This window comes from Solanum dulcamara, chromosome 6 (genome assembly GCF_947179165.1).
Source record: "Solanum dulcamara chromosome 6, daSolDulc1.2, whole genome shotgun sequence".
Lineage (NCBI taxonomy): Eukaryota > Viridiplantae > Streptophyta > Magnoliopsida > Solanales > Solanaceae > Solanum > Solanum dulcamara.
Window position 1 is genome coordinate 18984627 of NC_077242.1, and position 144179 is coordinate 19128805.

The 144179-nt window shown below is 37.3% G+C and overlaps 4 protein-coding genes, 1 long non-coding RNA gene and 1 pseudogene across 7 annotated transcripts; 4 read left to right on the forward strand and 2 right to left on the reverse strand.

Annotated features, from left to right (window-relative positions):
• Positions 1 to 6986, reverse strand: part of LOC129892754 (uncharacterized) — a 19615-nt pseudogene extending 12629 nt beyond the window's left edge.
• A 44497-nt stretch (positions 6987 to 51483) lies between these two features.
• LOC129892548 (pyruvate dehydrogenase E1 component subunit alpha-3, chloroplastic-like) lies at positions 51484 to 54613 on the forward strand. Its single transcript, XM_055968130.1, has 3 exons — positions 51484 to 51944; positions 52413 to 53193; positions 54096 to 54613. The coding sequence occupies exons 1-3, from the start codon at positions 51699 to 51701 to the stop codon at positions 54371 to 54373; spliced, it is 1305 nt and encodes a 434-aa protein (XP_055824105.1). The 5' UTR covers positions 51484 to 51698; the 3' UTR covers positions 54374 to 54613.
• A 1179-nt stretch (positions 54614 to 55792) lies between these two features.
• Positions 55793 to 58441, forward strand: LOC129892550 (rhomboid-like protein 14, mitochondrial). The gene is made up of 2 exons (XM_055968131.1): positions 55793 to 56197; positions 57429 to 58441. Exons 1-2 carry the CDS (start codon positions 55979 to 55981, stop codon positions 58200 to 58202), a joined length of 993 nt encoding a protein of 330 aa, XP_055824106.1. The 5' UTR covers positions 55793 to 55978; the 3' UTR covers positions 58203 to 58441.
• A 1062-nt stretch (positions 58442 to 59503) lies between these two features.
• Positions 59504 to 71830, reverse strand: LOC129892551 (F-box/kelch-repeat protein At1g16250). 2 transcript variants are annotated; one of them, XM_055968133.1, is made up of 3 exons: positions 71611 to 71830; positions 70166 to 70741; positions 59504 to 60470 (listed from the first exon to the last, which is right to left on the reverse strand). In XM_055968133.1, coding segments are annotated over exons 1-3 (1149 nt in total). In that variant the 5' UTR covers positions 71613 to 71830; the 3' UTR covers positions 59504 to 59899. The 2 variants fall into 2 exon arrangements, with proteins under 2 accessions (XP_055824108.1, XP_055824107.1); XM_055968132.1 differs by having other exon boundaries at positions 70166 to 70737; positions 71611 to 71813.
• Positions 71831 to 82772: 10942 nt separating this feature from the next.
• Positions 82773 to 96828, forward strand: LOC129892554 (RCC1 domain-containing protein RUG3, mitochondrial). 2 transcript variants are annotated; one of them, XM_055968137.1, is made up of 6 exons: positions 82773 to 83427; positions 85214 to 85353; positions 91697 to 91891; positions 95524 to 95652; positions 95741 to 95896; positions 96138 to 96828. In XM_055968137.1, the coding sequence occupies exons 1-6, from the start codon at positions 82883 to 82885 to the stop codon at positions 96329 to 96331; spliced, it is 1359 nt and encodes a 452-aa protein (XP_055824112.1). In that variant the 5' UTR covers positions 82773 to 82882; the 3' UTR covers positions 96332 to 96828. The 2 variants fall into 2 exon arrangements, with proteins under 2 accessions (XP_055824112.1, XP_055824113.1); XM_055968138.1 differs by lacking the exon at positions 91697 to 91891.
• Positions 96829 to 97372: 544 nt separating this feature from the next.
• Positions 97373 to 99435, forward strand: LOC129893276 (uncharacterized). Its single transcript, XR_008767412.1, has 2 exons — positions 97373 to 98507; positions 98580 to 99435. It is a non-coding gene; the product is annotated as an uncharacterized LOC129893276 (long non-coding RNA).
• Positions 99436 to 144179: the final 44744 nt, after the last annotated feature.

Genomic DNA, 144179 nt, shown 5'->3' on the forward strand with positions numbered 1-144179 from the left:
GTGAAACTTTCAAGTATACCCAATCGTACACTTCGAACTCTAAATCTCTTCTTCTAACATCAGTGTAGGATTTTTGGCGACTTTGAGCAGTCCTCAACCTCTCTTGTATGGTTTTCACCTTCTCCATAGCTTGGTGAACCAAGTCTGGTCCAATCAACTCAGCTTCACCAACTTCAAACCAACCAATTGGTGATCTACATCTCCTCCCATACAGAGCTTCATAAGGAGCCATTTGAATACTCGAATGGAAACTATTATTGTATGCAAACTCAATAAGAGGTAAATGATCATCCCAATTACCTTTGAAGTCAATGACACATGCTCTTAACATATCCTCCAAAGTCTGTATCGTACGCTCTGCCTGGCCATCTGTTTGCGGATGAAAAGCAGTACTAAGGTTCACTCTTGAACCCAAGCCCTTCTGAAATGACTTCCAAAACTGAGCAGTAAATTGAGCTCCCCTATCAGAGATGATAGACAAAGGAACTCCATGCAGTCTAACAATCTCTCTAAGATACAGTTTGGCATAATCCTCTGCAGTGTTCGTAGTCTTAACTGGCAAGAAATGGGCCGATTTGGTCATCCTATCCACAATCACCCAAATAGAGTCATGTTGTTTGCGGGTTCGTGGTAAACCGGTAATGAAGTCCATATTGATCATTTCCCACTTCCATTCCGGTATCTCTATATTCTGAGCCACTCCACAAGGCCTTTGGTGCTCAACTTTAACTTGTTGGCAATTTGGGCACTTGGACACAAACTCTGCTATATCTCTCTTCATTCCACTCCACCAGTATACTTCTCTCAAGTCATGATACATCTTTGTTGAACCTGGATGGATGGAATACTTAGAATTATGGGCTTCTTTCATGATTCTCTCCCTAATACCATCAACACTTGGAACACATAATCTTTCTTGATATCTCAACACTCCATCTCCCCCTTTGGTAAAAGCCATTACCTTCTGCTTGTGAACCTCATCCTTCAGTTGAAGAAGAATAGGGTCCTGATCTTGCTTTTCTTTCACCTCTGGAACTAGAGATGATTCGGCTCCATTTCGTACTATTATACCACCCTCACTAGAGTCAATAAGTTGAACTCCCAAACGCGCAAGTCTATGCACTTCCTTTGCCAACTCCTTCTTTTCCTCTTCCACATGAGTTGTACTTCCCATAGATAACCTGCTAAGAGCATCAGCAACTACATTTGCTTTACCTGGGTGGTAGAGAATGCTCATGTCATAATCCTTGAGCAACTCTAGCCATCTCTTTTGCCTCAAATTCAGCTCCTTCTGGCTGAATACATACTGCAAGCTCTTATGGTCTGTGAACACATCCACATGTACACCATAAAGATAGTGACGCCAAATCTTAAGAGCAAATACCACAGCTGCCAACTCCAGGTCATGAGTGGGGTAGTTTCTCTCATGAGTCTTAAGCTGCCTGGAGGCATAGGCAATGACCTTACCTTTCTGCATCAATACACATCCCAACCCAACTCTTGAAGCATCACAATAGATTACAAAACCATTCATTCCTTCGGGTAGGGATAGTACTGGAGCAGTAGTCAATCTAGCTTTCAACTCTTGAAAACTTTTCTCACAAGCATCAGACCATTGAAACTTAGCCTTCTTCTGAGTCAGCTTAGTCAATGGTGAGGATATGGATGAAAATCCCTCAACAAACCTCCTGTAGTAACCAGCCAAACCTAAGAAACTCCTTATGTCGGTTGGAGAGGTGGGTCGGGGCCAGTTCTTAACTGCCTCAATCTTTTGAGTATCAACTTGGATTCCATCCCCAGATATAATATGACCTAGGAATGCTACAGACTCAAGCCAAAACTCACACTTTGAAAACTTAGCATACAACTCCTTCTCCTTAAGAGTTTGAAGGACAATCTTAAGGTGATTAGCATGCTCACTCTTACTTCTAGAGTAGACCAAAATATCATCGATGAAGACAATTACAAACGTATCTAGGTATGGCTTGAATACTCGGTTCATGAGGTCCATAAAAGCTGCTGGAGCATTTGTCAATCCAAAGGACATAACAAGAAACTCAAAATGACCATAGCGGGTTCGAAAAGCCGTCTTCGGGATGTCATATTCTCTCACTTTCAACTGGTGATAGCCTGATCTGAGGTCTATCTTAGAGAAACATGTGGCACCCTGAAGTTGGTCAAATAAATCATCTATTCTGGGGAGAGGGTACTTGTTTTTAATGGTGACCTTGTTTAGTTGTCGGTAATCAATGCACATTCTAAGGGACCCATCTTTCTTTCGCACGAATAGGACAGGACCGCCCCAGGGTGAGACACTTGGCCTAATAAACCCCTTATCTAGGAGGTCTTTCAGTTGTTCTTTCAACTCTTTCAACTCAGCAGGAGCCATCCTATAAGGAGGAATAGAGATAGGTTGTGTATCAGGAAGGATATCAATACCAAAGTTTATCTCTCTATCAGGAGGAATTCCGGGTAGATCCTCAGGAAAGACTTCAGGAAACTCATTCACAATGGGAACTGACTCAAGAGATGGAGTCTGATCATTAATATTTTTGACTCAAACTATATGATATATACATCCCTTAGAGATTAATTTTCTGGCCTTAAGGTAGGAAATAAATTTACCCCTAGGCACTACAGAATTCCCCTTCCACTCTAAGATAGGCTCGTTTGGAAATTGAAACTTGACAATTCGGGTCCTACAATCAACCGAAGCATAACAAGAATAAAGCCAGTCCACACCAAGAATCACATCAAAATCAACCATGTCCAACTCAACTAAGTCAGCCATGGTATCCCTATGATAGATTGACACAGTACAATTTCTATAGACCCTCTCAGCTAAGATAGAATCACCAACAGGAGTAGACACACTGAAAGTCTCAAGAAGACACTCAGGAAGGATCTCAAATTTACTAGCCAAGTAAGGAGTCACAAAAGATAATGTAGCACCTGGATCAAGTAATGCATACACATCAAAAGAAAGGACTCGAAGCATACCAGTAACAACATCGGGTGCGTTTTCTTGGTCTTGGCGACTACCCATAGCATACAGGCGGTTGGTTCCCCCACCTGCACTTGAAGCTGCACCTCTATGATTACCTCTATTCTGTGGAGCTGCAGAAGAAAACTGAGCTCTACTACTTCCATCTCCCTGCCTTTTTGAAGGACACTCATTCTGGAAGTGACCTATCTTTCCACATCCGTAGCAAGCATTGGTGCCCACACGACACTCTCCCAAATGGAGCCTCCCACATCTAGCACATGGTGGTTTTCCTCTAGAACCTTGAGCCATACTTAATTGGGACTGAGAACCTTGAGATCGAAAGTTTTGGTGACTTAGCAATCTCTGATCATACCTGGTATTAGGTGTAAAAGCATTTGTTGGGGAAGGTGCATAATTGGAAGACCTTTTCTGAAAGAAAGACTTGTTACCCTTCCCTTGCTTCTGCTCATTCTCATGCCCAGCAGACTTAGCCTTCTTGCTTAGGTGTTCTTCTCGGTCCTTTTTCTTGTCATCCTCAACCTGCTGAGCATACACCATCAATCTACAAAAATCCATGTCAGAAATCATTAGCATTGCCTTACATTCTTTCTTTACATGTTTGCCTAGGCCAGAGACAAACTTCCTCATCTTAGACCTCATATGAGGAATCATTTCTGGGGCATATTTGGACAATTGAATAAACTTCAAACTATACTCTTTCACAGTCATACTCTCTTGCTTGAGGTTCACAAACTCCTCAATTTTTGCTTCACATAGCTCTTGGGGAAAAAAGTTATCAAGAAATGCTCTTTCAAACTCATCCCAAAGAGCAGGCTCTGCATCTTCACCTCTACTTTCTTCCCACTGGTTATACCAGACATTTGCGACATCCTTGAGTTGATAAGACACCAACTCAACACCCTCAATCTCTGTAACATGCATCGCTTTTAGTATCTTCCACATCTCATCAATGAAATTTTGGGGGTCTTCATCAACGTTAGAACCCGTGAAGACCGGTGGATTCATTCTCAGAAAATCTCTGATCCTCGTGGCAGCAGACGGCTCTTGATAACTAGAGCTAGGAGTTGGTGAACTCTGGCTACTATTTCGAGCAGCCACCAACTGGGTGAGCATAGCAATTGCTCCTCGAAAATCATCCTCAAAAGTAGGAGTGGTCTGAACAGTAGGTACTTGGGGTACCTCAGTAGACCTTGCAGGTCGGCCCCTAGTTCTCCGTGGAGGCATCACTGACTGTGGAACCTCAGTGCTGGGAGCGTTCCTATGACTAGCTGAACGTTTAGGAGGCATGTCTGAAACGTGTAAACGCACGAATTAGAAGGAAAGCTTTTATAGAGTTAAACTCTATCGCACGAACTCAGATTATGAAAGAAGTGAAATAATTCCTAATGTCCTATAGCTTCCTGATTATAAGTGTGGTGCACGACACACCTATAAACAAGACTCTACTAGACACGGCTTCATAGACACCCTAGGACTCTTGAACTCTGTGCTCTGATACCAAGTTTGTCACGCCCCGAGAGGGTACCCTAGGCGTGGCCGGCACTCAGAAACCATCTCTGGCTTCCGAGAGAACCACTTGGTCTCATTACTCATTTGTTCATCAGCGGAAGACTTAATAATACTAATGTGGGATTGTCATAATCAAAGGAAAAATATATAATTCTTAGAAGAAGTAGTTTCTAAGGAGAACTACTCCGATTACATCATCAGACTCTGTCTATGAAGCCTCTAATACTCTTAGATGGTGCCAATGACATGTCCATGGCTACCTCAAAAGAAACATCACACTCAACAATAATAAAAGGATAAGGAGTTCCTTCGAATACAAGAAGGACTCACCAAATAGCTGAAAAGAAATGATCTTCAACGATGCGCCTGTTGAGGATCTCTAACACCTGTATCTGCATCATAAAATGATGCAGGTCGAATGACGTCAGTACGTGGAATGTACGAGTATGTAAAATGGCAGGAAGGTAAGGACAGATATCAAGAAACTCCTCTCAAGAAAACTCAGCTCAGAACTCAACATCATCTCAACATGAATATGTAATGCAAGTTTAAAATATAATAATAAAAATAATAGTAATAAGCAATGCTTACTCAGTTGGGAGTTTCTCTAACCGACAACCATCACTTATGAGCTAGCGATGATACAACGAAGCGATGTCGTTGCCACATCCATCCAATACCTTGCCAGGGTAAAGGACATCACCATCTTGGATCCATTCATCAAAGTCCTCTTTTTGGGACTTAAGAGGCATAGCCTCCATCCTACGCTGGCTACGTAGTTCTGGGGTTTGAGTCAATTAAACTCTTACCCAACTCGGTGCTCAATACTACTCCCAAAATATGTGCTCATATTAAACTCATCATCTAGTCTCATTGGACTTTAATTTAAATCATCAAACTCATCTCATTTCATGTTCATCAATCATTATACTTCCAAAAACATCATTTACATCTCATCAAAACATCTTGCTCAAAATATCATTTTTCTCAAATTCATTCAAATTCAACTCTTTTACTCTTTCAAAACTCAATAAAATACATATATAGTATTAATTCATATAACTCTCTTTTTATCAATAAAAATAATAAAAAGCCAACATCTTTACTCAAAACATATGTAAAAATATTCATGAACATCAAATCAATTAGAATTCATGGGAAAGTAGCCATGAACAATAATTCCAATAATATGAGAGATAACAATAATAATAATATTAATGCATAAATATATCAAACTCAATAGAAGAAGAATTAATTCATCTAGAATTCAAGATTTGAATAAAACTCAACTATAACTCAATTATAATAAATTTAAATATTGGGCGCATGGACGAACTCAATCCAATGCTATGAAAGCCTTACATACCTTAAATCCGAAGGTTTACTCCGAATTGGAATACTCTTGGATCCCTAGCCTTTTCTTCTCGCCGGAGCGTTTTGTGTACTACCCGGAGTATAAGAATAACTGGAGTAGTATTTTTATACTATTAAAACTAAAACTATATTTGAGAAGAAGTATATAGAGAGAAGAAATGCTTAGGAAAGCTTGATGAATAAAATTAGGAAATAAGGTGGGTATTTATAGGTGGGAAAGAGGAACCTAACAATAAATAAAATAATTATAAAGAAAATCTGAAAATTTAATGGAATATATTGATGTCATGGATGATGTTAAATGGAGGATAATTTATGTCATGCATGATGTCAAATGCATCTAGATGTTTCCATGGTAGGTAAGATGAGTTCTTTTTAACAGAATACTCATTTTCGAAGCTATGTTTGAATAAGATAAATTCCTTATTAGGATTTGGTTTGTTCATAAGAATTGTAGATATGGAAGTCTAGTTTCATATCGTTCAAGAATAAACTAATTTGGACCAACCTATGAAAAGTTATGCCCAAAATACAGAGGCTGTATTATTTTTGTCGAGAATTGAAATACCGACATACAACATTTTAGGGGTTGTTACAGTGGCCTAGGCTCTGAAGACTCAAACCAACCAACCAGAGTACGACAACGCCTACCATATAAGGCTTCAAACGGGGCCATATGAATGCTAGAGTGGTAGCTGTTGTTGTACGCAAACTCTGCCAAAGCTAAGTAATGCTCCCAATGACCCTTGAACTCTAATACACAAGCTCGCAACATATCCTCCAGAACCTGAATAGTACGCTCTGACTGACTGTCGGTTTGTGGATGAAATGCCGTACTAAGATCAACTCGGGTGCCCAACTCTCTCTGAAAGGCCCTCCAGAAATTGGAAGTAAATTGAGATCCCCTATCTGATATAATGGATATCGGTACCCCGTGCAGACGGACCACCTCCTGAATATAGATTTGAGCTAGACGATCTGCAGTAAAAGTGGACCGTACTGGTAAGAAATGCGCTGATTTGGTCAATCGATCAACGATGACCCAAATACCATTATTACCTCTAGATGATCGAGGCAATCCCATCACGAAGTCCATGGTAATTTGTTCCCATTTCCACTCGGGAATGGGTAATTTCTGAAAGACTCCATCAGGCCTTTGATGCTCCACCTTAACCTTCTGGCAACTTAAACAATGGGATACATACTCAGCTATATCTCTTTTCATACCACTCCACCAGTAATGTTGTCTCAAATCCTGATACATTTTCGCGGTGCCTGGATGGATAGAATATTTAGAATCGTGGGCCTCGTGAAGGATCAACTCAATGAAGTCTCCAACTCTGGGAACACAAAGGCGACCATCGAACCGTAGTATGCCATCCGAATCTATAGAAGCCTGGCCACCCTCGCCTCACAATACTAACTCTCGAAGCTTTACCAATTCTCTATCGGCCACAAATCTGGTCCAACAAAGACGATCGAGATCCCACAAAAGCCAAAATCAGTCCAGAATCTAAGATTTCCAACCTGACCATCCGATTAGCCAAATACTAGATGTCCAAGGCTAAGGGTCGCTTCGCAGCAGATAAGTAAGCTAAACTACCCATACTCTCCGTCTTCTGGCTCAAGGCATCCGCTACTACATTCGTCTTGCCCGGGTGGTAAAGAATAGAGATGTCATAATCGGCTAGTAGCTCAATCCAACGCCGCTGTCTAGAATTAAGATCTTTTTGACTCATAATGTACTGTAAGCTACGGTGATCTGTATATATCTCGCAATAGACTCCATATAAGTAGTACCTCTATATCTTGAGCACAAAAACTACCGCCGCTAGTTCCAAGTCATGGGTGAGATAGTTGCGCTCGTGCACTTTCAACTGTCTGGAAGCATAAGCAATAACTCGGCCACGCTGCATCAGTACACACCCAAGGCCTACACCAGAAGCATCACAATATACCAAAAAGATCTCTCCCTTAACTAGTAGGGTCAAAATAGGAGCGGTGGTAAGCAACTCCTTAAGCTTTTGATAGCTCGACTCACACTCCTCAGACCACACAAAAGGAACATCCTGGCGGGTCAAACGGGTCAATGGGGCTACAATAGTAGAGAAACCCTCAATGAATCGTCTATAATACCCAACCAATCCAACGAAACTACGAATCTCCATAATAGATATGGGCCTAGCCCAACCACGAATAGCCTCAATCTTTGCTAGATCCACTTTGATACCCTCTCTAGATACCACATGTCCCAAAAATGCCACAGACTCCAACCAGAACTCGCATTTTGAGAATTTAGCATAAAGCTGCTGATCTATCAAAGTCTGGAGCACAACCCTCAAGTGTTGCTCGTGCTCCTTCCTACTCCTTGAGTATACCAGTATGTCATCGATGAATACAATCACGAAGGAGTCAATATAAGGTCTGGATACTCGAGTCATAAGGTCCATAAAAGCTGCGGGGGCATTGGTAAGCCCAAAAGACATCACAAGAAACTCATAGTGGCCATAGCGAGTCCGAAAAGCAGTCTTAGGAATGTTGGCTGCTCTAATACGCAACTGATGGTAGCCAGACCTCAAGTCAATCTTAGAAAACATGATCGCACCCTGAAGCTGATCAAATAGATCATCGATACGGGGCATGGGGTAACGGTTTTTCACCGTTACCTTGTTCAACTGCCTGTAATCAGCATACATCCGCATAGTCCCATCCTTCTTCTTAACAAATAAGACAGGCGCACCCCACGGCGACACACTTGGGCGGATAAATCCCTTACCTAGAAGATCCTCAAGCTACACGCTGAGCTCTTTAAGCTCTACAAAGGCCATACGATAAGGTGGTATAGAAATAAGCTTAGTTCTCAGCTCCAAATCTATGGCAAAGTCAATATCTCTCTCTGGGGGTAGACCAGGTAGGTCAGTAGGGAAGACATCAGTATACTCCCTAACCACAAGAACTGAATCAATAGTAAGGGCCTCGCTGGACACATTACGGACATAAGCTAAGTACGCTAAGCACCCTAATGCAACTAGCCATCGGGCCCGCATAAAAGATATGATCCCAGTTGGTGAGCGACTATAAACACCCTACCATAAGACCGGGGGAATACTAGGCATGGCTAATGTAACGGTCTTGGCATAACAGTCCAAAACCGTATGATGAGGGGATAGCCAATCCATGCCCAGAATAACATCGAAGTCCAGCATATCAAGTAAAATAAGATCTGCCCGAGTCTCATGCCCCTGAATAGTCACTGCACACGAACTACAAACCTGATCCACTACTAAAGAATCCCCTACCGGGGTCGAAACATGTAACGGGACCTCAAGTGACTCATAAGGAATACCCAAACGTGGAGCAAAATATATAGACACATAGGAATACGTGGAACCTGGATCAAATAAAGCTGAAGCAATCTGCTGACAAATAAGGATAGTACCTGTGATAACATCATCTGATGCCTCAGCCTCTGCCCTCGCCGGAGCAGCATAGAAGTGGCCCTATCGGCCTCCCCCACAAACATTCACCCTACCACCTGACCTGCCTCCTCGGGAACCTCCTTGAATACCCTACTGACCATCACCGCGGTCGTGACCTCGATCTATACCTCCTGGTGGAGGTGGTGCTACTACCAATGGTCTAGCCCGGCCGGGACACTCCCTAGCCCAGTGCTTTAGTGAGCCACAATCGAAATATCCTGAAGCTGAGCGACCCGTGATAACTCGTCTGCGGTAGGAAGAAAGCGGACCTGATCCCCTCGAGCTCTGCCCTGCAGTGGAACTCCCTGAACGGGGCTGACTACCCTTAACTACTGGCAGGGCGGCCTGAATCGGCCGGTTGGATTGACCCTGCTGGTACCTATCTTGATGGAATCGTTGACGGGGCCTGTCATAACTATCATGGCCTCTAGAATGGGACCCACTGAAGCTACCCTGATGCCTGGGTCTCTTATCGCTGCCGCCTTGGGCCTGGCGATGAATAATTTCGATCGTGCGGGCATGATCCACCACATCCATAAAAGAGCAGCCCACATAAACAAGGTGCTTGGTCCCCAACCTCAGGTAAGGTCTTAATCTACGCACAAAACATCGTACCCGCTCCTCCTTAGTAGGTAGAATCATAGTGGCATATCGGAAAAGCTGATGAAATCTAGCCTTGTACTCTGCAATCGTCATGTGGCCCTGCTCCAACCGAGTAAACTGATCCCGAAGTTGGTCTCGAACACTCCTAGGGATGTATCGAGCCAAGTAAGCCTCTGAGAACTAGGCCCATGTCAATGGTGGTGACCCAGCTGGTCAGGACTGCAAATAAGAGCGCCACCACTGTCTGGCTGCCCTTCTAAACTAGTGAGCAGTGAAGTCGGCGCCTCTGGACTCCACAAGACCCAAGGAATGGAGCTGCTCTTGACAGGTAGTCAAGAACTCCATGGCATCCTCGCCAGTGGCTCCAGAAAATATCGGGGGCGATAGCCTCTGAAATACCTCTAACATCTTCTGATCCTATAATGACATCATACCCTCTGGAACTGCTGGCGGGGGTGCAACAACTGGTGGAGGCAGTTGAACCTCAGGTACCGGCTGAACAAGCGGATCCCGCGGTGCTAGTATGCTCGATACTGGGGTCGGGGCCTGTGGTACAACTCCAATAGCCGTGAGGAGCTGTACAATCGCTGCCTGTAGTGCAGGGGTCATAACTGGTGCAGCTGTAGGCTGTGCTGGTGGTGGTGGTCCCTCTGGCTGAGTAGGAATAGGAGCATCCTGATGATCCTCTACCAGCTCTGGCTCTATCTCCGGGTTGGGAGCTGGTGCTGCTCCCCTACCTGTCCCACGAGGACGACCTCTAGGCATGCCAGGCCTTGGTGCGTTATCATGACCGGTGGTACCGCGCGTACGAACCATTTCTGCGAAAGAGTGAGTGGAACAAATAAGATTTCACGGAATCAATAAGACACAACATTGCACGAAATGATACAACATAGAGAATGTTCCTAATGACATCCTGTAGCCTCCCGAAGATAAGTTACGGACGTCTCTGCACCTATCCGCGAGACTCTACTAGACGTTAGCTCTGTACAAGTGAGACCAATGAACCTGGCTCTGATACCAATTTGTCACGACCCAATTTCATAGGTCATGATGGCACCTACTATAACCCTCTAGTAGGTAAGCCAACCCGTCAACCCGGAACTTCAAGTAATGTGTTTGAAGGCAAAAACTATATAAGAGCATTAAATTATAAAAGTAAACAGAATGAATAAGCTTTCGTAAACCAAAACATGTTTTAAACAACTAAAGATCCCTCCCAGAACCTGGAAGTCACAAGTATAGAGCTGCTACAAAATAAAATATGAGTACAAGTCCCGAAAGTGGACCAAAAAGATATAAAACAACTGGCTAGTCTCAGAAGGCAAAAGACGGGCCATCCATGCTGAAGGAGACAAGAATGATCCAAAAACGCCAAGTACTCACCCTAGTCTCCGAAGTTGACTGCAACAGGATCGATTTATCCACGGCGATAGCTGGTGCTCGGTCCTGCATCACGAAAGTAGATGCAGAGTGTAGTATGAGTACCAAGACAACAGGTACCCAGTAGGCATCACAGGCCGACTGAGCAGAAAAGGTAAAAACAATATGAAAAAGAAGAATAGCCTAAATAGGAGTCAACATAAGCATCAAAAGGGAAAAGAGTACTACCTATGAAAACTACAGCTAACTATACCCAATTGGGCCCCCATAAGCCTAACCGGGACACTCGTGCGCAAGTTAAATAAAAACTCAGAAGAACCCCCATAAGCCCGCCGAGTACACAGAATAGCTACAACTACCAAGGTTAGGAACCAAGAATCTGCGATGTTAGGAGCTGAAGTATTATATCATTTCCAAACTCAGAATCTCTAAGAGTCAATCGATCTAGTGGTGACTTAGGGGTCGAGGCTGGGACTGGGACCCAGAGGCTCACCCGAATGTTCAAAGTAGTCAAGGCCGGGACTGGGTACCCGGATGCTTGCCATAATATATAAGTGCGGTCGAGGCCGGGACTGGGTACCCGGATGCTCGCCGTAACACATCGATATAATCGAGGCCAGGACTGGATACCAAGATGCTCGTCATACTAGCAAGTTGGCGGAGGCCGGGGCTGGGTACCCGGATGCTCCTCGATAATTTAGAATGGAGGCCGGGACTGGGTACCCGGATACTCACAGATATTTTATCCTATGGTGCCGAATATTCTCCTTTCCAACTAAATAATAATAGTACCGAGAATCTCCTTTCTAATGAGTCAACCAATATGCCGCCAAAACTAAAACCAGAGCCAAAGTCAACGATCACGAAATCTAGTGCTGCCGACGCCTCACAAAAGTCATGATTATATCGAGTTATGGATGATGGTATTTTTAAGAGCAAGAGTAACGCCTAGCTAAGGCCAAACTACCAGGCACTAGCCCGCTACACCATTCTACAAAGATCTAAGTCTACCGGAGCGACGCCGGGACATCTAAAGCAAATTTACATCTTATACTAAGGCCAACATACCCCACCGTATCAACAACATGCTCATTCAACTCTACTTATAATACTTAACAAATAACGACAAGATACACATGCTTCTAAATATCCGAAAACCCGATAATAAGCCTAAAGCATGATTTCTAACACCTAAGATATACAATCAGACTACCCAACCCAAATTCCAACTATTTCAACATGCTTTCACACATTTCGGCTCAATCTAAAGAAAGGTAAACCGTAGCCTACCTATAGGCCAAACACGCGGGCTCCAAATCACTGTGCTGGAGCTTTTCCCTTTCAAACGGCCTCGGAACGCTGCCAAGCTATCAAAAATAGAACCACAATGTCGATACGGTCGTTTAGACACTAATTTCATAATTTTTGGAGATGGACCAATTTTTGGGTCGAAAACGGGAATTGTGGGACCCACATACGAAATTCTGGATTTGACCCCCAAAACAGGTTCTAAACGTCACCCCAAGCTCAAAAATTAGATTTATAATACAATTTGGGGTGAGAAATTACGCAAGACGATCAAACAACCAAAACTCATAAATTCGGACTAAAGGACCAAAAATAGCAGCATCGAAATCAGTAGATTTTGGAAATACAAGACTCTTTCAACCCAAACAAATTGCACTATGATGATCCTTATGAAAACCCCCACAATCTAGCCTCAAGAATCACTCAAAATGGAGTTATATTGACCAAGATACACTTTTTCAAAATTCCACAAAATTTCATTCCGAAAATGACTAAATTAGTAACTAAAAATGCATTTTTACCTCATACGAAGATTCTCCTAGCGTTTCTGAGATTACCACGAGATTCCTCACGAAATTCTATTGAATTTAGACCCTTGAATCACCAAAATCGGATTTATATTGGTCAAGATATAACTTGTCAAAGTTCTTCAAAAATCCATTCCGAAAATGGATACTGCTGCAAATAAAATTATGATTTTTACCTGAATCGAATGCTCCAAATCAGTTTTCAATCTCTCCAATGCGTTCTCCACGAAAAACCTCACAATGTTTCCTTTTGAATAACCCAATTTGGAGCTCTAGAACTCAAGAAATGAGGGTTCAAAGTTGAGGAGAAAATCTGAAAACAAATCTGCACTCTTGCTGCAGATTTTCTGATTTTTGCCACAATTTAAAGTCTCCGAACGAACTTTCGGAATTCGTTCGGAACCCGATAAAAATAAAATGAATATGCTAACACACTAAATTCGACGTTCTGGACTCAATGGCGTATTCAGAATTCCCATACGAGATCATTTTAATAAAAAGTGGGTCCCACACCCAAGAGTCATTTTCCACAACGGGTCTCGATATTAGCTCGGGAGCCTCGGGAAGCGAACGAAAGGTCGTTCCTGACCAAAATTGACATTCCAGAACTAACCGCGCTGTCAGAATTTTTATTCGAGTGCGTTTTCCAAGAATGTTGACCAAAGTCAACTATAGGCTAAGTTTCAAAGTCAAAAACGCCAAATGGCCCCAAACTCGTATCAATTACCTCGATAGTCATTCCAACAGTGTTACTAGCCTAAATTGGTCATTTCGGAGCTGATGGAACCATCAGAATTTGAATCCGAGATCTTGTTGACCCAAAACTCAAAAAGTCGCAACTAAACTAACTTAGACCTTTAAAATACCAAAATGGACTCGGGACCTCTAAAAATTCAAACAACACTTCTTCTAGACCAAAAACCATCTCCTGAATCCAACGGAGTTGTCGGAATTCCATTCCGAGCATCGGAACTCCAAAAGTTGACCAAAGTCAAACCTTGGCTTAAAGTTCCTCAAATTCTCAACTCAAGGCCTCAAATCTTCGTTACAGCTCCAAAACTGATTCCGTAAAGTCTCCTAAGCCTATTTCGACATTTTGGAGCTGTTGGAATCGATGGAATTCCATTCCGAGACTCGTAGCTCCAATTGACCCCAAATACCACTTTTTAACACTTAAAGCTTATGAAACCCCACTAAAGCAAGAAGGGAGAAAGTTGACTTTGAGAAATTTCCAAAGACTTAACTTTTCATAGGATTTTCTAAAAATCAACACCCGGTAACAATTAGAAATGACTCGGGGCATCTAAAGGGATGGGTAAAATGATCATTTTACAAAAATTCCAAAAAAATGACCTTGAAGGTCATTACAAATACACACGTACATAATATACACGTAAAAAATATTCGAACATATGAGGCTCGTTATTAAAAATAAAAATAGTAAAGATAATAGTTATAATATTAATAAATAACAAAAATATTATAAATTACTAACATAAAACTATGTATTTTATTGGGTAAAATTAAATATAAATTATTTATTTAATAAAGAAATAATTTTGAAAATGCCTATTTATTAAAATAACAATCCAAAAAATGGTTGTGGGTTGGTCAAAATTGGGTGTCAACAACTTTCACTATTTATTTGTGTTTTCAAGCATGCTAAATAATTGATTTAGAGGCTTACTTGAAATTTTATGTGCTAACTGCTCGTCCCATCTGTTTTGTTTGACGATGTGTCTAATTAGGATGCTTATATTTTCTTTAGTCTAAAACCTACCATAATAGTATGTCCAATGCCTCTTGGATATTAAGTTGGACGTTAGACACCTTTTAAGACGTTAGATTTTATTATTTCCTTTAGATCGTTTTAGGATTATAATAATAAATAAACTTAGGAGGGATAGGGGTAGATAGGCCCTTCGGAAATGATGGAAGTCGATCCGAGCAGAAAAATGACAAAATACTATATTTTTTGTCTTTCGATTAATAAGTCGGCGCTGATCCAAAGAATATAAATACATAAATATTTTTTTGTCTATTTTAAAATATTTTGTTTATACATATTTGGGGGTAGTTTAATGTAAAAAAATAAAATGTTTTCTTTTAGGTGCCACCAATTTCTATTGCCTTTACTATTATTTAATTAGTTAATTTTATCCTGATTCTAACATTAATAGTTTAGTTTAGCTTAATTAAATTCCTTGAAGTGAAACCATCTTTTTTATGATCGTTTGTTTCATTTAAATTATTTATCCCTCTTTTATTTCATCATTTTATACCAAGTCTATCACTCTTATAAATTATCTTAAATGTTTTAAAATTTATACTTCTTTCAAATTGTTCAATGCTTCGATTATTGTTAAAAAATACATTTTTCCAAAGTTAGTCAAATAATTTTGAAATCGTCGGACAACCGCATGTTAGCGGCTATTCTAAGTGTTAAAACCTTCTTAAAATAGTAATATGAACTTCGTACCTTTTTCTCTAAATTTTTAAGACTTAAATCTGTTAGGGTCTTTTAAATTAAGTTTTCTTAATTTCTTTAAAAAATTAAGTGGCGACTCTTCTTTTACAAAATTGTTTTTTTCTCTATAAAGTTGAAATTGATTTTAAACAGTCTTTTTTCGACATAACATGATCCCTACAACTGAGACACCAGAGCATCCACCAACACACATATCTCCTGAAGTCGATATGGTTACTCCCATTCCTGCTAGGAGGACTACAAGGACCTCTAAACCTCTACTCTAGCATAAGGACTACAAGACCAACATGACTTGCTTGTATCCTATTGTTAACTACCTATCCTATGATCATCTTGCACCCTCTTGCCAAGCCTATATCTCATCTTTTTCAGTAGTAATGGAGCCAACAAGTTTTAAGGAGGCCTCTAAACACCAGGGATGGATAGATGCAATGCAAGCTGAAGTTGATGCACTGGAACAAAATCACACCTGGACAGTGGTTGATTTGCCTCCTGGAAAACATCTTATTAGTTCCAAATGGGTTTACAAGGTAAAAAAACGCTAATGGTGAAGTAGAGAGATATAAAGCTAGGTTGGTAGCCAAAGGTTATAACCAACAAGAGGAACTTGACTACCATAAAACTTTTTCACCAGTAACAAAGATGGTTACTGTGAGAACTGTCATTAGAGCAGCAACATCTCATAACTGGCCCCTTTTCCAAATGGATGTTCACAATGTGTTTCTTCAGGGAGATCTTCTTGAGGAAGTCTACATGGAATTGCCTCAAGGATTTTAAAAGCAGGGAGAGCATAAGGTTTGTAGACTTCTCAAGTCATTATATGGACTAAAATAGCCTCTAGATAGTGGAATCTCAAGCTAATTGAGGCATTGACTACAACTGGATCTCACTCACTTTTTACAAAGAAACTTGACAATAATATTGTTGTTGTGTTAATCTATGTAGATGACCTGCTTATAATAGGGAACAACAATACTCTAATTCAAGAATTGAAAACCACACTGCATAGCAACTTTAAAATAAAAGACCTTGGTAAACTGAAGTACTTTCTTGGAATTGAAGTTTTGAGATCCAAAAATGGCATTGCACTTAATCAGAGGAAGTATGCATTGAAGTTTATTTCTGACTATGGTATTGGAGGTTCTAAACTAAAAATTACACCACTAGAGGCAAATGTGAAACTAACCACTATTGACTATGATGAGGTCACAAGGAAAGCAGATGATCCTATACTCACAGATATCACTGCATATCAAAGACTCATTGGTAGGTTGTTATACTTGAGAACTACTAGACCAGACATAAGCTTTGTAGTACAAGTGTTATCTAAGTTCATGCAAAGACCCAAGGTGTCTTATTGGAAAGTTGCAGTTATATTGGTAAGATACATCAAAGGATGCCTTGAACAAGGTTTATTATTGAGCAATGATGTTAGCAATCACTTGGAAGCCTACTGTGATTCAGATTGGGCTTCATGTCCAAATACTATAAGGTCTGTGACTGGGTATGTGGTCAAGTTTGGGAGCTCACTCATATCCTGGATGTCTAAAAAGTAGCATACAGTTAATAAAAGCTTAGCTAAAGCTGAGTATAGAAGCATGGCAACAGCTGTCTCAGAAATTATCTGGCTGCTTGGAGTGTTGAAAGAGTTGAATGTGAATGTGATAACTTTTGTGAGATTGCATTGTGACAGTAAAAGCTACTATACAGATTAGTGATAATCCTATCTTTTATGAGAGGACAAGCACATCAAAATTGATTGCCATTTTGTGAGGGAAAGGATCAACAATAATGGATTGATAAAGGCAGATTATATGAACACAAAAAAACAACTGGCAGATCTTCTGACCAAAGGTTTAGAAATATCTCAACATCACATATTGCTGAACAAGCTTGGAGTTTTCAATGTCCACACAAACTCCAGCTTGAGGGGGAGTATTGGAATGTAGTCAAGAATGTAATTAAAATTGTAAAGAGTTAGTAGTTAAAGAGTTAGTGAGTTATAGCTTAGTGAGTTACAACTGTCAAGTTAGTTAGAATAAGTTTGTTAGCACGTGAACATCATAAATGTGAAGTGTGTGATCTCTCTAAATAGGGACTATGTAAAGAAGATGATCAATATAGAAAAACTACTTCTCTTCTTCCTCATTTTCCTTCTGATGCTCTCTTCTTCCAATGAACTTGTAGCTCATAACAATGGAGGTTTACTTCATCAGTTTATAAACTTGATATCTATGTATTTTCTATATTTGTATAACCCAGAAACTTAACCTCTATTTTTCATACCTTAGAAATTTAATTTCTATTCTCCCTATTTCCTAATCTTCAAAATCCAACTCTGAAACCCCCTAATGACTGGCAAACAAGGGTTTAAATAGGAGGAAATTTTCGGGGGGGGGGGGGGTACCAATAAAAATTCTAGGTTTTTTTTAATTCAAAATTCAAAAATTCTCATGATAGGATAAGGAATATGCTGTAATCAATCGAAATATCCCCAAATCCCCAACAAATTTGAATGAGAGGAGCTGAGGTAGACGGTGAAGATTCAATCAATACTTTGCGTAGCATGACGTGGCTTAATCTCATGAGCCAAAGGACGAGACACGCAGCCAAACGGCTAGATAAGCGTACTGTTTGTCGAGGATGGTCACTAAAAAAGAAGACGACGCATACATTTGGGGAATACATATACAGCGTGGTGTGTAATGTATGCGATGTGTGATATACATATCGCCTGGGTCATTTCTTAGAATTGTTGGATTGTATTAATGGACTAATAGGTTTGTTGGGTATATATTACCAATATTGGAGGGATTTGAAATGGGTTATGAGGTGTATGAATTGCATGTATAGATGTAGGAATTGTGCTCATGTTGTTGCTGATGTGTTATTGTATGGAATCGAATTGGAAATTGGTGGTTGGAATTTGGGATTGGTTGTAGGAGTATATTATATTGTTTGTTGTAGGTGTGTATATTTATTAGTGGGAATTGAGGTGTTTTAATGTTGTAATAGTCTAATTGGGTTTGGAATTGAGTGTGGTTTTGGGATTAAAAATGGTTATATTTGAAATTAAGAAAAGGGCCACATGAATATGGAATTCAACTAAAATTTAAAAAAGATGAATTAACATTAATAAATTAACAAGCTTCTTAATTCTAATAAAATAAAGTAATTACCTTAATTATAAACTAATTAATTTAAAAATATAAACTATTAATTTATGAAATAATTAAAATTATTTTTTAAAAAAACCTTTTTGTGATCATTTTCGAATATTCATAAAAGCTAATAATTATATAAATAATTATAATTATATGAATAATAATATAAAACTATATAAATCATTTAAAAATTATAAAAATGACAAATATACTTAAGAATTGGGTGTCAACAGGGACCACTGTCCGTGGTGAGCACCATGAGCTGTGGTGCCCTTTGTGGTGGACACCTCCCATAGACCCTCAGAATCCTAGTCCAAGTCCAACACCACGAATGACCACCAGTTTCATAGTGCCCATAACGAATCGTGGTGGGTCTCGTGTTGAGTCACCCTCGTTAGGACATTGTCCAAATATTTCAAGTATATGAACACGGCCATGACCATGGCTCGTATTGGCCATCATGGGCCATGGTGGAGGTCTGTTTAGTTACTCGAATCCAGTTTTAAGTTGGAGGTATTTTGGTTATTCCCTATGTTTCTATTAATGAATGTGGACGATTTTTGGGATTGTATTCTAACCTATTAACTACCCTAAGCTCTCCTAACCCTCTCATTCTCACCCTAACACTCCAAATCAAAAAAATTTCTCTAAAAGTGTGCTCTACAAATCTGTTTCTTCCTCAAGTGAATTCTAAGGGCTATCTTCAAGATCAAGCTTCAATTTCTTCAAGTTAAGGCTTCTAAAGGCTAAGGTATGTAGGAATTCATCCATAGGAACCTTCCACCAATGGAATCTCAATCTTTTCCCCAAACCTAATTTTATAATGATTGCATTAGGTCTTCTTATTTATGATATATTCCATAGTTATTGATTAAATCATGCATTCAATTGATATTATTTTTATGAATTGAGTATTTCTTGATATAAAGTATATTATCATGCATGTTTTCAATCCAATTTCATGATTTCTAAGTAAATTGATCATGTATGTTGCATTCAGGTTCACACGCAAGTGTACGTGATCTAACAAGTAATATAGTAGCTCTTTCGAGCCGGCTATCAAACCCACAGAGACTTTATGAAGACCACTTATTTATGTTTAAAGGACTATACCGATTAAGTGTGTTGTGAGAGATTGAGATAATGATATCACTAATTCCTTGACTATAAGAAAAATTACTACTACTATAAGAGTTACGCAGAAAATCAGGTTATGAAAAATCTAGAGCGGTAGCTTAAAATAAAGTCAAACATAATATTTTCCACCTTTAGTGTCAGATGAGGTGTTTAACTACTGATTTATAGGGTTACTAATACAATTATGGTCTTTTGACCTCTAATTTTCTATCTTTATTAACAGCCTAACTACATCGTTGAGCGGGGATAAGCATGAATCAATAAAAATGCATTAAGCTATCGTCCTATTTATTAACCAAATGCGGTATACAGGTATGTGTCACTCGCATCCTGCATACGAATCACCCTAAGTTACCCTAACATGAAAACGTTCCCTACATTCTTTGTTCTATCTCCTTGTTTTCTTACGAATTCAAGATAGACAACACATGTATTATAATGCTGGCCAAACAATATAATAGTTAAAACGAAAATATAAGAGTAATTATAATTAACAACTCATCATAGACAAAAGAGTAGATTGTATTATGTCATAACTTCGTAGCTACAGCCTAGAATAAGGGCGCTTAGCCACTCATGTTCAAACGAAATACACAATGGTTCATACACTTTAATCTTCAACAAAAAAGAGAATAAAAGAGAAACCTAAAGTGTGTGTATCCTCGTCTCAGTGCTCTCTCAAAAGCTGCGTGAACTCCTCTTCAAAAGCCCTAGGGTTCTATTTATAGGGTTTTTAAAATAACCCTACAATCTTAAGTTGATCCGAACTTGAATAAAAAAATCAAAGTTGATCCGACAAAGCTACCACTACGAATGGGAACGTTCCAAAATATAAGTCATACCAGTACAATCGGATAATATCTATATAAAACACACACATGTGTCTACAAACCTCTAAGAGTATTAAAAATAGCATATGATAGGATAGGGCCCCACCGTACCCCTTAATAAACAAATATATACATCAAGAGATCGGTACCAAAAGTCTATGCTCCGGAATGATAGAGCACTCCAAAACAGCTAGGTGGAAATCCTAAGCTGGCGGATCTCCAAAATGATTATCTGTACCTGCGGGCATAAAATGCAGCCTCTCGAAGAGAAGGGGGTCAGTACGAAATATGTACCGAGTATATAAAGAATAAAATACCATAAAGGAGATCACATCTGAAATAGAGGTTCAGGAGGCAAGTATAAAAACTAAGAAATCACTGTACCTATATTTTATAAATAAGGTCATACATATCGTGATCATATACCGTACCTAGTCCACTATAGGACTCGGTGAATAAAATCATGTACACATATATCATACCCAACTCATCATGGGATTCGGTGTCATAATCATATCGTCATATCATCATAACATCATATTATCATATCACGTACCCGACCCTTTAGTAAGGGACTCGGTGTATAATGTAGTGGAATCCATACATGATAACATACCAGGCCTATCGTAGGACTCGGTGGATAATACAATAACAATATGCACAAATAGGGTATCATTATCAATCATGTGTAATTTGATCATTATTGGAGACTTAATGGAATAAGCAAAACAACCCATCATTTGAAAATCAAGACAATAGTCATTCCAAGTACTCTTCTATTGTCATTATGAATTATACCAATTATGGATTATACCAAAATATGAATTATACCACAACATGAGTTATACCAATTAGGACGGCTTGAAGCATACACATGAGTTAAGACATAACAATATAAGTTATGAAAATTAAGAACATTAGCCGTCCTAGTATATCCAAGAATAAGGGTTTTTTTGAATTTACACATTCGTCGTCCGTTTATTTCATATGGATCATGCCAAAGAAAGAAAGGTTAGCTTTACATACCTTTAGCGTTCACTTGCACACAATATATATATGCTTCCCAATATTGTCTCAACCTATATTAAAACGTTAAGCACTACGGTTAAGCTAGGAAAAGGCATAAAACATACTTTATCGTTAGTAGGTTATTTCTAAAAATTTGGACAACACCTCCCCTATATCACTCACTTTTTCCCACTTCCCAACCAGCCGTACAATCACCAAGCAAATCAAAAATCACACATTCAAATGCCATGTCAAGACAAGCCAAGATAATATTCAAAAATACCCCGAACAACTCACATAACATTCGACTTTGGTTAATTATCTACATGACGACTACGGTGCTACCGAATTACTCTTAATAGGGTGCAGCCATCACACCTTATTGAAATGATTTATAACAGCCCAACAATTAACCATACAATGCATAATCATAAATATATTTAATCTTTCAATTCAACACAAGCAGCCACACGTTACAACCAACCCTTAACTCAATTACAACTTCAACTTGACATATCGAATTCTTTCATTCTCATAATATAATCAACCACAATAATAGCTACAACATTAATCAAAATTTATCCACCATTCTTGGCTTAGAACAGCCTCCACACGACCTCAACGGAAATCTAACATTAACATAAACAATCCTTTCAGTTTTAACACATAATTCCTAACAATAATATCAACAACAAACATCATCCCAATCTAATTCAATCAACTCCAATTCTATCCATTCCAACACTAACGCTAATCATGAAATTTTCTTACATACAATTTTATTTAGTACAAGTTAATCTCTTTATCATAATATTATTCTAGATTAAAGCAGCCCACATTCATAACATCCAACAACTATCCAAATCCACATACAACTATTATATCTAAAGTCGTCTTTAATGATCCATAGTCTTAACGTTTTCATTGAAACATTGCTACAACAACCCAACCAACATACAACATAACATATAACCTTAACTATCATAAATCTTCCAATCTTAACAAGAACAACAACAACATACCAAAACAACCCCTAATTAACCACATAAAGATGCTAAAAAAACCTTATGAACACCTACAACACGCCAAGCAAACCGCCTCCAATTTTTATACGTTATTTCATACAATCTTTTCATCTAATTTGATGATATATCACAGCATCCCCATGACAGTAACATCACCCATTTAAATGCAAAAAAATTATATTAATGTTACACCAAGTTCTTTCACAACCCATAAATATCATACCAAAGAGCTTCAAAATATATATACAACATCTTCATACACTTTAGTCTTCCAAATTCAAAAATAACAACTCATCAACAACATCAAAATAATATCAATAATTATTATACATAATCACACAACTAATTCCATCCATTTAATCCACTTAAAATAACCCCTTAATCCATAAATCTCAATAAATCAACAAACGAGTTTATAACACTATTTTCTCCATTCTAATCCGTTAAAACTCTAAATAAACTTGTTAATAATGAAAAAGGGACCTTAATATTACCTCAAGTGTGCAACAACCACACTAACACTTCTCTTTCTTGGCTAATTTTTAGCTCAAATTGAAGGCAACGTGACGTACAATACTTTTCTCTTCATGAGCTTCGAGATTCGAACCTTCAATTGTGGTAAATTTTGTTGTTTCTCTCTAGGGTTCTCTTTTCTCACTTTCTATAGAAATTTTTGGATATGTTTTGGTCTAAAAACAGAAGGAAAATCTAAAAAAAATTGATTTAAGGGCGTGGGTATTAGGCCTGACCTGAGTTAGAATTGGGTTGGGCCGAATCCACTATTCAATTCTGTCTGTCAGACTTAAAACGTCCATATCTTCTTATTTTGATATCACATTCCGGCCTATGGTTAGAAATATATTTCAATTATCTACAACTTTTATGTTTAGAGTTTTCCCAAATTCCCAAATATCGAAGGGGTTATGGCCTCCCGAAGTCAAATCACCTGAAAACGTGACTTAAAAAAAATCTTTTTGATGGTTTCCACTTTGAATTGGCTCAAGGGTCCTTCTTGAGTTGTGTTTAACTACACATATATTATCCTATAAATTATCATTTACAAAATATTCATGCCATTTTAAAATTTGAAATTAAAAGTACTTGAATTTATGTCCATTAGCTCACGAATAGTACAAGATGCAAAAATACGAAATATAACAGTTATGATCACGTATGTCAAGTGATTTCAATAAAAGCTTTATGAATGATTTTCAAGGTTTATCAATGACTTATGCAAGGTCTTGAATAGTGTTTTAATGATGTTTCAAATAAGTTAATGAAAGGGTGACTTAAGATCCTTAATGAAGAAGGTGACTTAAGACCCTAATGATATGTCACGCCCCGGGAGGGTACCCTAGACATGACCGGCACTCGAAAGCCATTTCTGACCTTCAAGCGAACCACCTGATTCAGTCACACTATCATCCATTCATATTCACTCAGAGAAAGACTCAATCATAGACACACTATTCATAATATAAGGCCGAGGGCCAATTACTATCAACTCATCAAAACAGTTATAATAAGACTTCTCAAAAATAGCAGTTCAACCTTCCCACGCTCTAGTCTATGAAGCCTCTATCAAAGTCTAGAAGATGCCAATGACAAGCCCATGTCTACCAACAATCAAAATAAGGGAAACGACAACAAAACTATACAAGAAAGCTCAACATCCATCAGAAACTAGGAGGACTCACCAACTGGCTGAGAGTGTATGTAGATCTTCAACGGAGCGCCAGTTGATGATCTTTAGTACCTGTCTCTGCATTATGAAACGATGCAGGCCAAATGGTGTCAGTACTTGGAATGTACGAGTATGTAAAATGTCCGGATGAAACAAACATCAAGAAAACATCAATATCAACTCAGGATCTCAACTCATATATATATACATAACAACTCACTCAAGGGTCCTAAGTCTAACAAGTGTTTTAGACCGGACCAAATCTCATGCCACTCAACTCAACTGACTCGGAATACTATCAAGACCTACATGGGAGTTTCTCTTATCCGACAACCATCACCTATGAGCTAGTGATAGTACAACAATCAGACGTTGTTGCCATGTCCATCCATATCTTGCCAGGGCATGAACGCCTCCCTAATCATGGATACCATCGATTAGTCAAGTCCTATCATTTTAGGACCATAAGATGGGAAATATCTGACTTTAATGGTTCGATCCCATGGGAAGCATCCGACTTTAACGGTTTCATCCCTACCTATGTTGGCGGCATAGTTTCTGGGGTTCGAGTATGGACTATACTCTTACCCACTTCGGTGCTTGATACTCCTCCCATGACTCCATGCTCATAAGACTCCCTCCAATGATCTCAAACAAGCCCTCACGGCTAGTTTCATATGGGACATTGCCAACTCATCAACTCTATTCACATTTTAACTCAATTAAGTCATAATGGCAAGTTCCATTTTGGACCTCGTCCACTCGTCAATTTTATCCTCCAATCAACTCAATCAAGCCTCATTTAGATAAGCAATTATAACCTCTCCTTAGGACTTATCACAACTTTAAGGCTTTAACTCAACAATTCAAGAGGGATATCACATTTAAGGAAATTGACACATTCAACATAAACACATGGTTAAGGAAATCAACAAAGCATATTAACAAGTCATTTCCATCAACTCATACTAACATAAAGGTTTTAGGAACTTCTTAGCTCAACGACATCAACACCAATAAAGTCAAATTAATAGGAGACAAAACTCATTCAAACATAAACCATACCAAGAAACTCCATTCTCATGGACCTCTAACCTCAAAGCAAGAGTAGGACACATGGGTGGACTCAACCCATGTTTTGGATAGCCTTACATACCTTAGAATAGATTTTTGAAGAAAACCTTGATGTTGGGTCTTCAACGGAGAACTCGAATCTTGAAGCTCTTGAAACTCTTCTTGTTAGAAATGGAGAAGAAGAAGAAGAGAGAGAGGGAGAGAAAAACTCCTAGGGCTTTTTAGAGAGAGAGAGGGGCTACAAAATATGATCTCAAAATGGTCTAGGCTGATACATATATAATTTGGGTAAGTTCCCAAATTGCCCCTCCTCAAAAAGTTCTGAAAATAGGCTAAAATGCTCTTGGCGCGATAGTGGCGCGTCGCGCCATTGCAGCGCCAGGCTGATTACGCTTAAAACCTGCACAACATTTAGTAGCGCACCGCGCCAAAGACCAAACTACTAAGGCATGTTCTTGGCGTGATAGTGGCGCGTCGCGCCCTTACAGCGCCAAGGCCAAGTTTTTTGGGTTTTGGAAAATAGGCTTGAAAAACCCTACTACCCAATAGTGGCGCGTCGTGCCAAGAAGCAAACTACTAAGGCATGTTTCTGGCGCAATAGTGGCGCGTTGCGCGCTTACAACGCCAAGGCCATTTTCCCCAGCAGTTGCAACCCAGGCCTAAAATTCCTGTCGAGCTAGTTCGTCTTAGGATTGTCATATCTTTTGACTCCGAACTCCAAAATTTACATTCTTGGTGGCGTTGGAAAGAAGACTCAACAAACTTTAATTTGATGGGTCGTGGGCCACACGGATTATCGTCTTTCAAAATATAGGGTCATTAGAAGTTGACCCCATACACGAACTCATCCTAACTTAGCCACGACGAACTGTTTTGGACTTAGCTTGGTCCTAGGGGTCCTTTGTGACCCCACATCGCCTCCAACACTCTTCAATTACTCAGGAACTCATCTTAACTCGAGCACATACTTCAAAATAATTAAGTTATACCCTATACGTGTACAAGGAAGGTCTGAATCTTAGGGAAAAATTTTGAGGGGTGTTACATTATCTCCCCTTTGGGATTATTCATCCTCGAATGACGAGCAACCAAGAATGGACTCGGGGTACAAATCGCAATCTAAATTTTAGTCATTAAACCAATCAAATTCTCAAGCAATTATCAATCAAGACTCAAAATGCACAAATGAATTCAAGTCAAGGAAATGGGCATTACCTTCAACATTCTCATCGGTAGGCACGAATAGATGTAGATATTTAGATATCATGGATTCCTCCGCTTCCTATGTGGCTTCCTCAAAAAATTGTTTCTCCATAGGACCTTGACTGAGGCGACCTCTTTGTTCCTCAATTTGTGAATTTGGCGATCAAGAATTTGGACTGGACCTCTTCATAAGACAAGCTATCCTTAATTCTAATGCTATCAATGGGGACTACCAACGAGGGATCGCCTAAGCACTTTTTCAACATCGAAATGTGGAATACCGGATAAATAGAGGATAGCTCTGAGGGTAACTCCAACTCGTAGGCAACACTCCCAATCCACCTCGAAATTTGGTAAGGACCGATATATCGGGGACTAAGCTTCCCCTTCCTCCCGAACCTCATAACTCCCTTCATGGGTTACACTTTCAAATATACCCAGTCACCCACCTCAAACTCTAAGTCTCTCCTCCTCACGTTGGTGTAAGATTTTTGGCAGCTTTGGGTTGTCTTTAGCCTCTCTTGAATAACTCTCACCTTCTCCATGGCTTGGTGAACAAAGTCAGGCCCAATCAACTCAACCTCACCAACTTCGAACCACTCAATGGGCGATCTACACCTCCTTCCATACAAAGCTTTATAAGGAGCCATTTGAATGCTTGCATGGTAGATATTGTTATATGCAAACTCTATGAGAGGTAAGTGGTCATCCCAATTTCCCTTGAAGTCAAGCATATATGCCCTCAACATATCTTCCAATATCTGGATGGTGCGCTCTGCCAGGCCATATATTTGGGGATAGAAGGTTGTACTCAAGTTCACCTTCGAACCCAGTCCCTTCTGAAAGGATTTCCAAAATTGGAAAGTGAATTGAGCTCCTCTGTCTGAGATGATAGACAAGGGAATCCCATGCAGTCTGACGATCTCTTGAATGTACAACTTTGCATAATCCTCTGCGGTGTCAGTAGTCTTCACCGCTAAGAAGTGAGCTGATTTCGTCACCCTATCCATAATTACCCAAATTGAATCAGGCTGCTTTCGGGACTTCAGCAAACCAATGATAAAGTTCATGTTGATCATCTCCCACTTCCATTCCAGAATTTCTATGTTTTGGGCTAAACCACATGGCCTCTGATGTTCAATTTTCACCTGCTGGCAATTCGGGCACTTAGAAACAAATTCCGCAATATCTCTCTTCATCCCATTCCACTAATAGACTTCCCTCAAGTCATGATACATTTTTGTAGAACCGGGATGGATAGAGTATCTAGAACTATGCATTTCGGCCATAATCCTCTCTTAAATATCATCGACATCAGGCACACACAATCTATTTTGGTACCTCAACACACCATCTCCCCTTTTTGTAAAAACCATTACCTCTTGTTTGTGAACAACTCTCTTTAATTGGAGAAGGACGGGATCTCGGTCTTGTTTCTCCTTTACCTCTGCCACAAGTGAGGATGTAGACCCATCCTGAACAGTAACTCCGCCTTCATTGTTCTCTTCTAGTCGAACTCCTAATCAGGCTAATCTATGTACCTCCTTCGCCAACTCCCTCCTTCCCTCCTCCACATGGGTAGTGCTACCCATAGACAACCTACTAAGAGCATCAGCAACAACATTAGCTTTACCTGGATGGTAGAGGATGCTCATATCATAGTCCTTGAGTAGCTCAAGCTATCTCTTTTGCCTCAGGTTGAGTTCCTTCTGGCTAAAGATGTATTGCAGGCTCTTATGATTGGTGAATACATCAACATGCACTCCATACAAGTAGTGGCGTTAAATTTTAAGCGCAAACACCACAACTGCCAGCTCGAGGTCATGAGTTGGGTAATTCCTCTCATGAACCTTAAGCTGTCTTGAAGCATAGGATATCACCTTTCCCCTCTGCATTAGTACACAGCCCAACTAATTCTGGATGCATCACAGTAGACCACAAAGCCCTCTGTTCCATCGGGCAAGGTTAGGACAGGAGCAGTGGTTAGCTTGGCCTTCAGTTTCTGGAAACTCTCCTCACAAGCAACGGACCATTGGAACTTAGCCTTCTTTTGGGTCATATTAGTTAATGGTGATGATATGGATGAGAATCCCTCTACAAACCTTCAATAATAGCCAGCCAAACCCAAGAAGCTTCTTATCTCCATCGGGGATGTGGGTCTGGGCCAATTTTTCACAGCTTCAATCTTCTGGGCATCAACCTGAATACCATCTCCAGATACAATGTGGCCTAAGAAGGCCACTGATGCAAGCCAAAATTCACATTTAGAGAACTTTGCATACAATACCTGGTCTCTCAAAGTTTGTAAAACGACTCTAAGATGATAGGCGTGCTCCTCTTCATTCTTGGAGTAGACCAGAATATCATCTATGAATACAATCACAAACATATCAAGATATGGTTTAAACACTCGGTTTATGAGATCCATGAAAGTTGCAGGGGCATTTGTCAACCCAAAGGACATGACCAAAAATTCAAAGTGGCCATAACAAGTCTGAAAAGCGGTCTTTGGAATATCACACTCCCTCACCTTCAACTGATGGTAGCCGGATCTCAGGTCTATCTTTGAAAAACAAGTGGCACCCTGAAGTTGGTCGAATAAGTCATCTATTCTAGGGAGAGGGTACTTGTTTTTTATGGTGACCTTGTTCAGTTGCCTGTAATCAATGCACATCCTAAGGGACCCATCTTTCTTTCGTACAAATAGGACCGAAGCACCCCACGATGAGACACTCGGCCTAATGAATCCCTTATCTAACAAGTCCTTCAACTGTTCTTTCAACTCTTTCAACTCGGCTGAAGCCATTCTATATAAAGGGATTGAGATAGGCTGGGTATCAGGAAGAATATCAATCCCGAAGTCGATATCGCAATCAGGAGGGACTCCAGGCAGGTCCTCGGGAAAGACTTCGGGAAACGCATTGACAATCGGGACCGACTCGAGCGATAGATACTTAACATTATCATATTTCACTCAGACAATGTGATAGATACACCCCTTTGAGATTAGTTTCCTGGCCCTAAGGTAAGAAATAAACTTACCCTAAGGCATAACAGGACTACCCTTCCACTCTATGAAAGCTTCGTTCGGGAATTTGAACTTGACAACCTGAGTTCTACAATCAATAGAGGCATAACAGACATAAAGAGAGTCCATGCCAAGGATCACATCAAAATTAACTATGTCCAACTCAACTAGGTCGGCCAAGGTATTCCTATGATGAATTGACACAGTGCAATCTCTATAGACTCTCTTAGCTAAGACAGAATCACCGACCGGAGTAGCTACACTAAAAGGCTCAAGAAGGCATTCAGGAATTTTATTGAATTTACTAGCCACGTAAGGAGTTACAAAAGATAGGGTGGCACCCGGATTCATCAACACATAACAATCAAGAGAAGAGACTCGAATCATACCTGTCACGACGTTTGGAGAGTTCTCCTGATCTTGATGACTACCCATGGCATATAAACGGTTTGTACCTCCGTTGGTGCCAGAAGTAGTGCCCGTCTGATTACCTCTAGCCGGTGGTGCAGTGGTAGAATGCTGGGCTCTGTTTCCCCCTATTGGATACTCCCTCTGAAAATGGTCCATTTGGATGCATTTATAACAACCAACCCTTCCCACTCTACACTCCCCACGTGGAGCCTACCGCGCTTGCTGCATGGTGGCTTCTCTCTCAAACCTTAACTCACACTAGTCTAGGATTGAGAACCCTGGGGTCTGAAACTCTGGCGACTCTGTCCCTGCCGATCATACCTGTTCTGCGGCATAGGTGTACTTGCTGTGGACGAGGCATAGTTGGAAGGCCTCTTCTGGAAGAAGGACTTGTTGCCCTTGATTTGCTTCTGTTCATTCTCATGGCCCATTGATTTTACCTTCTTGCTCAGATGCTCCTCTCTGTTTTTCCTCTTCTCATCCTCCACCTGTTGAGCATACACCATTAATCTGGGAATATCCATATCCGAGATTAACAATGTTGCTTTGCACTCCTTCTTCACATGCCTCCCTAACCCGGAGACGAACTTCCTCATCTTTGACCTCATATCTGGGATCATTTCTGGAGCATACCTGGACAGTTGGATGAACTTCAGGCCATACTTCTTAACAGTCATGCCTTCTTGTTTCAGATTTACAAACTCCTCCACCTTCGCTTCCCTCAATTCTCGCGGAAAGAAGTGGTCAAGAAAAGCTCCTTCAAATTCATCCCACATAGCAGGTTCAACATCCTCACCTCTACCTTATTCCCATTCGTTATACCAAATATATGCCACATCCTTGAGTTAATAAGACACCAACTCAACCCCCTCAATTTTCATAGCATGCATAGCTTTTAAAACTTTCCACATCTCATCGATAAAATTTTGTGGGTCTTCATCAACTTTAAAACCCATGAATGCCGGTGGATTTATTCTCAGAAAGTCTCTAATTCTAGTGGCAGCAGATGGCTCTTGGTAACTAGAGCTAAGAGTGGGCGAACTCAGATTGCCGTTTCGGGCAGCCACTAATTGAGTGAACATTGCAATTGCCCCTCGAAATTCTGCCTCTGATGTGGGCGCAGGCAGAGTAGCAGGCACTTGAGGTGCCTCCGCATACCTCGCAGGTCGGCCTCTAGCCCTTGCTGGGCGTACCTCTGACTGGGGCATCTCGGGGTTATCAACATTCCTCTGGCTAGCCGTACGTTTAGGAGGCATTATCTGTAACGTATAAACGCACGAATTAGAAAGAAGTTTTATAGAGTTTAACTCTATCGCACGAATTCAGAGTATGAAAGAAGTGAATCAATTCCTAATGTCTTATAGCCTCCTTCTTATAAGTGGGGTGCACAACATACCCATAAGCAAGACTCTACTAGACACGGATTCATAGACTCCCTAGGACACTTGAAATCTGGGCTCTGATACCATGTTTGTCACGCCCCGAGAGGGTACCCTAGACATGACCGGCACTCGAAATCCATATTTGACCTTCAAGTGAACCACCTGATTCAGTCACACTATCATCCATTCATATTCACTCAGAGGAAGACTCAATCATAGACACACTATTCATAATATAAGGGCCGAGGGCCAATTACTATCAAGTCATCAAAACAGTTATAATAAGACTTCTCAAAAATAGTAGTCCAACCTTCCCACGCTCTAGTCTATGAAGCCTCTATCAAATTTTAGAAGGTTTCAATGACAAGCTCATGGCTACCAACAATCAAAATAAAGGAAACAACAATAAAACTATACAAGAAAGCTCAACATCCTCCGGAAACTAGGAGGACTCACCAACTGGCTGGGAGTGTATGTGGATCTTCAACGGAGTGCCGATTGATGATCTCTAGTACCTGTCTCTGCATCATGAAACGATGCAGGCCAAATGGCGTCAGTACGTGAAATGTACGAGTATGTAAAATGGCCGGATGAAACAAACATCAAGAAAACATCAATATCAACTCAGGATCTCAACTCATATATATATACAAAACAACTCACTCAAGGATCCTAAGTCTAACAAGAAGTGTTTTAGACCGGACCAAATATCATTCCACTCAAATCAACTGACTCGGAATACTATTAAGACCTAAATGGGACTTTCTCTTATCCGACAACCATCACCTATGAGCCAGTGATAGTACAACAATCAGACGTTGTTGCCACATCCATCCATACCTTGCCAGGGCATGAACGCCTCCCTAATCATGGATACCATCGATTAGTCAAGTCCTATCATTTTAGGACCATAAGATGGGAAACATCCAACTTTAACGGTTCGATCCCACGGGAAGCATCCGACTTTAGCGGTTCCATCCCTACCTATGTTGGCGGCGTAGTTTCTGGGGTTCGAGTATGGACTATACTCTTACCCACTTCGGTGCTTGATACTCCTCCCATGACTCCATTCTCATAAGACTCCCTCCAATCATCTCAAACAAGCCCTCACGGCTAGTTTCATGTGGGACATTGCCAACTCATCAACTCTATTCTCATTTCAACTCAATTAAGTCATAATGGCAAATTCCATTTAGGACCTCGTCCATTCGTCAATTTTATCCTCCAATCAACTCAATCAAGCCTCATTTAGATAAGCAATTATAACTTCTCCTTAGGACTCATCACAACTCTAAGGCTTTAACTCAACAATTCAAGAGGGATATCACATTTAAGGAAATTGACACATTCAACATAAACACATGGTTAAGGAAATCAACAAAGCATATTAACAAGTCATTTCCATCAACTCATACTAACATAAAGGTTTTAGGAACTTCTTAGCTCAACGACATCAACACCAATAAAGTCAAATTAATAGGAGATAAAACTCATTCAAACATAAACCATACCAAGAAACTCCATTCTCATGGACCTCTAACCTCAAAGCAAGAGTAGGACACATGGGTGGACTCAATCCATGTTTTGGATAGACTTACATACCTTAGAATAGATTCTTGAATAAAACCTTGATGTTGGGTCTTCAATGGAGAAATCGAATCTTGAAGCTCTTGGAACTCTTCTTATTAGAAATGGAGAAGAAGAAGAAGAGAGAGAAGGAGAGAAAAACTCCTAGGGTTTTTTAGAAAGAGAGAGGGGCTACAAAATATGATCTCAAAATGGTCTAGGGTGATACATATATAATTTAGGTAAGTTCCCAAATTGCCCCTCCTCAAAAAGTTCTGAAAATAGGCTAAAATGCTCCTGGCGCGATAGTGGCGCGTCGCGCCATTGCAGCGCCAGGCTGATTACGCCTAAAACCTGCACAACTTTTAGTAGCGCGCCACGCCAAGGACCAAACTACTGAGGTATGTTCTTGGTGCGATAGTGGAGCGTCGCGCCCTTACAGCGCCAAGGCCAAGTTTTCTGGGTTCTGGAAAAATAGGCTTGAAAAACCCTGCTACCCAATAGTGGCGCATCGCGCCAAGAACCAAACTACTGAGGCATGTTTCTGGCGCGATAGTGGCGTGTCGCGCCCTTACAGCGTCAAGGCCATTTTCCCCAGCAGTTGCAACTCAGGCCTAAAATTCCTGTCGAGCTAGTTCGTCTTAGGATTGTCATATCTTTTGACTCCGAACTCCAAAATTTACATTCTTAGTGGCGTTAGAAAGAAGACTCGATGACCTTTAATTTGATGGGTCGTGGGCCATCCGGATTGTCGTCTTTCAAAAGATAGGGTCATTAGAAGTCGACCCCATACACGAACTCATCCTAACTTAGCCACGACGAACCTTTTTGGACTTAGCTTGGTCCTAGGGGTCCTCTGTGATCCCACATCTTCTCCAACACTCTTCAATTACTCAGGGACTCATCTTTACTCAAGCACATACTTCAAAATAATTGAGTTAGACCCTACACATGTACAAGGAAGGTCCGAATCTTAGGGAAATATTTTGAAGGGTGTTACATGATATTTTTATGAAAAGGTTTCATAATGATGGAAGGCCTACACCACATCACATGAATCACATGACAATGAGCTATTCTTATGAACAAAATTGATGAATTATAATTATGAAAGGCTTATGATTGATGCCAAGTATGGTTTATGATTATGATTTGATATGTATTTCATGGAATGTTGCCTTAGCACAGAGAGGACTTTGAGGTAGGGACTTGACCTAAGCCCTTGTAGCAATCTCTAGTCCCTTAAATGACATTACCACCGTAGTTTTGCCAATATAGCCTAGCTAGTGGATCCACATATAACGCTTAATGATGATAATGTTGGATGGAGTCTACCTTGGCAAATTTCCTCCCCCTTTCTCAATGTGGGGATAATTAGATTCAATGTTATAGCTCACATGATCTTATATGTCGATTAACGGTCCTATTCCACCCAAGTTAATGCAAAGTTATAAAGTTCTCATGATGATGGCATTTTGATGCATTGACCATTGATTATAATGCTTTAAGGTTTTTATGGTTTTACTCATGTTTTAAGATATTGGTCTTGCATCTTATGATTCATATTGATTATGTCCAATGTTTATTGCTCATGCATACTTCTCACATACTTAGTACATTCCATGTACTAACGCATATTTTTTGCTTATATTGTGTCATAATGTAGGATTCGAAGATCACGCTCATCCTTCCGTTCGTGGCTAGAGCTATTACGGTTGTATTATTGGTAAATCCTCACAGTTCAAGGACATGAAACTTATTTCATTTTGTCAATTGATTACTTCATTACTCCTATGTTGTCATGGGTGAGCTAGGAGCTTGTCTTATGCCCCTATCTAATTAGTAGAGGCATGTTGGATGTTGAAAGTCTATGTTGTCTTACGTTCTTCATTTTGAGACTAATGCCCTTTATTGAGACTTGATTCCATGTCTTTAATTTAGCTTATTTTCTTATTTACCTTATGTATGCTCATGAATGATATGCTAAGAGGCTTGGTTGGGGTACTTTGGGATTCTAATCATCGTGTTGCACTTAGGATCTAGTTTGGGTCGTGACAGTACCACTGAACTCCTTTTGATGAATTATTTCCATTCTTGATAGTTGGGGATCATTTTAGAGTTAGTATTTGAGGTTAAAGCTTCGATAGAGTGTTCGTGTGAAGTTTTCGGTCTTCGAGGTGGGTTTGGCTATTCTTCTTTGAGACTGAAATTGGGTAATTGATTGTTCTTATGTCATAGACTTTGGGATGGTATCGTAATAGGATTAAAGAATATAAATTATATCATGATGCACGTGTGGAGGTTTGATTACATTGTGTTGCCCATATGGGGCTTATTTGTGCGGTTTAGCCCGTGTGGGGACCTTATTTGTTATTCTATTTATTTTATGAGCATGTGATTCATGATTTGCCTGTGAGAGAGGCTTATAACACTATTTGACTTGTAATGTCCGAGTAAGGGGTTGAGTTGGGGTTTTGATCACACTATGATAAATGGAATGTTTTCCAAAAGGGTGAACACTTATTTCAAATGAACTCTTTCCCACTATTTTCCATATGAGGGTGTATATAATGATTTGGTTGAGTTGAACCTTTTAATACATATTGAGTTGATTGTTACCTCCATGTTATATGTATTGTGATGCATTCATCCTCATTCATCATATCATTGTTCTTGGAAGTTGAGAAATATAGAAATTCTTTTTGAGAAAGAAAATGAGATATATTTTTATATCACTGACCATGAGCTAGGTAGCAAGTTGATGAGACATTGAGATTTTGTGACTGGTATATGGACTGTGAGTCCCCAGTGGATTCTTATCTGGAAGACTTAGCTCGAAAGGGTGTATACGACAGATTGTGCGACAACCTTGATTCCACCATACCACCTCATCATTGCATCATCTCATCGCATTGCATTGATCTTTGAGCTATTTGATTTGTCTGATGATACGTTATATTGTTTTGATCTTACGATGTTTATTTTACTAGCACCATTATTTATAAATTGGCGGTATCAATGCTGGAGTGAGACTTTTATGTATGCAAATGGAAACGTTCATTAGTTTATTTCATAAGTTTGATTTATTCCTTATACTCAGTCGGTCAAAACTACTGAGTACATATGAATTGTACTCACCCCTACTTTTGTGTCATTTTTATGCAGATTCTAGTTAGGGTATCCTTCATGATAGTTGATCATATCTAACTTTCGAGATTCACATTAGGAGTGCTCGTGTTTCAAATCACCATCAATTGCATCTACTATTTCAGTCTTTATTTTTATTTGGAGACTTGTGATGTACTTAATGATGTGCTTCATACTCAAAAGTTGTATTAGATGCTCTTTATTCTTATTACAACAGGTTTTTAGAAAATTCTTTGTTATACTTCTTTTGTTTTCATTCGTGGCGGCCAGACTTCCTCTTTGGGAGTCTCGTATGTGATTTATTGTTCGACTAACACATTAGATTGGGTTTTGAGATGTGTGCCATAATGACCTTGATTTTTGGATCGTGACAAAAATAAACGTACAAGAGCTAGGAAACGAAGAAGATTAATGATTACAAGTTTATTTAAAGTAGAAGTTTCCTAAAATTAATTGTATTTAAATATGTTATTAAATTCTAAAAATTATGTGTAGGTAAAAGTTCAGAGTAAGATTCCTTTTGTCTCTAATGTGTCTTTTTTGGATTAAAAAAGTTATAATTAATTTGATTTTGTAATTTCCTTAGGTTTGGTTATTTAATTTAGATGAGAATTCATAATATTGAACACCTTAAATCAATTAGAATTTTATCTTATATAAAAAATATATAATATTATTTAAAGGCGGAACCCATCGGGACCTTACTTGGGTATTGTAAAAAAAGTTTCAAAATGACACATCGGGACCTTACTTGAGTGTCTAAAATAAACAAAGTTTAGTTGAGGTGTCTAAGTGAAAGTTGGTTAGGGGGCCACCGATGTGTTCCGCCTTATTTAAAAAATATTTTGGATCAAACTATACAAGAAACATTTCTTCCACTCCTACTTTTTTTTCTTATTTTGATTTTGATTCAAGTCGTCTTTTGCATTCATTATGATCATCTTTTCTGTCATTCTTTATTTTTTAGTTAATAGCTTTAAAGATTGTATATGAATTATATATCATTAATATTAACAATGAATTCTCCCTTATTTGATAATTTCTCGTGTTTCTCTTTCAATGAAAAATTTCTTATCGATAAATTAGATGAAACAAGCATGGTGTCGTTTAGGTTTATAATCGACTCTTTCAATTTGAGCTTACCAATTAAATTTGAAGGCGGATCAATTACGTTATTTGTTGTGAATCGAGTTTAATCTATACATTTTATTGTATATATTCTTTATTAATTACTCAGTATACACATGCAATGCACATCTATTTATCCTATATTAAAAGTATGAAGACCCTTAGAGAGGCAAGCTAGAGTGGAGAGAGAGGAGAGATGGAAGGGTGCGAGAGTGGAGGAAAAGTGGAGAGAAAATTTCCTATAAAACTCTAACTATAGTTACAAATTGTAATTCTTTTAAAATATAGTTGCATATAGTAAATACATATCACATGTTTGTCATCCTATGTAATTTTTTCTATAACTAAATCATACTCGTTCAAAATATATTGAATTCAATCATGATATTAATATAATAACATTCATTTTCATTATTTGACCATTATTGTATTTAGTATAAGGTTAATCATTTTTTAAAAGGTTCTTCTTCTTATCGTTTTATATTAATTGACGCGATGCACACGTACCAAGCATATACTCTAAACTAGTTATAGATAAAAAATGCATAATTTATTTCGAGAACATCTCAAGCGTTTTAAATTTTGAAAGCTAGGATTTTCAATAAAATTAATCCCATTACTTTATTTGTTATAGATAAAAATGCATAATTTATTTCGAGAACATCTCAAGCATTTTAAATTTTGAAAGCTAGGATTTTCAATAAAATTAATCCCATTACTTTATTTGTTATAGATAAAAATGCATAATTTATTTTGAGAATATCTCAAGCATTTTAAATTTTGAAAGCTAGGATTTTCAATAAAATTAATCCCACTACTTTATTTTTACATACTCTGTTCCATATAAATTGTTGAACATATTTGTGGAGCTAATTTGAAATTTTAAGTAGAGACTGTTATAACTCTAGGAATTGATTTTGACCTTGGAAACATGATTAAAGAAGGAGATGAATAGTAGGGAGTCTATATGGAAAATGACGTTAAGTGTTCTTAATTGAAGAGTAGACGTTATATATACCTCATGTTACAACTAATGAATTGGAATTAAAGCAAAAACATGAAATATAATCAACTTACTATGTGAAAATGTGAATCTTTCTTAAAATCATGAAAAATAGGTGTAAGTGTTGGCATTTAGTTGATTAAATTGGTATATATTTTTTTTGATTTCCCATCCGGTGTCTGATACTCACATTGGAGCTCGACTAAATCCGGATTTACACTGAAAAGTTCCATATTGGGGGGTAAAGCACTCCCTAATAAAGATAACTCCGTACCCAAAGGGACTCGAACTTAAGACCTCTTGGTCAAGGATGAAAAAGTATTTATCACTCCACCACAATCCTTGTTGGTGATTAAGTTGGTATTATTGTAATACATTATTGATCAATGTGAATTCACATATGTAGATTGAAGTCATGCCATATGTTTAGGACAAATTTAGTGAACTTTAAATATTTTAAAGCGGCATCGATGTATCCCAAATTTTAAGTTATTTTATGAGCTTTCATATTATATCATATTTCAAATTAATGTATTAAATGAGATTTCATGCACATGTATGATAAATTTGTATAATTTATTCCATAATTTGATTTAAAGAGACGAATTCTCTCAAAGGAAAAACTAGATCAACTATTCCACAACAATTATAAATTACACAAGGTGATTCATCATTTAAATACTTATATCTTTAATCGAAATTTAACTTCTTCTTTTTGTAATTCATTCAAAGATCAAAAAAAAAAATTGTAATATCCCTACCCCATACTTCCAAAAATCTAAGCTACATGCAATTGTTGTTACATGATTATATCAAGTCATTATGTTTTATCCAAATTTAATTAATTATAAGATTAAAAATATTATTTTAAATATAAAACACGTCATGAATTTCTTAATAAAAAAAGTCATGAGATACATTTAATATTATGATGCGGCACACTAATAATATAAAGATTATATTAGAGTCCGAGACACTTTGAATTTATTTTTAGCTATAAAACTATGTGAACCTATTAGCTAAGTAGAATCATTGAAACATATCATCTAAAATGATTTCTACGAAAAGATAAACCTTTATAGATGAGAATCAAAAGATGATATTCGACAATTTTGAACTAAACAAATATCGTCTCATCTTTAAGAATCACAACACTGTAACAATTTTCTTCGTCCCAAAATTGAGCATGTAAGCTTTCACAAATTATTATTTTTATTATATGAAAAACATCAAATTTTAAAAGACTACCCAATATTAAACAATGTTTTATATTTTATTAATAAGAGGAGACTCGCCGCTACGAGCTTTCACTCACAGGCTTAAGTATAAACAAATACATTATCAAAGCATAAAATTTTATCTAAGATGTTAATTTTCATTTCAAAAGTCCAACTTCGATGAAAGCCTAAAAGATTTCATTGAGCTTGCTGAGATCTTTGAGGTTTCTGATTTGACAATTATCACGATCCAAACTATTTCCTAAATGTGACATGAATAATAGGATTCCGAGAGATCATAAACAAGACAGTTGAAATAAGCATGACACTAAGAAAGCAATATAATTGAAACAAAGGTAAGCGGAAGAAAAATCTCAAGATAACAATCTCAACATATATAAGAAGAATTTGGTATAACAACTGAAAATGCGGAAAACATACAAGTCTGACAGCAAACCTCTACTATTATAGGTGTGACATAGAACAAACCCTAGCTCACGAAATAATCTAAAAACTGAAAAAAGTCTGAAAAAGACATAAAAGAACTCATAATATGACTACGCACTCGAACTATGAGAAATCACCAAAATAGTGTATGCTGATAGGATCCACTACTGACCGCAGGTTGGATGAGAAGCGTAGTGACCTATATTATACAACAATATAGGCAAAAGAAGTATGTGGTCAGTACTATGGAATGTACTACGTATGGAGAGCGTGCAATGCATGACATAAAATATGATAATGCAATGACCAAGTTAAAGCATGACATAATCCTTTAAAACATCGTTAGAAACATAAAACATGGTCAATGCAATATTCGCAAGAAAATCATAAGCTTAACATAACATTAGTGAGAATCATATGTTTTCGTGAGAAATATCATTAACCGACATAAATCATGTAAGCTATAATATGAAGTCCAGTGTCTTCCCCATACAGAAAAGAGGTTGTCTTGCTTGCCAGGTAAAAACCATATTATGAGTTATATATAGATCCACTAGCTTAAGTTATTTGTCTAATTGAAACATCCTACGAGGGCACATAGTTATGGTACTAGGGATTTTCTACTAAAGAACTCCGCCTCTACTAATGGGAGAGCCTCCATCCTAGAGTCCTCTCAATAATAAGTAAACTCTCAACGGAATATCATACATAACATATCATAAATTTTAAAAATGGTAAAAATCTAGTAATACCAAATTCATCATAACATACTTAAAATCATAGAATAGCTCATTTAAACATATCATGATTTTATACAATATTCATAAAATATACTTATCTAAAACATCTAGATCATGATAAGTTTTTTCATAAAAATCATGAAAATTTGTCATGATGAAAATACTTCACTTTTAAGCAACCTTGTTTTCATAAAATCATACTTGATACTTTATCTAAAAGTATCCTTAAAATCATAATTTCTTCAATCATGATGCATGCATAATTCTCAAACATAGTTCATAATCATAAAATAGGCATAACGCTTGAGTTCATGTAAAATTCTTTGAAAACATGTAATAGAGATCAAATCATGCACAATAAGATCAATAAGAGTAATAAAACCATAGTTAATTGAACTCAATGCATAATCATCAAAATCCTAAATTTTTGAAAGAAATCATAAATAAAATTTGAAGATTCTTTGGGACTCCATGAATAGAAAGAGATCTATGAATGAAATTCCCACATACCTCAATGAATTCTAGCCTTGGACTTTCATAAAGAGAAGACTTGAAGCTTGAAATCCTAGCTTGCTCAAAGAAAAAGACTTTGAGATAGAATTTCTTGAGAGCCATAGGGTTTTTAAGTGAATGAAAGGGAATGGAGAAATTTTAAGGGTAAAAGTAGTTATAGGTCTTAGGAATAGCTCAAAACGACATAACTTAGGGATTAAAAGGATAGAAAATAATTGAAATAACTCTAAGATTTAACTGTAACCCTACGAACCCTACCCACATATGTCCTCATACAGACCGTTCTATTAGTTCGTAGGTCAAGATTCTTATCACGATCCAAAATTCGAGGTCATGATGTCACATATCCCAAAACCCATCTCGATGTGTAAGTCAAAAAGTAAAACCATACGAGACTCCCAAAAAAGGAAGTTAGGCCACAAATAAATGAAATATAAAGGGCAACAAATGAATTATTCCAAAATCTAGTGTCATAAGTTTAAGAGCATCTAATACAAATCTAAGTCTGAATATACCATATAAGTCTCCGAATAAAGTAAAGACTGGAAATGAAAGATGGACTAGTGGCGATCCGGATCCCAAGATCTCACCACTGGTTTAATACTAGAATATCCGCTAGAACTCAACTGTCGCGCTGGATACCCTGGCAAGAATCTGCATCAAGAGGGACATAGAAGTAGGGGTGAGTACAATTCATATTTACTCAGTAGGTTTAACCAACTGAGTATAAGGAATTAATCAAACCTATGCAATAAACTAAGAAACGTATCTACCTATACTCAAAAAAGTTTCACTTCGGCTACGTTGCCGCCAATTTATGTAGAACGACGCAATTAAAGTAAACACATAAGTACAGTTCAATATCACATCAATCAGATAAGTCAAGTATCACAGATATCAATGCGATGCAATGCAATATGATGATGCGATGATATGATGATACAGTAGGATCAAGGTTGTCATACAACCTGTCGTAGACACCTACTGAGCTGTGCTACCAAGCAGGACCCATAGGGATCTCGCAGACCATATACCTCATCACAATCTCAATATATCAACTACCTCACCACCCAGTTTGCGGCCAAGGACTCATAATACTAATATCTCTTCCGCTTGCCACCTAACTCGTGGTCAAGGATATAGAAAAGGTGTCACATTTTCTTTCTCAAAAAGAGTTTTTCCACATTTCTCAACTTCCCAATGATCAATGATAATATGAATAAAGATGAAAGCATTCATAACATATAAGGCATGGAGATAATATACGACTCAACAGGTGATACAAGATTTAAAGTTCTCAAAACTTAACCTAAACGTGATATTCACCCTCAATAGACAGTAATGGAAAGGAAATGCCTCAAATTAAGTGTTCACCCATTTTTGATAATATTTCAATACTCATGTATGCTCAAAACCCCCAACTCAACCCCTCATGTGGGAATTTCAATTCAAATAGTCTCCTCACACGCAATTCATGAAACACATATGCTCAAAACAGATAAGTTAGCAAATAAGGCCCCAACACAGGCTACACAACACAAATAAGCCCGCACACGGGCATCACAATATAAATAAGCCCCCACACGGGCATCTCAAAGTAAATTATCAGTCTCAATTTACACTATGGCCCCATACCAAAGTCTACAACATAAAATTTGACTAATCACCTTAACTCTGCCTCAAGAAGGATAGCGAAACCTATCTCAATTGTCGAAACCGCACTTGAACACCTCTACTAGACAATCAACCCTCGAATGCAACACCTGAAATGACAACCTTCTATCAATAATAAAACATACGTGTCTTAAGGAGTCCAACGACACCCATATTGATAGGTTTCTGAGTCAGGGATAAAATAGTCCAAAAATTGATTAATTTCATAAAGTATCAAATCTGCAATTTTCTTTCAAAAATATGTTCTACTCATTGAGGGAAGTTTGTGGGTAAAAACCCATAAAATAGATCAATAAAAAAGATAGAAATCAATGGAACCCGAATTAAAATTTAAGAACAAACCCCCAACAATGCTCACTTAAAACTAGACTTTTTCAAGGATTTAAGAAAGGAATTTCATAGATAAAAGATGCGAGGTTGAGGGGAGAACTTACCCACACAATATTTCTCAAGAAATCTACCTTGAATCAGCTTCTCTAAGTTTCAAATCGATAACAATGGTGGTTTTTCAAAAATGAGACTATTTTCACGACTTAACATTGTTCAAGCACGAATTGTGTATCGCGATTGCGAGCCACTAACTTTTGCGATCATGAAGCACTGGACAATTACCCATCGCAATTGCATGACCTCCATCACAATTGCGAGGAACAAAGAACCCACACTTCGCGATCACGTGACCTTAAGTCGTGATCACGAAGAGCAATTTGAGTTGCACCAAAAACCAGAATCTGTAGATTTGTCAAGCCTAAAAACACTCTCGGTTGGACCCTCGTAAATCATTCGGTGTTCGATAAAAATAAATCGGATATGCTACTATAATGAATTCGATATTTCAAGCTTAATGAAATCGTCAGATTTCCAAAAAGAAGTCATTTTGACCAAAATACCCTCTTGGACTCCTTTTTGGCCTAAAACTCAACTATTGGCCTAAAAACTCAAAATGACAATTAAGGTCTCGGGGCTCTAAGTCAATGTTAAACTAAACCACACTCAATGTTCCGGATGCAACAAAATTGATAAAATTTTTATCCGACCCTCGGATCTCAAAATGTTGACCAAAGTCAAACCAGCTCATTTAAAACCATATTTTCCAACTTAAGACCTCAAATTCACGTATCAACCCCAAATTTAAAAATAAAGACACTCCTAAATCAATTTCCACATTCTAGAGCTGATGGAATTGACGAAATTCTATTTCGAGACCCGTAGCTTCGATTGGTACAGAAAACCACTTTTTCAACAACTTAACTCTATAAAACTCAAGAACTTGCCCAATTGACAAACTATTAAGACTTTAATACATAAAACCACACAAACTGATCAAATAACACTCTAGGGTACTAATGAGAGTGGTAAAATAATAATTTCTCGAGAATTTCTGAAAATGACCCTCAAGGTCATTACAGTTCTGAGACTCAATTTCCTGATCACTTTCCACGAACACTCCCTACGGTCTGTACGGACCATAGGTTCTTATTGTAGAACCTTTGCTCTCAAAATATTTCATCAAGTGAGCCCCATCTATGAACCACTTCCTACGGGCCGTAGGTCCTCTCGTCCTGCCAACTCTCTGAACCTCACCCTAAGACCACTCCTACGGGTCATAGGTCCCATCTACGAATCGTCCTTTTGGTATGTAGAAAACCATTCGAGACTCGTTATTTTTCAAGAGTCAACCTGTCTAAACTTCTCTACAAAAGTCTTTCCCTCGTTACCCGCTGCTTGAGGAAGTATGTGAGAGGTCCTACGATGTCCTTCTATGGACCGTACGACCTTGTAAGGTCGATAGGTTGGCTTATAAATCCACTTATAAAACTCAATATTTTTTCAAGTACCATGACTCACCTATGACTTCCTTCTTACCGGCCGTAGCACCTTGTACGGTACATAGTAGGCTTCATAGGAACTTGCACCAAAAAAAATTCTGCAACTTTTCTTTTCTTCTTGACTTTCCAACTTTCGAGATGTTACAAGAATACTTAATAATTAGTTGATAAAACTTTAGATGACTGATAGATCAAAAGGCGACGAAGAAGTATAAAGTAGTGGATCCATGATATTAATTTTGGAAAAAAGAAAAACATCATAATTTTAAAGGACTTTTTGCGTGCTCTAATTTGTATGAGAAATACACCTTTTATCATGTCAATATTAAAGGTTTCATGATATACTTTTAGCAGGAAAATATGTTTATTTACTTACTAGCATAATTAAGGTGTCAATCTGCTTGATATCGATAAATTTAAAGAATTATATCTATTTATTTCATAATTTCACTTGATAATATTTAAATTTATAGAGGTATCCAAATGTCTGGCACTCATAACCAAACCTTTCATCTATTTTGATATCACAAATATTTATTATTTTGCTACTTGATTGAAGGGAGGATTTATAAAAGAAGATAGAACGAAATATATTTTATCAAAAAATATTTACACACATGAGCTTCAAAAGAATAGTGATATCAATGTGCAACAAATAATATGACTGACTTATTCACCAAGTCTTTACTAACTGGAACTTTCGAGAAGATGGTGCACAAGATTGGAATGCGAAGATTCAAATTTTGAATTGATATTTTCATCAGAGTGAGTGAATTTTTCTAGTAGAAATTTAACAAGTTACATTATCTTTCAAATAGACATTCAAAATATTGTAATATAGTGATTATCTATTTTTGTATGTTTGTTTGGAAAAAATTTAAAAATCCTAATTTTGAGACCAATTTAATTTTTTCCTATAAATAAATGGGTTCTCCTTCATTATAATTAATCCCTCAAAAGAAATAAAAAATCTTCTTTATTCTCCTTACTATTATGCAAGTGATGGATGTCACCATTCAAATGGGATCCGCCCACTTGCCAATTTGTCAAAATTGACAATAAATTGCCTTCTTTTTTGCCTATATATGGGCGATGTTGCAGAACAGAAACATACATACAAAAAGAAAAATTATTTCTACTCTCTCTATATTGTCTTACTCTCTTTTTATTATTATTTTTCCAAGTTAAATTTATTTTCATAACACGTTATCAGCACGAAGCTTTAATTTTCTCTAGAAAATTAATTTATATATCAGGTATATCTACTAAAGAAATTTTATTTTAGTTGTCTTTTCTATTTCTAAAATTAATTTCTATCCCAGTTTTATCATGTCAAATTTATCAAAATTTGAATTTGTGGCACTTGACATTTCTGGAAAAAATTATTTATCATGAATCCTTGATGCTGAAATTCACCTTGACGCTAAAGGTCTTGATGATACTATTAAATAAAATAATAACGCATCAAGTCAAGATAAAGCAAAGGCCATGATTTTTTTCCATCATCATATTCATGAAGGATTAAAAACTGAATATTTAACTACGAAAGACCCTCTTGAATTATGGACTAATTTGAAGGATCGGTATCACCACCTAAAACTTACGGTGTTATCAAAAGCCCAATATGATAGGATTCACCTTCGCTTTCAAGATTTTAAAACTGTGACAGAGTATAATTCTGTCATCCACAAGGTAAGTTCCATGTTAAAATTATGTGGAGATTTTATCACTGATGATGACTTACTTGAGAAAACTCTTTTCATTTTTCATGCTTCAAATGTGTTGTTACAACAATAATATCGTGAAAAAGAATTTAAGAAGTATTCTGAATTAATTACATGCTTACTTGTGGCTGAGCAAAATAACACTTTGTTGATGAAAAATCATGAAGCTCGTCCCACTGGATCTGCTCCAATCCCTAAAGCGAATGTTGTAGCAGCGCATAATCAGTCTGAATCAAGATAAAATAATTATCACGGCCGCAGTCGTGGTCGTGGTCATGGACGTGGGTGAGGACGTGGTAGAGGATGAAACAATTATCATCATCATGATGGAAATAGACATGAGAACAATAAAGTTCTTCAAAATAATCCTTCCAGAGGTAAATCAAATATTTACCACCGGTATGGTATGAAGGGTCATTGGGCACGTGAATGTTGTACGCCCGATCATTTTGTGAAACTTTATCAAGCCTCTCTCAAAAGAAGAGATAATAATGTGGAGGCAAACTTGAATTTTCGAAATGATGATGATGAAGCAACCCCCTCAAATAAACATGAAAATATTGAGGCAAATATTGCTTATAAAGATGATGATTTCAGAAATCTACCAAATATTACTCATTTGGAAGCTGAAGACTTTATGAGTATTGATTGAGGAATTAATCATCTAACGGGGGATAAATCTTATAAAATAGTTATTGTTTTCTTATTATGTTTAATATTATGATGTACTTCGTTAAAATATTTCTTAAAGCAGTGCAATTTCTTAAAGTTTTTATGTTGTTAGTTTTTCACATTCTTATAATGTATATCTTTTTATTTATGAAGAATATGGAAATTCTTCAGTCATCTGTTGGATTCAAAATCAATTATGATGATATATATCTTATTGATAGTGCCATAACACACACTATTTTAAGGGATAAGAAATATTTCTCTTATTTGATTATGAAAGAAGCTAATATTAATACAATATCTGGTAGTACAAGATTAATTGAAGGATCCAGAAAAGCTAAAGTTGTACTTGTTGGGGGAACAAATTTAACAATTAATGAAGCATTATATTGTAGTAAGTCTAGAAGAAATTTATTAAGTTTCAAAGATATTCGTCAAAATGGTTATTATATTGAGACTACAAATGATGAAAAAAATAAATATATTTATATTACTACAATGATGTCGGGCAAAAAGTTTATACTTGAAAAGTTACCCGCTCTTTCATCCGGCTTATACTTCACAAGTATTAGCATGGTTGAAACACATGCCATAATAAACTAAAAGTTTACTAACTCAAATAATTTTATTATTTGGCATGACCGGTTGGGCCATCCCGATTCTAATATGATGCACAAAATAATTGAGAGTTCCCATGGACACTCTTTGAAGAGCCAAAAGATTCTTCAATTTAAAGAATTCTCTTATGCTGCATGTTCTCAAGGCAAATTGATTACTAGACCATCAGTAATCAAAGTGGCATTGAATCTCTAACATTTCTGGAATGTATACAGGGTGATATATGTGGGCTCATTCACCCGTCATGTGGACCATTTAAATATTATATGGTTTTAATAGATGCATCTACAAAATGGTCACATGTGTGCTTATTATTAACTCGTAATATGACATTTGCGAGATTACTTGCTCAAACAATCAAGTTAAGAGCACAATTTCCAGATTATGCAATAAAGATAATTCGTCTTGATAATGCTGGTGAGTTCACATCCCAGGCATTTAATGATTATTGTTTGTCCACAGAAATAACAATTGAGCATCCGGTTGCTCATGTTCATACTCAAAATGGTCTAGCGGAATCATTGATTAAACATCTCCAATTAATTGCTAGACCAATGCTTATGAGAATAAAACTTCCCATTTCATTATGGGGTCATGCTATTTTGCATGCAACAAGTCTTGTGCGGATCAGACCCACAAGTTATCATAAAGTCTCCCCATTGCAATTGGCTTTTGGTCAGGAGCCGAACATTTCCCATCTTAGAATATTTGAGTGTGCAGTATATGTTTCGATTCCTCCACCACAACGCACAAAGATGGGACCCCAAAGAAGATTGGGGATATATGTTGGATATGAATCTCCTTCTATCATAAAATATTTTGAATCTATGACTGAAGATTTATTCACCGCAAGGTTTGCTGATTGTCATTTTAATGAATCAGTATACCTATTATTAGGGGGAGAAAATAAACAGCTGAAAAAGAAAATAGATTGGAATGCATTATCGCTATCTCATTTATATCCTCGTACAAATAAATGTGAACATGAAGTTCAAAAGATAATTCATTTGCAAAATATTGCAAATCAACTGCCAGATGCATTCACTAACCTATCAAGAGTTACTAAATCCCATATCCCAGCTGCTAATGCTCCAATTCGAGTTGATGTCCCAGTAGTATAATTAAATAATACAAATGAGTCTAAACCATATTTAAGACGTGGTAGAACAATCGATTCCAAAGATAAAAATCCTCGAAAAAGAAAAGGAGAAAATAATCAAGATGGTCATGATATAAAAGAACCTGCTCAAGATGAGCGAGAAGACCTAACAATTGATAAAACCTTGGAAGAGGTTAAGGCGCCTGAAAATGATAAAGAAATTTCGATAAATTATGTCTCATCAGAAAAAATATGGAACCGAAATAATGTAATTGTCGACAATAATTTTGCTTATAATGTTGCTATGGAAATAATGCAACAAAATGAGGATCTTGAACCAAAATCTGTCGATGAATGTAGACAGAGGAATGATTGGACAAAATGGAAAGATGCAATTCAAGTTGAGTTAGCTTCGCTCAAAAAACGTGAAGTTTTCGGATCGATAGTCCGAACGCCTGAAGGTATAAAACCAGTGGGGTATAAATGGGTCTTTGTGCGAAAAAGAAATGAGAAAAATGAAGTCGTCAGATATAAAGCACGACTTGTGGCATAAGGATTTTCGCAAAGACCCGAAATTGATTATATGGAAACATATTCTCCTGTGGTGGATGCAATCACTTTCAGGTATCTTATAAATCTGGCAGTTCATGAAAAAATTGGCATGCATCTAATGGATGTTGTTACCACCTATTTATATGGTTCTCTAGATAACGATATCTTTATGAAAATTCCTAAAGGATTTAAAATGCCTGAAATATATAAAGATTCTCGGGAAAATTGTTCAATAAAACTTCAAAAATCTTTATATGGAATGAAACAATCAGGGCGAATGTGGTACAATCGTCTTAGCGAATACTTGCTAAAAGAAGGATATAAAAATGATCCAATTTGTCCTTGTGTCTTTATGAAAAGGTCTTGATCTGAATTTGTCATAATAGCAGTATATGTTGATAATTTGAATATTATTGGAACTCCGGAAGAACTTTCAAAGACAGTAAAATGTCTGAAAAAGAGTTCGAAATGAAAGACCTCGGAAAGACAAAATTTTGTCTTGGTCTACAAATTGAACATTTTGCAAATGGGATATTTGTCCATCAATCAACATATATAGAAAATATTTTAAGAAGATTTTACATAGATAAAGCACACCCACTGAGTACCTCAATGGTTGTGAGATCTCTTGATATTAATAAAGATCTATTTCGACCTCATAAAAATGATAAAGAACTTGTTGGTGCTGAAATACCATATCTTAGTGCAATTGGTGCATTAATGTATCTTGCCAATAATTCTAGACCAGATATAGCTTTCTCAGTAAACTTGTTAGAAAGATTTAGTTCTTCCCCAACGCGAAGACACTGGAATGGAATTAAGCATATATTCAGATACCTCCGAGGGACCATTGATATGAGATTATTTTACTCGAATGAATTCCCATCACAATTGATTGGTTATGCAGATGCGGGATATTTGTCTGATCCCCATAAGGGTCGATCGCAGACAAGCTATTTATTTACATGTGGTGGTACAGCTATATCATGGCATTCAACAAAGCAAACTATGGTTGCCACTTCTTCAAATCATGCAGAGATAATAGTCATTCATGAAGCAAGTCGAGAATGTGTTTGGTTAAGATCAATAACTCAACACATTCAAGAAACATGTGGTCTTTCTTTGAAAAGAGACGTTCCAACAATATTGTAGCAGGATAATGCTGCATGTATAGCTCAATTAAAGGGAGGATACATCAAAGGAGACATAACAAAACATATTTCACCAAAATTCTTCTTTACCCATGATCTTCAAAAGAAAGGTGAAATAGATGTTCAACAAGTTCGCTCAAGTGATAATTTAACAGATATATTTACTAAGTCATTGCCAACTTCAACCTTTGAGAAATTGAGATACAAGATTAGAATGCGTCATCTTCGAGATATTAAATGATGTCTTTATCAGGGGGAGTAAAATACGCGCTGCACTCTTTTTTCCTTAACCAAGGTTTTGTCCCACTAGATTTTCCTGGTAAGGTTTTTAATGAGGCAACACTCAAGGCGTATTACCAGATTTGCGTACTCTTTTTCCTTCACTGGGCTTTTTTCCACTGGGTTTTTTCTAGTAAGGTTTTTAACGAGGCACAACATCTATGGGAGTTGAGAATTACTATGTATATTATTTCTTATAAAATTTTATGTACACGTGGACATTCAAGGGGGAGTATTATGCAAGTGATGGATGTCACCATCCAAATGGACCCGCCCACTTGCCAATTTGTCAAAATTGGCAACAAATTGCCTTCTTCTTTGCCTATATATGGGCGAGGTTGCAGAACAGAAACATACGCACGAAAAGAAAAATTATTTCTACTCTCTCTCTTACTCTCTTTTCTTTATTATTTTGCCAAGTTAAATTTATTTTCATAACACTTACAATATTTTCCTTCTTATTATTTTATAGCTATATGCTACTAATTTATATTTTTTTTGTCAAACCAACTATCCCCACAAAATAGAAGGCAATATTTAGGATGAGAAGACGAGAAAGCCGAGCAGAGAGCAGCCAACGCTCGTGACGGTTATTTCCACACTTTTGGTTTCTCGTTTCCTCCGCCTCTTTCTTTCTTTCCTTTTTATGTCCTTCAATTCTATAATCACACATTCATCTTGTTAATCACATTTCTTGATTTCTTCTAATTCATCCATGGCGACGTCTGCAACAAAAGTTTTCCAACCTTTGCCCCTTAACTCCACTAGATCTGCTGAAAAGCCCCTTTCTTTGGCTCAATCTCGCTCATCTTTTCTTGGATCATCCTCCTTTCATAAGCTTTCCCTTAAGAAGACTTTCTATCCTCATCAATCCCAACGCCGATCCAATAATGCTGTTGTCGCCGTTTCTGATGTTGTTAAGGAAAAGAAATCCAAGTCCAAATCTTCTAGCTCCAATCTGGTATCTGCATTTTCTTGATTCCCCCCCCCCCCCCTTTCTTTGTTGATTTTGGGTTCGCAAGCTCGGTTTTTCATTTGGGTCATGCTCAATTTGTTATTTTAGTAACTCCTTATATTATTAATGTCTCTTTTTTTATGGCGATTTAGTGCTTGTTTGTTTAAATTTCTCGTATAGAAATTCTGTTGTTTGCTAAACATTCGTCCTTTTTTGGATCGTTAAGTTTTTAAAGTGTTCTTTGTGTTAATTTAGTGCTTTTCTTTGATATGATATTGTAGTTGTTTGCATGATTAGGCTTGTTTGTGATCCTATTAGTTAGTTGTCTGTTGTTCCATCACAATTTTGATAATTTTGGCATTTGCAAGCTCAGGTTTTATTTAGTGCATAATGTTCTTAGAATTTCTCTTATAGCATGTAGTTGTTTGAAAAGATTATTTTTACTCAATTATCTGTGCCTGCTGTTGCATGTAGTTGATTACTAAGGAGGAAGGATTGGTTCTGTACGAGGACATGGTGTTGGGAAGAGCTTTTGAGGACATGTGCGCCCAAATGTATTACAGGGGCAAAATGTTTGGTTTTGTGCATTTGTACAACGGCCAAGAAGCTGTCTCAACTGGTTTCATCAAGCTCTTGAAGAAGGAAGACTCTGTAGTTAGCACTTACCGTGATCATGTGCATGCATTGAGCAAAGGAGTTCCAGCTCGTCAAGTGATGAGTGAGCTATTTGGGAAGACCACGGGCTGTTGTAGAGGCCAGGGTGGATCGATGCACATGTTTTCCAAAGAGCACAACGTTCTTGGTGGATTCGCTTTTATTGGTGAAGGAATCCCAGTGGCCACAGGTGCTGCATTCACTAGCAAGTACAGAAGGGAGGTCTTGAAGGAGGCTGATTGTGATCATGTCACTCTGGCCTTCTTTGGTGATGGAACTTGCAACAATGGACAATTCTACGAGTGTTTGAACATGGCCGCATTGTGGAAACTGCCCATTATCTTTGTTGTTGAGAATAATCTCTGGGCAATTGGGATGTCCCACTTGAGATCTACTTCTGATCCTGAAATTTGGAAGAAAGGTCCTGCCTTTGGGATGCCTGGGGTTCATGTTGATGGAATGGATGTGTTGAAGGTGAGGGAGGTAGCAAAGGAGGCTGTTGGCAGAGCTAGGAGAGGAGAAGGTCCCACTTTGGTTGAATGTGAGACCTACCGGTTCAGAGGACACTCTTTGGCTGATCCAGATGAGCTCCGTGACCCTGGTGAGTGTTCCATTTCCATTCAGTTCCCTTGCTCAATTATCTTAAATTCTTCCAGTTTACTTGTGTTATTATCCTCAATCCACTTGTTGCTATTTCTTTGATTCTGCTGCTTTGGCATCTGTGGTACCCGACAATGATTGTAGCCCATGTTTTCTAAGGCTTTGAAGGGTAAACCTTTAGTACTTAATAGATAGCTATTAATCGATAAAATTAACTTTAGGCAGCTTGTCTGAGGACTTATTAAATTCTTTCGACTTACATCTGGCTTTTTTTGTAGTGAATGCAATGAGTAACCAAACAATTTCTTAGCACATTAGCCGGCCACTTCTTTTTAGTAATATGTATGTCCTATGAGATGGTGAAGAAGTGGATAACCATTAGAAGCCTCAAAAATTGGCAGATTGTGTGGAAACTTTTGAGATAGTGATTTATGTGTGAGCAACTGTGTAAATGCAACCGTGGTAAAATGTGTGGAATGAGGAGCACTTCGATTTGATATTATAGTTTCCATTTACACTTAAGAATATAACATGAAGTATCTCGGGGACACCACTAGATGTATCCGCTGAACAAAAACACCAAAAAGGAGCTCAAAGCTCCAAAACTCCTTTGTAGAAATACAACAACAACAGCATACCAGTGAAATCCCACTAAGTTGGGTTTGGGGAGGGTAGAGTGTACGCAAATCTTACCACTACTTCGTGAAATTAGAGAGGCTGTTTCCGTAAGACCCTCTGCTCCTTTGTAGAAATGTTGTAGGATATATCCAAGTACCATAAGAGAATAAGCCTCTTAAACTCTATTACTTATCTTATTTTGGTGCACATGTACCCTTATATGTGGTCCACATATTTGGAGGCAATTACATCATTTCCTTGACCTTAATTTGTTCATTTTGGTAGCTGAAAAAAATCACTATGCCACAAGAGATCCTATCTCTGCCTTGAAGAAGTATATGTTTGAGAACAACCTGGTCAATGAAGCAGAGTTAAAGGCCATCGATCAGAAGATTGATGAATTGGTTGAAGAGTCTGTTGAGTTTGCAGATGCAAGCCCTGTTCCAGCTCGTAACCAGCTGCTAGAGAATGTGTTTGCTGATCCTAGGGGCTTCGGAATTGGTCCTGATGGAAGCTACAGATGTGAGGATCCTAAGTTCACTGAAGGCACAGCTCAGGTCTAGTTCTCAAGTCTGTGCTGTGTGGACTTGCACAAGATGGCTTTCAGTAGTTGATGAGAAGCAGGTTTTCATTTAGTAATTATTGATATTGATAGCATTTCTACACAGGTATTGATGTCTTTCGTTACTTTACAGTTTCAAATTTTGGTTCAGGGTTGTGTTCTCTTTATCTTGAACATTGTTTGTTAGTTGTACTATTCATGAATGACAAAACCTGAAGGGCCTTGCCTTCCTCTTTTTGCACATTCAATGGTTGTGAGTGTGTAGTCTCGTGGCAAGTCTTGTATCGTTAGTTAAATTTCTTTCTGGTTCTTAGCTCTGTGCCGTCAAGCTTAACTCTACAGCTTCCTGTTAAAGCTGGGTAAGAATTGTCTTCAGGAGAAACCAATTAGGAGGGTGCTGTTGTTTATAATATTCATTAGTTGGTGTACATTGTTGACAACAGTATTTACGTGGTTTGGCCAATATATATATACTGAAAGAAGAAATCAACACATGCAACCAGATACCAAAGCAGGACTCAAAAAAACACACAAAATTTCGAATCATCTCCAATTAATTCGACTTGCAATGAGGTTTTAGTCCGTCCATCACTGATTATTTGAGCCCTTTTCAAAGTACTTCGTACACCAAATTCTAAGTTTGGGCTGTTATTTAGAGAAATCGCATTGCTCTTTTGCTATCTTAAATTCGTGTTCTTCCTCCATTTTAGGCGCAGATTCAACAGTTATGGAAATAATCTCTGGCAGATAAAAATGTTTGCATGCATAAATTTCACACTGTACTAAGCACCTTTTTTCTTAATAATAGATAGAATGAAATAATATCATAACGTTTCAACGACTAAAAAAAATGTTTTGGTGCACATGAATTCACAAAAAGAATTGATGTTTAAATGGAGAAGGGCATCCAAACTTTTCCAAAAAAAGAACAAAAAGAAAGATGTGTACACATTTTATAGGCATAATACATAAAAATACCTTTTAACTCGATTTTAATTAATATTTATACCCTCCAATTTTGGGTGTATAGTAGACACTTAAACTTATATATAATTGAACAAGTAGACACACAAGTCCTACATGACATCCTACATGATAATTTGTGGTGATACATTCTATGTGTACTATGGCACGTAAGACGTGTGTCTACTTGTTCAACTTTATACATGTTTAAGTATCTATTTGTGTACACATTCAAAGTTGAAGAACACAAAAGTCAGCTAAAACCAAGTTAAAAGACACATTTATGTATTATATCTATTTTATAATAATGGTATCATTTTCTCAAGGCATAATATATAAATATGATTCTTAACTTGGTTTCAGCTAGCAACTATGATCTTTTAACTTTATTAATGCATAAAAAGACACTTTAACTATTAAAAAATTAAACAAACATACAAATTCGTCCTATATAACATACAATTTTATATTTTTGTGAAATGGCAAAACTAATTTGGGAAAAGTAGAGCAAAGCTATTAAACCTAGAGTTTGGTCTTCACAAGTAACAGAAGCATCTGGAATGTTCCGTAAACGGGAAAAAGATTGATTTCACACAATTCGCCTTCGCAGTAGAATCTTCGCAAATTCCTCCAAGAATTAGGTATGGAGAGAGGAAGGGGAAATTGGGGATCAGTTTCTCGTGGTATGATTCCTCTGCTAGTGCTGCATACAGTGAGCGAGTATTCCAGAATAGACAGAAAACCCCCAATTATTGCTGCACTTCTTGCCTCTAATACCATTATTTACTTGAGGCCCAAATTTCTTCATCGTTTCCTCCCCACAATCGATCAAGTTTGGTTTAATCCTCACCTTATCCTGAAGGTAATCAACCCTTTTTGCCACTTTAATTTTCAGTGATGATTATGTTTCTTGCTGGACACCATATGCGACTCAAGTTTGATTTTTTTCTTTCTTGAAGTTAGTTAGGGTTTGGTATGAATAACTGACTGATACTAATATTATGGGTGTGTTTGGTACCAAGGAAAATGTTTTCCACATTTCATGGAAAATAAGTGTGTTTTTACTTATTTAGGAGGGTTTGGTACGTAAGCAAGAGAATATTATCCAAAAAAGCATTTATATGTTATCTAGGAAAACACTATAAAGGCGGGATAGGATGGGGAGTGGGCATTTGGGGGTGGGATGGTCAAGGGGTGGGAGTTGCGGGGATTGGGTGGGTGAGAGAAGACAATAAACTTGAAATGTCTAACTTGTTTTCCTTCCCTTAGAAAGTCATTTTGCTCATTTTTAAGGAATTTGTTTTTCTAGGGAAAATAGTTTTCAAACATTTTGACCAACTAAATATAGGAAATTTGGAAACCAAACACACCCTATATCTGAAAATTTTAACTTGATGATAACCATGATGGTTGTTTGAACACAGCAGAGAAGAACTGTTATTTCATATATAAAATAAATTCATTTTTTCTTGTAAAATAAGCTTAGCACGTGTAAAGGTTTTCTTAAATGTGGATGAACTTATATGGCTTCTATCATGGCCTAAAAAATCAATTCCCTCTTTGAAGATAAAAGAAAATGTAGGTTTCTTCCTTCTAGCAGTAAAACTCTCGATAGAGTTATGGAGGGTACAAATGATAATAGATCAAAGGTGTTGCCTCTATGTGAAGTTGTTGGTTATAGTATTCATCGGATGGATATCTGAGTTTTGTATCCAGAGTGGACGCATGAGTCAATCTATGTTGCTCGGACTCTTCAAAAATGTTGATGGGTGTGTGTTGGATACTCCAAAATTAGTGCATTTTTGGAGAATCCAACACGGGTGCAGCAACATTTTTGGAGAACACGAGCAACATAGGTTGCAACCAATTCAGAGAAATCAATTACTGTTACTCTCTTACTACCTGCTTAGTTGATTTATCACGTTTTCATATTGCTGGTGCCCTTTGAGTACAAATTGCTTCTATGATTTGACACTAGTAAGCAATATGTGCCATATTAATCTATTTTCTAGAGCTTTAACTGTCATCCATAGTTTTGGGAGGTCGAATTTCAAACTAATATGTTGGCTTTACTTTCGCTTTTGCTGGTGCAGTACAAGGACCTCACGCGATTCTTCCTGTCACCGTTCTTCCACATAAATGAATCTCACCTGGTGTACAATATGGTTTCACTTTTGTGGAAGGGTATTCAGTTAGAAACATCAATGGGTAGTGCAGAGTTCGTATCAATGGTTGCAACCTTAGTTGCCATGTCCCAAGGTGTCACACTGTTGCTTGCAAAATCACTTCTGTTCTTTGATTACGAGAGACCCTACTACAATGAATACTCTGTGGGTTTTTCTGGTGTCCTCTTTTCCATGAAAGTTATCGCCAATGCACAATCTGATGATTATACATCTGTATATGGACTTATGGTTCCTACTCGTTATGCTGCCTGGGCAGAACTTGTTCTCATACAAATGTTAGTCCCTGATGTGTCATTCCTTGGCCACCTTGGGGGAATACTAGCTGGCCTTCTTTATTTGCGATTAAAAGCATCATATTCAGGTCTGAATCCAGTTAGACAGTTAATGAGAGCTTTTAGCCATGCACTGAGCTGGCCTTTAAGATTAGTGAAGAGCTTATTTCGAATCCAACCAAGAATTACTGGGAGAGGAACTGTTGGTGGGAGGATTGCACGAGATACACTTCATACGTGGAGATGCGATGCATGTACATTTGATAATTCGGGTAGGCTGCACGTTTGCGAAATGTGTGGCACAGGTCGTACCGGTGGTGGACCATCATCCCCTGGTCCAACAAGTGAGATACATGATCTATCTTTGGAAGAATTAAGGCGTAGGAGGATTCAGAGATTTGGTAGATAATAAGGCATATTGTTATCAGGTGTAGATGGAAAAGCTATTCTAGCATGTTTTGATGTCATAATCGCATTCATCTCGATTGTAGATACTTGAAAATATACGAGAGAGAAAGGGTTTATTTTCCCTCATTTTTCTTAGTAGATTAGATGATTCTGCTAAGTTGATATTGTGTTTTTACCTTTTCATTTTGTGGTGTTTTAAAAGGTAGTGTTGGATAAACATAAACCTACTTTCTCCATTCACTTTTATGTGTTTGCTATGGCTTTGCACTCTCTTTAAGAAATAATAAATGTGTGTTTTTCAATAATGCTCATATAGTCTTAGGTATTGAAAATTAATTTGGAAAATGAGTAACTAATGTTAAGGGTAGATATTGGAAACTGGTTTGGAAAATGAGTAACTAATGTTAAGGGTAAAGCATAAAAATTAATAATACTCTCTTCGATTTTTTTAGTTGTCATGTTGCTTTCTTTTAGAGCCAATTTAATTAACTTTTAAAACTAATTCAGATTATATTAATTCGATATTTTAAAATAAAAACCTAGATATTTAGAGACTGCAAAGAATACTATAAATTGGAATTTTTTCATATCAAGATGATACATCTTATGAGAATCTTAGTAGTTTAGTTAATTGACTACCTGGACTTCCACTTTATTGGTGAGGGTTCGGTTCCCCATATTGTAATCCCCTCCCTCGTCCCCAATTTTAAAAAATAAAGTAAAATATTATACATCTTAAAATGTTAGTCAAAGTTTATATTGTATAACTCTCAAAAAGAAAACTGTAACAAATAAAAATATGCGACATGTATTTTTAATAGAATGTACAGGTAAAAGTGAATATAGGGGGCCATTGATCCCTAGTAAAAAGCTACAATTTTTTTCAAATATTTATCAAGGGTGAGTTAGTAAGATTCTTTCTAAGAATGAGTAGTTTATTAAGCTGTGTTCAAGCTAAAACACTACTAATTTTGAAATGGAATGAATAGTTGCAGAAGGGCAAGACATTGAGCTCGTGAGTCGTGGCCTATCATTATTCGATTAAGAACTTTGAAAGCACGAACTTCATTCCATTTGAGAAGTATATTTACCTTGAATGTGTACTTCACCTAGACCTAAAACCTGGTAAAATCTTCTAATCTTGTAACACACATTCTTTAACTATTGCATTGTGCATTGTCTCAACAACCCAACAGGCAGAACTGCTGCTGCTGTCTCAAATGCGTGAAAACAATATGCACGTTGAGGTTGATGAAGTATTAAAGCCATGCAGATTATCAAAAGTGAAATTCAAGAACGGCGAAAGAAAGCCAGGAGATGTAATTCAAAACAACAGAACAAACTCAGTATATTGACTTTGGGGGGAGACGTTCCTATGGAAACAGGAAAAAGAACCACTGAAATGGAAACTTAGAGCATTCATACATATTTTAGTGATTCCATAATGTGCTATTCGAATAATCTACCACAATCTTACTGGAACTTTGCCGTGCCTGTCAATTGTTGCAGAATTCGACTCAAGGCCAGCAGCTTTTCCTCAATGTTCTAGATCCACTTCACTCGCACCAGTCAAAATTTAATTGAACGAATGATAATCTCCATTGGTAATACCTTTCTTAGCCGATCATTAGAGCAAGGTTGCAATGTGTTCGTCATTTTTACAACAAAACATCAGCACATAGGAAATAGAACCTTAAATCACAAAGATCTTGTTTCCATGGATGCACAACCTAGTATGGAGCCAAATGCAGGCTCACACATTGGTCTGATCTCCCTCCACCTTAAAGGTAAACTCAGTGGGTTGCACACTCTAACTGTGCTCAACTTCACAATGTTAAACTTCCCGGTCCCAGATTCCTCCCATCGCAGCACTCTTCCTCCCAAAACATAAATTTCATTTCTCAGTGCAACAAATCCATAATCAAAAACCTCTAGAGGCCGCGGATGGTCAGGTAGAATCACAGGAGGTATCAAACCTCTATGATGCCACTCCCTGCTATCCACATCCCTGGTTTTAATGGAGCTCCCACCCCAATCTACAACTGTGCATATATGACCACCATCAAGCACCTGAATTCCCAAATGCATGGCCCTGGAAAACGGCCAAGTATCATCTACACTCAGCCATGTTCCATCGGACGGATCAAAAACAACAGATGTCTCCTGCTCTAGTAGCCCAACAAGGTCCGTTAGAACATAAAATTTACCATCGTATGGTAGGCCTATGCAATCCATCTGGGGACTTGGCAGCGGTGGTAGGTCTTCCCACCTGCAAAATTTTAAAATATTAAGAAAAACAGTACAGGATAAACTATAAACTTTCTGCTATCTTAGGATACTGTCAAATGAAATATCAGACCATCCTTTTGTTGCTTCAGAGAAAAACGGAATAGAAGTTGGAAGCAAAAAAGAATCTTTTTCAAGATAAATTAACAAGAGACATAGGTTTCTGAAAACTACGAGCCCAATGGCAAATGTAGTAAAAGCAAAAATAATTTATTTCCACTGGCCACTGATCTAGCATTAACGCGTTTTTGAGTGCCTGTTCCCATCACCTTTATACTTTCATTAACCTTTTCTCCTTATTTTTCTTTTAAATTGGGAAGTGTTTTTCATTTCATAAATATTGTATACGATGTATATGGCTCTTATAAGCTTATTTGGAAGTACTGTTTTCTCTTAAAAATAGTGTGCGCATTTCAATTTATATGACAGCGTTTGAAAGATTTAGAGACTGACTTTTGGAACTTGTGTTCTTCAACATGCCATGAGATTTCCATGGCTATTAAAAGATTTCATTAAAGAATAAAGATACATTGAGAAGTTTAAAGTTAAATTGTTTAACTATAGAAAGATGGTTTGCACCCTAAAGTTGTGTCACTTACACACTCATACCTTACGGGTGCCCCCCCCCCCCCCCCGGGGGAAAAGAAATCCTTATTTGAAGTGGTATTATTTTCACCCTGAAACATACAAAGCCAGTCATATGGTACAGGATGATTCACAAGCGCCTGCCACGTCATTGCAAGCCTGTACACCGTGTGACTTCTTTTTCACCATATGACTCTCATTTCTCTCTTCCTCTTTACCTGAAAGACTCCTTTGTTTCCCAAAAAAACCAGTCACACCAAATTCTTCTTCCTCCATTATTGATACAAAAATCAGCACTCACCTTCTCCAATAGAAGAAATTCACCATGTTACAGCAACTTCAGCCAATTTAATCTTTTTCACTATCCACAACCAAATCCGTCACACACACACATGGATTTCACCACCCCTCTAAACCCCCACACCACCAAAAATTACAACACCATCACTACCAGATTTCACCACCCTCCACCCAACCTTCCACCACCAAAAGTCACAACACCACCACCACGTATTCCGGAAACCATCACCAAATATCACAGCAGCAGCACCACCACCAAAAATGACAATACTACCATCATCAATTTCACCACCATCCACCAAACCCACCACCAAAGAATAATTTGGTTATCATTATTTGTTTAGGAAGTGTTCAATTGGACAATTGGTGCTTGGCTAAACCATCAATGGATTTGTGCAAAATCAAGAGGAAGTTTAGAGAGAGAGAGAGAGAGAGAGAGAGGATATGTCCATGAAAAGCAAAGATTGAATTTTGTGCAGAACTTGACGTTTTGTGTGGTGTCGACAATCAACAAGGAAGATACAAATTTGAACAATTGGTGCTCGGCTTGGCAGGTTTGACAATTGGGAGCAATAAAGATTAAAGAGTGATCAATTTCTGAAGTTCACCAGAAAATTTTTACATTGGCAAACTCCATGTGTTTTTCTAGCATCTTTGCCGGAAATTTTTGCGGCAGATTCAACCCCTTAACCTTGTTTTCTGTCTCTCTCCCTCGCTCTCACTATCTAGACTCATTCTCCATCTCTCGGACAAATTACTCATTCCATCATCAAACAAGATAGGGGTGGCTGTTATAGGACAAAAATGAAAGTGAAGAAGAGAGGGTGGTGTGAAGGAGAAGAAGGGTGGAGCATGAAGCTGTTGAATAGAAGGTAGTGGGGACACAGATCTGTTTTTTCTTTTTCTTACTCTAATTTCACTCAAACGCCTCTTGTTCTTTTGTATTTAATTTTTTGCCACATCAGCATTTTGGGTGATAATAATTACACTTTAAATAAGGATAGGGGTGATAGATCACCCGTAAAGTATGAGTCTGTAAGTGACTTTTCCTGACAAGTTCAACTGATGTCTTTTTCCTTCTTTTTTTAATAGACTAATAAGGAAATAGTGTCACATAAAATGGAACATATAAGGTACTTCCTACGAAATATGAAATTGGAATGCAGATAAAGAGGAAATATTCTACCATATATAAAGCTATGACCATTCAAAAATTGCAAAATTAAATTTCTATGAACAAAAATATAATTACATGGATACTCCCATAGAAAATAATTTGGCAAGGAAATGTAATGGAACGATGTAGATTCATTTGCCTTCAAATATAAATTTTCAAAACTGGTAACTAATCAGGAAATTGCAACCATCTATAAATCCTAATATGTGAAATTGTTTAGTGAATTACACAAAGGTGATGATTAATGAGCAATTGGTTCCGTCACATCATTTCCAAGGAGGGAGTATAAACAATGATTCCCACCCTAAACAGTTGGAGGTTGCCGATTAGGATAGAGCATAGTAGGTAGTTGAGCTTTGACTCGCTTTTTGGCGAGTTTAGGCTTGGTGGGAGCCTGGGAACTATGTGTAATCCTTTTCAATTGATGCATCATTTCGTTGTTGTTACTGTTTCTTTCTCTGAATGCTATGTACTGCTTTCCTTATTAAGTGACATATTTTCTTCACTATGGCATTCTTTTTCGTAAATACTTTGTTTGTTGCACTTGAACGAGGGTCTTTTGAAAACAACTTCTCTACCTCCACAAGTAAGGGGTAAGGTCTGCGTACACTCTACCCTCCCTAGACCCCATTTGTGGGATTACATTGGGTATATTGTAGTGTTGTCAAAGGTGCGCATAAGCCCTAGAGCAAGGCTCAAAACGTGTTAAGCACTTTGTCTCACTTAATGTGCACTTAGTGCCGTCATTAATGTTCTAAGACATACTTTTATTTGCCAATGAGCCTCTTCTGAAGGGGTGACATGAAGCAATTGATATTTGATTTTATCGTATTTTTTGTTCATATAGTTTTCATTCATTCCTATACTTATTAGTCTTGGACTAAACATATATATTTGTATTTGTTTCTCCCTTGCGCCTTTTTTCATTAAAGCTCACGCTTTATTTGCGCTTTAAAGCCTCAACGGACCTTAGAGCTTTTTTGCTTTTGATAACACTCCAAATGACCAATAAATCTTTATAGGAGGATAGTTGAACAGTGGTGGTTGATATAATGACGGTTTTGATCGAGTGCATAAGGGTTCCATTATTTGTTTTAAGGAATGAAGCAGGAAACACCCGTGTTTAGAAAAGTGGGTGCTTCACCTCTTTAAGCGCGGTGAAGCAAAGCGATGCGAAGGACATGTGCTTCAATGGCATGAAGCGAGAGAGTGAGGATACGTGGGCGCTTCAACCCCATAAGCGTGATGCGAGCAGAAGCATTCTCTGCTCACCTTAGTTTTAAGATGGTCGATTTTAAAGAAATGTGACATTCAAAACATCCACATTTCGCGTCATTCAGAACTGAGCTAGGGTTCCAGCACTGTGAAGGACATCAACTTCAGGTAATTCCTTTCTTCTTTCTTCTTCTTCTTTTTTCTTCTGCTTCTCCATCGATATTCAAAATCTCCATATGTGCTTCAATGGCCTGCTAGGGTTCTTTTTCCTCTATTATCTTCTTTCCTTTGTTTTCTTCATCCGTTCATCTCTGTTTTCTACTTCAACACTTCTTTCTTCTTCTATATGCTGCTGAACTTTTAAATTATATGTTGCTGATTTTTTTTCCTTAACTGTGATTAAAATATGTTGCTGATTAATTTTTTAAAAATCGTAACAATGAATAAAAATGTTTGACCAGCCTTGGAAATATCGGCAAAGAGCTAGTGAGCACAACTGGACTGCAATTAAATGTGTGTTTTGTAACAAGACATTTAAAGGGGGTATTTTTCGCCACAAACATCTTATTAGTGGCGATAGCAATGTCGCAACCATACAAAATGCCTAGAGATTGTGAGAAAAGAAATCTATCTATCTAGCCTAGAAACACAATTATTTTTTCTCTTTTTTTTGTTTTTTATCGTATCTTTTTATGTATTCTATTGTAACAACAATAAATGACTCAATAATTAAATAGGTATTATTGTTCCAACTTCTCAAATTCCTTATTTACGGAGGAAAAAGAATTTGAAAAGTCTAGCAATTAGAAGAAATTCATATATAAAGTAAAGTTAGACATTGAGTAGTAGCCTGTTTGGATTGACTTATTTTTAAGCAGCTTATAAGTTGAAAACTGCTTATAAGTTTTTTAAAAATAGTAGGTATAGCGGGAGCTTAAGTGCACCGGGCTGCCCTTTTTTAAGTTGTTTTCAACTTATAAACTGCGTAAAATAAGTTCATCCAAATAAACCCAACTATTTATTGGGCTTATTTTAAGCACAAAATGACTTTAAGTTGGCCAGCCAAACACTCAAAAAAGCTGAAAACAACTTATAAGCCAATCCAAACGGCCTCTAGGTGAAATGGCACCTCTCTTAGACCATCATTGATATTTCCCCCCCTTTTTGGCATTTTCTCTATTTTTTCCTCATTTATGTGTCATATGAAAAAAGCTCAAAATTCACCTCGTTTAACTCTCTTAATTTGACTTTTTTGGTTTCTTTTTTCTTCCAAACATGCGATATAGAAGAAACTACGCAGCCGTTCTTCCATTTTGTGAATCTAATTGCCATTTTATTGAGTATTTACCTTCCATTAAATTATTTGAGTATTTATTTCCCCATTACTCTCAACCTAAGTAGATCAGACTCGGGTGTGGGTATCCGATACGGGTGTGGATCTAGAGGTCGGATTCTCTATGATCAAAATTTTAAGATTCGAGGATACGAATCCATGTATGGATATGGGTGTGGGGATTCGGCTAAAGATAATTCAAATATCTAAAATTCGATTTATAAAACCTAAATTATGAGATATTATGTGGAAAACTTGAGGAGAAAATATTGATCAATAGGAGAATCCTGGAAGGAGATAAAAGGAAAGCGAGTGACAATAGAAATTTTTACAAGGTATTTCATTTTCTTCAATTTCACATTAGTTTTTGTTTTGAGTACAAACATCATTGAATTTGTCCAAAATTTCTCCCTCAAATTTGGTCAAAGTACCCAAAACTAATTGACCAGACCGGGTACGGATCCCACACCCACACCCACGTCGTGTTGACACGGGTCCGGCATCGAAAGTGAAGAGTCCGAGCAATATAGCTCTCACCAATCACTCCATTACTTATCACCTGGAAGTTGAATATATACCAAATAACTTATTTCGTACTTTTGATGGCCTAGCCTCCTAAGCGTCACAAATATATTTTTGAAGAGCAACCATTTGCATTTGAACTTGACCAGAGTCACCAGACTATACATTGTTCACTTTTGAAGAACTCAACGAAGAATTTACAATTTGAGTACCAACTATAGACGCTAGCATAAATGGAATTCGCCAAGGGGAAGTTCGTGATATGGATTTTCAAGAATCTCTAGGTAATAAATGGGTTCCAACTTCCAACTCATCCAAAAATGCTCGACGACACTTCAAGAATGCAAATTGAACTAAGTCACGCAGAAGAATATTATGTAGAGATGAATTCCACTTCCTTTGCAAGATATTTTTTAAATCTTTTTTCTAATTATACTTTTCCCAAAATCAGTTTCTACTATAAAAAGACAAATCATATGAAATATTCTCCTACCTTTTGTAAGTTTGTAATATTTCTCAAGTTTCCTAATTTGATTAATCCTTAAAGCTGACATAGAACACAAAAACGGGGAAAGGATGCAACAATCTCTTCAAGTTGTGGATCAACCGATAGGAAAGGTCCTTTAGATTGTTACTTCCCATAGAAGATAGGAGATGGGGCACGGAAAAGAAGTAAGAAAAGCTACCATGATGTTGCCAAGGATATTTCGAGGGATAGTTCAACTGTTGTTATTTCATGGTAGGTATACGATGCAGGGCTCCCCTTCATTTGTGTCACTTATACCGACACTTTTGGAGCCTTCATTGAGGCCATAGGCCAAATTGGAGACTCCTTGATATCTTAGAAGAGCAAGAAGCAAAACCGTGTTTCAGAACTTCAACAGAATCAGCAATGTTCACTGTTTTCTCTGAGATTGTTTGGCTTTGTGGTTTACTCGCTGAAATTGAATTTCCTCGATCTAATCCCACTCCTCTCCCTGTTGACCAAACACATTGATGTGGACTGTCATTCTATCAGAGAAGCTGTAAATAAAAGAGATATTACTCTTCCACATATATCCTATGATCTTCAAATAGCTTGTTGTTTAAAAAATCTATGACGCATCAACGTCATCAGGTTTTGGCAGGCAAATTGATGTTTTTTGATCCACCAGCATCAAATTGAGGGGGGGGGTTAGCATGTTGGACAAATTCTAACTGTTGTACATATCTACGTAATAGGTCTAAATATTTGGGTAATTATGGTGTCAATTGCTTTCCATATGTAGGAGATATCAGGGATTAATGTTACATATTTTTAGAGATATTACAGCTAGGAATAACATATATAGGAGTGTATATAGCATATTCTAAGCATGCAAATCAGAATTCTTTCTATTTAATAGAAGAACTCCATTTCACAGGTTTTTGCTGAGCTAGATCCATATATTTCTGTTTGGAGCAGCTTTCTTGCACATTGTGCTTTTGTAACTTTGCATCTTCTTGATGCTTTCTAATATCATTTAATTACTTTACCAAAAAGAAAAAGAATTCTCCATTTAAGAGCATTCATATAGCAAACTTGACAATTCTTAGGCAAGTTGAAAATGCATCATGTTATGTCTAATCACCTCCTCGTAATACTTCTTCGACCTACTTTTACCTCTCTTTGTACCCACCATATCCAATCTCTCACACTTCCTCATTGGGGCATCTACGCATCTCTTCTTCACATGCTCAATCATCTCAGCCTCGCTTCCCTAAATTAGTCCACCACAGAGGTCACTCCAACTTTGTCCTGGATATCCCTCCTAGCATGCCCATACATCTATCTCAACATCCTTATTTCCGCAACTTGCATTTTCTGAAAGTACGAGTTTTTGGCTAGCCAACACTCTGCCTCATACAACGAGGTCGGTTTTACCACCACTGTAAAACTTACCTTTAAGTTTTTGCAGTACCTTTTTATCACACAAGACTTAAAAAGCAAGCCTTCATATCATCCATCCCACACCAATACGATGTGTGATATCATCACCGATCTCCCCATTACCTTGGATTAAAAATCCAAGATACTTGAAACTTCCTATCTTAGGCATGGCCTATGTATCCAACCTCACTTGCACACCAGCCTCATGTGTTGCATCATTGAACTTGCACTCTAAGGAGTCATTTGGTAGAGCGTATACAAATAGTATTGAATAGAGTCTATTAGTAATGTTGGGTTATACTGGATTATTTCTTATCCACTGTTTCGTTTGATGTATTAAGTAGTTATATATTTACCCATGCTTATCCATGTATTGTTAGTGTTAAAGTGAATCAAAATCCCACATTGGTTGGGGAATGAATTGGTGGTCTGCTTATATGGACTTGGGCATGAGCTAGCTTTTGGGGTTTTATGTGTCATATCTTTACATGGTATCAGAGCTAGGTCAATCGCCGTTTGGGCCCTCGATCCACGCTCCAATTAGGCATGGGTGTGAAGAGGGGGTGTTAGAGTGGGTCAAAGTACCACATTGGTTGGAGAATGGACTAGTGGTCTACTTATATGGAATTGGAAAATTCTCCCTTCATAAGCTAGCTTTTAGGGTTGAGTTAGGCTTACATGCCATATCTTTATCATTAATACCATAGTTTGTTATGTATTAGTTATACACCTTATAATACTGAATATGGTGTAAACTAATACTACATACAATCAAAATCCTACCAAACAAAAGTTTAAATAATATACCATGGCTAATACATGTAATAGATTTTCTAATACATCCTACCAAACAACCCCTAAATATTTTGTTTTAGTCCTACTCAACCTTAACCCTTTAGACTCCAGGATTTGTCTCCAAACCTACAAGCTAGCGTTAACTTTGTCGCGAGTCAATTAGTACAATGTCATTTACAAATAACATAAACCATTGTACCTTACCTTGAATATTCAATGTCAATTCATCTAACACCAAGGCAAATGGAAACGAGCTAAGAGTTAATCCCTAGTGCAATCTCATCTCGATTAGGAAGAACTATGAGCCTCCTTCCCCTGTTCTTACCCAAGTCTTTGCTCCAACGTAAATGTCCTTCATCGCCCTAATGTATGACACCGATACACCTCTAGCCTCAAGGCATCTCCATAGGACCTCTCCTCTCCTGGGAGTATGTCATAAACCTTTTCTAGGTGAATGAATATCATATATAAGTTCCTCTTCCTCTCCATAGTCAATCGCCCGACATGAATCCGAAATGGTTCTCGAAAATGGACCCACTATTCCTCACCTTCATCTCTACCACCCTCTCCCAAACTTTTATAGTGTGGCTAAGCAACTTGATACCCCTATAATTATTGTAGTTTTGAATATCACTGTAGTTCTTGCACAACAGGATCATTGTACTCCACCCCCACTCTTTGGGCATTTTGTCGTCTTAAAAATGATATTGAACAGCCCAGTCAGCCATTCCAAACCTACCTTGCCTCTGTTCTTCAAAAACCCCAACAGAATCTCATCTCGCTTGGTCGTTCTTCCCATGTTCATCCTACGAATAGCTTAACCTCCTCAATTTTATACACCTACAGTACCCAAAATCACGACACCTCTCGAAGTGCTCCAAATCACCTGGCACAATGTCCCTGTCCTCTACATTCAACAGAATAGAGCTCCCATGAAAGTCAAATGTTTTACATGGTTAGTTGCTAGAAGGGCGTGTCTTACACATGAAAACCTTCAAAAAAGGGGGGTTAACATTTGTAGTAGGTGTGTGCTATGTCAGAAGCATTATGAAGATGTGAATCACCTATTTCTTCATTAACAACTCACTTCTAAGATCTGGAGCTTCTTATTTAGTATTTTGGGCGTCAAGGAAAAGTTAGAACTTATATGGTGGATTATATGGAAAGAAAGGAATGGACCGAATGGTAGAATTTTTTTAGAGCGAATAGGAATGTGTAATCAGTATTAAATACAAATGTATATCTTTTTACTTTATTTTTTGTGCAACATGGAAACACCGTTGTAATTACTCAGCACTAGCTTATTGCTGATTCCAATATATACTACCTTTAACAATCAAAATAATAATATATGGTGAAACGAAAAACTAAAAAATGCAGAAACAAGAGAAGAAGATATATAGTCTGGTTCATAAATCATTTTCAGTATACTTGCAATTCCATTTTGAGATCTAATACTCCTTGGTTGAAGACAAAGTATTCAGCTCAAGACTAAAAGGATAGACTTTAACAGCTCTACCAATACAAACAGGTATTCCACTCGAAAGAAGCAGGCATCAAGACAAATATTCACAAGGCATTCTTGTACTCCATGTATTCTGCTATATTTCATATACCTAGTCCCTAAAATAATCTTGCAATCTCGACAATAATTGGATAACTTGTGGTCCAAATAAGAGCATGATAAACTACTTAAATACCCTTATCTAAGGTTAGTTCTGTATTCAAAAAGCCATATTTCCTTTAATACTTAAAATGCACAAGGGAACGCTTGATCTAGATCATTAAATGTTGAAGCAGAAGTAAGACAAATACAGTATACCATAATTTTCTAAAACATACTTGTCTGTCAGTGGATTATAAACTTCAGCAAGAGCAATCCCTCCTCCCGATGATGTGTTGCGCCCTCCAGCTACATAAACCTTACCAGAGACAACACTGCAGGCGAAGTGAGAACGTGGTGTTCTCATACTTGCAACATTTCTCCACTCTTTTCTGAAAGGATCAAATTCGAAAACTTCATTTGTCGTCAGGGCTCTTTGATGGGGAAATACTAGATCACGTGCTCCATATGTGCCACCAATCAGAAAGAATTTATTCAAGACACAGGCACATGAGAAACCAAGGTGCTCTTGGTCAGGGTGGCTTGTGGGTATCCTGGGCAGAGGGTGCCACCTAACAGCTTCAGGATCATAAGCAACCCATTGATTCTCAGATCCTCCAGTGAGAACAAACAACCAGTTTCCAGACCATCCTTCTCTAGCTTTGTAATTGGAATACTCTGCACTACGGAATAGCTTTCTCCATCGTCTACTTACTGTTTCAAGAATACCATGATATCCATGTGATATCATTGCTAGACATCTCAATGCCAAATCATCTGGTAGTCCAGGTATTAGCGGTTGATCAATCGGCTGCCTACAGAAAAGTTACCTCATAGATGACTTAAGAGTATGAAATAGAGGTGGATGAAACAGAATGCGGATGCAAAGTTCAGGATTTGGAATGTGACATCAGAACAAGAGAATAGTGATGTATGGTGGTTTTTTAGTGTAGTTTGCAGTGTCGTTAGCACTGGGCCCCATGTAAGTACAAGAAATTCTATAAGGTGAAGGAATAACTTTTGGGCTTAGGAACCCGTCACGAGGGGCACAACAGAGGAAAAAACACCACGAAAAACATAAATTTCGATCAAACCCTAGTTCATATACCTCAATGTTATTAAGGGGATTAAAACAGATACTGCATTTTCCATACAACATAGAATCCAAAACTTAAAAATCAGATAATGAAGCACCCAGTTTTCATTATCATGCACCAAGACCATGGGTGAATTTATGCACTAAAATTGGGGCACATGAACCCGTGGTCTCTGCATAAAATTAGGTATTTTATGTATATATTTTCTAAATTTAGCATAATATTATAAACCCATCCTACAACAAGGCAAAACGGTGCACTTGGTTGAATGTTGAGTTATTTACCTAGACAGGTTTAGGGATCAATTCCCACAAATCATTTTTTCCTTCTTTCTTTAAGAGGCGCACCAATGTTCTACAAATAACAAATACTGGATTCGCCTCTGAGTCCAAGACAATACCACAGCACAAAAACCCACAACAATAAAATGGCAATCCATCAATCAAATGAATTTCAGATATCTCTTTCTTTGACCCAATTGATGTAAACCCATTTTAATAATCTTTGCAAGACTACCCTTTACTGTAATTGAAATAATCAAAGCTAAAAAAAACAAATACAAAGCGATGAAATGGAAACTTCCTTACATTAATGAGGTCACTCTCTAAGAGCTCGAAATTTCCAGATACTGGGAATCGGTCAAGAAATCCAGATGGTTCAAAGGGTTGTTGATGTGATGCCTGCATACAAGTAAAACTTCTGGCAACTCCAAGAAGAACAACGCCGATTTTCTGGTGGAAATTATAGAAGTGAAAGAGGGCTTTATAATTTGATTGGGTTTATCCAGGTTATTCTGACAGCTTTTTTTAATAACCAAATGAAAAGGAAAAGTTTATTGATACACGAAATAGTACCTCAACTTGTACCATTTTGCAAAGCCGGCTCTACAACTTCTAGTAATTCTCAAATGAATACATTCATTTTATCGGAAGTATATTTTAGACGCCTACATTTTGCGTGTTTTTTTCACCTTCGCTAACGTGAATATATAGTATTATGTAAAATATAATATTATAAGTTATTTGGTTCGCAAATTAAGTTATTATAGAATTATAATTTTTGAATTAATTAATTTTATTTCTCGATTGAAATAAAATAATATTAAGTTTGATAGAAGGTGGGATATTACAGAATTTTAAGTTCGGATAAGGGTTTAAAATACTTCTCAACTATTTGAATTGGTACAAAACTATCATTCATCTACGTTTCAGCCCCCAAATACCCCTGACGTCAACTTTTTGGCTCAAAAACACCCTTGATATTAATCATTTGGATCATATTTTTCTTATTTTTAATAGCTCTTCTAAAGTAAAATTATTAAATATTTATTTATTATATTACCTAATCTAATTGGTACAAATTTAAACCTTTATCAAATAAATAATAAAACCATATATGATTCATATTTTGACCCAATATGCTTGAAAATAATTTTCAAAAAAATTATTAATTTCATGATATCTTCCTATATACCTATTTTAAATCGAAAAAGGGCCAAAATTACCCTTGAACTTCGAAAAATAGTTCATTCATGCCCTTCATTATACTTCAGGGTCAATTATACCCTTACCGTTATAATTTGGGTCAAATATGCCCTTGAGTATAATAAAGTGTCACGTGTCGGTTTCTCAGTGGCCAACTTATTTCCCCTCTTATTTTTTCATCCGGATCAAATAAATATAGATCCGACCCAATCAATTTAGTATTCGACCCATCAATAACATATTATATCCAAATAAACCTAAACCTAATTCATCAATAACGCTGCTCTCTCTCTCTTCTCTCTCTAAAAAATGCATACCATCTCTCTCTATCGTCTTCAACCTCCATTTCAACCCAATTTTGGAATCTGGTTCATGTTTTTGTATACCTCTGAAGCGAAAATGGCCTCAGCACAGAGTCTTTCACATCAGCCCCGATTCTCGTGGCTGATGAAAACTCGTTGTTTTTAACCTTACTAGTCCAATCAAATGGTAAAACATTTTCTTTATCACAAAGATTGGATTTTTCAGGTGCAGCATTCTCTTTATTATCATAAATAACTAGTTGGTTCTAAAGCAAATGGACACTCAATGCTTCTCCATCATTGTTGCTGCTACAATTTTGTCCGAGCTCATTTAAGGGATTATCATAAAGGAAATTATATGAATTTGAAGAACGAAGTGGGTTTGTAGTTTTCTTGAAGCCGGACATTTTTGAACACCCAATTTGAGAAAAAGAGCAGAACAACAGGTTATGAAGTGTAGTAAATTGAGATGTGCAGAAACTGCAGACACTGTGTTAGCCGGTGATTGATGGACACAGAGTTGAGTTTTATGTGTTGAAGAAACCATTTATGGATGAATTCTTGAAATTTTTGAGCTACAAGTTTGATACATGATAATATGATACATAAACTTTAAGTAGTAAAGTTTGATACATGAGAATATGATACATAAACTTTCATTTTATATTCGAGTTTGATACATGAGAATAGCTGATACTAAGTTGTAGATGTATCAGAAGCAGTAAGTTGATACATAAGTTGACTTGATACATAAGTTGTAGCTGATACATAAGCTGTAGCTAATATATAGCTGATACATAAGTTGTAGATGTTTCTACAATTTATGTATCAGCTGCAACTTATGTATCATCTACAACTTATATATCAGCTACAATTTATGTATCAATTCAACTTATATATCAGTTACAACTTATGTATCAACTTACTGCTTCTGATACATCTACAACTTATGTATCAGCTGCAACTTATGTATCAGCTGCAACCTATGTATCAAGTCAACTTATGTATCAGCTACAACTTATATATTAAGTCAACTTATGTATCAGCTACAACTTATGTATCAAGTCAACTTATGTATCAGCTGCAACTTATGTATCAGCTACAACTTATGTATCAGTTGCAACTTATGTATCAAGTCAACTTATGTATCAGCTACAACTTATGTATCAGCTACAACTTATGTATCAACTTACTGCTTATGATACATCTACAACTTATGTATCAGCTGCAACTTATGTATCATCTGCAATTTATGTATCATCTACAACTTATGTATCAAGTCAACTTATGTATCAGGTACAACTTATGTATTAAGCCAACTTATATATTAGCTACAACTTATGTATCAAGTCAACTTATATATCAGCTACAACTTATGTATCAACTTACTGCTTCTAATATATCTACAACTTATGTATCAACTGCAATTTATATATCAGCTACAACTTATGTATCAGCTACAACTTATGTATTAAGTCAACTTATATATCAGTTACAACTTATGAATCAAGTCAACTTATGTATCATCTATAACTTATACATCAACTTATTGCTTCTGATACATCTATAACTTATGTATCAGCTATGTATCAGCTACAACTTATATATTAAGTCAACTTATGTATCAGTTATTCTCATGTATCAAACTCGAATATAAGATGAAAGTTTATGTATCATATTCTCATGTATCAAACTTTACTGCTTCTGATAGAAATAAATTTACTACACTCCATACACATTTCAACTGCACAACTGCAGTTTTTGCATATTACAACTGCATATTTCAACTGAACAACACAACTATACATTCATCAATATTTCAGTAAAACTAAACATAATTGAATTCGACAAAATAACTGGACATTTGAAACACCATAATAGTTGTATGGATGCCACACTATAACCCCAAAAACTAATACACCACAAGTCTTAAGCAGTAAATACATCACCATAATTCACAAAAAATAATAACATTTCATAAAGCTAAATCAATTGTTAGGTCTCCTTCTTGGATTCAATTTTCCAATCCTCTCTTGAGCTTTAGCCTCCAACTTGCTGGTAGTAATTGCATCATTCCCTTGCCAAGCTAATCTTGTTAATGAGACTGGAAGATTGGTTGCCTTACTAACACAATTGTCGTCACCTCTAAAGCTTATTGCCCTTCTACCTGTTGGTTCTTGTGCTTTCTACCTTATTTGAAGTCTTGTGAAAAATTCAGAAATTACTATAGGCCTTAGAAAAGGGTCTTCATCATCTTCCTCAACTGAGGGATATTAAAACTTAGGAAATGGGGTGCTGCTACTAGGCATGGGTTGACTGTCTTGGGTTGGTTGGGGGGCTGTTAAGTTGATCTCTTCTTCAACTTGGGAATATTCATCTTCATCAACTAAGCCCCGAGTCTGTCTCTTTTTGCCTCTAGCAGGATGTCTTTTTTTAGCTTGTTGCTTGCCTTTCTTTGGCTACAAAAAGATGAAAAAATCATTAGAAAATAGTTAATTATACTAATATTAGATACACAACAGTTAATAGATGTGTTGATTTACCTTGCCACAGCCCCTAACATTATGATTTGGCTCTCCACAATTGTTGCAAGTCATCACTTTACCTTTCCTTGAAAGGTTCCATTCACCTTGCCTCTTAAGGACCTCATCTTTCCCTCTATCCCTCTTAATCCTGGGTCTGCCGGCAAGTTTGACCAAAGTTGGTGGTTCCATGGCCTGAGAAGGGTCAACATTCCAAAACTGTATGCCCCTAACCAGTTGCAACTTATGTTTATATGCTAGCTTGAATGCCTCCTTGCTATGATACCAATGTATCTCAGAAATAGAGTCAATTTTCTTGTGAATCATGGCCTTGATTGCATGTGGGCATGGAATTCCAGTAAGGTCCCATGTCCTATAAGTACACCGCTTTTGCCTCAAATTCACCACATGTCTATCATGTCCTTCTGTTACCTCATGTCCACTGTCTTCATTGCCATTGACCTTGCACACTTGGGCTATTTTCAAATATTCATTATACAACTTCATTGTATTAGGACTGACCAAACCATACCACTTACTCACAAACTCATCATTTTCTCTTAACCTATTCATCACCTTAATCTTTATATCATCCAACATTCCAATGATGGGCTTATACCTTGCTTCAAGTATCCAAGAGTTGAATGACTTAGTAAAATTGTTGTCCACTTCTTGATTCTTACAGACTGTATCAAGATAAGCTCTACATCATATTTCTGGAGGATACCTACTAATTAAGTCTTTTGCAACAGGTTCATCCAACTGCTTCATCTGTTCAAGATGGTCTCCAAACTCCTTAGCATAGGAGGACTATGCACCCCACCATAAAAGCTTCTTCAACTCACCTTTTCTCCACCTTTTGCACCAATTTGCCTCAATGTTCTTTACACAAAATCTCTGATGTGCTTCAGGCAGTACATTCTTTACTGCATCAACTAGTCCCTACATATAAGAAACAAACAATGCTAAATATTTACACAGATTTAAAAAAATAGATTTAAAAGCAAATAAAAAAAGCAGATTTAAAAAATAGATAAAAATATTGTAGTTTACCTTCTACATGTCTGATATAAAGGTTATTCCTTTGCCATTATGGAGTTCAAGTGAGTTTTGCAACTGTTGTAAGAACCAAATCCAAGTCCTCTTAGTCTCTTTATCAACCACTACCCATGCTAGAGGGTAAAATTGATTCATATTGTCTTGACCAACAACAACCAATACTTGACCCTTGGTTTTTCCTTTAAGGAATGTACCATCTAACCCAATAAATGGTCTTAAACCTTTCTTAAAACCTATTTTCAATGCATTGAAACAAATATACATTCTTAGAAATTTTCTTTTACCTTGAGCTAGTGCCTCCTTGGACAAATTAATGACAACATCACTTCCTGGATTTGATTCTCTCAATTCATTTGCATAGGCCTCCAGTTTTTTATAATTATATGTAAAACTACCTTCCAGAGTTTCCAAGACCTCTCTTTTGGCTCTTTTACATTTTCCTTCACTTATATTTAAATCAAAAACTCTATGTAAGTCAGCCCTCATATGTTTTATCTTGTATTTTGGGTGATCTTGTAACTTTCCCTTAAAATATTGAGCTATGATACTAGAGTTGATCAGTGGGTTATCATACACTACACCACAATCACTATGAGGAATTAAAGTCTTAACAGTCACCCCAACAGTAGTGTCATTATCGGATATGTGGCATATAAATGGGCATCCTACAGCATCACATGAATATCTCACCCTATGTGTATCACTTTTTTCAACAACTAACTTTTTTTTTGCCAATGCATAAAGTCTACAAAAATTCCTTGCTTCTGGTATGTCCTTGAAGGTCATACCCTTAACTAACTCCCTAAAATCATTCAAATTTTCAGTGATATCCCTTCTCTTGTGGGTAGCAAGTCTCTCTAATTCCTCACTATCATATTCTGGACATTCAAATGCCATACCATTATCATCCTCAGTGTCACTACAATCTGTCTCAACTTCAGTAACAAAATTAGGTACTAAAGAAAGTGATTCATCATTTTGTAGAACATGCACATTTGTCCCAACTTCATTAACAAAATTAGGTACTAAGAAAAATGATTCATCACTTTGTAGAATATTGGGAACATGCACAACTATTTCACATTCATCAGTAGCAAAGAAATGAATGACATGGTATTCTTCGGAGACAAATGATAATAATTTTCTAATATCTTCATCACCTTCTAATTCAAAGTACTTTCCAGATGGTCCAGAAATAATTAATTGTTGGACATCTACAAATCCTAAATGGAAAGTGTATTCATTTACAATGTCAATATAAGATAAGAGATCAGGATCATACTCTCTCCAACAGTGAACCCATTTCTTTTCATACAATACATGTGGTTCTCGAATTCAATCACCACCATGATGGAAGAATAAGTTGACTTTTATCATCTTAACAAGCTGCAATTAATTAGTAAGTAAAAGTTAATATAAACGAGTAGACAAAATAAGACTCTGGACAAAACTTATTTTCTAACTCCCAAAATGATCTAAGCCTAAACAGCAAATGAAGTTCTCATTATTGTCTATCACCAAAAAATAAAAAGGAATTATTTTTTAAAATTGATTAAGTCAAGCATAAGGTAACAACAAATAAAATTTGCGTTGTTGTCTATCCCCTTCGGAACCATATCATAACCACAAAGAAAAAGAGGAAAAACAAGCAACTGATAATAAACTAGGAATATAAAACTGTTGGGAAAAAACCCAAATTTCAAAAAACAATCACCAGATTTTAAAAAAAAAATTATCAGATTTCAAAAAAAATAAAAATCAACCTCCATTAATGTTCAAACTTAACAATCCGCAACAAGCCTTTAAAAAACTGAAAACACAACAATAGCAATAGCAGATAAACGAAGATTATGGAGTTTGTGAAGAACCTTCTTCCAATAAGAACCTTATGAATAACAACAACAGTAGATAAATGCCTACATGTATAATATTTGATGATGAAATGGAGGTTGAAGACGATAGAGAGAGGTGATATGCATTTTTTTAGAGAGAGAAGAGAGAGAGCAGCGTTATTGATGGGTTAGGTTTAGGTTTAGGTTTATTTGGGTATGATATGTTATTGATGGGTCGGGTACTAAATTAATTGGGTCGGATATATATTTATTTGATCCGGATAAAAAAATAAGAGGGAAAATAAATTGGCCACTAAGAAACCAACATGTGGCACTCTATTATACTCAAGGGTATATTTGGCCCAAATATAACGGTAAGGGTATAATTGGCCCTAAAGTATAACGAAGGGCATGGATGAACTATTTTTCGAAGTTTAGGGGTAATTTTGGCCTTTTTCCGATTTTAAATCAATCCCCAATTTATTAGAACACAACTCATAATTGGAAATCAAACTAAAATCCATACTCACCCCGTCTAATTGTCTATTCTAAAAAAGATTATTATTTTTTACTAATATAAAATTTTCTATCAAATATACAATTGTTTTGTTCATTTTCTTTTTTTTAATCTTTTATTTTTAATTAGGACATCAAGGACTCAAATTTGAAATGAACTTAAATGTTCATATTCTTTTAATTTGTATTATTATCATATGGGGTTGGTGTGGGGATAGGAGAAAATGTTATTTTCATTTTCCTATTTTAAATTTCGATACACACAAAGAAAAATACAATATAAGTACATAATTGCTTAATTAAATCATCTTCTATTAAATTTGTTGTTTCTATACAAATGTCGCCATTATTTTCTTCCTTTTTTCTCCCTTGTTTTGCCATAAGTTGGGAAAAAAATTAAAAATTAAAATGGTAGACAAGATCCAAGAAGAAAAAAAGGTGGAAGAGAGAGGATGTAATGACCTGTTAGGTCATTTTGAGAACTAATCCTCTCTTTTTCATAAAAGACCATTTCCATAAATTTTAAATGAAATTTTGGACTATTTCGTAACTATGGTTAATTAGTTGATGAATAATTTTAGATAATTAATTTAATCGGTGGACTAAAATTATTAAGTTATTTAAGACCGTGTATCACTTGACCCATATTAAATAAGTTAGTGGGCTTTAATATTGTTAAATCATAATTTGAGAAAGCGAAAAGGAAAAAAAAAGGAAGGAACGCCGCACGAAGGCAACAATTGTAGGTTTGGCAAACCTTTTCATAGCTTTTTCCCATTTCATTTCTTCTCTCTTCTTATCCACAATGTAAATAGCAAATCATTGATTGATTAATGCTTGATAAAGATTGCAAATGTAATTTCTAGAGAAAATTTTTAATGTTTTTTTTTCTTAGCCATATGTTGGAGTTTTATAGTGGAATTATCAATGAGACATTAGTGGTCATTATAGGGAAAATCGTTGGGAAATTATTATAGGTTAATCATTGGGGTTGAGGTGATAAGAATGAATTATTTATAAGTCAATCTTCTGTGTATTGTTGTGGCTTAGTTCATGATTTACGTAGGTAAGTCTTAGTTTACGTGACTCGGCTTCAATTTTAATTATTATTAATTTGTCATTATATTATAAAGTAAGTTTGGATATATTGAGATAGATAATTAAATGTTATATGTATTGTGTCATATAATTTCATTAAATTTATGATGTTTGTAGGAATTGAGACCTAATCCTAGACTTGATATTTAGGACTTGAGTATAGATTTGTGTGAGTTTTTGGGTCTAGGCTAGATATATAATAATAAGTGTTGTTAGTTTCAAAATCTTATTGTGATTATTTATTTGACTAGATTACATTGATTTAGAAGCCCAACAAGAGGGGAAGACTCAAGTCTTAGAGTGATTGCTTTGATTATTTGAGGCAAGTGAACTTCTAAACCTCAGTTTAAACTTGTAGATGCTAGTATTTCCTTGTTATGTACGTTGGGGAGTAATGAGATTTGGACTTGGTTATTGACTGTATGATTGACCTTAAAAATGGAGATTAGAGATATAAAATGACATCTAATGACGTGTATAGGTGTGATCGATGTGATGAGATTATTAACTTATTTTAAACATGTGAAATGATTATATCGATATGAGATGTGAAAATTATTATTGATATTATGCTATTATCGTAAATTATATGAATATGAATTGAATGCATTGGTTCTAATATACTGTGCTGAGACTGGAAATGATATGAAACAAAGGGTTTGGGCCACATGCTCTATGACAGGTATTATGAAATAAAGGGGTCGGGTCATACGCTTTGTGGCAGGATATGTATATTGAGGAGATGGGACTTATGTTCCGTGGCAGGTTACATGGACATAAATGTCTCTCATAGGTTTCAGACTGTGATTCAGCGGATGTGTATCGATAGGACAGACGTGCATCGTTTCATTGCATTGCATCACACCTTTTTGATATTTGTGAATTCGTGTTTACCCCTTATTATTTTGTATATATTGAACTTGACTTGATGTGATCAATTTGATGAGACTATTGATGAGTATTCATTGACTGTATTATTATTATTGTATAAAGTATAGGGTTGAGCTGATTTTATGCAACTTGTATTTAAGGAGGTTCGGTTGGAATGACAGGAGTACTTGTAATCTATTGAGCTTTGCTTAGTTTTAGTTGTCCACTTGTTGAGTACCGTGTTGTATGATACTCACCCTTGCTTCTACATTTGTGTAGGTTGTGAGCCCGGAACTGCTTGATCTCCTAGTATTTCCTACTACATCCAAGGCTATCATTTCGAGTGTTGAGGTAGTTGTTATATCCATCTAGCAGACACCTCTTACTCTTTTATTATGCTTTAGTCATATTCTAGAGACAAAGATATTGTGACTGTATTTTCTTTCGTACTTCAGTAATGTATTAGTGACTTGTACACATGACAACCAATCTTGAGGGATTTTGGGTTCATGTTACATGTTTTTACTAAGTTAAAGTTTGATTCATTTTATTTTCTTCCGCATTTATTTTTCATTGGGTATTAGGCTGACTGGTGTAGGTGGTTGAGATGAGTGTCATCACCCAGATTCAGATCGTGACAAAGGAAGTGAAGGGGGGAGGTGAGTACAGAAACTCAAAACTATGTCAAACACGTGAGCCCATATATTAAGTAATTTTAAATTATTTTAACGTAGAAGGGCCTCAAATGCCCTTAAACTATGAGATTTAATATACTATTACCCTCTAAATAAGGGTATTTTTGAGTCAAAAGATTGCCGTCAGAGGTATTTGAGGGTTGAAAGATAGACGGAAGGTAGTTTTGTACCAATTCAAATAGTTGACGGACATTTAAGGGCCCTTTTCCGTTTTAAGTTTGATATTAAATTTATATTTTATTTGATTAAATGTATAAATTTAACCTGAAATTAGTTAAATCTTCATAGACATATAAATTTTATTGGATTAAATTCATATAAATTTTGGATTAGATTCATATTTATTTGAATTGAACGATTGATTTGGACTACACAAGTAAATAAGTTAATTTTTATTAAGACAAAGATTCATTTTATTTTGAGGCCCAAACTCATGTCATGCGTCAAGTGATGTGGCATCCTACATGGATTCAAAACCAACAAGATAATGCTACATGTTCAAATGATGTGTCAATTCCAATCAAAAACCATCAAATATCCGAAATGACATGTTTTTGATCAATCACAAGCAACCTTATCACATAACATTTGTGTTAAGCTTGATGACTTACATGAATCAATCAGTAAAAAAGTTAATTTACACTTGGACTATTTTACTCCTACAATTATTAGGATTATATAATTATCTAAAGACATTCAACAAGCACGGGAGAGAGTATTGACATCAAATTGATTTTATTGACAAGAAAAAAGATAAAAGGAATAAAAACACATCACATAATTAACTAGGAAAACAATAACATCCCTTTTTAAGTAGTTATAATTCTTTCATTAACCCATCATCAACTTCAAGAAAAACCTTATAACATAATTAATAACAATCAACAACAACAAAATAACAGTATAGGCAAGAACAATATATTAATTGAATTAAAAATAAATTATTCTTTTTTTTCCAATTTTGTCACTCAAATTATTCTTTTTCGGAAGAGATCGTAGCCAACTATTCTTTTATTAATAGATAGAGATGTTATTTAATGGTGTTGGTTGGTCACATTAATGAAATAAGTTGATAGATAAATATTAATTGAAATTAATAAATGATGGGTGTTTTATATAATATAAAAGTTTGGGATAATTTTTAAAACATCTCAAGTTCTATTTTTTTTAAGAACTTGAAAACTTGAGATGCTTGTTAAATATATTTGCCAAGTAATAACAAATTATATGAACAAATACTAATTTCTAAAAATTTTTCAATTTTTTCACAAAAACTATTAGGGCCAAAGGGCACTTAAAGAACCAAATAGTTTTTATTGTACATGTCCCAGAGTTGTAGTAAACAGAAAGTATAAGGGTGCAAAGTTTCAAATATGTAGAAAGAGTTGGGGGTGAAAGGCTCAGTTTGCTGCATCAATGGTAGAACACTTATAAAGTAGAGAAGCTGAGCAACCACTGCTCCGCCGACTAGCAAGACGTTGATGGCATTCTATCACCGCACGCGTCGTGCTCTTCCCATTTGCCTGTGGCGGCGTCACCTTTCTTCTTCTTCTTCTTCATCTAAAGTTCCTCTTCTTTGGGAATCTAAATCCACCGACTCACAACAATCAGTCACTGTTCAACTATATTCTTGGGGACGTGGTGCATCCGGTCAATTGGGTGGCGGTATTGAAGAAATTCGAATATACCCATCTCCTGTTGCTTCTTTTTCTTTATCTCCCACTTTCACCTTATCTTCCCCCATTCCTGGTCGTCTTCCTTCTGCTCCTGTGCTACTGCCATCTTCATTTATTGAGGGAAATGTGGGCGTTGAAATAGGAATTTCTTGTGGGCTTTTCCATTCAGCTTTATTGGTTGATGGGAATCTATGGATTTGGGGAAAAGGTGATGGGGGTCGTCTTGGGTTTGGCCACGAGAACCCAGTTTTTGTTCCTACATTGAATACTCATTTGGACTCGGTTCGAAGTGTTGCTCTTGGTGGACTTCATTCAGTCGCTCTTAACTCTCTTGGGCAGGTCTTCACTTGGTCAGTACCAATTCCAACCTTGTACTGTGCATTGTTTGCCTTTCCTTATGATAGAAATGAAGAAAGTGAAAAATTAACGTATTACTCTCTTTTGCTCATTGTTGTTTTTACATGGATAATGGCTCGGCAATAGGATGAAATGTGGACTTACCAAAGGTTGAAATAATTTGGATCCTGACCAAAAGAATATCTGTCTAGTTTTATATAGTGCCTTCACTTGGTTTTGCTTGGTAACTAGAAAGAATTGAAGAGAAAGGTTGAAGTAATTTTGATGCTGAACTGAAAAATTCATTTTTAGTCTCTTATTTTGGCAAGAGTCCTTGTTGCTTGTTATAGAACTGTGATTTAAGATGAATGGGACACATACAATGCCACGGAAGAGAATGTGAACTTTCTTTATCACTGTTCCTTTGTGTATACAGCTGTTGTAAGCAGAAAAGAGTATAATATTTTCATTGCATAGCTGTATAGTTTGTCTAGATAGTGTGTCCTTTACCTAGTTTTATCAGGTAAATATAATATTTATGTAGAAAGTATTAAAGTTTGAATAAACTTTATGCTGAATCTACATATATCTATCTAGTCTACAATCTCTTATTTTTTTAACCCCTCACTAGGATCTCCCACCTTTTGCTCCCTTGGTGACTCGAACCCACAACTTTAGGGTTGGAGGTGGAAGGTACTTATCATCTGAGCAACCCCTATTGTCAGTTTACAATGTTTTGTCATGACAATTGTTGCTTATTATTGTTATTGTGAACTTAAGATGAATGAATACACAGAATGGTTGCACATGATAAAAATGTAATTTTTTAATGTAAATTTGTGTATTTAAGTACTTTTGATAATTTGTTTCGACCTGTAGTCTGAAGACATACCTTTATATATGTGTAATTTTGTGAACTTAAGAAAAAGAAGAAAGATTTATGAACGCATATCGGTTTCCGATTATTTATTGTTGTTTTGACCTGGAGCATGGAAAAATGCCTACTGCGATAATGCCTATGGTCAACAAGGTTTTCTTGTGTAGTAATCTCTTTCTAGCATGACCTGCATTTAGTTTTGCTTAAAAAGTCTGGAGGTACTAAAGTTTGAAGTAGTATGGGGGCTGAATAAAAAATCCTAATGGTATGACCTTCACTTAGTTTTACTTTGTAACTAGAAAGGAATGTATAGAAAAGATTGAGGCAATTATGATGCTGAACCAAAAAATACATGCTTAGTCTCTATTTTTGGCAACAATTGCTTATTATCATAGTTGTGAATCTAAGATGCTTGAACGCATATAATGGCTGCACAAGCGGAACTGTAAACTTTCTTTATCACTGTTTCATTGTGTATAAAGACATCATCACCCCTTTTTGATAGGCTCTGTAAGCATCATCACCCCTTTTCGGTATGGAAATGTACACATTATCGCCCTTTCTGCTAGCAAATAAGGCTATAGGACGAATTTACAGCGGAGTCATGCATTTTCCATTGAAGAGTTTGACGTAGAAGTATTCTAATTCCTTTAGTGAAAGAGGGATGAAATTTAATTGTTGATGGTGAATAGTTTGAATGACTTGGTGAAATCAGAATCAGCAGTTTTGTTCATTGTAACTTGATTCTTTTATGGAAAAAATGAAGTTTTCAGGGGTTACGGTGGTTTATTCTAATTCCTTTAGTGAAAGAGAGATGAAATTTAATTGTTGATGGTGAATAGTTTGAATGACTTGGTGAAATCAGAATCAGCAGTTTTGTTCATTGTAACTTGATTCTTTTATGGAAAAAATGAAGTTTTCAGGGGTTACGGTGGTTTTGGCGCTCTTGGTCATAAAGTTTATCATAGAGAGCTGGTCCCTAGATTAGTTGAGGGCTCTTGGGATGCAGAAATATGCCACGTTGCAACCAGTGGGACACATACAGCTGCTATAACAAAATCAGGTAGGATATTCAAACACTTTCAGGTTTCACACCACCAGGTAGAGAAAATGTGGGTATCTGCTTTTCTTTATGATCGATAGCTATAATTTTTGGATTGATTAATTTAAGTATTTAACTTCTATTTAGCTGATTCATCATTAGTAGTTATAATTGGATTACTGATTTGACAATAAAGTCACTTTTTCATTTTGAACTCTATCTTACTCTATAAATCTCCACATGTTAGAATAATAGGATTATGGTCTGACCCTATTCTTGGTAACAATGTTTGTTTGACCTGTAAGAAAGAGTCCTCCCAGTCAGCTGAGTATAGGAATCTGTCAATCCTGGAAGCACTAATATGATTTTCACCCCTCGATCCTCCAAATAAATGGATCTATCAATTCCAGATCATTGATGTTCTCAGAACATTCAGCCATTGCACCTGGTATTCTGTTGACAATTTGCTCTCTCTGCCACAAACCTAGTGACATTAAAGTCACCACACACCACCCAAGGTCCCTCCCAATTGTTTCTGCTAGTTGCCAATTCACTTCACAACCCTCTTCTGATCACCCTATTACAATCTGCATAGACAACACTCATGAACCAGGTAAGATCCTGACTTATATATGTGAACTTACAGGTGATCATGCCCAACAACCTCCACAAGTTCTCCTATCCACTCTCTTTTATCCCACATTATCAAAATCCCTCTACTACCCCTAGCCTCCAAATGTTCTTCTCCCACCCATCTATTAGCCCACAATTCCTTTAACAGATTGCTTACCTCTCCTTCAATCTTTGCTTCTAAAAGACCATAGATGTTTAGCACCCTACTGGTGAATTAATTGTTTTACCAATCCTCTCTTATCCACACCATTTAACCCCCTCACATTCCATGATACAGTTTTGATTTTCATTGATCACCAATTGGTAGCCTTCTCCTCTTTCTCAATTCACTCTTCAGTTCGCCATCCGTATATTTTACCTCAAAAATTAAATTTCTGACCTCTTTTGGCCTTTTGGGACCAGTTGGTTGTTGCAGCTGCTTGTCTTTGACACCCGCCTCCTTTGGTCAAGCTTCTCACATAGTACCTCTGCATCGTTTTCTAATCTATCAAAAATAGCTCCAAATTCCTTGCTTAATTTGATGATATTTTTCTGCACCCTTGATGTTGCACCATTTTCCACCTTGCTATCACACTCACTGGAGTTAAATTGGATAGGCGTGGGCTCCTCAATTGGAATTAGTTGGCTTGGCATACCTTCCCCTGCTTTCCCCCCTTTTCCTCCTGCATCGACTAGCCCAATTTCTGAGTTCGCAACCATAGGAATTATGGTCACATCGCCCGCACAAGTTCATTCCGTCCCTCTACATGTGATCATCGATCCTTTTTCGGATGACCATCTCCCTTGCTTCATCTTCATGACTAAAGCTTGTCACAGTTCACGGCTCTTCTAACAAACCCAGGCGTGAGTTAATATTGTCAGTAAATGGCTCAGCTACCAGAGGAGCACTTTTACTGATATAATCTTGGTCCTAAAACCATTCAGCCCACCTTCATTTAAATGAAGAGATTAACCAACAGAAGGAGAAAAATAAAAGTGGCCAACTGGCCCTACTCCTTTTGAACTGCTACAACCAGCCACGTGTCCTTTCCCTTTATCCATTTTGTAAAAACCCAGACCCTTCTCATTATCCAAAGGATCTCCCGTTGCTATTCCTTTCCCAGACCTCTGTGCTTTCTGTTTCTCTACAACCAATTGATCCTGGCTGTCTTCTCCCCTTCCGTGAAACGGCCTGTCACCTCTGGGTTGTTCAACAATCCTAGTTTTTTCAAATCTTGCCGGCGCCGCAATCCAGACTGGTAAAGTGATCTCCATTCTCCATCATCTACTTCGATGGATGTCCGAATATTTCTGGCGGTCCCTTGACTTTGAATCGAGCCCTTCTCAGATGGTTCTCGAGCTCCGTTTTCTCTTTTGCCCTGAACCAGCCACCACATTTATCTGCGATCTCTTTCATTACCCCTGTGGACCAGAGCTGGAGTGAAAGACCTAGTGTCCTAATCCAGTACCAGTTGAAATTGGTACGGATTGAGTATGCTCCAGGTGTTGGTGACCACCAATCAAGCTTGATTCTTTTTCCTTGCTTTCTCCAAGTTGCCCCCGGACACCACGGTCATCAAAAAAAAAAAAGAAAAAGGATCCAGTTCATATCAAGAACTTGGATTATAGATCCCTAGCCAAGTCTGATGAGTCCATTTCCAGACATCATTTAGAGTAGGAATTTCATCACACTCAGGGAAAACTTCCAACTAAGCTCCTTCGTAGAAAGAAAATTCTCGATTTGAGGTGAACTTGTTCCCGTGGGAACCTTCATTTTAAAGCTTCTTCAAAGCTTCTTTCTTCTCTAACCAGTCTATTCTCCCTTGTCCTTTCGGCATTTAATGCCTCCTGCCTTGAGTTATCCCTATTAATAGCAATCAGACTTGGGTATCAGACTATGAGACCAAAGTCAATCTGCCATCATTAAATTTATTCTCTGGCACAATAATAACTGATCTAGAGTCCCCTCTGACAGCAATGATCGAAATAAAACGACCAAAATTATTGAACTTCAGCATATAGAGGCTCGTAACCTTATCTCTGCAAAATTATTGAACTCCCCCCTGAGGCCTGAGGCTACTCTGAGCCTTTGTGACACCCAAGACAATGCATCTATGCTTAGTATCCTCCTCCTGATGTAAAACCTGGAACTCTGCACCCATTCATACCACCTCTCACTCATAGACCTTGTCTCAGTCATGTCAAATGACCTCCCCCCCCCAATAAAAACAAATAAAAAAAATCTGATGTAAATATGATTATCCATGATAGATAAAAGGCTTAAACAAAGATAAAGAGTAAATGAGTCTCTGGTGGCCAAATACCTACAGAGAAGGTATCCAGAAGTCCAAAAGGGACCTTAGACGACTCACTCGTAAAATGTGCCTGAAAGCATTTCAAAAATTAATGTGGCAATTTTATATTTTTCCTTTCTTTCTTTCTGCTCACTTTTGTTCAAAGTAGGAGCAACTGTATTACTATATCTGCCACCAGCCTCCCAAGAAGAGAACAAAAGGGAGGATTTAATTACCATTTTTTGATGCATTTACTAAATCATTATGCTATACCTGTACGTATCCCTTTTGTCCAATAGAAATAGAAATCGATACAAAAGGGGATAAAAGTATGTTTCATGGATATTATCCCCATAAGGTTTTTGTAGAAGAGAGCTGAAAGAGAAGTACAGTTATTATGCTTTACATTGCCAATACATGACATATTTTGTTTGCTTCCTGGTTTTCCCTTCCCAAGAATCAAAACCCACACCCCCTCCCAAATATTAAAGAAAGGGAGATGTGGGAGTAATAATTTGGAAAAGGAAAAGGTCTTCCTTGAATAGAAGGAGAAGACCATAGTTGTATAGAAGGCTTTACATCTTAAGCTAGGGGTAGCAAACAGTTGGATCGGGTCGGGTCGAAAATGGATAAAATATCCGACCCACTCAGATATGGATAAAAGATGTGTTGACTAATGGATAATATGGATATCCATATTCTTCATCAAAAAAATGGTTGTTCATATCGTCTATTGCTTCTTAAATAATACGTGAGCTATTTTTTTCTTCTCTTTCTTATCTTCTTATTTTTTTTCCTTTATGGTTTTTAGATTGGGATAATCACGCCACATGGTCATTTGGCAAAAGTAATTACCCAAAAAATGGCCATTCACTGTATATGCATGTATAGTCAGTGTATATTTCATATGTAGTCAAGCTATATTTAGTTTTTGAGTGTATCATAATGTATATTCAGTGTATAGCTCATGTATAAGTAATCTATATTGTATAGTCAATGTATATTTTCTATAACTTTTGACAAGCTATATAGTATAATTATTGTATATTTCCTATAATTTTGACTATTTTTTATGTTAATAAAACATGACTATATTTGTTGTAAACTAATTAGTTTATTGTATATATTTGAAATTGCCCCTTTTAGATTTTGTTTCTATTTAATTTCAGGTACTTTTCATTGAGATTCTGCATGGAGAATAATTGTTTTCAGTACATATGAAAAAGTATGTTTTCAAATATATCAAAATCTCATATGTTGGTACTTCTTTTAACCAGATTTGACTAGGAGAATGAAATTAATATATTTACTCAAAATATAAAAAAATATAGCAAACTAAATCTTAGTTTTATCCATCAAAAAAAAGGAAAACATTGGTGTAGAAGAAATAAGTACTCTCAAATTATAATAAATTCACAACAAACAAATATAATTGAAAACATAAAAAGGAGGGCTTACTCGTATCACTTTCAGGGGTTGTTTGGTAGTTGGTTAGAGTTACGCAAGTATTTAATACAAAGATTCAGTTACCTGTTCCTCAAAAATAAAAAGATTAGTTATGAGAGAATCTATTTATTATTTTATGTGGAGATTAGAATTGCGTAGGTATTAGGAATACAAAGATTAGTTATGAGAAAATCTATGTATTATTTTATACGGGGAACAGTTATTTCATCTTCTATCCTGCATAAAATAATGTGTAGATTTCCTCATAACTTATACATATATTAGTTATGCAGGTTTCCAAAGTGCAAACTAAACATTGAATTAGGTTTGTGAATTTTCTACTACATAGCAAAAGAGTGCTACCAAACATGGTACTCCCTCCATCCCAAGTTTTCGTGGCACCGTTTGACACAAAGTTTAAGAAAGCAAGATAGGCTTTTGAAATGTGTGGTCTAAAACAAATTTTAAACATTTGTGTGGCTATAAAATCATTTCATTAAGGGTGAAAGGGACTTCTCAAGTTAAATTCTTTCCAATTATAGAAAGGTGAGATTCTTTCTAGGACGGACTAAAAATGAAAGTATGCCACATAAACTGGGACAAGAAGAGTATTAGAGCCTGTCTAGATTGGCTTAAAAGTTGGTCAAACTAGCTTTTAAGTTATTTTTAACTTTTGGAAATGTTTGGCAAATCAAAAAAGTGCTTAAAATAAGTTAAAATTTATGAAGTCAAAAGTTAAAAGTTGGTCCCCCCTACTTTTTTCTTTTTGACTTAAAGTCATTTTTGGTTTAAAAGTCACTTTTTAAGCCAATCCTCCTACTTTTGTAAGATTTAATGCATGAATAACTTTGCTCCTAACCAACTGCCAAACGACTCTTAAGAGTATATAATGTTAGTGTAAATGGTTTTTTGTATACTATCAAGTTATTCAAAGAATATTTACAGGTAAGCCTTTACATTAGAATGAGTAATTTGGATCTTACAAGTAAAATATACTACTTGGCCAGTTTTGAATGATGTGATTATCTCATTAAAAAAATACAAAATAATACCCTTAGTTTACTTTTCTTTTTCCCGTTGTGTGTAAATTACTAGGAAATAGGGTGTAAAGATGCAAGTTGTGAGTTGAGTCATGAGTGGCAGATTACCCTTGGGTTATCCATAATTTATGATGGATAGTATGGGTTGATCCTATTTGACCCACTTTTGAAATGATCGGATATCCAACCCATTTAAAATGGGTTGGGTTGGGCAGAGCGGATAGCCGTAAATTTTAACCATTTTGCCACCCATACATCTTATACTTTTGGATGCAAAGTAGCCAATGGTATTTTGAGTTTGATACTTCGTGCCTTTGGGTGTCCCATCTGATGCATGCCTAGGTTGTTGAAACCATTGTTTTAGTGGTAGAAATAAAGCTTTTTTTTTAAGGAGTTTGTCATGACATGAATTTACAGGATGGATGGTTCTTCATTATACTTTGTTCCATTTGTATGATACTATGACTATTTGGAAAATAATTCTTTTTCCTTTGATTATAATTTTTAAGCTTTTCTTATTAATGCGTAAAATTGAAATTAATTCTTTTTATGTAGTTTACTAAATGAAATATATAAGTTTTACTTTAAAATTTGAAGCTTTTAATTTGTACGTTGATTCTCGTCCTTCGATAACCCATTTTGGAAAGGAGATCAGAGGGTTTGTGCTTGAAGCATTTCCCTCCCTCTTTTGTGTGGTAGTGTGTATATGGGAGGTGCACTAGAAACTGGATTGAAGCTCTCACCTTACCAACAAACCGATAGTTGATAGCTGTTGGTCACATCTACCATCAAAACGCTCCAATGAAGATTGAATGTGTGTGTCTACGGCTTATTGAGGGAGTATGTTGTGAATTACTTACTGTTCTAATTATATCCTTTTATTTTACTCGAAATGTTGTGGATGTTAAGTAGAAATTAGTGCCAATTCTTTTCCTTTAACTTGGAGTTTAAATTTTTACTTTATGTCAATAGATGAGCTTTATACTTGGGGCCGAGATGAAGGGGATGGTAGATTGGGTCTTGGTCCAGGTCGAGGCCCAAATGAAGCAGGTGGTCTTAGCATCCCTTTAAAAGTAAAATCACTTCCTGTAAGCGTATCTGCTGTTTCATGTGGTGGGTTTTTCACAATGGCACTTTCATCAGAAGGAGAGCTTTGGAATTGGGGAGGTAAGATACTATTGCCTTTTTGAGGCTTTTCCCTCATAATGATTTTAAGGGAATTTGATTTATTGAAAGGAAGGGTAGTTTGTTCCAGTTGATACCATTATTTGTGTTTGGTCCTTATCAAAAAAATTATACGGAAGGTCGCATCCTGTCTTTCTTTTATCATACTCGAGTGCTGAAGCGTGATGATGACTTCAAGTGGAGGCAAAATATGGCTTGGATGTTGTCTTGATTTCTTTATTGCAAATTAAGTGGTCTAGTTAGTCTTAATCCAAATGCCTTGTTGTGGAGCATAATCCTAGTATTATACTCACCTGTTCCTTCTGGATTAGTCAATTATCTTGATGTCTCACACATCAAGCTAACCTAGAAATTTCACTTCCCTAGCTGATGCAATTCTGTTCATGAACTGCAGTCATCTGATAACAAATTGCATGGATCTGCTCCTTTCTTTTCCCTAAATGGTAGGTTGCAAAAGGGTCAACTTATGTTGCATGGACAGTGTAAGTCTTTTGTGAGACACTTAATATTTGTTAGTGAGTTGTTTCTAAACTGGACATATTCATTGAACATGTACACATTTTTTAAATCGTGTTTGTTCTTGTCGATGAATGTGTACGACTTCCAATTTGCAAATGAAGAACCCAACTTCAATTACATATTTGTATGTGTGTACACACACAAATACTAAATTACTAATTTGTGGGCACATACATTACACATGTATCCGGTGTCAATCTGTCCCAAACTTTTTAAAACAACATAAATGTTATTATCATAATATGTGTGATATATTAAACGAAATTTGAAGGGGAAAAAATATAGGCTCAAAATGAATGAACAATGATCCTATTCAACCAACTTGGTAGTTGAGCTCAAAATGAATAGATATCGTTCGAACCTGCAAAGATGAAGTTATGTTTAATTAGACCAGTACAATTTTATTATATTAATGTTGATTTTGTAAGATACAAACATGTGAATGATCGTAGGTACACGAGCGAAGCTCTGGGTCTATTATCTTTTGGACTGATTCATGTACTTAATTATATGTGTGCGTCTTGTTATCTTGTTAATTATGAGTTACCAAAGAATATAGACCCATAATCAAACATGTGGGGAAGTGGTAGAGATAGATACTTAAATTAGAATGAGAACTTATCAAGGAATATGCCTCAAATTCATTCATTATCTGTTGTTATTCAATAGATATATGTTTAGATTTCTTTAGGGCAGAGGGGTGAACACAATAGTGCACCAAACTTGATAGATTTCTATACTCAAAGTGGGATGAATCCTTCAGACTCATCAAGCAGAAAATCCTGCCCAGGGTTAATTCTGATCACACAACAAAAGACCTATTTCAAGTTCGAAAACTGGTGGCTTTGGTTAGAAGGTTTTACCGAGTTAATCCATCAACGATCAAGGTTTGTGATATATGGCTTCCCTGACCATGTTTTAGGCACCAAACTCAAACTTTTGAAGGGTCATCTTAAAAAATGAAGTAAAACAAAGTTCAGTGAGCTGCTCAACAGGAAGAACATTCTTCTAAATGAATTGGCTGAGTTGGATCAAACACTGGATAACAGTGAGCTGAATGAAGAGAAATGATGATTAGAGCAATTGTTTTAGTTGAGTTGGAATAACTGGCCAGTAGTGAAAAAGCCAGTTGGAGACAAAAATAAAGGGTTCAATGGCTACAACAGGGTGACAAAAATGCCAGATTTTTCCAAAGAATGACAACACACAAAAGGTAAAACACTATTGACAGGTTAGTTGTTAAGAGGTGAAGAGGTACCTGAAAATACCAAGAGAGCAATGTTGGATTGCTACAAACACTTATTATCTGAAACCGAAACATGGAGGCCAAGGTTGACTATGCAAAATGCCCTAAGATCACTCAAGATGAACAAACCTGGCTGCAAAGACCTTTCTCTGAGGCTGAAGTGCTACAAATAATCAAGCAAAGTGCTTAGACAAAGCGCCCCACGTCCAGATGGTTTCACAATGAGGTTCTTCAAAACGTGTTGGGATACAATCAAAGATGCCATAATGCAGACAATACATAACTTCCATCAGAATGAGTACTTTGAGAAATCACTACATGCTACTTTCATTACTTGGACCCTAAGAAGTATGGAGCAGAAGAGCTGAGGGATTATAGACCTATAAGCTTAATAGGTGGAGTCTATATGATCATATCCAAACTCATTACTAAGAGACTGAAGATTGTCTTGGGCAAAACTTGTCAATGACCACCAGATGAACTTTATCAAAGGGAGGCAAATCATGGATGCAACCCTACTAGCAAATGAACTGATACACTCCGGGAACAAACAAAAAACACCTGGAATCTTGTGCAAGCTGGATGTTGAAATGGCTTTTGATCATGTCAATTGGTCTTCTCTATTGAAGGTTGGGTTTGGAGAAAAATGGAGAGATTGGATATTCTTCTGCGGTTTCAACTGTGAAGTCTTCCGTAAGTGAGGTTCCATCCATGTTTAGACCATACCTAATGAAGAGTAGACCCTTGCTGTTGGTTCATGTGGTGAATATCTGGGAACAGAAGTTTGAGACTTCCATTTCCTAACCAGTTATCTTCCCAAAATCTGATCTTCCTCCCATTGTTCACATTAAATTCTGTTTTTGCAAAGAAACCATGCCATAAGCTTCTAATGATCTCCACAAACTGGTTCCATATGTGGATGTCACTTCCTTAGTCTTCCGAGTTCCTTCCTTCCCATATTTGGCCTGTATCACCTTCCCCCACAGAGAATGTTCTTCTAATGAGAGTCTCCACAACCACTTCATGAGAAGACATTTGTTCTGTTTTCTAAGATTTTTGATGGCCAGTCCTCCCTGCTTTTTGGAAAGTAGCAGGATCTTCCATTTGACTAGGTGGAAAGTATTCCTTCTCACCATGCCACAAAAAATTTCTTCTCAGAGCATCATCTCTTTTCTCCACCTTTACTGGAAGATGAAACACGGACATTAACTAAGTTGGTAATGCATCCAAAACGGAGTTGATCAGCACTAATTTACAAACTCTTGATAAATATTCAGATCATTTGTTGCTCTTAAAAATCCAGCAAGTTCAGTGCCCCAGCATAATTATAAACCAAACCCATAATAATGAACCAGACCTAGAAACAAACTTGATGAAGCATCAGGTCTTGTGCCCCCATGGTTTTGATCTGGTAATAGCGGACATGTGATATGTGGGCTTGGCGCACGTCACGACCCTACCATAGCTAAAAGCCTGGTATTTAAATGGAGAAGGGTAGAGGGGGTGGACCTATTATCTGCCGAGTTTCGAACCTTGTGCCCTTGGCTCTTGGGGATTTCTCCATTATAAATAAATAAGTATTGAGTCTTGTACTTCTATTTTGAAACAGGTAAGGATAATAGCAAGTCTTGTGCTAAGTTGTAGAATAGACAGAGTTGGACTTTATCTGGTATAGGACTGGACATTCCAGTTTTGTTCTTTTTTCTCTACTTCCTTGGGTGTACTTAGAACATCTTATTGCCTATTCTGTGGCCTTTCTTTCGTGAGTAACATAACATCTTATTGCCTATTCTGTGGCCTTTCTTTCGTGAGTAACATCAATAACATTTCTGGTCTCTTCTTTTCTCAGCCAACTCAAACTATGAGCTCGGAAGAGGTGACAAATTAGGGGGTTGGAAACCACAACCAGTTCCAAGCCTTAAAGGTGTTCGTGTTATTCAGATAGCTAGTGGGGGATATCATTCTCTAGCTTTGACTGGTAGCTTACAGTGAAACTGCTTTATGTTACATGCATCTCTCATCTATGTATCTGAGCTACTTATGTTAAAAGTATCCTTCACTCTCAGATAAAGGAGAAGTGCTTTCATGGGGTCATGGAGGTCATGGTCAACTGGGTAATTCTTCTCTTCAAAACCAGAAAGTTCCTATCCCAGTTGAGGCTTTGGCCAACGAGAAAGTCATCTATATATCTTGTGGAGGTTCATCGTCGGCAGCTATAACAGGTAAACATGTCACAATCTGTTTGGTTAGATTGCATAACACAAGGATTAGTGCAGAAATTATCATCCATTAGTCGAAGCTCTGAAGAAAGGACTAGAAACAAATTGTTCTTGTCCAATTGTTCCCACTTCCCATCACTGCTTTAGAGACCTGTTGGTTAATAAGCCATGACCCATATTGTATGATCTTTAACTTGTTGTACAAAGGATGTAATGCACTAATGATTAATTTTGCTGGTGACAGATGGTGGGAAACTGTACATGTGGGGCTATGCAAAAGATTGTCAGCTGGGTGTTCCGGGATTGCCGGAGAAACAGTCATCTCCTATTGAAGTCAAGTTTCTTATGGAGGATGATGGACTTGGGAACCATAACGTGCTTTCAGTAGCCATCGGTGCTTCTCATGCCATGTGCTTGGTTTCCAGATCAGGTCACTGAAAGGTTGTATAATGACTCAATAGCGATAAAGCAGTTTTCTGCAGCCTTTTATCTGGTAAAGTACCAGGAAAATTTTAGAGTTCCTACCCTTGGGGAAGATTATTGTTCCAGGAACTTTATTTTCACCTAACTGGAGATTTCCACAGTTTTGAGTATTTTCTTTCCTTTGTACTTTGAAATAAATAAATGTTGAGATGCTTGTTAAATCACCAAAGTAGCGGCTAGGATTAGGGCACAGTTCGCGTGCCTTTCACAGGCTTATCATTGCAGCAGCTTTTGAGCTCTGAATGTTGTAAAGAATAACCACAGACTCTTCCTAGGAAATGTTTTGCATTCTCTTTGCTGGTTCTCTTGATAATCAGTTTTCCTTGACATGTTGATGCTAGGTTTGTAAGCGGTGAACCTGAGAGACAGAAGAGAATACCTATTAAGGCTTCAGCATTTTTGTTTGTATAAATGCTATTTGAGTTGATATCTGCAAAGGCTCATTTTTATGATTCACTTTTACTTGGTTCCTATTATCATTGATTTAAACTCTGAGCAGTTTGCTCAGAGGAATACTTCCAAAATTTGATGATGGAACATTGGTGATCCATATACTTCTGTGGGGTATTTATATTTCAGAACTTGGCCCTTCGATAGATCATCTAACCATTTTTCAGAGTGAAAATTCATTCTTTTTGGTGAGTTGTTCCAGAGTTGTGGTCTGCAGCAACCAAAGTTTATTCTATAGTTGTGGTAGGGGTGGCAAAATGAGTAAACTTTATGGTTATCCACTCGAACTAACCAATGGATAATGTGGATTTATTGGGTTTACCCATTTTTATCCATATCAAATATGAATCGGGTTAGATATTTTATCAATTTTCACCTAACTCATTTTTGACCGGCGCATATCTGACTCAATCCCCTGGTTTGCCAGCCCTAGGATAAAAGGCTGAACTCCTCACTTCCTTAAATATCCCCCCCCCCCCCCCCCCCCAGAAAAAAAAAAAACAAACAAACAAAAAAAAAAACAACCCACACTCACTTCACAATTAGGTTCAGGACTAAACTGGGGAACTCCTTTCACCAAAGAGTATATCACTAAACCATCAAAATGCCTTCATGACACCTCATATGAACTTGTGATGTGTTCTGTCCGTTTTCTTTTGTAGCAGAATGATATTTTCCTGACTATAAAATTAGGGATTTTTTTCACTATATACAATAGCCAAACAAAGCCCCCAACAATAAAGGGCAAATTTCATTAATATACAATAAACAAGTTTGTTTATCAAAAATATAGCCAAGTTTTCATTTATCAAAAAAGTAGCCAAAAATTAGAGATACTATAAAGCCCAAAAATAGCCCAATTCCCTTATTCAAAAGGCAATGGCATAATCTGATTCTCTCTAGCGAGCAAACAATGGCTTCTCTCAGATTTCGCCGAGGATATCTCAAATTTGTCGGAAAAGCATCAATTTCACCGGTGATTCATTGTCAATTCTTCAATTTTGTCGGTGATTTAGTAATTTCTGTTTTGATTTTATCAATTTCTCTATTAATTCTTCAATTTTGATGGACTGTTTCACCATTCTGATTCAACACAACGAGGAGTGGGACAACAACAACAACAAGCCTAGTATAGTCCACCATGTGAGGAGTGGGAGATTAACAATAAATACGTCAATTATGTTGTTGATGCTGTTATCAATTCTGATTGAAATTTTGAAGATCTAACTACTGTTGTTTCTACACAAATTGGTGTAGATTCCGCTGTATACTTGATGGAGATCAAATATGTCCTCACTGATCAGATTCCAGCTATATTGATACACAATAACATGAGTGTTAGGGTTTATATGGAATTGAAACGAAAAAATTCAAATCTATCTTCATATCCACTTTGTGTCATGCTAAAAGGAATTTTTATGGAGCACTTCAACAGTTTGATTGCAGTTGCTAGTATACAAAAAATATACAATGCTGATACAATTCAAATGCTTGAGGCTAGAATGATAGATTGTGGTGAAGTAGTGGGAGAGAAGGAAAATCATATTATTGATAATTGCTTTCACATGGAAGTTGAGAAACGACAGATCTATAAGGATAAGAAGACGATTGTCAAAGTTTTGAAGAACTATGCTATTCGAAATTAGTTTCGATTTAGGGTCAAAAGATCAAGTTCAACAAGGTGATGTAAATTGTTTGTATACTTCTGTATATTGATTATACATTCTTATGTGATTGTTTATGTTTTTATTAGGTATGACCTTCGCTGTATTGATGAAAATTGCAATTGGTCGTTCAAATCTTCAAGCATAAACAAGTTTGATCTATTCAAAGTTCGATGTTTCAATAAACTTCACTCTTGCAATGTGCTCGAATTATATATGACACAAGTCAAGCTAATTCAATCATTATTGCAAGTTTGGTGATGGAGAAACTTGATGATCCTAAGACTGTCTATACACCTAATGATATCATAAACGACATTCAAAAGGATTATTTTGTTGAGCTGACTTATATGCAAGCATAGAGGGCAAGACAACAAGCAATGGAACTGATAAGAGGGAACCCTGCTGGATCGTATTGTAAGTTGTCGATATACTTATATATGATTGCGCATACAAATTTAGGATCAGTAACAAGGCTGCATAAATCAGAGGATGGACGCTTTCTATATTGCACTTGATGCATCGATCAAAGGATGAGATTATTGCAGACCTATAATGGTTGTAGATGGAAGCTTTTTGAAGGCAACATATAGAGGGACCATACTTATTGCTTCAACACAGGATGTTGATGGTAATGTTGTATAAGGGTGTATAAGAATTGTATAATGTTTGTATAGTCTAGTATATGCTGAATTTTCAGATTCAAGTTTTTATATTAACTGCATACTTGTTGTATAAGGGTGTATAGGAATTGTATAATGTATGTATAGTCGAGTATATGTGTGTATATGCTAAATTTTCAGATTCAAATTTTTATATTAACTATATACTTTCTGTATAAGGGTGTATATGAGTTGTATAATTCTGTATAGTTGAGTATATGTGTGTATATGCTGGTTTGAAGATTTTAGTTGGTATATAAGAGTGTATATGAATTGTTTGGTGTCTGTATAATCTAGTATATGTGTGTATAGACTAAAATATCTATTTCTTAGATTTTGCTACTTGCAAGTCATATTTTGCCTTTTGCATATGTCATAGTTGATTCAGAAAATAATGGATCGTGGGAGTGGTTTGTCACACCCCGAGAGGGTACCCTAGGCCTGACTGGCACTTAGAGACCATTGCTGGCCCTAAGCGAACCACTTGATCTGATCACTCATTCAATCACTCAGTGGAAGACTCAACTCAATAGATAATTAATTCAAGTGGGCATTTAGAAACATCATCATTAATAAGTAGATAATAGATTGAAAATACTCAAAGTATAATGTAACTTAATGTTATAAATTCAATAATGAAATTATGATTTAAAAACAAATTCTGAAGAAATCCTTCTACTCAACTCTACTCTGTCTATGAAGCCTCTAACTGACTCAAAAGATGGTGCCGAGACAAGTCCACGACTACCTCAAACTGGTAAATAAAGACTGAAAGATAAAGACTCAAGAGCTCCTCTAAATGCTAAGAGGTCTCACCAAAATTGAGTAGAAAGTTGATCTTCAACGGTGTGTATGTTGATGATCTATAATTCATGTGTCTGCATCATAAAGTGATATGGCCAAATGACGTTAGTACATGGAATGTACAAGTATGTAATATAGTTGAAAGGAAACTTACTCAATGACACTCAACTCAACTCAATTCATGGGACTCACTATGAAATGACTTAACTCAATAAAGGATGAAGTAAAATAATACAAATGCTTTAAATAATATGCAGTAAGAGATGCAGCTCAATATATAAAAAATATAATATTTTACTTTTAGAGAGTTTCTCTAATCGACAACCATTACTTATGAGCTAGTGATGATACAATGTGTAAAACTATCGTTGCCACTGCCGTCCAATACCTTTCCAGGGCAAAGGACACTTAAACTCATGGATCCAATATAAAAGTCCTCTTTTGGGACAAGAGAGGCTTGACCTCTATCCTACGTTGGCTACATAGTTTATGAGCTCACCCCATATCGGTGCTCAATACTACTCCCAAAATAGTTTATTATGCTCATATACATCAAGTGAGTAAAATATTCAAAATATTCATTTAGTCTCTTTTGGACTTAGCCCCATATCGGTGCTCAATACTACTCCCAAAATAGTTTATTATGCTCATATAATGTGACTTCTCAACTCAATTTCAAAATAGAAGTTTAATGAAATATTGCTCAACTCGTTTATACTCAAAATACTAATGCTCAAAATGTAACTCAAGAGATTTCTCAACTCATGCTCAAACTCTTTCTCAAATCAAAGATGACACTTGTTATTCTTTCACTCAAAATAAATGCATAAAATATTTAATGCAAGACGTTCACAACTCGTTCTTTAAAACTCCGTCAATGCATAATGTATAATAAAATCTCAATTAGGGTTCATATGGATACAAACACGCACCCACACTCTCAAAAAGACTCAATTCAAGAAATTCATCAAAGATTATCATAATACATGTAGAATAACACAAGGAAATTTATATACGAACTCAGTAGGAATGATAGATAATTCAAGAACTTGATTCATGGAACTTTGAAACTCATCTCGACTAAGAAAACTGAAGATGTAGGGCACGTGGATGGACTCAATCCAAGTTATGGGTAGCTTTACATACCTTAAAAGCTCCATAAATCTTGATGAAAAATCTTAACTTGAAGAAGAACAATCAAGAGACCCTTTCTTGAAATTCTTGGATTTATTTTCTTGGAAACTCTATGGTTAGGATTTAAGATTTCTCTTAGCGATTCATGAATAGATAAAGAAGTTTGGTTTGAAAAGCTTGAAATCTATGAAGAAGGACTTATCTTGTTGATGAGTCTTGAAAAAGAATCCTAACTTGAAAATTCTTGAGCATTAATGTTTAGGAGTGAATGAAAGAGTTTTTAATGAAGAAAAACTGATTTTTACACGTTTAGGGACATTAAAATAACTCCCCAAAGGGTTATAGGATAAAAATACCTTTTAAAAAAATAAAAGAGGCGTCATTTGGCTTAAGCAATGGAGTCCGCGTCCTCTCTGCATCGCGGATCCATCGCGGACTTCTACCAGGATGAAACATCTTTAGTAAAACGGTCATAACTTTTTAATCCAAACTCTAAATGAGGCCAATTTGGTGGCTTTGGAAAGAGGACACATAGATATTTAATTTGATAGGTCATGGAACATAGAACACTTAATATTATGAGAGATATGGTTGTTTAAATTTGACCCATATAAGATCTTATACGAAAACTTAATCGATAAAGGATCTTTGAACTCGACTTAGTACTAGAGGTTTCTCATGACCCCAATTCACCTCAAATACACTTTAAATACTTATGAATTGATCCTAAACATATATACAATTAAGAGTCATTGGGTTTGGACCTATACGCACAAGAAGAATGATTCAGGTCTTAGCTTAAAAGTTTTTGGGGTATAACAATATCTCCCCCTTGGGATCATTCGTCCTCGAATGATGAGAATGCTAGAAAATTTCTCAAGTCACGAGCGCAAATCAAGAACTCAGATACTCAAACACTCATACAATCAATCCATCATTACTCGGACTCAAGAATACTCATCATATACTTAAACTCAGAATGAACATAAACTCTAAGATAGGAAAAAGGAATATTACCATCAATATCATCATTGGAAGGCATGAATGCAATGCAATAACTCAAAGACTCAAGCTCGTGAATGACTTACTTAATTACTCACACTTAAAAAGGTACTTTCACAGAGATAGGAATAGGAACATTAACTTCAACATCGACACTAAAACAAAAATGAGAGGAGGGCTATAATCTCTAATGTTTTTATCAAACTTTCTTATAACTTAAGGAAAGAGGCTTATGAGCCTGGTATAAGAGTATGACCACTATGAATTAAGTGACACAATTGATAGGTTTCAAGCTTAAATACTCTTCTTTCCACATACAACTCTTTCTTGGTTGCAATGCATAGCTCCCACAATGATACATATGACTACCTTCACAAGTCCTAGGACTCCAAATCTAACTGCATGCTCTTACTATGTTCAAGTCTAAGTTTCAACAGCCAACGTTTCTACTTTTTCTTCCTCTTTTTGGTTTTGCCATCATCTTATTCTTTGTTACCATTTCGACCATAAATTCTGCCAGTTATCTCCGACTCACTAATTGCACCACCTAACTCTTTTCTGGCCATTGCATACTCCCATAATAAAATTGCATCTCTTGAATGAATTATTTGTACATCAAAACCTTTTTTTGGAGTTGAAAAAGGTTTTTCCATTATGAAATACTCAACAAAGTCTTCTACGAATGTAGCACTGTCCCTACAATAATAAAAAAAATAAAATAAGAAAATAAATCAAAAGCTAGCAGAGAAAAACACACATAAAAATAAACTAAACTTACACAATTTTTTGTTGTGGAAGTTCATCAACAAGCTTGATATCTGAAGGTGCAGCTAAGTCCTTTCCAAAATATGCATTGCTAAGACAATCAATACCTTCTTTTTTTTGTAAAATTTTGTTGTCTCTAGGTAAATAGGCATAAACTCAGCATATGATGCTACAACATCACGAACAAATTTATCATTCACAGCTGCACACTTCAAATCATACACATAAATGCACCTATTTTTAATAGTGAAGATACCCAACACCCAATGCCAACGACTCTTTATGTGAATTGGTATTAGCACATGATCGACTGTATGCCAAGAGACATTGGCATCCATAACAAAGCCAAGAATATACTCAGATGCAATATGATCCACCGGAAGCACACTTTTATCTTTTTTATTTTGAACAAACTTTGTATGTAGATCAAACAACTCATTGTGAAATAGAAAATCAGTTGTTGTGAACTTCACGTTAACATTCAGACCATACTTTCCCTTCTTCCTCAGGTAATAAAAGATCACATCAAGATGCTGAAAATAACAAAATACAGAGCAAATAAGCATATACTAGAAAGTATAAGCAATCTTCACAGTACTATACACAGGCTATTCAGTATTATACATGGCTATACATGAAATATACCCCAAAGCAAATGCTCATAACTTAACTATACATAAACTATACACTGCGTATACAGTTTGATACACTAAAAAGTGACTACCTCATGTTAGTAACATCACCTATATATGAATGAAACTAGAAGAAGTATCTCACTAAATCAAAGAGTGAAAAAGTTTTAAAAATTTTATAGGAAAAAAAGTAAATCATGTTGTGTTGCTCAATCCATTATCAACAGTGTATAACTTTATGAACCATCCCTTTGCATTCAAAATATAAGCTCCAAGATCAAGTGAAATCTGCCTGAAAAATCAGTAGAAACAAAATAAGCAAAATATAGTAACTTAAAAAAATGTAGACAACTTTATGAAGACAACTTACTCTTTGTTGCTCTTTCACTGTTTAATCCACTTTAAAAATGACTCCAACAATTCAGAAGGAGCATGCATATCAACATCACTCTCAAAAGGATGCTTTCTATTAAAGATGTCATTTTGCGTTCCTGTTGGCAAGGTATTCGTGCCTGAATCAAACTCAGTTACAAATGGAGACTTGTAATGAGTCCCTGGAAGCTTTACTCTACGAGATTGTTCAGACATAATATTCTCGGCCACTCCTGAATCTTTATCGACAACCAATTTTGGATCCACAACTTTATTTAAAAATAAACATCAGGAAAAAAAAATGTAAAACTCAAGAAGTACTATTAAACAAATAAAAATCAAATTACTAAACCCTGTATCAACAAATGAGGAGACTTAATTTTAGGAGTTACTTGAGCAACAACTTTTTCAATTGTGTCTGCTTTTGCATTTACAGCTACACAAAGCATAAGACAATTTATAAAAAGTGTTGATAAAATAAAAATAGATACAATAGAATAAAAATGAAATATACAAAATAACTTGAAATCTTAAAAACTAACAAGTAGAAGCATCTACCCCCTTTGTGGCAACACCACCATAATCAGTTGTGTCATCATGGGGGATTTCATGATATGCATCTTATCAACTCGATAATGCTCATCGCCATCAGACTCTTTTATTTTCTTGTCCTTCATAAGTTTGAACAGTTCTTCGAATGAAGATGCCACAAAGTCATTCAATTTTTTCACTTTTTCATTAAGCTACAGTTAAATTTTTTAACAAAAGTTAAAAGAAAGAAGAAACTAGTACACTACAGAAAGGCAAACAGATGTTACAACTCCAAGTTTGTTCCTGAGTTCTATGATCTCAGACTTCAAATCATCAAGCTTCAAAGGCGGAGCTTGCATCAGAGAAGGCTCTTCTTTGGTTTTTTTTCTGTACACAACAGCTAACAGGTTTGGGAGGTAGAGGTGTAAAAATCATCAAAATCATCATATACTTCATGAGATTTGCACATTTCACCATAGAAGGCCGAAGATAAGTGATGCACCATAGATTTACGGTACTTTTAATCCATTAAACTGAAGAATAAACATGTCTGTTTAGTATTTGTTAGCATATTTGATGCTAGCTCTGAGAATTGGTTGAGGAATCACAGCACTGAAGAAAGAATTTTTTGGAGTTTATGAGCTCATCCTACGACTTGTCTTTCTTTATACGGGTACTAGGTATCAATCATCAAGAACAAAAGAGAAAAATAAAAGTTGAACTAAAGATTACGAGTGAAGTAAATGACTTGTTTTCAGCCTTACGGGTTGTCAAGTGAAGTCGTCAAGAAGAAGTGAAAGACGAGGGAAAAGTGAAGAAGACAAGTCAGTTCTACGACTCGTTCATATTCAAACAAGTCGTACAACACACTCGTAGCTTGAAGTTACTGATTATGAAGTCTACGACTCCAGTTGACAAGTCATCCTCAGAGTTACGAGCCATAGAAAGTGTTCGTGAAGAAGAAGAGTTCCTTAGTGCAAGGTGAAGAATTACGAGCTGGGTCTATGACTCATCATAGTTGGTACGATCCGTAGAAATGAGCCATAGACCCGAACCGACTTAAAGTTTCCTATGTTCTCCAATTTCATATTTACTTAGGATTTTTTTCTATAAATACACTTCTTAGATCTAGTTTATTTTATGCACGTTTTTGGGTTTGAGAATAGAGTTTTAACTACTTTTGGGCTTTTATTCTTGAATTCCAATTTTTGTTATTGATATTTTACATTCGAATTTTATTGAAGATTTTGGATTCTTAAAGTTACTTTGTAAGTTCATGATTGCTTTTAACATAAATATTATTGATTATGATCATGTAGTTATGAGTAGCTAATTCCACAACTAGGTTTGTGGAACCATGAAGAATTAACGATGTAGAACTTAATAAAAAATATTTCTTGAATAGTGTGCATGTATTATTTTTCCCTTCATTTTGATTACTCTTTAATGGTGGCCAACGTTAGAACTCACCTTATCCTTACTTGCCGACTCAAGGAGGTAACAAATAGGAAAAGGGATTAAACAATGAGATTTGGGGCTAATCATCCTTATCTAATTAACTTTAACGGATCAAGAAATAGCTAAATCTGGGATCATTGGTAAATGTTAGCAAAGCATACACTCGTAGACGGATCAAGTTGCGTAGTAAAATTCACTTATTTGTCGGATCAAGGACTTAGGTGAAATTAACTTACCAATTCTACATGTAACACACTAAAAAATGATTACTAATAAAAAAGGTCTACCTAGTTAAGGATTCATGGGGAACACATAAAACCCTAGTTTCTATTCATATTGATTTAAACCACATTAAGCCGTACTTTTGTTCGTTGATGCTTGTTATTTGTTGTTCATTAGTTTATAGAAATCCCCCCTTTCTTTACGGAAATAAATTGATTACTAAAATAGATAATAAACGATTGATCTAAAGTCTAAATCATATTCCTCATGGGGTTGACCCTAACCTTCGTTAGGTTCTATATTTGATCAATGATCGCTATATACCTTTTTATGGAGGTGTAATTTGAGCATCTCAAATGTTGGCGCCGTTGCCAAGTTTATGAAGGATCTTGTCAAAAGGAAGAGAATGGTAAGCTTTGAATCGGCCGATAACTTGCATCATTGTAGCATAATCGTCACTCGCTCTCTTGTGTAAAAGAAAGAAGAACCAGACACATTCACCATACCATGTACCATTGGGGTATTCAACTTTGCAAAAGCATTATACAACTTGGGTTCTAGCATTAGCTAGATGTCGCTAGCAGTGTTCCGATAATTGGGCTTAGGAGCTCCCAAATCAAGGTCAATGAGGATCTTGATGACAGATCGTACTGTGAAGAAGCCCATGGGAATTATTTATGGTGTTTTAGTGAAGGTCGAATTATGCATATTCCTTGCTGACTTCGTCATTCTTGAATGCGAGGTAGACTTTGATGTTCCTATCATTTAGGGTAGATCAGACGTGCTTTGGTAGACATAGAAACTGGCCAACTAAAGTTTCGACTAAATAATAAAGAGGTGATGTTTGATGTATGTCGAGCAATGAATCATCAAAATGATCCACGAGTTGTTTTCGTGATTGATTTGTCAATGATTTGCAACCAGAAATACCTATTGAAGAAAGGTTGGGTATTGAAGCTCTAGCTGCTGTCATCATGAACTTTGATAAAGATCATATTGGAGAGATGAGATAGTGTGTGCATTAAATGGCCTGGGTACTTTCAATCACGCACCAAAGAGACCCGACTTAGACTTGAAGAATAGAGCAACTACATCTGCGAAACTAGCCATCGAGGGACCTCCAACTTTGGAACTCAAAGCGCGGCCATCTCACTTGCAATATGCATTATTGGGACCTAACAACAAGTTATCGGTCTTAATAGTTGCTGATCTTCACCAAAAACAAGTGGAAACTCTTACATAGGTCTTGAGGCATTTCAAAAGAACAATAGAATGGTCCATAGCCAATATCATAGGCATACCACCGGGCATATGTACTCACAAAATCCAACCTATGTCAGATTTCAAACTAAGCATTGAACACCAATAGAGTCTCAACCAACCTATGCAAGAGGTAGTCAAAATAGAGATCATCAAGTGGTTTGATGCTGGAGTTGTGTATCTAATTGCAGATAGTAATTAGGTAATTCCTGTCCAATGTGTGACAAAGAAGGGAGGTATTATGGTGTTGACAAATGAGAATAACAAGCTTATTCTAATAAGGCCTGCCATTGGCTGGAGGGTATACATGGATTATCGCAAGCTAAACTCATGGATAGAAAAAGATCACTTTCTAATGCCTTTCATGGATCAAATGCTATACCGTCTCCAGTGGCGGAACTAGGAATTTTACGAAGGGGGTTCAAAAAAAATTAAATACGCTAATCGCCTATTCATATTCATAAATAAACTGATCGGGTCAAATATACCTGTTTTGCAAGAAGCGGGGTCTTTCTCCATTTTTTTCAATTTCTTTTGAATTATCTTTAGCTCCTGAAAGTGCAAATGGAGAGCAAACATAAACTTTTACATTTAAAAAGACTTAAAATAAACACCATCTCAAAATAAAAGCACTCTTTCTCCACAAAAAAATGACGTAAAATGGCTTCAAAATAATACAAAAATACCCTGAACAATATAAATTATTATATCTTGATATGTATTACAAAACATAGTGATAATTACACCACCTTGAAGGGGGATTAAGAAACCAAACATACGAATAAGCCTATCAAAATATTGTGTTGCAATTAAAATCCAACCACATACACTATTACAATTGTATTCTACGAGATTTCATATCTTGGAATGTCTTAATAATAGCATCATTAGAAATACTATCAAATACATCTTTTTCTAAATAAGGCACCAAACAACCACTAAAAAAATCATCACTCATTTGGCTCCGCAATTCATTCTTAATAAACTTCATTGCCGAAAAAGCTCTTTCAACGGAGGTAGTGGCAACTGGTAGAAGTAGAGAAAGTTTCACTAAATGGAATACCAAAGGATAAGTAAAATGTTTCTTTGTCTGAACTAATCTTTTGGAAAGATTACAATGCCCATTTATATCAGAGAACCTTTCATCAACATCACGAACATCAACAATATAACTTGCAAGTTGATTCCTAAGAGCATTCATATTAGATTCATCAAAGTCATCTGGATATAATTCCGCCATTCTCATTACTTTTTTTTTGGACCGTTTTCGTCATCTACTTATTTACTCTAATATTCTTGTCTGACCTTTTTCTATGCTTTTATTGAGCCAAGGGTCTGTCGGAAACAGCTGTCCTACATTGGTAGGAGTCAGGTCTGCGTACACCCTCCCCTCCCCAGACCCCACGATGTGGGATTTCACTAGGTTGTTGTTGTTGTTGTATTATCATTACTTTTTTGATGTCAAAACTTGAAAATGAGTTAATTGGATTCAGGCAAGCAATTCCATGGAGCAAACTGGTAGTCACCTCATCAAAATGATTATTAAGTTCTTGAAGTTGCCAATCAATAATATTTCAAAACACTTCAACACGATAATGATGTGATATTATATAGTTAGAAAGCTTTCGTCGTGATCTTAAAGATCTAATATATGGCTCATCAAAGTTAGGTATCAAAACATCATGTTGGATACAAAATGTAGATACCTTAGCAATAAGAGAGTCCCATTCATCATCCCTTAAAACTTGCAACCTTCTCTTTGCTACTTCAACAAGTAGCATGGCATTTGCAATATCTTGCTCCTTTTTTTGTAAGAATTTATTAAGCTAATTTGTAATTCCTAAAACATCTCTCATCAAATGCAACATGAAAGCAACCTCATATGTTCGACAAGCTTCGAGATGTCCCATTGCCTTAGCTCTTTCATCCAAATTTCGTGCATCAAGAGCAAGTGATTCAAGAACATCAAGAATAGAGCCAAACATAATAATAAAATTATTAAAGGATTTATAATGAGATCCCCAGCGAGTGTCACAAGCTCTTGAAAGACCAAGTTGTTGATTCAAGCCCCTACCGGTTGTAAGTTCACCCATATCTAATGCCTCTTTAATTATTTCTTTTTGAGAATTTCGTAATTCATCCATACGTTTACAAGATGATCCCAATACATTTAAAATATTTGAGACCAATACTACAAGTTTTCCCACTTCAGCACACTTTTTAGGGACCCTAACAAGAGTTAGTTGAAGTTGATGAGCAAAACAATGGATGGAATGAGCCGATCTACTTTCTTGCCTAATCAACATTTTAAGTCCATTGATCTCACCTTGCATATTGCTTGCCCCATCATAACATTGTCCATGCACACTTGATGGACTCAAAGAATGTTAAGCAAGTAAATTAACAATTGCCTCCTTTAGAGATGGAGCACTAGTATCTTGAACATGAACAATGTCAATAAGTCGCTCCATCACAAATCCCTTTCTATCAATATATCGAAATACAATAGCCATTTGCTCCTTGCGTGACACATCAAAGGATTCATAAACGAGCAAGGCAAAGTAATCACCATTTAATTCATCAAGAATAACTTTAACGGTCTTTATTTTACATGCACTCACAATTTCTTTTTGAATCTTTGGAGAAGTCATTTGATCATTTTAAGGAGCATGTTCTAGTACATTATCACAAATTTTATCATATTTGTTTGCATACCATGAGAGAATTTCAAGAAAATTACCCCTACTAAGTGATGATTTAGATTCATCATGACCTCGAAATGCAAATCCCTGAGTTATGAGAAGTCTTACTACATCAACCGAAGCACTTAAGCGAATCCAATATCCATACTTGAGTTGATTAGATTGCCTCTCAAATGAAAATTGCATAGACTGCCGTTGTCGTAATAAATCTTGATTTTCTTTTTTGATTGATTATGTATGCTATTTGGTTGACCAATATGTTTGTCAAGACTACTCTTTTTATTCCAACTCTTAAACCCAACACTTGAAAATACTTCACCTCCTCCTTGATGAATGTTATGGTCTTTAAATAGATAACAATACAAATAATAGAATGCATCTTTACTAACACTATACTCCAACCAATCATGATATACATCATCAAACCATTGATGATTAAAACGACGTACTGATCCATAAATATTTGTTTGAAGATACTTATGCACTGCTAAACGAGGTTGGGAAGGACCATTTAAAAGGTATGCTCTTCTAATAATATCACGATGATTTGGATGATGGTTCAATATTGAGATTCTTTCACCGGGATCAAACTTTAAAGAACCCAAATCAAATTCTTGTGAAGAATGTAATGATACTTCCGAATGATTAGCATTTTCTTCTTGGTTAGATTGACTATGACTTTGAGAGGCTAAACTTAATTTTGAAATTTTGGTGAAATACTTCTTCATTGATTCTTGAAACTGAATCGCAAACACTAAGAGCACATAAATAAGACAATAAATATCATTATACCAAAGCAAAATCCATATAGATTTCTGAAAAAATTTTCTAAAATTTTTAAGAACAAATAAAATGAAGAAGAATTAAGAACTTACTCTTAAAGGCAGTGGACGGCGGACTGTAATGACCCTCAAGGTCATTTTTTTAGAATTTTTGTAAAGTGACCATTTTACCCATCCCTTTAGATGTCCTGAGTCATTTTTAATTGTTACCGGATGTTGATTTTTAGAAAATCCTATGAAAAGTTAAGTCTTTGGAAATTTTGAGTTTCATAACCTTTAAATGTTAAAAAGTGGTTTTTGGGGTCAATTGGAGCTACGGGTCTCAAAATGGAATTCTGTCGATTCCAGCAGCTCCGAAATGTCGAAATAGGCTTAGGAGACTTTACGGAATCAGTTTTGGAGCTGTAACGAAGATTTGAGAATTTGAGGAACTTTAAGTCAAGATTTGACTTTGGTCAACTTTTGGAGTTCCGATGCTCGGAATAGAATTCCGACAACTCCGTTGGATTCAGGAGATGGTTTTTGGTCTAGAAGAAGTGTTGTTTGATTTTTTAGAGGTCTCGAGTCCATTTTGGTATTTTAAAGGCCTAAGTTAGTTTAGTTGCGACTTTTCGAGTTTTGGGTCAACGAGATCTCGAATTCAAATTTTGATGGTTCCATCAGCTCCGGAATGACCAAATTAGGCTAGTAGCACTGTTGGAATGACTATCGAGGCAATCGATACGAGTTTGAGGCCATTTGACGCTTTTGACTTTTAAACTTAGCTTATGGTTGACTTTGGTCAACATTCTTGGAAAACGCGCTCAAATGAAAATTCTGGCAGCGCGGTTAGTTCTGAAATATTGATTTTGGTCTAGAACGACCCTTCGTTCATTTTTTGAGGCTTCCGAACTAATATCGAGGCCCGTTGTGGAATGAGACTTAAAATGACTTTTGGATGTGGGACCCACTTTTTATTATAATAACCTCGTATGAGAATTCTGAATGAGCCATTGAGTCCGAAATATCAAATTTAGTAAGGTAGCATATTTGGTTTATTTTTATCGGATTCCGAACGAATTCCGAGGGTCCATTCGAAGACTTTAAATAATGGAAAACCAGAAAAATCTGGTGCAATAGTGCAGATTTTGCACCAGATTTTCAGATTTTTCTCCTCAACTTTGAACCCTCATTTCTTGAGTTCTAGAGCTCCAAATTGGGTGATTCAAAAGGCAAAATTGTGAGGTTTTTCGTGGAGAACGCATTGGAGAGATTGAAAACTGATTTGGAGCAGTCGATTCAGGTAAAAATCGTGATTTTATTTGCAGCAGTATCCATTTTCGGAATGGATTTTTGAAGAACTTTGACAAGTTATATCTTGACCAATATAAATCCGATTTTGGTGATTCAAGGGTCTAAATTCAATAGAATTTCGTGATGAATCTCGTGGTAATCTCAGAAACGCTAGGAGAAGCTTCGTTTGAGCTAAAAATGCGTTTTTAGTTACTGATTTAGTCATTTTCAGAATGAAATTTTGTGGAATTTTGAAAAAGTGTATCTTGGTCAATATAACTCCGTTTTGAGTGATTCTTGAGGCTAGATTATGGGGTTTTTCGCAAGGATCATCATAGTGTAATTTGTTTGGGTTGAAAGAGTCTCGTATTTCCAAAATCTACTGATTTCGATGCTGCCATTTTTGGTTCTTTAGTCCGAATTTATGAGTTTTAGTTGTTTGATCGTCTTGCATAATTTCCCACCCCGAATTGTATTATAAATCAAATTTTTGAGCTTGGGGTGACGTTTATAACCTGTTTTGGGGGTCAAATCCGGAATTTCGTATGTGGGCCCCACAATTCCCGTTTTCGACCCAAAAATTGGTCCATCTCCAAAAATTATGAAATTAGTGTCTAAACGACTGTATCGATATTGTGGTTCTATTTTTGATAGCTTGGCAGCGTTCCGAGGCCGTTCGAAAGGGAAAAGCTCCAGCATAGTGATTTGGAGCCCGCGTGTTTGGCCTACAGGTAGGCTACGGTTTACCTTTCTTTAGATTGAGCCGAAATGTGTGAAAGCATGTTGAAATAGTTGGAATTTGGGTTGGGTAGTTTGATTGTATATCTTAGGTGTTAGAAATCATGCTTTAGGCTTATTATCGGGTTTTCAGATATTTAGAAGCATGTGTATCTTGTCGTTATTTGTTAAGTATTATAAGTAGAGTATAATGAGCATGTTGTTGATACGGTGGGGTATGTTGGCCTTAGTATAGGATGTAAACTTGCTTTAGATGTCCCGGCGTCGCCTCGGTAGACTTAGATCCTTGTAGAATGGTGTAGCGGGCTAGTGCCTGGTAGTTTGGCCTTAGCTAGGCGTTACTCTTGATCTTAAAAATACCATCATCCATAACTCGATATAATCGTGACTTTTGTGAGGCATCGGCAACACTAGATTTCGTGATCGTTGACTTTGGCTCAGGTTTTAGTTTTGGCGGCATATTGGTTGACTCATTGGAAAGGAGATTCTCGGTACTATTATTGTTTAGTTGGAAAGGAGAATATTCGGCACCATAGGATAAAATATCTGTGAGTATCCGGGTACCCAGTCCCGGCCTCCATTCTAAATTATCGAGGAGCATCCGGGTACCCAGCCCCGGCCTCCACCGACTTGCTAGTATGACGAGCATCCGGGTATCCAGTCTTGGCCTCGATCATATCGATGTGTTACAGCGAGCATCCTGGTACCAGTCCAGGCCTCGACTGCACAAATGTATTACGGCATGCATCCGGGTACCCAGTCCCGGCCTCGACCGTAATGATGTATTATGGCAAGTATCCGGGTACCCAGTCCCGGCCTTGGCCAGTATGAACATTCGGATGAGCATCTAGGTTCCAGTCCCAGCCTCAATCCCTAAGGCACCCCTTATTCGTTGACTTTTTGAGATTTTGGGTTTGGAAATGATATAATACTTCGGCTCCTAACATCGCAGATTCTTGGTTCCTAGCCTTGGTAGTTGTAGCTATTCTGTGTACTCGGCGGGCTTATAGGGGTTCGTCCGAGTTTTTATTTAACTTGCGCACGAGTGTCCCGATTGTGCTTATGGGGGCCCGGTTGGGTATAGTTAGATGTAGTTTTCATAAGTAGTACTCTTTTCCCATTTGATGCTTATGTTGACTCCTATTTAGGCTATTCTTCTTTTTCATATTGTTTTTACCTTTTCTGCTCAGTCGGCCTATGATGCCTACTGGGTACCTGCTGTCTTGATATTCATACTACACTCTGCATCTACTTTCGCGATGCAGGACCGAGCACCAGCTATCGTCGTGGATAAATCAAGCCTGTTGCAGTCAACTTCGGAGACTAGGGTGAGTACTTGACGTTTTTAGATCATTCTTGTCTCCTTCAGCATGGATGGCTCGTCTTTTGCCTTATGAGACTAGCCAGTTGTTTTATATCTTTTTGGTCCACTTTCGGGACTTATACTCATATTTTATTTTGTAGCAGCTCTGTACTTGTGACTTCCAGGTTCTGAGAGGGATCTTTAGTTATTTAAAACATGTTTTGGTTTACTTCCGCTTATTCATTCTGTTTACTTTTATAATTCAATGCTCTTATATAGTTTTAGCCTTCAAACACATTACTTGAAGTTCCGGGTTGACGGGTTGGCTTACCTACTAGAGGGTTATAGTAGGTGCCATCATGACTTACGAAATTAGGTCATGACAAGTTGGTATCAGAGCGCCAAGTTCATTGGTCTCACTTGTACAGAGCTAACGTCTAGTAGAGTCTCGCGGATAGGTGCGGAGACGTCCGTAACTTATCTTCGGGAGGCTACAGGATGTCATTAGGAACATTCTCTATGTTGTATCATTTCGTGCAGTGTTGTGTCTTATTGATTCCGTGAAATCTCATTTGTTCCACTCACTCTTTCGCAGGAATAGTTCGTACACGCGGTACCACTGGTCATGATAACACACCAAGGCCTGGCATGCCTAGAGGTCGTCCTCGTGGGACAGGTAGGGGAGCAACACCAGCTTCCAACCCGGAGATAGAGCCAGAGCTGGTAGAGGATCATCAAGACGCTCCTATTCCTACTCAGCCAGAGGGACCACCACCACCACCACAGCCTTCAGCTGCACCAGTTATGACCCCTGCACTACAAGAAGCGATTGTGCAGCTCCTCACGGCTATTGGAGTTGTACCACAGGCTCCGACCCCAGTATCGAGTATACTAGCACCGCGGGATCCGCTTGTTCAGCCGGCACCTGAGGTTCAACTGCCTTCACCAGTTGTTGCACCCCCGCCAGCAGTTCCAGAGGGTATGATTTCATTACAGGATCAGAAGATGTTAGGGGTATTTCAGAGGCTATCGCCCCTGATATTTTCTGGAGCCACTGGCGAGGATGCCATGGAGTTCTTGACTACTTGTCAAGAGCAGCTCCATTCCTTGGGTCTTGTAGAGTCCAGAGGCGCCGACTTCACTGCTCACCAGTTTAGAGGGGCAACCAGACAGTGGTGGCGCTCTTATTTGCAGTCCAGACTAGCTAGGTCACCATCATTGACTTGGGCCTAGTTCTCAAAGGCTTACTTGGCTCGATACATCCCTAGGAGTGTTCGGGACCGACTTCGAGATCAGTTTACTCGGTTAGAGCAGGGCCACATGACGATTACAGAGTATGAGGCTAGATTTCATCAGCTTTCCTGACATGCCACTATGATTCTACCCACTGAGGAAGAGCGGGTACGATGTTTTGTGCATGGATTAAGACCTTACCTGAGTTTGGGGACCGAGCACCTTATTTCTGCGGGCTGCTCTTTTCTGGATGTGGTGGATCATGCCCGCACGATTGAAATTATTCATCGCCAGGCCCAAGGGGGTAGCGATAAGAGACCCAGGCATCATGGTAGCTTCAGTGGGTCCCATTCTAGAGGCCATGATAGTTATGACAGGCCCCGCCAGCGGTTTCAGCAGGATAGGTACCAGCAGGATAGGTACCAGTAGGGTCAGTCCAGCCGGCCGATTCAGGCCGCCCTACCAGCAGTTGAGAGTAGTCAGCCCTGTTCGGGGGGTTCCATCGCAGGACAGAGCTCGAGGGGATTGGGTCCACTTTCTTCCTACCGTGGACGAGTTATCATGGGTCGCTCAACTTCAGGATGTTTCAATTGTGGCTCACTAGAGCACTAGGCTAGGGAGTGTCCCAACCGGGCTAGACCGTTGGTAGTAGTACCACCTCCACCAAGAGGTATAGATCGGGGTCACGGCTGCGGTGATGGGCAACAGGGTATTCAGGGAGGTTCCCGAGGAGGCAAGTCAGGTGGTAGGGTGAATGTTCGTGGGGGAGGCCGACAGGGCCACTTCTATGCTGCTCCGGCGAGGGCAGAGGCTGAGGCATCAGATGATGTTATCACATGTACTATCCTTATTTGTCAGCAGATTGCTTCAGCTTTATTTGATCCAGGTTCCACGTATTCCTATGTGTCTATATATTTTTCTCCACGTTGGGGTATTCCTTATGAGTCACTTGAGGTCCCGTTACATGTTTCGACCCTGGTAGGGGATTCTTTAGTAGTGGATCAGGTTTGTAGATCCTGTGTGGTAATTATTCAGGGGCATGAGACTCGGGCAAATCTTATTTTACTTGATATGCTGGACTTCGATGTTATTTTGGGCATAGATTGGCTATCCCCTCATCATGCGGTTTTGGACTGTTATGCCAAGACCGTTACATTAGCCATGCCTGGTATTCCCTTGGTCTTGTGGCAGGGTGTTTATAGTCGCTCACTGACTGGGATTATATCCTTTATGCGGGCCCGACGGCTAGTTGCATTTGGGTGCTTAGCATACTTAGCTTATGTCCGTGATATGTCCAGCAAGGCCCCTACTATTGATTCAGTTCCTGTGGTTAGGGAGTATACTGATGTCTTCCCTACTGACCTACCTGGTCTACCCCCAAAGAGAGATATTGACTTTGCCATACATTTGGAGCCGGGAACTAAGCCTATTTCTATACCACCTTATCGTATGGCCCCTGCAGAGCTCAAAGAGCTTAGCGTGCAGCTTGAGGATCTTCTAGGTAAGGGATTTATTTGCCCGAGTGTGTCGCCGTGGGGTGCGCCTGTCTTATTTGTTAAGAAGAAGGATGAGACTATGCGGATGTGTGTTGATTACAGGCAGTTGAATAAGGTGACAGTGAAAAACCGTTACCCCATGCCATGTATCGATGATCTATTTGATCAGCTTCAGGGTGCGATCATGTTTTCTAAGATTGACTTGAGGTCTGGCTACCATCAGTTGCGGATTAGAGCAGCTGACATTCCTAAGACTGCTTTTCGGACTCGCTATGGCCACTATGAGTTTCTTGTGATGTCTTTTGGGCTTACTAATGCCCCCGCAGCTTTTATGGACCTTATTACTCGAGTATTCAGACCTTATATTGACTCCTTCATGATTGTATTCATCGATGACATACTGGTATACTCAAGGAGTAGGAAGGAGCATGAGCAACACTTGAGGGTTATGCTCTAGACTTTGAAAGATCAGCAGCTTTATGCTAAATTCTCAAAATGCGAGTTTTAGTTGGAGTCTGTGGCATTTCTGGGACATGTGGTGTCCAGAGAGGGTATCAGAGTGGATCCAGCGAAGATTGAGGCTATTCGTGGTTGGGTTAGGCCTACATCTATTACGGAGATTCGGAGTTTTGTTGGATTGGCTGGGTATTATAGACGGTTCATTGAGGGTTTCTCTACCATTGCAGCCCCATTGACCCGTTTGACCCGCCAGGATGTTCCCTTTGTGTGGTCTGAGGAGTGTGAGTCGAGCTTTCGAAAGCTTAAGGATTTGCTTACCACCACTCCTGTTCTGACTCTACCAGTTAAGGGAGAGATCTTTTCGGTATATTGTGATGCTTCTAGTGTAGGTCTTGGGTGTGTACTAATGCAGCATGGCCGGGTTATTGCTTATGCTTCCAGACAGTTGAAAGTGCACGAGCACAACTACCCCACCCATGACTTGGAACTAGCGGCGGTAGTTTTCGCGCTCAAGATATAGAGGCACTACTTATATGGAGTCCATTGCGAGATATATACAGATCACCGTAGCTTACAGTACATTATGAGTCAAAAAGATCTTAATTCTAGACAACGGCGTTGGATTGAGCTACTAGCCGATTATGACATCTCTATTCTTTATCACCCGGGCAAGGCAAATGTAGTAGCGGATGCCTTGAGCCGGAAGACGGAGAGTATGGGTAGTTTAGCTTACTTGTCTGCTGCGAAGCGACCCTTAGCCTTAGATATCCAGTATTTGGCTAATCGGATGGTCAGGTTGGAAATCTTAGATTCCGGACCAATTTTGGCTTTTGTGGGAGCACGATCGTCTTTATTGGACCAGATTCGTGGCCAACAGTTTGAGAATGGAGAATTGGTAAAGCTTTGAGAGTTAGTATTACGAGGCGAGGGTGGCCAGGCTTCTATAGATTCGGATGACATACTATGGTTCGATGGTCGCCTTTGTGTTCCCAGAGTTGGAGACTTCATTCAGTTGATCCTTCACGAGGCCCACGATTCTAAATATTCTATCCATCCAGGCACCGCGAAGATGTATCGAGATTTGAGACAACATTACTGGTGGAGCGGTATGAAGAGAGATATAGCTGAGTATGTATCCCATTGTTTAAGTTGCCAGCAGGTTAAGGCAGAGCATCAAAGGACTGGTGGAGTCTTTCAGAGATTACCCATTCCCGAGTGGAAATGGGAACGAATTACCATGGACTTCATGATGGGATTGCCTCGATCATCCAGGGGTAATGATGGTATTTAGGTCATCGTTGATCGATTGACCAAGTCACCGCATTTCTTACCAGTACGGTCCACTTTTACTGCAGATCGTCTAGCTCGAATCTATATTTAGGAGGTGGTCCATCTGTACGGGGTATCGATATCCATTATATCAGATAGGGGATCTCAATTTACTTCTAATTTCTGGAGGGCCTTTCAGAGAGAGTTGGGCACCCGGGTTGATCTTAGTATGACATTTCATCCACAAACCGACGGTCAGTCAGAGCGTACTATTCAGGTTCTGGAGGATATGTTGCGAGCTTGTGTATTAGAGTTCAAGGGTCATTGGGAGCAATACTTAGCTTTGGCAGAGTTTGTGTACAATAACAGCTACCACTCTAGCATTCAGATGGCCCCGTTTGAAGCCTTATATGGTAGGCGTTGTCGTACTCCGGTTGGTTGGTTTGAGTCTTCAGAGCCTAGGCCGCACAGTACCGATTTACTTCAGGATGCCATAGCCAAAGTTCAGGTTATTCAGGATAGGTTAAGGACAGCTCAGAGTAGGCACTAGAGTTATGCTAATCGCAGGCGTCGGCCCTTGCGCTTCGAGGTAGGAGATCAGGTGTTCTTGCGGGTGTCGCCCTTGAAGGGCGTGATGAGATTCGGCAGGCGGGGTAAGCTTAGCCCTAGGTATATCGGGCCGTTTGAGATTCTGAGGAGAGTTGGAGAGGTTGCTTATTTGTTGGCTTTGCCACCAGCATTTTCAGCTATACACCCTGTTTTTCACGTTTCTATGTTGCGCCGGTACATTCCAGATGAGTCTCATGTGCTTCAGTATGACTCTATTGAGCTGGATGACCGCCTGACTTTTGTTGAGGAGCAGTTGCTATTCTAGCCAGAGATGTTCGCCAGCTTCGTTCTAAGTCCATCCCTGTGATTAAGGTCCAGTGGCGCCATCGTCCAATCGAGGAGGCTACATGGGAGACCGAACAGGAGATGCGGGAGCAATTCCCCAGATTATTTAACCCTCCAGGTATACTCTTGTCCTTACTTTCGCAGACGAAAGTTCTTTTAGTAGTGGATATTGTAATGACCCTCAAGGTCATTTTTTTAGAATTTTTGTAAATTGACCATTTTACCCATCTCTTTAGATGCCCTGAGTCATTTCTAATTGTTACTGGATGTTGATTTTTAGAAAATCCTATGAAAAGTTAAGTCTTTGGAAATTTTGAGTTTCATAAGCTTTAAGTGTTAAAAAGTGGTTTTTGGGGTCAATTGGAGCTACGGGTCTCAAAATGGAATTCTGTCGATTCCAGCAGCTCCGAAATGTCGAAATATCCTTAGGAGACTTTACGGAATTAGTTTTGGAGCTGTAACGAAGATTTGAGGCCTTGAGTTGAGAATTTGAGGAACTTTAAGTCAAGGTTTGACTTTGGTCAACTTTTGGAGTTCCGATGCTCGGAATAGAATTCCGACAACTCCGTTGGATTCAGGAGATGGTTTTTGGTCTAGAAGAAGTGTTGTTTGATTTTTTAGTGGTCTCGAGTCCATTTTGGTATTTTAAAGGCCTAAGTTAGTTTAGTTGCGACTTTTCGAGTTTTGGGTCAACGAGATCTCGAATTCAAATTTTGATGGTTCCATCAGCTCCGGAATGACCAAATTAGGCTAGTAGCACTGTTGGAATGACTATCGAGGCAATCGATACGAGTTTGAGGCCATTTGACGCTTTTGACTTTTAAACTTAGCTTATGGTTGACTTTGGTCAACATTCTTGGAAAACGCGCTCAAATGAAAATTCTGGCAGCGCGGTTAGTTCTGAAATGTTGATTTTGGTCTAGAACGACCCTTCGTTCATTTTTCGAGGCTTCCGAACTAATATCGAGGCCCGTTGTGGAATGAGACTTAAAATGACTTTTGGATATGGGACCCACTTTTTATTATAATAACCTCGTATGAGAATTCTGAATGAGCCATTGAGTCCGAAATATCAAATTTAGTAAGGTAGCATATCTGGTTTATTTTTATTAGATTCCGAACGAATTCCGAGGGTCCATTCGAAGACTTTAAATAATGGAAAACCAGAAAAATCTGGTGCAATAGTGCAGATTTTGCACCAGATTTTCAGATTTTTCTCCTCAACTTTGAACCCTCATTTCTTGAGTTCTAGAGCTCCAAATTGGGTGATTCAAAAGGCAAAATTGTGAGGTTTTTCATGGAGAACGCATTGGAGAGATTGAAAACTGATTTGGAGCAGTCGATTCAGGTAAAAATCGTGATTTTATTTGCAGCAGTATCCATTTTCGGAATGGATTTTTGAAGAACTTTGACAAGTTATATCTTGACCAATATAAATCCGATTTTGGTGATTCAAGGGTCTAAATTCAATAGAATTTCGTGATGAATCTCGTGGTAATCTCAGAAACGCTAGGAGAAGCTTCGTTTGAGCTAAAAATGCGTTTTTAGTTACTGATCTAGTCATTTTCGGAATGAAATTTTGTGGAATTTTGAAAAAGTGTATCTTGGTCAATATAACTCCGTTTTGAGTGATTCTTGAGGCTAGATTATGGGGTTTTTCGCAAGGATCATCATAGTGTAATTTGTTTGGGTTGAAAGAGTCTCGTATTTCCAAAATCTACTGATTTCGATGCTGCCATTTTTGGTCCTTTAGTCCGAATTTATGAGTTTTGGTTGTTTGATCGTCTTGCATAATTTCCCACCCCGAATTGTATTATAAATCTAATTTTTGAGCTTGGGGTGACGTTTATAACCTATTTTGGGGGTCAAATCCGGAATTTCGTATGTGGGCCCCACAATTCCCGCTTTCGACCCAAAAATTGGTCCATCTCCAAAAATTATGAAATTAGTGTCTAAACGACTGTATCGATGTTGTGGTTCTATTTTTGATTGCTTGGCAGCGTTCCGAGGCCGTTCGAAAGGGAAAAGCTCCAGCATAGTGATTTGGAGTCCGCGTGTTTGGCCTACAGGTAGGCTACGATTTACCTTTCTTTAGATTGAGCCGAAATGTATGAAAGCATGTTGAAATAGTTGGAATTTGGGTTGGGTAGTTTGATTGTATATCTTAGGTGTTAGAAATCATGCTTTAGGCTTATTATCGGGTTTTCGGATATTTAGAAGCATGTGTATCTTGTCGTTATTTGTTAGGTATTATAAGTAGAGTATAATGAGCATGTTGTTAATACGGTGGGGTATGTTGGCCTTAGTATAGGATGTAAACTTGCTTTAGATGTCCCGGCGTCGCCTCGGTAGACTTAGATCCTTGTAGAATGGTGTAGCGGGCTAGTGCCTGGTAGTTTGGCCTTAGCTAGGCGTTACTCTTGATCTTAAAAATACCATCATCCATAACTCGATATAATCGTGACTTTTGTGAGGCGTCGGCAGAACTAGATTTCGTGATCGTTGACTTTGGCTCAAGTTTTAGTTTTGGCGGCATATTGGTTGACTCATTGGAAAAGAGATTCTCGGTACTATTATTGTTTAGTTGGAAAGGAGAATATTCGGCACCATAGGATAAAATATCTGTGAGTATCCGGGTACCCAGTCCCGGCCTCCATTCTAAATTATCGAGGAGCATCCGGGTACCCAGCCCCGGCCTCCACCGACTTGCTAGTATGACGAGCATCCGGGTATCCAATCCTGGCCTCGATCATATCGATGTGTTACAGCGAGCATCCTGGTACCAGTCCAGGCCTCGACTGCACCGATATATTACGGCGAGCATCCGGGTACCCAGTCCCGGCCTCGACCGTAATGATGTATTATGGCAAGCATCCGGGTACCCAGTCCCGGCCTTGGCCAGTATGAACATTCGGGTGAGCATTTAGGTTCCAGTCCCAGCCTCAATCCCTAAGGCACCCCTTATTCGTTGACTTTTTGAGATTTTGGGTTTGGAAATGATATAATACTTCGGCTCCTAACATCGCAGATTCTTGGTTCCTAGCCTTGGTAGTTGTAGCTATTCTGTGTACTCGGCGGGCTTATAGGGGTTCGTCCGAGTTTTTATTTAACTTGCGCACGAGTGTCCCGATTGTGCTTATGGGGGCCCAGTTGGGTATAGTTAGATGTAGTTTTCATAGGTAGTACTCTTTTCCCATTTGATGCTTATGTTGACTCCTATTTAGGCTATTCTTCTTTTTCATATTGTTTTTACCTTTTCTGCTCAGTCGGCCTATGATGCCTACTGGGTACCTGCTGTCTTGGTACTCATACTATACTATGCATCTACTTTCGCGATGCAGGACCGAGCACCAGCTATCGTCGTGGATAAATCAAGCCTGTTGCAGTCAACTTCGGAGACTAGGATGAGTACTTGACATTTTTAGATCATTCTTGTCTCCTTCAGCATGGATGGCCCGTCTTTTGCCTTCTGAGACTAGCTAGTTGTTTTATATCTTTTTGGTCCACTTTCGGGACTTGTACTCATATTTTATTTTGTAGCAGCTCTGTACTTGTGACTTCCAGGTTCTGGGAGGGATCTTTAGTTATTTAAAACATGTTTTGGTTTTCTTCCGCTTATTCATTCTGTTTACTTTTATAATTCAATGCTCTTATATAGTTTTAGCCTTCAAACACATTACTTGAAGTTCCGGGTTGACAGATTGGCTTACCTAATAGAGGGTTATAGTAGGTGTCATCATGACTTTCGAAATTGGGTCGTGACACGGACTAGCGGAGAATGGACAGCAGGGCAGCTGGCAGCACACAGTAGCACACAACACACAGCAGCAGCACACAACAGTAGCAGGCACTGAATTTGAAAGAGAAGAGAAGAGTTGGGAGAGAAAGTGAAAAAATGAAATCCCTAGAAAATAAAAAATAGGAGGTTTTTATGTCTTGACTTTTCAATTAAAGAGTGATTTTTTTTAAAAAATAATATGTTAAAAAGTCATTTTTTAATTTAAAAAAGGATAAAAACTAAGCCTAAAACGTAACTAAAATCAGAAAAAAATGTGTTTGTCTGGATTCGAACACGCGATTTATGACATCTAAGGAGAAATATTGAACCTCCTTTGCCACTGAGCTAGTCGTTTGGCTTATGCTCAGGGGGTTCAATGTTAAATATATATACATATAAATTAAAAAAATTATCTTATATACACAGTGTAATTTTTTAACGAAGGGAGTTCGGATGAACCCACTGAACACCACGTGGGTCCACCCCTGACCGTCTCGCTTGGAAAGGATGGTACTATTTTCTTGATGGATATTTGGGTTACAATCAGATTTCCATAGTACCTGAAGACCAAGAAAAGTCCACGTTCACATGCCCATATAGGACCTCCATAGTACCTGAAGACCAAGAAAAGACCACGTTCACATGCCCATATAGGACCTTCGCCTTTAAAAGGATACCTTTCGGATTATGTAATGCAACGACGATCTTTCAACATTGTATGATGTCTATATTTTTAGATATGGTGGAGGATATAATCAAAGTTTTCATGGATGATTTTTCAGTGGTTGGTGACTCATTCGATAATTGTTTGGCTCATCTTTAAGATGTACTAAAAAGGTGTGAAGGATGCAACCTTTTGCTTAATTGGGAGAAGTGTCACTTTATGGTAAAAGAGGGCATAGTGTTGGGTCATAAGATTTCAAAAAAGGCATTGAGGTAGATTGAGCAAAGATTGAGGTTATCGCAAAGTTACCCCTTCCTATCTCTATCAAAGGCATTCAATGCTTCTTGGGACACGCCAAATTTTATCATCGCTTTATCAAAGACTTCTCCAATATAGCTCATCCTTTATGCAAATTACTATAGAAGGAGATGCAGTTTTTTTTGATGAGGCCTGTCTAAAAGCGTTTGAGGAGTTGAAGAAAAGGTTAGTATCAGCTCCAATCATCATTGCACCGAATTGGGAGCTGCCATTTGAAATCATGTGTGATGCAAGTGGAGTAGCACTTGGATTAGTATTAAGACAAAGGTGCGAGAAGATTCTACATCTAATATACTATGCTAGCAAAGCTCTTAATGTTTCTCAAAGATACTATACCATGACTGAACAAGAGTAGCTTGTCGTTGTGTTCGCTTTTAAGAAGTTTAGATCCTACTTGTTGGGCACCCAAGTCATTGCACAAACAGACCATGTAACATTGAGATATCTCATGGAAAATAAGGATGCTAAACCGAGACTTATTTATTGGGTATTATTGTTACAAGAGTTTGACTTCGAAGTGAAAGACCGAAAAAGAACTGAAAATCAAGTTGCTGACTATCTTTCTTGGCTTGAAGAAGAGAAAATGTTAATGTTGGAAGATAGAGTTGAGAGAGATGACACTTTCCTGGGTGAACAAGTATTGGCAGCATCACATGACTTAATTCCATGGTTTGTCGATGTTGCTATCTATTTGGTAAGTTATATAGTGCCATCTGAATTGAATGTTCACCAATGCTGCAAATTCATGTCCGATGTGAAGATGTTCTTTTGGGAAGAACCATACTTGTTTTATGTTTTTACCGATAGGATTATTCATCTCTGTGTACCCATAGTCGTGATGATGATATCTTGGAAGCATGCCATTCGTCGTCTGTTGGAGGTCATCATAGTGGTATTTGGCCAACTTATAAAATTCTGCAATGTAGGTACTACTTGCGAACAATTCATCAAGATGCTCATGATTTTGCCAAATCTTGTGATTGTTGTCAATGGGAAGATGGAATATCAAGGAAACATGAACTCCCACTCACTCATGTCCTTGTCATTCAGTTATTTGATGTATGGGGAATTGACTTTATGGGTCCTTTTGTGAGTTCAAGTGGAATGAAGTACATCCTTATTGCGGTTGACTATGTATCTAAATTGGTAGAAGCCATCACACTTCCCAACAATGAAGCAAGGGTTGTCACTGCCTTCCTCAAGCAAAACATCTTCTTAAGATTTGGTACACCAAGGGCTATAATTAGCGATGGAGGTTTCCACTTTTGCAATTGATTGTTCAAAGCGTTACTTGAAAAGCATAGGGTTTGACATAGTGTAACAACTCCTTATCATCCACAAACTAGTAGAAACGTTGAAGTCTCCAATCGTAAAATCAAGCAAATTCTTTCTATAATGGTGAGCGCAAATATAAAGGATTGGTCAAGAAAGTTTGATGATGCTCTATGAGCTTATCGCACTGCATTCAAGACTCCCATAGGTATGTCGCTGTTATCAACTTGTCTTTGGGAAATCTTTTCATCTACCCATAAAGTTGGAACACAAGGCAATGTGGGAATTGAAGAAATTGAATATGGATTGGGATGCCTCATCAAAGCAAAGGATGAATCAAATAAACAAGCTTAATGAGTTTCGTCTAAACGCATATGAGAGTGTAGCCTTATACAAAGAGAGAATGAAGAAGTATCACAACCAAAAGATTAAAAAGAAAAAATTTCACTCGGATACTTAGTCCTTCTTTTCAACTCAAGGCTGCATTTAGTTCCTGGCAAACTCAAGTCAAAATGGTTAGAAACACTCCGAGTGAGTCAAGTTTTTCCACCTGGCACAATCGAGCTAGAAAAGAAAGATGGTGAGAAGTTCAAAGTTAATGGTCAAAGAATCAAAGAATACATGAGCACAAAAGATGAAATCAAAACTGTGGAAGCATGGAATCTTAGTGAAGTCTAAGTAACTAAGCATATCTGCGTCGTTCCACAACGTTAAATCAAGCGCTACTTGGGAGGCAACCCAATTTACTTTTTTTTATTAATTTAGTCTATTTTATTTTTGTCTATTTCTATTCTTGTTAGTTTTTAGGATAGCATAGACTTTGTTTGGGTTCGTGTCAAATTAGAGTCACAAAAAGCATAAAAAAATAGGCCAAAGGTTGAGTACGTGCCCATGTCGAATTGAAAATACTGGAAACTAAAAAGGACTTAGAGAGACACATGAGTCTTTTTTATGGGTCGTAGAAACTTCTATGGCTCGTAAACTTGAATTGTCACACTCCAGATTCAAAACATGATGTAGATTTAAGTCTACGAGTGTACTCTACAACACGTAGAACATTCTACGACCTATAGCCTACACTTTTGGAATCCAGGTATGTCTTTTTTCATTAAGTCTAAATGTTAAGGCAATTTATGAAGCTAGTTTATGACTCGTAATATGTATTACGACTCGAAACTAGCTATTTTCGTGGACTTAGTAATCTAAACACCTGAACCAACCCATGCTGAATTAAATAAAAGAGATGAAGTTTAAAAATCACCTCCATTCTTTTCAAAACATAAACAGACCACTGTTCACCTTCTCCTTCACAAAAAAACCTCTCAAATTCCCACCCTTGCCAAAACCACTCATAGCCCATTCCTTCCATTAAAGCTTTAATACAGTCAAGAGGCCCAGTTTCCTAAGCCCTTCACTGTGTCAAAAGTCCCAGTCCAAAACTCCAAGGATTAAATATTCAATTAGGGTAAGTGAGCTCCCCATATTCTTACACTTAATCCATGTTTTACTTAATTCCATAGTGTAGTGATGACTATAGGATCAGTTGGTACAAAGTTATGGTTTTGCGATTTTAAAATCAAATTGTTGAACTGATGTGTAAGTTGGGGGTACTGGGTTTATGATGAAATTATTGTTTAATAAATGAGGGATGTTGAAATTGTGGTTGCGCTGCCTTTGTAAGTTAACCCTATGAACTTGAAATCTTCTTCAGATGGGGTTTTTCTAAGAGTTGTAGGCAATTTTACGTGTCATAGTTACCCCTCGTCAAGGAGATCTCAAGTTTAGCAGTTGAACCCTCACATGAAATGAAATTTACGAGTCTACTTATAAATCGTGGATTCTTCTACTGCTCGTCAATTAGACTAGTCAATAGAATAGGGAGGCTTCCAAAATTTGGGGGTTTTGAGATTTTGATTTTTACTCGTTGAAATAATATGATGATCACTGACCTTGAAGTCTTCTTCAATCGAGGGTTTTCTATAGGTCGTAGAAAAGTCTACGTGTCATAGTTACCCCTCATAAATGAAGACCTCAAGATCAGTATTTCAATATTCCCATCACTAAGAGTTACGAGTCTAATTACGGGTCGTAGAATCTTCTATGGCTCGTACATTGGAATCATCAAAATAGAATGATAAATTCCAGTTCCTATGTTTTGGACACTCAACTTGCACGAATACATCCTACAAGTCGTAGACATGTCTATAACCCATAAGGTTGATTCGTGCAAGTCAAGTACCCAAAAACCTAGTGGCATAGCACAGAGTCTACGACTGAACCTTATTATCCATGATTCGTAAGGTCCACTCGTAGACAAACTTAAGACATTAAAAACCTGTAGGTCTAATTCTACAAGTTGATTCTACGGTCAGTAGACTCTTCTACGTCCCGTAGATTCTCCCTCGTATAACCAAAAATAGTTATTTCCTAGTTGTTTTTTTTCTTTCTTTCTTTCCTTACTTTTTTTTCTTGTTATGTTTGTGTCCTAAACTTTTTTTTCTTGTTATGTTTGTGTCCTAACTCTCCCTCCACAGGTACAATGCCTCCTAAACAAACATTGAAGAAGGGTGGTGGTAAGAAAAAGCCTTGAAAGAAGAAATCTATGGAAAACTTTAAACGATGCCTTAAGGATGTGCTAATAGATGCCAAACTTAGTGCATTCGAGGTGGAATCCTCTCATAATTGAGAGGCACCCCTGGTGAGGAAGTCTAAAAACAATCTCCTAGTGCCAGAACCAAGCAAAGGCTTTTCCCCACCTCATTCATCTGCAGTACCCACACCCTCCCATTTTGAAGAGGGGGATTTAGCAAAGGCAGAGGAAAGCGATGACGATTTAGTAACCCCATCCACCTCAAGATTCGTGTCCACTGATGGCAATTCAATGCTTGAGCATCTCTCCATACCAATCCACATAGGAGGAAAACCAAAGTTGTGGTGCATTCTAGGTCTACTTGACTTTTACAGAATGGGGAAAGAGAGAAATGATTATCAGAATCTATGGAGACTTATTACCGAGGAGCCACGTATGATCATAACCGAGTTAGAAATAGTCTCGAACATTCATAATTTGTTTCATCGCCACAGACTAGAGTGGATGGTAGAGCACCCCGGGAGTTACAACAATAATATGGTGCGTGAGTTCTATGCTTTATATGCCCCAATAATAAAGCAGGTGATGCCTTACAAGGTGAAAGAGATGGAAACACCGGTACTTTTGACCACGTTGGTTTGGGAGATCCCAATTAGTTTATCAGAGGAGACAGTCCGACGTGTCCTTTGTTGCCCAAACTTTCCACCAGCAGCCTCGATGACCTAGTTTGATCAGAAAATGAAAATAGTGAGAGATAAAAATATTATGAGAGACCCGACGCAACATAAAGATCTACTTTAATGGGTGGCGGGTTATATAGTTGAGCCTGACATTGTAATGGATTAGGTATCACACCCAATGCCAATCAAGAAAGCATCGCTGAACTTCACGGCTATATTTTGGTGGGCCATTATCCGACACCGACTCTGCCCGACAAATGCAAATAACTATTTAACTTTGAATCAAGCTGTGATTGTAGCTAGCTTGATGGCTGGATATAAAGTAGACATTGTGAAAATCATCATTTCAGAGATTTATGAGAGAGCGATTCGATGGAACACCATGATCCCTTTTCCTTGTCTTGTGTTTACACTGTGTATGGATTCTATAGTTCCATTGATTGCAGGGGTCGACCCACTGATTAGAGTGCATAGGACTACAAACCCGAGGATCATTAAAGATGAAGCAAACCCGGTCAGACAACATCATGCTGCCCTTCAAAAAGTACAGGTACCTGAGTTTGAGCATGTTCAACCACCTATGCAAGCTTATTTGGAAGCTTCTCCGGACCTCGAGACACCTCCCATGGAGCCATTTGAGGCTTCCCTAATTGCCTTAGCATTTCTATCTACTAGTATGCCGTGTCCACAAGATGCAGGCTTGGTCACCATGTCGGTCGAAGCCTTACATACTTTGATGCAGCGATAGACACAGACTAAGTACCAATTGGGTAAGTTGACTCATCAACTAAAGCCTTGGGTCAAAAAAGCCATTACTGAATCAGAAGAGCGCATGACAAAAAAGTTTGAATGTGCCTTGGTTTCTCAAGAGCGATAGATTCAAGCGTGTATTTATGCTTTTGAACTGAGGGTGAATTCGAGGTTGTAGTCCTCGTCCAGTTCTGACATCTCTACCATTCAGAAAGATCTTGAAATGCTACATGCGTGTCACGCCCCGAGAGGGTACCTAGGCATGGCCAGCACTCAGAAACCATTTCTGGCCTCCGAGAGAACCACTTGGTCTCATCACTCATTCGTTCATCAGTGCAAGACTTAAGTAAAAATAAGAATACTTATGTGGGCTCACCATCATCAACATCAAATAAAAGAAATAATCCTTAGAAGAAGTAGTTTCAAAGGAGAACTACTCTAATTACATCATCAAACTCTATTTATGAGGCCTCTAACACTATCAGACGGTGCCAATGACATATCTATGGCTACCTCAAAAGAAACATAATACATAACAATAATAAAAGGATAAAGAGTCCTACGAATACAAGAAGGACTCACCAAATAGCTGGAAAGTAATGATCTTTAATGATGTGCCTGTTGAGGATATCTAACACTTGTATCTGCATCATAAAATGATGCCAGTCGAATGACGTTAGTACATGGAATGTACGAGTATATAAAATGGCAGGAAGGTACGGACAGATATCAAAAAACTCCCTTCAGGAAGACTTGGCTCAGAACTCAAATTATCTGAACATCAATATGTAATGCAAGTTTAAAATATTAATAATAAGCAATGCTTACTCAGTTGGGAGTTTCTCTAACCAACAATCATTCATTATGAGCTAGTGATGATACAACAAAGCGATGTCGTTTCTACATCTATCTAATACCTTGCCAAGGTAAAGGACATCACCATCATGAGGTTGATGTTTTTCCAATAATCAAAGTCCTCTAGATGGTGATGTTCTTTACTTTGGCAAGGTATTAGATGGATGTGGAAACAACATCGCTTTGTTGTATCATCACTAGCTCAAAATGTTATTTACATCACATCAAAACATCTTGCTCAAAACATCATTTACTCAAATTCATTTAAACTCAATTCTTTTGCTCTTTCAAAACTCAATTAAATACATATATAGTATTAATTCAAATCACTCTTTTTGTCAATAAATATTAAAGGCCAACATCTTTACTCAAAATACGTGTAAAAATATTCATGAACATCAAATCAATTAGGGTTCATGGGAAAGTATCCATGAACAATAATTCTAATAATATGAGAGATAATAATAATAATAATCTCAATGCATAAATATATCTAACTCAATAGAAGAAGAATTAATTCATTTAGAATTCAAGATTTGGATAAAACTCAACTATAACTCAATTATGATGAATTTAAATATTGGACGCATGGACGAACTCAATCCAATGTTATGAATAGCCTTACATACATGGAATTCGAAGCTTTACTCCGAATTGAAGAGCTCAATGACCACTCTTGAACCCCTAGCCTTTTCTTCTCGCCGGAGCATTTTGTGTACTACCCAGAGTATAAGAAATCACTGGAATAGTATTTATATACTACTAAAAACTAAAACTATATTTGAGAATTAGTAAAGAAGTGTATAGAGAGAAGAGTTGCTTGAGAAAACTTGATGAATAAAATGAAGAAATAAGATGGGTATTTATAGGTGTGGAGGAGGGACCTAACAATAAATAAAAATAATTACAAAGAATGATCTTGAAAATTCAATGGAGGATTATGATCTCATGGATGATATCAAATGGAGGACTATTGATGTAATAGGTGATGTCAAATGGATATAGATCTTTCCATTGTTGGTGAGGTGAACCTTCTTTTAATGGAATATCCTTTTTTGGAGATGCATTTCAACAAGATAACTTCCTAATTAGGATTTGGTGTCTTCATATGAATTGTATATCTAGAAGTATACTTTTGTGTTGCTCAAGAATCAACCGATTTGGAGAATCCTACCATGAAATATGATTTTTCTCTACAAACACTCTATTTTATCACATCACCATGTCTTAAAAAAATTAATTTATTTGACCTATGTATCATCTGAATCTTAAGATATGGTCTTCATGAAAGTTGTAGGTAATGTCGTTAGGGTTATTCAAAAATTTGAATCACCTAAATTTTGGACTATTCTATGAAAAGTTATGCCTAAAATACAGAAGCAATATCATTTTCATCGAGAATTAAAACTCCACATACAAACTTTTAGAGGGTGTTACAGTGCGGAGGTCACATCATTGGCTACACCAACACCTATATCATTCGCCGTTCCAGTTGTTCAGCCACCATACTTGTTTGATTTTTTTGCGAATGATGGGTCCGAGGTGGTCCGAGACAAACTGCCCCGTAGTGAGGATGACACTTTGGATAAACAAACCTTTATACTGTCTAAGATCTACAAGAGACCAAATAAGCCTCTATATTGTCCGAGGAGATACGATGAGAGGAGGAACGACTGCATGTTATTGGAGTTTTGAGATCCCGAGTTGACGCTCATGATAATACACAAACTACCATAGTGCCACATGCTACTACACCAGGATCCACACCTATGGATCCGAATGCCACCATATAGACTTCAACGCTTATGCGCCACAAGTTCTTTTTATTATCCCCCATACTTTTTACTTTTTGTTGTATTGCATTGAGTACAATGAAAGTCCTTTCAAGTAGGGGTGAGGTGGTTATGAATGAATGCACGAGTATCTAGGCGAAGTCTGAGTATCTTAGATACTCGATTAAATCCTTGGTGTTTTTTTGCCTGTGTTCTTTTTCCCCATAAGATCCTTTTAATTTATGTTGAACCGACATGTTTAGGATATAAATGTGAAATAAGAGTAAGGATCTATGGCATGTTGGCTAGAAGGTTTAAACGAAAACAAATAGGCCCCTCCAAAATTTAGTTTAAATGTTGTGACTACTTCTTTGATATATTGACTATGTGGGATCTTTGTGTGACATGATGTAAACCGGTATGATAACACATGAGTTAGGCTGAAACATGAACCAAAGATTGATTATTGACAATGAAACTTGATGCCAAGTGTGTATGAGTTATTTGTGTGTTTGGACTATTTGTGTTAATATAGAACTTGCCCCATTGGTCGTACTGTGATAATTGAACTGTTGATTATGAAAGGATCATAATCCATTTTTGAATCAGTTCAATTATCCTTAAAATAACCAACCAAACATTGTTTTACCCTTTGTACCAAAGATATGAACTTTTAAAAGACCTTTTTGATCAAATAAATGTGTGTTTCAAAATGTCCCTAATCCTAATTGTAATCTCTTGTTTTGGCTCTGTCCGTCCTAGGATAATGTGCACCTCAACTCAGGCCAAAATCCTAAGTTGAGGGTGGCTACTATAAGAGAAAAGCAAGAAGAGAAGGGGTATGAGAAAAGAAAAGCAAAGAAAGAAAAGGCTTGAAAAGAGATGTGTTAAAAGGAAGAAAAAGGTATTTTGGCTAAGAAGAATAAATATTTAGCAAGATTTAGAATTAAAAGTACAAAGCATAAGAAAAATATTGTTAAACGAACAACCAAAAGCCACACCTAAGGCAAAAGCAAAAAGCGAAAAAAAGAGTGAAACGAATTGTGGGTTCTAAGATGTGGACTCAAGGTTAATGTAGTATTTGAGGAGGACCGAAAGTCACTAAAGAGATAAGATAAAGTTGAACCTCAAATAAAGAAACTAAGTACTGCGAAATCCTGACCGAAGCTCGACTAGGACACCCACAAAATCTTTATTGGTTGTATGTACTGGTATATGAAAGTGATGAGAAATGAAGAAAAGATATGAAGGTATTTTTCTTTTTCTCTCTACTTTCTTTTCTCTTTTTTGGTATGTTGTGCTCTCTTTTTTTCTCCTCTTTGCTGATTTTTTGTGAACCCTTCCTTTCTAGTATTGTGAAAAAGTGTTGTAGTATATAGGTGTAAATGTGTGAGAGGTATGGAAGATGAGTGGACTGTTGTGGGGATAATGGGGGTAGTGTAGATAAGTTGAGGGAAAGAAAATATGAAGGAATTAGTTTATTTATTTATTTTGAAAGATAAAAATATTAATTAATTCTTTCCATACTAATAAACTATAGAAAATTTAAATAGATAGAACTAAAAATTTAATTAAGAAAACAATAATTTAATAATAAAAATCAAAATTAAAAGAAAATAAATATTTTTTGTAAATTTTCTTTTCTTTAAAACAAAACTTACACTAAAATGTAGCTCTATTTTTTTATAACTTTCAAATCTTTTAAAATAAACTTACTAAAAATATGATAAAATCAAAATATTAAGTTTATATATAAACGACATATTTAAGTACTAAATATGGTGTAAAATCTTAGATTCGGTCAAAAATTACGTGTCTACAGTTTGCCCATCTTTGACTAAAAACATGAAGAGTTTGCAGACAAAGAAGTAGACAACGTGACAAGTTTTGATCGAACTTTTATATAAAAGGAAAAGATGCGACCGAGTCCTAGTTTTGGACAGCCTACATATCCTGTGTCATGTATAGTTCATAGAGATGAAATGATGGATTGGAAGTCAAGGGAGGTCCCATCGAGGCTCTAATTTGTGGCTCCTATTTTTAAATGAAAAATGAAAGACAAAAGGTTAAAATAAAATACAAGGACACGATCCTATCTATGTAGCTTCTCTTGAATCTTGACTTGAGTCTTCAAGCCTTCTCAAGTGATGAGATATTCATTTTCATCTTAACGAACTTGAATGTTAACTTTTCTCCAGAAAGACTTCTGCTACTCCAGTTTGGAAATTGACTATTTTCTGAAGGTGAGCTCCTGGTACTAAAATTGAAATGAACTTGAAAGTAGACAATGGCTTCCAGATAAGATCCTGAGTTTCAAATGTGGATTGAACTCACGACAAGAAGTTTCATGAAATCAAAACAAACAAAAGAAATAACACAAAATTTTGTTGCCCTAGTTTGCTGTAAAGAAAATTTTGTGAGTATGAATAAAAAATAGTGCTTAGCTTTGAATCGAGATTTTGTATGACTTTAGCTTTGTTGAAATATCTTCTTCAGATGGCTTCTGAATGTTTCAGTCGAACTCCATTCTTCATGATGATCAAGTTAAATTAAATTCTGCTAGTCTAAGTCTCATTATCTAAGAGGGTCCTACTATGCTAAATTTTATTATCCATGAGGGTCCTGCTATACTAAATTTCATTATTTAGGAGGGTCCTGCTACGCTAAGTCCCATTATCTAGGAGGGCCCTGCTATACTAAGTCCCATTATCCAGGAGGGTCTTACTATACTAAGTCCCATTATCTAGGGGGGGTCCTGCTATACTAAGTCCCATTATCCAGGAGGGTCCTGCTATGGTAAATCCCATTTTCAGGAGGGTCCTGCTATACTAACTCCCATTATCTAGGAGAGTCCTGGTACGCTAAATTCCATTATCCAGGAGGGTCCTGCCGCACTAAATCCCATTATCCAGGAGGCTCTCGTTATGCTAAATCCCATTTTCCAGGAGGATCCTACTACGCTAAATCTCAATTGTCCAGGAGGTCCTACTACACTAAATCCCCTTGTCTAAGACGGTCCTTCTATGCTGAATTCCATTATCCAGGAGGGTCCTGCTATACTAAATCCAATTATTTAAGAGGGTCCTGCTATACTAAATTCCATTATCTAGGAGGGTCTTGCTATGCTAAATTCCATTATCCAGGAGGGTCCTACTACGCTAAATCCCATTATCTAGGAGGGTCCTGCTATAGTAAATTCCTTTATCTAGGAGGGTCATGCTATGCTAAATCCCATTATCTAGGAGGGTCCTTGTCACAACCTAAAAGTTGGGGTCATGATGGCACACATCCCAACCCCATCCCTAAGTGTAAGTGGAAGAGTAAAAATATACGAGACTCCCAAAAGGGAAGTCAAGCCACAGTAACTACAATAAAAGGCAACAACAATGAAATTTTTACCAAATCTAGTGTCATAAGTGTAAAGAGTATGTAGTACAGTAATCTGGTCTGATATACATCATAAGTGTTCGAATAATAGTAAATACTGTAAATAGAAGCTAGAAATAATGGCGGTTCGAATCTCAAGACCTCACCACTAATCTGAATGATAAAATATCAGCGAAAGAATAAGATCAACTACCACGCGAGATACCCTGACTATGATCTGCATCAAAAGGGACAGAAAGGTATGATTGAGTATAATCCACATGTACTCAGTAAGTTTAACCGACTGAGTATAAAGTATGAAATAAACTAAGAAACGCTTCCACCTGCATGCAGAAAAGTCCCACTCCGACTACGCTGCCGCTAATTTATATAGAATGGTGTGAATAAAGTAAACACATAAATACATTTTAATAGCATAATTAACAGATAGAACAAATATCACAGATATTAATTCAATACAATGTATTATGATGATGCAATAATATAATGGTATGGTGGACTCAAGGTTCTCGCTACACCTGTTGTATACACCTACCGAGCCGTGCTACCAGGCAGGACTCATGGGGGTCTCGCAGATTATATACCTCATCACAATCTCATTGTATCAACTACCTCTCCACCCAACTTGTGGTCAAGGACTCATGATACTAATATATCTTTCACTCGCCACCTATTCGTGGTCAAGGATCACTATGTATCCACTACCTTGCCGTAAAATTGCCTCAGTCAAGTAGTCATGATACAAGGGTTTAAAGGTGTCACAATTTTTTTCTCAAAAAGAATATCCACACATCTAAACTACCCAATGATCAATGATAATATGAATGAGGATGAATGCATTCAAATCATATAAGGCATGGAGGTAATTTATAACTCAACATGTAATACAAGGTTTAAAGTCCTCAAAACTTAACCTAAACATGATATTCACCCTCAATAGACAGTAATTGGAAGGAAATGCCTCAAATTAAGTGTTCACCCCTTTCTCAACAATATTTCAATACTCAAGCATTCTCAAAAACCCCCAACTCAACCCCTCAGACGAGTATTACAATTCAAATAACCTCTTCACATCTCTAACTCAGTTAAGTCATAGATTACACAGTCTCAATCACAAATAAAATATCACATAAGGCCTCCATACGGTCTACACAGCATATATAAACCCCACATGGGCATCACAATATAAGTTATCAGTCCTAAACTACAGTACTACCCCATCCCAAAGTCTACAACATAGAATTTGACTAATCACCCCAACTCAGCCCCAAGAAGGATAGCCAAATCTACCTCCATTGCCGAAACTGCACTGAAATACTCTATCGAATGAACAACCTTTGAATTCAATGCCCAAAATTATAACCCACTATCAAGAATAAAACATACGTGTCATAAAGAGTCCAATGACACTCATATTGATAGGTTTCAGAACAGGGGGTAAAACAATCCCAAAATTGATAAATTTCTAAAAGGGTCATCTAAAATTTGATTGCAAAAGTATGTTCTACTAGTAATAAGGAATTCATGGTTGAAAAACCCATAAAAATAGAGTTCAAAATGAGTTAGAAACCACTAATTTCCTTAAATTTGGATTAGGGAAGAAACAAGAAGTTTTTGTAGTTTGAATCTAATATTTAGGAGTTGAAATCATGATATAGATAATAGAATATGAAAGATTTTAGTGAAATTATACATACCCCAAGAATTTACTTGAAAGATTCTCTCCAAAATCGCCCCAAGAAGCTTAAGAAAATAAAAAATGGTGGAAATAGGGGTTTTCCCGATTAAACACTGTTCAGGTCAAAAATGACCTTCGTGATCATGATCTATTAAAGCTCGTGATCGCAGAAGGCACGAAAAGAAATAGCCCATCGCGACCGTGAAATCCCTTTCTCGCGATCACAAAGACAAAGGCCCTGACACATCGCGATCGTGTAGCCTAGGGTCGTGATCGCGATGAATAATAGAGAGCTGCTCCATAACCAGAAACAACAACTGAAACACCATCCAAAATGCTCTCGGTTGGACCCTCTGAAATCATCAGGGTATAATAAAAATAAACCGGATTTGCTAATCCATTGAATTCGATAATCCGATTCAATGGAATCGTCAGATTCTTGAAAAGAAGTTGTTTTGACCAAAATATCCTCCCAGACCCCTTATTAGCCTAAAACTAAACTTTTGGCCTAAAAACTCAAAACGACGATGAAGGTCCCGGGGCTCTAAGTCAATGTTCAACTAGACCAAACTCGACGTTCTTGATGTAATAAAACCGATAAAATTATCATCCAATGCTCGGATCTCAAAATGTTGACCAAAGTTTAACCAAATCATTTAAAACCTATCTTTTCAACTTGAGGCCTCAAATTCACATATTAACCTCAAATATGATTTTGACGACTCCGCTACACAAAAGTTTACATTTTAGAGTTGATGGAAATGACAGAATCCCGTCCCTAGACCTGTAGCTTAGATTGGTACCGAAAATTACTTTTTCACCTCTTAACTCTATTAAACTCAAGAATTGGCCCAATTTACTAACTATTAAGAGTTTAAAACATTCAACCACACAAACTGAACAAATAAAACTTGGGAGCACTAATGATAGGGGTAAAATTATAATTTCATGCAATTTTTTGAAAATGACCTCAAGGTCATTGCAACACCCACCACTTAAAATAATGTTCGCCCTCAAACATAAGATAAGGGAAAGTACCTGTAGTCTCAAAATGCTGAGGGTACCGGGCTCGTATATCAGACTCTAACTCCCAAGTCGCCTTCTTAATAGGTCGATGCCGCCACTGCACCTTAACCAAAGCGATCTCCTTGGTCCTAAGCCTACGAAGTTGCCTGTCTAGGATAGTTACTGGCTTTTCCTCATAAGTCAAATCCGAACCTAACTCCACTGCATTATAAGAAATCACATGTGACTCCTCCGGTATATACTTGCGAAGCATAGAGACATGAAACACTGGATGCACAACTGACAAGCTAGGGGGTAATGCCAACTCATCAGCCAGCCCACCCACTCTCCTCAAAATCTCAAATGAGCCAACAAATCTCAGACTAAGATTTTCCTTCTTTCCGAACCTCATCACACCCTTTATGGGCGATATTTAAGCCACACACAATCACCCACCATGAACTCTAAAGGGTGAACCCTTTTGTCAATGTAGCTCTTCAAATGACTCTAAGATGTCAATAGTCGACCCTAAATCAAATGTACCCGCTCTATAGCATCCCTGAGTAAGTTAGTATCCAATGCTTCCACCACAATCGAATCAAATCACTATGGGTGATCGACACCTATGACCATGCAATGTCTTAAATGGTGCCATTTGAATGCTGGAGTGATAACTGTTATTATAGGCAAACTTCGCTAATTCCAAGTGTTTGTCCCATTGGGCACCAAAATAAATCACATAAGCCCTAGGCATATCCTCCAACACCTGAATAGTCAGTTCAGACTGGCCATCGACCTAGGGATGAAATGCTGAACTTATTTGTAGTCGCATACCCAAACCACGCTGTAATGCCTCCTAAAAGTGAGAGGTGAATAATGAACCCCGATCCGAAACAATAGAGATAGGTACTCTATGCAACTTAACAATCTCACAAAGATAGATCCTACCTAACGGCTCTGCATTGTAGCTAGTCTTCACCTAAAGAAAATAGGATAATTTGGTCAATCGGTCCACAATTACCCAAACAGAGTCATACTTACCTAATGCCATGGGTAGTACAGACACAAAGTCCATAGTAATACGCTTCTACTTCTACTCGAGAATGGGCATCATTTGCATAGGACCACCCAGTATCTGATCCTCATACTTTACCTGTTGGCAATTCAGACACTTAGCCACAAAATCAATAATGTCTCTCGTCATGCCACACCACCAATAATGTTATTTCAAGTCATAAACCATCTTTGCCACTCCTAGGTGAATCAAATACTTATAACAATGAGTCTCTTCCAATATCATACGTACCCAATCACCAACTTTAGGCACACAAATGCAACCATTAATCCTCAAACTCCTTCCGAATCAATAGAGATTGATTTTGCTTCACCACTTAATACTTTGTCTCGAATGTCCCTAAACTTGTTATCCTCAAACTGGTATGCACGAATCTGGTCCATTAAGGTAGACCTAGCCTCCACAAAGGCCAAAATCCTAGGATATATAGAAATATCAAGTCGGACCAACTGCCTAGCCAATGACTGAACCTCTAAAGACAAAGGCCTCTCATCCGCTTTAAGGAAGGCCAAACTACCCATACTAAGTGCTTTGTGACTCAAGGCATCCTCTACCACATTATCTTTGCTCGAATGATAAAGAATAGTGATGTCATAGTCTTTGAATAACTCCAACCACCTACGTTGCCTCATATTCAAATTTGAATGAGAAAAGATGTACTTAAATCTATGGTGGTTAGTAAAGACTTCAGAATGCATATCATAGAGATATTGTCTCCACAACTTCAGAACGAACACCACCACTGCCAACTCTAGGTCATGGGTAGGATAACCCTTCTTATGTACCTTCAACTTTCGAGAAGCATAGGTTATAAATCTACCCTTTGCATCAATACACTACCCAAGCCTACTCTCGAAGCATCACAAAACACAATGAAGACCACACCCTCCTTGGGCAGGGATAGAATAGGTGCTGAAGTCAATAACTTCTTAGATTTTGAAAGCTTACCTCACACTCATCAGTCCACTAAAATGCCATGGTATTTTGACATAGCCTAGCCAATGGGGCTATAATAGAAGAGAAGCCCTGAACAAACCAATAATAGCCTGCCAACCCAATAAAACTCTGAATCTCGATAATCGAAGTAGGCCTAACCCAATCATGAACCACTGCAACCTTGGTCATATCAACCATAATACCATCCTTGATCACTATATGACCCAAGAATACCACGAACTCAAGCCAAAACTCACATTTGAAGAATTTTGCATACAACTTCTCCTCTTTCAATCTCTGAAGGACTATTTCAAGTGACTAACATGATCCGCCTCATTCTTGGAATAAACCAAAATGTTATCAATAAACACAATCACTAATGTGTCCAAATAAGGCCGGAATACCCGGTTCATCAACTCCATAAAAGCAGTTGAGGTGTTAGTCAACTCGAAGGACATAACCACAAACTCCTAATGCCTATAATGATTCCTCAATGCAGTCTTCAGGATATAAGATTCCTGAACTCTTAACTGATGATAACCCGATATTAAATTAATTTTAGAGAACACTGATGCACCCTAAAGCTGGTCAAATAAATTATTGATGCGAGGAAGAGGGTACTTATTCTTGATGGTGACTTTGTTCAACTATCAATAGCCAATACACATCTTCATAGCACCATCCTTATTCTTCACAAATAAGACCGATGCACCCTACGATGATACACTAGGCCGAATAAACCCCTTCTTCAACAAATCTTCTAATGCTTCTTTTATCTCTTTCAACTCTGCCGGAGCTATCCAATAAGGAGAAATAGACATGGGCTTGGTTCTTGTCTCCAAATCAATCATAAAATTGATATCACGGTTAATAGGAACACTCGATAAGTCTGTAAGAAATACATCCATAAACTCTCTCACCACCTTCGTAGTCTATAAAAGAGGTGATTTTATAGTGAGATCACGTACATAAGCCAAATAAGACAAACAAACTTTATCTATAAGACAACGAGGATGAATATATGTTATCACCCTTTTCGGATGCAAACTCGAATTACCCTTCCATACTAAGCTAGGCAAACCAGAATAAGCTAAGGTCTTGGTGTTTACATAACAATCTAATATAGCATGAAAAAGAGATAACCAGTTCATACCTAATATCACATCAAAATCAAGAATGTCTAATGAAATCATGTATGCACAGGTCTCTTTACATGAAAATATCACCAAACACCCCCGATATAGCCGATCCACCACTAAAGATTCACCTACCGGGGTAGAAATATTATTAGGAACAGTAGGAGACTCACTCACATAATCCATATCCACATCAAAATGAGTCGACACATAAGAATAGGTACACCCGAGTCGAATAGTAGAAGAATCACACGTAAGGCAATTATCCGCCTCAAGCTCAAACTCATCATAACAAACAATCTCGAGGATCGAAACCTCGCTGAGGATAAACAGAAGATCCACCAATATTATATGTACCCCAAATTATTGCATGTACAAGTCTACCTTGATATACCTAGGTGCCCTAACCCAAATAATCTCTACCTCTGGATGAATGACCACTAAACTGACCTTGGTAATGAAATCTCTTGGCGTCACCCTATTTGGTAAGTCAAAATCTCTCAATGATCCTAACGTGGTTGATAACACTCTGAAATGTATCACTTAATAACATAAGAGAGGCTATAACCTCCTGAAGATAATCGGCGAATCCCATTACCAACTTGCGGATCCACTCAAACTCTGTAGGTATACTCATTATAGCACATAAGACAACTCATGAAAGCAAGCCTCAGACCGAGACACTAGTAGGGTGTCTTGCTCTAATTTGTTGAGCTCATCACTACATTGATCACGTAGGCTATAAGGCACAAACTTATTGAGGACACTTCAGTAAGAGGTGAAACACACTCCATGTGCCCCCAACATACCCAAATTGAACAACTTATCTTGACACTTGATCAAGAGTCAAAAGCCTCCTCACTAGTTATACCATCAAACTTGGCAATAGTAGCACAAAAATAGGTGAAGCCACAGATCTTGGAGGAATGAAAAGAGGGGTTGAATGGATACCAAAATTTTGAAATTCAAACACTCAAGGTCTAACCAATCACTTCTTTGCTTCTTCACCCTGATGCTCCACATTCTTATACTTATAAATGGGCTCGGGTAGGGCCTCACCAGATCATCTTCAAGCAGGAGTCATCCTCTTAAGATCGGCCATTACCTTTAATGTAGAAAGAATAGAATAGAGGTATACAACATTTGATATGAGTGAATCGCAAGAAAGGAATCAAAAGAAGGAATATATCCTAACAAGTATCTTGTAGCCTCTCAAAGATAAGTATAGACATCTAGATACTGATCTGCAAGACTCTACTAGACACCCTTCTCTTTAACACATGAGACCGGTGAACCTAGCACTCTGATACCAATTTGTCATGACCCAAAAGTTGGGGTCATGATGGCACACATTCCAACCCCATCCCGATGCGTAAGCCGAATAGTAAAAACATACGAGACTCTCAAAAAGGAAGTCAGGCCATAGTAACTATAATAAAAGGTAACAATAATGAAATTATTTCAAAACCTGGTGTCATAAATGTAAAGAGCATCTAGTATAGTAATCGAGTATGATATACATCAGAAGTCTTTGAATAATAGTAAAAACTATGAATAGAAGATAGAAATAATGGCGGCCCGAATCCCAAGACCTCACCACTAATCTAAATGATAAAATATCTGCAAAAAAAGAAGATCAACTGTCACGCGGGATACCCTGACTATGCTCTGCATCAAAAGAAACACAAAAGTAGGAGTGAGTACAATCTACATGTACTCAGTAGGTTTAACAAATTGAAAAGTTATAAAACAAACTAAGGAATGCTTCTACCTGTTCGCAGAAAAGTTCCACTCTCGCTACACTGCCGCCAATTTATATAGAACCATGCAAATAAAGTAAACACATAATAAAATATGAAATATTTTTGTGAAATTACACTTACCCCACGAATTTGCTCGAAGAATTCTCTCCAAAATCTCCCCAAGAAGCTCAAAAATGGTGGAAATATGGGTTTTCCCGATTAAACACTGTTCAGGTCAAAAAATGACCTTCGCGATCGCGATCTATTAAAGCTCAAGATTATGAAAGGCACAGAAAGAAACAACCCATCGCAACCGCGAACCCCCCTCTCATGATTTAAAAGACAAAGGCCCTGACACTTGCGATCGCGTGGCCTGGGGCTGTGATCACGATGAACAATAGAGAGCTACACCAGAACCAGAAACAACAGCTGAAACACCATCCAAAATGCTCTCGGTTGGACCTTCAAAAATTATTTGGGGTCCGATAAAAATAAATTGGATATGCTAATCCATTGAATTCGATATTTCAGACTCAATGGAATCGTCAAATTCTTGTAAAGAAGTTGTTTTGACCAAAATACCCCCAGACCCCTTATTAGCCTATAACTCAACTTTTGGCCTAAAAACTCAAAACCACGATTAAGGTCCCAGGGCTCTAAGTCAATGTTCAACTAGAACAAATTCGACGTTCTTGATGCAATGAAACTGACAGAATTCTCATCCGACACTCTGATCTCAAAACTTTGACCATAGTCAAACCAACTCATTTAAAACCTCACTTTTCCACTTAAGACCTCAAATTTACATATTAACCCCAAATATGATTCTGAGGACTCCCTAGACAAATTTCCACATTTTGGAGTTGATGAAACTGATGGAATTTCATTTCGAGATTTGTAGCTAAGATTGGTACTGAAAATTATTTTTTTACCTCTTAACTCTATAAAACTCAAGAATTGGCTCAATTCACTAGCTATTAAGACTTTAACTCATTCAACCACACAAACTGGACACATAAAACTTGGGAGCACTAATGATAAGAGTAAAATGGTAATTTAAT

Excerpts from the sequence above, each read along its gene's own strand:
- LOC129892548 (XM_055968130.1), top strand. The coding sequence starts at position 51,699 with ATGGCGACGTCTGCAACAAAAGTTTTCCAACCTTTGCCCCTTAACTCC. Across the intron at positions 51,945-52,412 it reads AATCTTCTAGCTCCAATCTG|TTGATTACTAAGGAGGAAGG; the intron begins GTATCTGCATTT and ends TGTTGCATGTAG. Across the intron at positions 53,194-54,095 it reads AGATGAGCTCCGTGACCCTG|CTGAAAAAAATCACTATGCC; the intron begins GTGAGTGTTCCA and ends TCATTTTGGTAG.
- LOC129892554 (XM_055968137.1), top strand. The coding sequence starts at position 82,883 with ATGGCATTCTATCACCGCACGCGTCGTGCTCTTCCCATTTGCCTGTGG. Across the intron at positions 91,892-95,523 it reads AGAGCTTTGGAATTGGGGAG|CCAACTCAAACTATGAGCTC; the intron begins GTAAGATACTAT and ends TTCTTTTCTCAG. Across the intron at positions 95,897-96,137 it reads ATCGTCGGCAGCTATAACAG|ATGGTGGGAAACTGTACATG; the intron begins GTAAACATGTCA and ends TGCTGGTGACAG.
- LOC129892550 (XM_055968131.1), top strand. The coding sequence starts at position 55,979 with ATGGAGAGAGGAAGGGGAAATTGGGGATCAGTTTCTCGTGGTATGATT. Across the intron at positions 56,198-57,428 it reads ATCCTCACCTTATCCTGAAG|TACAAGGACCTCACGCGATT; the intron begins GTAATCAACCCT and ends TTGCTGGTGCAG.
- LOC129892551 (XM_055968132.1), bottom strand. The coding sequence starts at position 71,709 with ATGCAGGCATCACATCAACAACCCTTTGAACCATCTGGATTTCTTGAC. Across the intron at positions 70,738-71,610 it reads TAGAGAGTGACCTCATTAAT|CCGATTGATCAACCGCTAAT; the intron begins GTAAGGAAGTTT and ends TTCTGTAGGCAG. Across the intron at positions 60,471-70,165 it reads TATAATCCACTGACAGACAA|GTGGGAAGACCTACCACCGC; the intron begins GTATGTTTTAGA and ends AAAATTTTGCAG.